This window comes from Vanacampus margaritifer, chromosome 11 (assembly GCF_051991255.1).
Source record: "Vanacampus margaritifer isolate UIUO_Vmar chromosome 11, RoL_Vmar_1.0, whole genome shotgun sequence".
Taxonomy (NCBI): Eukaryota; Metazoa; Chordata; class Actinopteri; order Syngnathiformes; family Syngnathidae; genus Vanacampus; species Vanacampus margaritifer.
In genome coordinates, this window is record NC_135442.1 from 12,892,663 (window position 1) to 13,023,449 (window position 130,787).

The 130,787-nt window shown below is 38.7% G+C and overlaps 9 protein-coding genes across 14 annotated transcripts; 4 read left to right on the forward strand and 5 right to left on the reverse strand.

The window, feature by feature from the left end:
- Nucleotides 1–372: 372 nt before the first annotated feature.
- gsk3ba (glycogen synthase kinase 3 beta, genome duplicate a) lies at nt 373–25,152 on the forward strand. 5 transcript variants are annotated; one of them, XM_077579835.1, is made up of 12 exons: nt 373–968; nt 1,055–1,199; nt 7,093–7,286; nt 10,454–10,537; nt 14,931–15,041; nt 16,165–16,295; nt 16,378–16,484; nt 16,562–16,659; nt 16,741–16,848; nt 18,366–18,579; nt 18,703–18,801; nt 20,954–25,152. In XM_077579835.1, exons 2-12 carry the CDS (start codon nt 1,112–1,114, stop codon nt 21,022–21,024), a joined length of 1,305 nt encoding a protein of 434 aa, XP_077435961.1. In that variant the 5' UTR covers nt 373–968; nt 1,055–1,111; the 3' UTR covers nt 21,025–25,152. The 5 variants fall into 5 exon arrangements, with proteins under 5 accessions (XP_077435961.1, XP_077435960.1, XP_077435963.1 ...); XM_077579834.1 differs by having other exon boundaries at nt 373–1,199; XM_077579837.1 differs by having other exon boundaries at nt 373–1,199; nt 18,393–18,579.
- Nucleotides 25,153–26,454: 1,302 nt separating this feature from the next.
- Nucleotides 26,455–35,794, reverse strand: cfap91 (cilia and flagella associated protein 91). The gene is made up of 17 exons (XM_077580952.1): nt 35,590–35,794; nt 35,409–35,488; nt 34,465–34,610; nt 34,303–34,386; nt 33,930–33,983; nt 33,670–33,848; nt 32,517–32,694; nt 32,090–32,247; nt 31,834–32,007; nt 30,519–30,649; nt 30,360–30,449; nt 30,207–30,278; nt 29,977–30,123; nt 28,537–28,758; nt 28,328–28,476; nt 28,155–28,246; nt 26,455–27,071 (listed from the first exon to the last, which is right to left on the reverse strand). The coding sequence occupies exons 1-17, from the start codon at nt 35,669–35,671 to the stop codon at nt 26,872–26,874; spliced, it is 2,238 nt and encodes a 745-aa protein (XP_077437078.1). The 5' UTR covers nt 35,672–35,794; the 3' UTR covers nt 26,455–26,871.
- A 1,882-nt stretch (nt 35,795–37,676) lies between these two features.
- Nucleotides 37,677–43,545, forward strand: LOC144060968 (cell surface glycoprotein CD200 receptor 1-A). 2 transcript variants are annotated; one of them, XM_077580953.1, is made up of 6 exons: nt 37,677–37,854; nt 39,152–39,457; nt 41,193–41,459; nt 42,838–42,937; nt 43,102–43,144; nt 43,267–43,545. In XM_077580953.1, exons 1-6 carry the CDS (start codon nt 37,785–37,787, stop codon nt 43,336–43,338), a joined length of 858 nt encoding a protein of 285 aa, XP_077437079.1. In that variant the 5' UTR covers nt 37,677–37,784; the 3' UTR covers nt 43,339–43,545. The 2 variants fall into 2 exon arrangements, with proteins under 2 accessions (XP_077437079.1, XP_077437080.1); XM_077580954.1 differs by having other exon boundaries at nt 39,176–39,457.
- A 1,593-nt stretch (nt 43,546–45,138) lies between these two features.
- On the reverse strand, nt 45,139–54,430 carry LOC144060575 (OX-2 membrane glycoprotein). Its single transcript, XM_077580252.1, has 7 exons — nt 54,298–54,430; nt 53,941–54,053; nt 53,318–53,638; nt 50,646–50,978; nt 47,042–47,326; nt 46,819–46,920; nt 45,139–46,669 (listed from the first exon to the last, which is right to left on the reverse strand). Exons 2-7 carry the CDS (start codon nt 54,017–54,019, stop codon nt 46,656–46,658), a joined length of 1,134 nt encoding a protein of 377 aa, XP_077436378.1. The 5' UTR covers nt 54,020–54,053; nt 54,298–54,430; the 3' UTR covers nt 45,139–46,655.
- A 423-nt stretch (nt 54,431–54,853) lies between these two features.
- On the reverse strand, nt 54,854–56,933 carry LOC144060437 (dynein regulatory complex subunit 2-like). Its single transcript, XM_077579986.1, has one exon. The coding sequence runs from the start codon at nt 56,931–56,933 to the stop codon at nt 55,590–55,592; it is 1,344 nt and encodes a 447-aa protein (XP_077436112.1). The 3' UTR covers nt 54,854–55,589.
- A 907-nt stretch (nt 56,934–57,840) lies between these two features.
- Nucleotides 57,841–62,232, forward strand: LOC144060872 (Golgi pH regulator). Its single transcript, XM_077580775.1, has 14 exons — nt 57,841–58,087; nt 58,413–58,472; nt 58,545–58,648; nt 58,791–58,897; nt 58,982–59,083; nt 59,153–59,273; nt 59,942–60,022; nt 60,112–60,221; nt 60,301–60,389; nt 60,569–60,661; nt 60,735–60,830; nt 61,373–61,462; nt 61,584–61,649; nt 61,715–62,232. The coding sequence occupies exons 1-14, from the start codon at nt 58,046–58,048 to the stop codon at nt 61,919–61,921; spliced, it is 1,368 nt and encodes a 455-aa protein (XP_077436901.1). The 5' UTR covers nt 57,841–58,045; the 3' UTR covers nt 61,922–62,232.
- Nucleotides 62,233–62,790: 558 nt separating this feature from the next.
- Nucleotides 62,791–69,185, reverse strand: pdzk1 (PDZ domain containing 1). Its single transcript, XM_077580774.1, has 8 exons — nt 69,167–69,185; nt 67,896–68,105; nt 67,604–67,817; nt 65,819–66,151; nt 65,542–65,738; nt 64,269–64,505; nt 63,930–64,202; nt 62,791–63,707 (listed from the first exon to the last, which is right to left on the reverse strand). Exons 2-8 carry the CDS (start codon nt 68,100–68,102, stop codon nt 63,654–63,656), a joined length of 1,515 nt encoding a protein of 504 aa, XP_077436900.1. The 5' UTR covers nt 68,103–68,105; nt 69,167–69,185; the 3' UTR covers nt 62,791–63,653.
- A 1,233-nt stretch (nt 69,186–70,418) lies between these two features.
- Nucleotides 70,419–73,967, reverse strand: rsph1 (radial spoke head component 1). The gene is made up of 7 exons (XM_077580240.1): nt 73,790–73,967; nt 73,541–73,654; nt 73,022–73,127; nt 72,852–72,942; nt 71,963–72,098; nt 71,708–71,779; nt 70,419–71,106 (listed from the first exon to the last, which is right to left on the reverse strand). The coding sequence occupies exons 1-7, from the start codon at nt 73,838–73,840 to the stop codon at nt 70,774–70,776; spliced, it is 903 nt and encodes a 300-aa protein (XP_077436366.1). The 5' UTR covers nt 73,841–73,967; the 3' UTR covers nt 70,419–70,773.
- Nucleotides 73,968–78,702: 4,735 nt separating this feature from the next.
- cckbrb (cholecystokinin B receptor b) lies at nt 78,703–106,688 on the forward strand. Its single transcript, XM_077580727.1, has 5 exons — nt 78,703–79,036; nt 89,260–89,511; nt 92,516–92,777; nt 94,581–94,708; nt 98,512–106,688. Exons 1-5 carry the CDS (start codon nt 78,892–78,894, stop codon nt 99,054–99,056), a joined length of 1,332 nt encoding a protein of 443 aa, XP_077436853.1. The 5' UTR covers nt 78,703–78,891; the 3' UTR covers nt 99,057–106,688.
- The last annotated feature ends 24,099 nt before the right edge of the window (nt 106,689–130,787 follow it).

Below are 130,787 nucleotides of genomic sequence, written 5' to 3' on the forward strand. Positions count from 1 at the left end.
TACGACACTATAACATTGCCCCGAAGGAAAGAACCGTCTTGAACTGACATAGCAACAGTGCTGAATTCTACTGGTACCCCGTGACAGCTGGCGGCTGTCAATGACGACTCTTAAATCCCGGATCTTCATTGGTCCATAAAGTCATCAATCACGGCCGAGGCCCCGCCCATCATATCTGTGGCGGCTTTGAGGGGAAACCTTTGAAGTGCTGTAGGCGTTGCAAAGCAAATTATGCCATGTGGTGTTCCGGAACGGCGTTCTGATTGGTGTACTGAATTACCAGTTGACGCCTACTACTGGAAGAATAGCCTTCTGTGATTGGTTAAAGCCGCCATCCCAGATTCGCCATTTGCGCGTTCACGGCTTCCCGTATTCTCCATTTGGGTTTACATTAGCAGCGTGGGAATGACATGTTCCTCAACGCCTGTACGCAAACGCCGTAGCTAACGTGCGTAGTGACAAAGACTGCGAGCCCGAGACCTATGGGGAAGGAATAAAAAAAGAAATCCGGTATCGTCGCTCTCCACAATCCAACACTGTTCTATTTGGAAGTCGTATCTGGAATTAACGTCGGTTTAGGCTAAGATTTTGTCTGAAGGTGTATCTTACTAACGCTCGAGACGTTTTTGGAGTAAAGTAGACGGCTTGCAGCTGGACGTTCTGTAAGGCTCGGTCGGCTACGGCGAGGGAGCCGCCATGGCAGTCGGTTCACTGAGGCTCCACATCGGAATATGAAGAGGAACTGGACGGGCCACAAAACGCCGCATTTAGCCTATATGCTAACGTTAGCATCTTTGTGAAACCCACCCTGGATTTGGAGCTATTTTTTGTTTTTAAAACGCACCGAAGGAGGCCTAATTCATGACCACTTTAGTAGGAGACGCTTCTTCCTAAAGGGCCCCCTTGACATAAAGATTCCAAGGAGGGGGAGAATGCACAGATTTGGACAGAAAGGTTTAGTTTATTAGGTGAGAGTCTCCTGTCTGTCTTCTCCCTTGTGCAACTCATTCACGATCGTCCCCTGTCACGTTTTTTTTTGGATGAGAATCTCCAGAGATCGCATCAGCGGCTAAAACAAGTTCTCCGAGAACCGCCAGCGAGCGCTTTGAACATGTCGGGTCGGCCCAGGACCACATCCTTCGCGGAAAGCTGCAAGCCAGTACCGCAGCCGTCCGCCTTCGGGAGCATGAAAGTCAGCAGTAAGTGGTCTTCTACACACCGCCTGCACCGCGCCGGGCCGGGCCCGGTCGGTGTGGGCTCCACCCAAGCAACCGAATCACCCACCCTCCTTCCAAGCATACCCCCCTCCCCCCAGCGAACCGGAATGTTAGCCGCCGATTAGCTTAGCTCGGATCCCGCGTGAGGTGCTCGCTCACTCGGGCCAGAGTGTGACAGCTTGGCTGGTAGTCGGCCTTGAGGTGGAAAGCGAGTTTCAGTTTGGTTCCGTGGTGATAATGATGATTACGGTACTATGGATCATGAAAGATGAGTCATAGACTGATTGCCACATATGCTGTGCGCGTGTTAACAGCAGGCAGGGCCAGGAGCAGGCAGGCGATTACGCAACTGTCACGGCGGAAGGTGCGCCCATAAAATGACTTCACAGGCTGGAGCCTGGAGTGATCCAAGAAAGGAGATTTCTCCTTAATATGTGTTTTTACTTGAAATCAAGTGATGTTTTATCAGTGTCATTCTGCTGCAATGACAATGGCAGTTTATGGAATATCCAGGCCTCCCTGCTGCATTCAGGCTAATCATGTTCTATATGAGGGGTGGGGAGCCTTTCGCCTATCAGGGGCCCATTCAGTCATGTATCCAAAAATATACACCACTTATATACATGTCATGAGCGTTGTGAGCAGCATGGTGGTCCACTGCCTTACATTTCTGAGTTCAAGGATACAAATGTTGGCCACTACGGATTCCTCCAACATCCTAAAAACATGCATGCTTTAGGTTCATCGAAGACTCCAAATGATCCATATTTGTTAATGTGAGTGTGAATGTCAAAGAGCTGTGATTTCCTGAGGCTACATCTCACCTGCAACAAAATAAAAGAAAGATATTCACGTAATATTATGTATTGAAAGTAAAAATGGTAAGCATTTGTAGTATGTAAAGGTCTGTGTCAAGTAATGATGGTAATGTGGATCATTCCTAAAATGCTCTAAAGTTGCTCAAGTGGTATATACAATGATTTATTTTATTTTATTATTTTTTACAGGTGTGATTTATTTGTTGTAATTTGGTCACATTATTATTTAATACCAGTTAGGGAAGCTTCAGGCCTACCTGCTGCGTTTAGGCTAATCATATTCTATATCAGGGTTGGGGAACCTTTTTCCTATCACTGATGCCAATTTAGTCCTGTACCCAAAATTGTACATGATTTATATATATCATGACTCATGAGCATTTACGAGTTAAAAGTTTTTAGCACAGCAGCACGGTGACATACTGTAGTAGCCAATCTGCCTCACAGTTATGATGTTCTGGGTTTGAATCTCAGCCATCTTGAGTGGAGGTGGTGTGTTCTCCTTGTGCTTGTATCAGTTTTCTCCAGTTACTTCATCTTCCGCCCACATTCTAAAAGCATGCATGTTAGGTTTATTGAGGACGCTACATGTGAGTGTGGATGGTTGCTTGTCTGTATGTCTGAATGCTGATGGAGCTTCAGGGCTGATCGAGATGTGTGTAAGTGGGGTGAGGCCGGGGCTAGGGCTGTTCAACACGCGCGCACGCTAAAGCTAATCCTTCCCCGTGTGCCAGATATTGCTATCTGTGTGCTTCATAAGCTACAATGGCTAGTCTTGTCAATAGGTCAACTGTTGTTGTTTTTTTACTGTTGATGCAAAGAAGGACTTTGTCCTAATTGTCACTCAGCCACTTAATAGCCTGCCTGGACTAAACATTGCTGTGTGTGTATTGTGGTTTACAGCTAAGCGTGATGCTCTATTAAAAGCTTTGCACATTCTTTAGTTTAAACTAACCAAATTCATCTTGAATGGGTAGCTAACGTCACTTTATTGATAATTTGTAGAAAGGTTAAAAAATATATATATATATTTAACCAGCGCTGATTCTGAACAGTCTAGGTTGATACAATGTGGATGGTTGGAAATTCTTGTATGGCAGCAATGACACATTACAAAAGGTCAGAATTCTGTTTATAAACATTTATGTAGTCAATCCATTGGATGGAAAATTGTTCTTGTATGAAATAGTGGAAAGTGAATAAATCAGTTGCAGTGTGACATGATAATCTCTTCATTACCATGTTAACATTGAATAATTTGAACATTTATTAACAGATGAGCGATGATGCCAAAAGCAAACAACCAATCAGACAGTTCGCGGCTAGCTAGCGGCTAAACTTAGCAGTCCTACCTATTGCCTGAACTTCAGTTTGGATTTAGTAGCGGCTTTTTCACATGCTATTCATTTTCCTCACCTTAAGGTCTTGTGAGATTTTCAGAAGTCAGTTTTGATTCCATGATTTTGTGTAACTTCAACAATATTGAACTATTGCCGACTTCTTTATCTGCAATTTGTTAATAGAGGCAACTTTTTTAGTTGCAGATGTTTCACTTTTAAAACACTTCTAAATTTTAGGTGTGGAGAGTGCCTCTTTTTATGCCTCAGTGTGTGTGTTTTCTGGGGGTGGTCAACACTGTTTTTGTTGTCGACCGGTGAGATTACTGGTAAACAACCGTCCTGCAGACGACAACAGGTGATACCTCAAACCACCTCTGTTTAGTGACGACTGTATGTTTGACAAAACGCCTCCTGTAGAACTGAAGAAGCTTTTTGGATTTAAAATGAAACATATTGAGCAAACAAGAACAGTCCACTTGCCTTGATTCAACTTTTGCTGAATACCATGACCTGAATAGTATTTGTGAGTATCTACTTTGACATCACACAGAACATTTATTTAAAATATCTTTATATATTATTTTTGCAAATTTGCAGGCATCTTCTCTGGTGAAGCTGGAATGCAAATCTTAGTGCAGCTATCTGTCATTTACGTTAGTTAGAAAGGCCATAATGGTGGACAAGAAAATGAAGTCAAAATGAACAAGCAAGGTTACTTACCATTCTTTTGACTCTCATTAGGTTTGTTTGACTGTACCTAATGAAATGTCTGCTACTCTGCCGAGTGTTCACTGGTTTAACACACTAAAATTTTTATTTGGTTACGCATGTGCAATTTGCTTAAATTAGTACTTTGGAAATAACTTTCTGGCTGAAGTTGATTAGTTAGAATTTTAAAAAATAATGGCATATGTAATTGTAGAAAAGAGATGGTCTAATGATGACCATTTTAGTTTGATTACTGATCTTATAATCAATATCTACCATCTCGCTGACATCGGTTTACTCTTACAGCCCTGGAGGGATAGCCTGTCCTATTTTTTAAATGTACACTTATTTTTACACATCTCTTACTGTATTGCTCTTTTTACTGGCTTAACGTGACTCTATTAGTGCATCTCCTGCTCATATTTGCATACTAAAATGACACTGTAGTTTTCATTAGAAGCAAAAATTCTGAGAACTGATTATGATGCCAGTATTAACGTGCTGAAAACTAATTTGATTCCTTGTCTTTGTATCACTGTCAAAGGGAATCCACTAATTGAAAGGGCTAACGAAATTACAATTGTGTTGAGCAGTAGCTCTATGAATTGACTAATTAGTCTCAGCCATTAGTGAGTCCTCTGCATATGAAATGACGTATGGGCCACACACTACATTAAGACTACGTTGTCATGTGGCACAAGAAGGCACCCTTGGTTACAACTTTACTTCCTGAATTTCATTTGATTGTTTTATATTTAAGGTCTAGAAGGTTGTTTTTTTTTTAACCACTTAACTACTTCATTAGTGGAAAGTGTTGCAACAAATTTGGTTAAGTCATTATTGTATGTAGTAGGAAAGAAAGTCCATTGTAACTCAAGGACCAACATTTGAAACTCTTTAATCAGTCACTTAAGATATTTCCTTGGTTGAGCACAATCTATTCCAGGACACTGATTGGTCCCCAAATAACAAACACAATTTTTCCCCCCTCAATCTTAATTACCATTATCCCCAACTCTTAACTTCCTATTTGACATGTACTGTGTACATAATATACAATGCTGTGACATGAGTGCCATATGTTGACACACCCATGCTTGCTTATAAGGTTTTGTTTTTGCGGGGGAAGGGGGGACAGCTGACCAAGACATGACCAAGAACAATGAGCTGTGTTGTTTAGCATTTTAAAGCTGCTCCTCTTCTATCCCTCATCTTTCTTCACTGCTTCCTTTACATCCGCACCTCGCTTCTCTTTTGCAAGTGATGGGAGCAAAATGAGCCACTTATTCTCTCTGATTCCAAACGAAAGAGCTTTCACGCACAAGATGAGAATGACTTTCTAGAACATTTAAGACTTATAGAGGATGAGCAGTCTTTTGCAGTGTTTCTGATGTTGTAATATGGAGACTCCGTTGTAGAGACATCACACATTTTCTGTGCGCTCTGAACCTCACTGACAGCCATAATTAGAAGTCGTTTTCAACTTGGTTTCCCGACAAAAAACGACATTTCCTTTGTTATCCCGATTGCTCCCATAATGCTTTTAGTTGTGAGAAGTCCTTGTGCGAATGTGTGCGTGTGAACAGACTTCTTACAGTTTGAGGAAGTGCAGAGGCGGCCTGGAAAGGCCCTGCTGAGTTATGTAGGCTGAATCATATACCGTTCTCTCGGGTCAGTGATACTACAATAGTTTAATAGCACCGTGCAAGGCAGACAACCAAAACCTGCTACCTGTCCTCTAGAATCATCATCAACCATGTGTCGTCCTGCTTTCACGGTAACCCTTCTAGAGGGTGAGGAAGCATTAAACTTCTAAACTTAAAAAAAAAAAACTAGAAAAATTCCCAAGGAAATTTCGAATGGGACTGCTGACTCTTGCAAGGTGGAAAGACGCATGTAGTACTTGTAGCAATAGTAGTAGTAGTAGTAGGACTTTTAGTACTTAAAAAAAAATAATTAAGAGAATCTAATGTTTGTGAATCTTAATCTTGGGATTCACCCCTGCAGTTGTGCGAGAAGGTAAGGCGATTGTTTATTAGCGATATTACAATTGACTGTAGTTTTGTTTTGAGTTCGTAAAAATCCAATAAAGTTGAACTGAAAGCAACTTGGACTTTTTGTAGAGGAAGACATCTCACACATATCTTCAGTTCTGGCCACTCCATTTCTAGTAAGTCCCCCAATTAAACTCTCAATGGTTTCTAAAAAAAAATGACTCGTAAGCAGAGGTAAAATCCAGGTCAGAAAAATAAAAACACTGCCACAGTTTTACTTCTGGCAGGTAAACAAGCTCCAGGGGAGCCAGTTAAGGAGAAGCTAAAGCCAACTTTCTGGACCTGGATTTGACACCTCTTTGCGTAATTGTTCCAAAATGTGTCTGCTGAGTGTCTGTTCTTGCATAAAGTCATTTAGAAGATGTTCAGAAGACCATACACTTGAATCCCAGGTCAAACAAGAAGTACAGCTTAAGTGGTAGAGGATACGTTTGACTGAGTCTGTTCTACTCTGAACTGATATTGCAGTATTTGAAAAGATGACCGAGCTATTGCTGTACCGCCTGCACAACCCTCAAAAGGCAAGAGGCCTCAGGGTTTACCATTCCTAACTATCGTGGCGTGGTGCAGAGAACCGCAAAGCTTGGCAGCAATGCCTCTTTAAATGTATGGACTGCTGACAAGAGTGTGGAAACCTCCTCCTTTGTTCAGAGATTTCTGTTTCGAGTATGACCTAGATGGCTTCCCAAACCTGAATCTTGATATTGTCGTTCATTCTCCTTTTGGAAACAAACTGCTGAGTCTGATAGTTGTAAAGTATTGCCAAGGAGCAACGTTGAACGAGATGTTCGTCCTACCCATAATTCACTGTCAATTAGTTTGAAAACCTTAGCCACAGCTGACAACCACAGAAAATCAAGTCTTTCTCCTTCTGAGGTTTCACTTGTTCTAACATTATCTCAGCTGCAGTGCCATGTCCTCTCTCTAACTTTCTTTCTCTCTGGTTCCCTTTTAGGGGATAAAGATGGCAGCAAGGTAACAACAGTGATGGCCACTCCAGGCCAAGGTCCTGACCGGCCACAGGAGGTTAGCTACACAGATACAAAGGTCATCGGCAACGGTTCGTTCGGGGTCGTCTACCAGGCCAAGCTGTGTGACTCCGGAGAGTTGGTGGCTATCAAGAAGGTGCTGCAGGACAAGAGGTTTAAGGTAAATTATGTTTCATCTTTCTCCCAAGTTACAGGAAGGCAGACCAGATCCTACCCTTCATGTCATTTTATTTAGCCAGCGAAAGATTTTTCACAATTTTTCCTTTACTTTTTAGTCTTCAAAGATGATAATCAAATGCGGGGGTGGCTGTGTAACATGATACATCAATTATTAGGATTCCCACACAGAACATATTACTTACAAGATATAATTGTACCCCAAAAATGGAGTGACGAAGCACAGTATGTCAGGCAGTAAAGATGGAAACAGTTCAAGCATAAGCTTCTGATTGGTTTATAACAGATTCTGAAATTAATGGGAGGGGAGCGCATTCTGCCTTGCCGAATATTCACACTGTCAGTGGTGTTAGGGCACCAGAGTGAATTTCCGACCACACCTCATGTTGACGGCAGCAAATGAGTTCCGGTTGGACAAAACTTTTGCCTTTTACCTACAGAAATGTGTTTCTTTTTAAGTTAAACTGACTTATCTTAGCTAGAATTCCGCGTCATGTCATGGCCAAAGCTAGAATCCTAGTCGGTTATTGCGCCTTTTGGTGTTGTAAATCCTTGTTGTGGTGTAAGGAAGCTACATGCTAAACTAGAGATACGCCGCACATTAGTTGCTATGACTACTACTACTACTTTCATTTCCAGCACAGAGGTGAGTCTAAAGTCCTCTGTAAAGTGGTTGATTGGAAAATGAGATGCCAAATCAGGTGTCTACTGATTAGTCAATTTATAGCTCGTTGATGCGGAGTAGTGTAGTTGATTAGTCTGTTCAACCCTGATCATATAGAGCGCATCTGCTTTTCCCATGTAAACTTTGTAGCTGTCTCCTAACCTGAACGCGTGAGTGCACAGTGTTCTGTCAGCTTTCATTTTGGTGCCAGCGTGGAAATGTGCAATTTCACTCCGTACAAAGCATTGCACGCACACTCCCTACCTGATTTTGACTCACTTTGGCGGATGGGCTGTTTTCACAGCTTGGGCAACGTTGGTCAGTCGCATGCTGTTTTTTAAAGACGAGTCTAAGTCAGCATTTGGAATTGAAATGTTCAGTATTTGCATTTGAATCACCTTGCCACTCTTAATATTGGGGATATTTGTCTTTAGTGCCTCAATAAGTGGAAGAAATCTATAACCTAGCTGAGGCTCTAGTTAATTAATGTATCAGTGACATTCCAGCATGCATGCCCACTCTAAAAGGTCACCGCTCGCCACTGCTGTAAAGCTCACCCAGGATTGACAATACTGAAATCAGTCTCTTCTTCTTATTTTTATGTTCCAGTCACATTATGAAGTCTGTTTTTGAAGTTAAAGTTTCTGACGCTACAACTTATTTTTGTGCTCTACAAACTGACCGAACTAAATACTCCACGAGTTTTAACTTTCCAACACAACAGGTGCTAGCCAGTGCTGCGCAATTATATGATGTCACTATATGGCATGTCATGTTTTTTGTTTTATTTTTGGCACCAGCATCTGTTGCAAATTGCAAAATGTCTGTTTGCTTGTTTGTGTCTGCACATGATGCTATCATGCAGCCAGCTTATGGTTAGCCTGTGGTTAGTGTGATTTACCAGTGGGTCGCCTTTTTGAAGAACCCAGCGATTAGCCAGCATACATTTTTTTTCTTCTTCTTCTTTTTTTTGTGTGTGTAAATCTCTTACCTCTGTCTAGAACGCCTACTTGCTCGGCCAAATGCATGCCTCTTCTTCAGCTTTAAGTCTCTCACATGACTTCCTGCAAGTGCCCCCCCCCCACTCTTCTTCATTTTATTCCACCTGCTTATTTTTCTGTCTGCAGATCTTTATCTTCATTTGATTTTTTTGGTCTGAATCTGCACTTTTTTACTTTAACAAGAGAGTTGATTCTGTGTAAAGGTATAGCTGAGTTAAATGAGAGATGGGGCTACTGATGCATCATGGGACTGGCCTTCCTCTGCACCCATATGAAGGGATCACATTTCAGTCTACTGGAAAATGGATGCTCGCAATGGAACCAGCACTTACTTGCTTACTCTTTCTTGTACACACATGCATAACATTGCAAAAGGTTATACCTGGTTTCTTGTATTGTAAATCCCACCAAAAAGTCAAAAACCAACAGTGAGCTAGTCAAAATCCTACTTGGCTTAATCAAAGATCTCCATTGTTCACTTAATTACCACAAACATTCAAATTTGAACCTTTTTACATGTGATGCTTATATTTTTGTGTAACCTGGAATATAAGATAAATGTACTGTATACATGAGTGTAACACCGGTGTCCTGAGCTAGGGATGGGTACTGAAGACGGAACTTTTTGTGGTATGGACCGATTTGGGTCGGTACTTACGAGCACCGATTCACGTAAAAAATCAAACGGCGGTGCCATGTTTCGGTTCTGAAGCACGTCTTTCAAAGTTGTGATTGTGCGGGAGTGGAAGAGCTCCTACTCCTGCTCCTTCTCCTCCTCCACTCAGTGCACATAGACACGTCATAAGATGAGGTTGCTTCCTGTAGAGCACAATGGTTTGTGACCTACATGCGTTGATGTCACATTTCGGTGTACAAGAAAAGCAGAGGAAGGAACCACTTTACTTAAGGGTGAATTAGATTTTGGCTCCTGAGAAGATAATGTGTACTTTAGTGAAGCAAGACACCTTTATCTACTGTCCAAAATGCTGGCAACAGGCGCCGTATAATACAATGTTAGCGTAATGAAGTTATTTTATTAGTGTTCTTAATTAGCGATTGAACTGGATTTCAGGACGACATTGTGTTGTTGACGTCGTTGGCATCAGTCAGCGGTTACACTGCGACATGCTGCCAGCAACAACTTTAAAATAGAAGTGTATCAAAGAACTAATGTTAGTGTTTTACTGCATTTGGAAAGATTTTATTTTGAAGTTGGCCTCACCACGTTGACTGCATGCTCTGGCTAGCTTGACTAGTTTTGCGCACAGTGTACACACCAACAATTCTTTGAAACGAGCTACATAATATTAATAAACATAAATTTGTAACACATTTAGTTACCGGTAAATGTATATAAATAGTTAATAATAATAAAAATCAGTGTATAGCACGGCAGGATTATTTTGGATCATTTTATATGGAAAAAACTGTCTCATTCACGGGACTTTGTTTATTTACTTATTCATTCATGTATTTATTTTTCAGAACCGCGAGCTGCAGATTATGAGGAAATTGGACCACTGCAACATTGTCCGACTGCGCTACTTCTTCTATTCCAGTGGAGATAAGGTGAGTTGCTGTACCATTAAAAGCTGCCTTTTGCCTTTTGCAGTCGCAGCATCAGGCACACCTGCACACGTTTTGTACAAGAACAGTAGCAAAAGTGTGTCTGTTGAAGACCATCCATCCGGACTCCATTTCATCTGAGTTGGGGCGAGAGGGCGGGGTCCAGTCTGGGTAGATAGCCAGTCAATTACAGGGTTGAATGCATTGTGCACTCAGTCTGAATGGCCCATTTCCCTGAACACATGTACTCATTATGACCAGAATTATTATAATTTTTTTTGCTTATAGGGTTATTTACAGTAGCATCTACTGGGCCCATCACTGCTTTTTACTGTGGATTATTTCTATAATAGTTTATTATTATTGTGCAAGGTAACAGTTGCTATGATAGAACTGGCAAGACAGGGCTCTAGAATGACGAGTTTGGGGGCGCAGGTGCCCTAATTTCACAACCGCGGGAAAAAAAAAAAAAATCAGAAGTTGAATGCGTGCAACCAGCCGCTCGAGGCGAAAAAAAGTTTCCTTGACTCACAAAGCCTCACTTTAGTTCATCAATGGACACGCATATCATGGTTGCACAGCTACTGAGGTCTCATTGGCAGTGGTCCAGATATTCCTGTATTTTTTTTAACACTCTTTGGAGGCTATAAATATAAAACAATCAAATGAAAAACTAAGTTCAGCAGTCCCTAAGCATGCCTGTTTGTACCACAGCACAGCGTATTCATACGGCACTGCTCTTTCATTGGACGGCATTCGTAACCTTTGAAAACCCATCCTAAACCAAGCGCCAAAGGGAATTAATCATGAGCATTGCCTCTCGTGGCTGACCAAGACCCGCCTCCTCCAAGTGTGCTAAAGGAGGGGAAGTGGACCAATCTTGATTACGCATCAGAGAACTAACACTGGTGGCTAAATGTACTGGACTTTAGTTGTCAAATGGGCTAAAGCACAGTTTGAATGGCCTAGTTTGTGTTGTCCATACGAGGTGACGATAATTTGTTCATCTACTGTATGTCCCAGCAGGTGTGTGAACCCAGCTGTTAACTCTGTGTATCCTTACACGCTCATCAGCACTTGGCATGAAGGGAAGTCCCTGTCCATTGCCCGACTCGACTTGTCAGTTTCCGTTGCGAGTCGGTGGTCCCCTGGAGACGACAAGGCGAGCCGGCGTCGCTGGCAAACTGTGCGTCTGCCAAATATAGACACACACGCACATGGAAGTTTTACCATGACTGTGCAGTTAGGAATGCTTCCTTGCTACATACCTACCCAAGCCAAAAGATGGCGGCTGGGGATTTCAAAGAGGATACAGTGCATGGTCCCTAGTGGCGGCTGGACAAGGGCGGGGGTCTGTTAATTATAGACCTTCCCTTCATGCTGTTACACCATGTGTGCATTGACCTGGTAAGCACAGTTAGTTTTTAGGACAGTCTCACACTTATTTTTACAGTTTTAAATACATTTCTACTGTACAGGGGCGTAAGAAGTCATCACGCGGCACAAAAAGGTGCACACAGTTACTCCTGTACTACAGGCCATGGTCTCTTGCTTGACATACTGTACGGTATGTAGCTTGATAAAATACAGTGGAGAAATTAACCAGATAACGAGCTTGTAAAGTTGGTTGTCAAGTAAATTTCTATTTATATACAAATTAGTTTCAATTTGATAGTAAACTGACAACATTCTGCACTGATTGATGCGTAGACTTCCAGCGCGTGGGTACTGAGGCCTCATACCCAATAGTTAGTGCCGTTTGAGCACAGTGAGTTTTTGAGTGGGATTGTTTGCAGACATGTTGATGGATCAGCGACGGATATGCACGTGACGGGCTCAAGCGGGCGGGAGATAAGATAAGAACAGTACAAGTTTGTATAACAGTCCATGCTGGGTGCAGCCGGGTGCCAAGCAACTACTGCTGCTACTAGTGCTACTACAGTACTAATTTATATGAAAGAGTGGGTTCTCGAAAGTCTTTAAAATGCTGCTTTGAATATTGTTTTGATTTTTTTAGTGCGACTCAACCAGGCCTGACCAGGTGACCTGACTACTATTACTCCCTCCCTCCGCTATTAGTAAACAATCTTGGGAATACTTGGAAGTGTTTGAATTGGACCTCGGAAAATACATATGAACCCTGAAACCCTGTGTTAGCACTTGTTTAGGTGGTCTTACATAACCAATGCCATGTAGTGTGGCTAGGTACCACTGCTTTGACCCGCTCAACACTTGTATAAACTAGTGTTGGCCTTTTAAGTATGATATTGATGATTAATTATTGACATAATTATTTACGTTTCTATTTAGAATTAAAGCTGCCCAGAGGTCACATTAATTGCTACAGTGTGGATGTAATGAAATAGTTCCCAAAGCTGAATCAGAATCTGCGGTCTACCTAATCATTTGTCCAAGATGGACGCCCCGACGGCGAGAATCCAGAGCTGTGTTTGAATGTCCACCCTTATCCCCTAACCCCTCATTCAATGCATAGCCCCACACTATGTAGTGGTCTAATATGTAGTGCCCTCATTCTGTTTGGCGATTGGGACAGCCAGCTCACTACTTTCTCCTCGTCGCATATCACGTGACCACCGTAACTGTCGTGACGCACCAGCGCATAAATCTCCGGCTATTTATTGTGTTTAAAAACTGTACTTTATTTCCTTTGTTGTACATATTTTAAACTAAAACGAATTATTTCCGTAGTATGGATTTAATGCATCGCTTTGATGTTGTTGTTTTTCATACTCAATGCATTGTGGTCTATATCAACCCGTTTAAGTGAACATTGAAGTTCACTACTTTTTAGAGTGCATTGCGGGTCATTTTGAGTGCCCTAAATTTTCGTTTCCTAGACATTCGGAAGCCAAATGGCGTGACCCCCTCAGTAGGGCACTATATAGGGAGTAGGGTGCACATTCGGACACAGCCCAGGTGTACCTAGTGTTTTGTCAAAGATGGCCCCTGAAACAGGAGAAAACAGAATGGTTCAAACTTTTATGTGGTTGTAGCTGTAAACTCTATTTTCATAGTAACAAGATGTAAATAAATGATCACGTAGCCGATTTGTTTAAAATCTTTCATCTGCTTACCATGATCGGTGTATTTGGATGACATAAAGCTCACGTGAATGGGCTATTGCCGATCTATATGTTTACTCTGCTCCTGCGTTGGCATATATCAAACGTGTATCACATTTTTATCCATATTTAGAAGCGTCCTGATTTCGATATGGAGATATCTGACTCAGTGCAGTTTTTTTTTCTATTTTCCCTGCCATGATGCATATTCAAATTGTGCCACTTGGGAGACAAAATGAAGATTGGCACTTGGCATCATATTCTGTAAATCCCCCAAAAACTGAGTGTTATGATTAAAAGCCTCCCTATTTTTCTTTGTGTAATGTAGCTCGTCCATTTTACACAGCATCACATAGTAACACTTAGAGATGGACAACTGAGCCCGTTGTTCAGGTGTGCGAGTAGCTACGCCAGCAAATTGGCGTCTGAATAATTTAGCAGAGGCGGGCCAATCGGGTTGCCGCCTGGCTATAACCTATTGGGATCCAGTCAAGGAAGTGGCTTTGTAGCCAGGCAGGAAGTGAGTCATTGCTGTTGCTAGGCTAAATATAGCTTGAGTGGCAATAGCGGGAGGTAGGTTCTGCTCTCTAGTAGTGGCAAATGTTATCAATGGGCGTCTACAACACACACACAGGGAGTGCAATGGGGTGACTCCAGAGTAATGTTCAGATAAAGCCACCAGAGGGCTGAAAGCTGTTTGGCAAATGATGCCCATCATTGCTGTCTGGTCCTTTTCGTGCTCTATCTTTTTGGCTGAGTGCGAGAGAATCCCAGCCGGCATCCCCCATTGCATTCCTAGTTGTCTTTGTACAAGCAGGATTCTTCACAGCATACTGATGACAGCTGCCGTCTTATCTAGATTACCGAATTGAACGAGCGGTTTGTAAGTCTCGATGCAGGCCAAAATCCATTCAGTGGCAAAGGGAAAAGGAAGTAGTCCCTGAATAATAGAGTGGCCCCTGTGTCCCTTCCAGGGTCAGCGTGCTCCAGAATAGAACATGTGAAACCTCGCCCTCCTCCATGGAGGAAATGATGTCAGTGTCTGCGGCCTTTTCTGGAGTACAGAACGTTGTGACGCATGCGTGTGCGTTTCCTGCCCTCTGGAGTTGAATCCTACACAATGAACCCCCAGTTCGACTTAAGGGAAAAACGTCATTTACGTGAGCGCTCAAGAAGCTCCATTCATCAGGATAAGACATATGAGCCCTAGAAAGGGAAAGGAAACATGGAGACATTAAATAGCATATTGAGTGTCACTCAAAGATGTATATGTGCTTTACAGTTATGTCTGATTTACTTTCTTATCTTCACAGAAGGATGAAGTGTACCTGAATCTGGTTCTGGATTACGTTCCTGAGACAGTCTACAGAGTGGCTAGACATTACAGCCGAGCCAAGCAGACTCTGCCCATGGTTTATGTCAAGGTACTATATGTGATGTCTCAATACTACTGCATCTTACATACAGTGCATATATATCAGCTGTATGTGACAAGATGTCCCAAAAATAACAATCAGTCAAAAATACACATTCAGAATGGCCACTTCAACCTGAGTACAGCGTACCAAGAGGTCGAAGAGAATCTGATGATGGGCATAGGCTCTGGAGAAATTTAGCTTAATGTGTGGCGGAAAATGTTTTTTTTTGTTTTCTTAATTTTTTTTGTATGATATCAAAGTAGAATAACAGTATGGCCATTTGAAGAACCTATTTATCATAAATTGTACCCAAAAGTGGCTCTTTAAATTTAGTTTTTACCAAAAGGAAAATGATCAGTCTAAGCTATCCATAGTTGTATAAAATACATAAACCCATAGAAAATGTTAAAATGGCGGAGTTAGTTGCTTACACGCGTTAGTTTCATAACATGTGTTTTTTGTCAGTTATTGTATTGATTGGCACCTTAAATTTTATTAAGCCCAGCTGAAGCAAAATGTGTTGATTATCATGTATTAATGTATGAAATGAGAGAAATTCTATCATATATGAGACGATACATCTACAAAAATCAACATGCAGTACAAGTAGATATCCTTTGCTACCCAGGAATAATTAGAGCACGAATTGTCTGTAAATTGAGCCGCCGTGATTACAAAAGCATTTCTCTGTAGTCATTGAACTGGTGTCTAATTTCTTGACTTTTTGTGAGCTTAATGAGCCACCTGATGCTGGTGCACGGGCATCATCATTTGAAATGATGGAAAACAAACTTCACGCTAATATCGTCATGCACTCGTTCTATAGACTCAAGTCACCTTGACAAACGAGAAATAGAGCAGTCAAATCACTTCTTCATTTACATTTTTCAATGAGAATTTCCCAAAATTTTAAGAATAATAATTTTGTTAACGTCGCTGTCGGTCACTTAACAAGAATACTTCTTTAATACGTGTTCTTTTTACCTAGCATGAGAGAAAAAGAAGGGTAGTTTGTTCCACAAAATGACTGCAGCCATCACAAGATTGCTCGAGAAAAAACAAATATTTGGTGAGCTGTATCATTAACGCAAATTCATCCTACAATAAAAGTGTGTGTTTCTGTTTGCAGCTGTACATGTACCAGCTCTTCAGAAGTCTGGCCTACATCCATTCGTTCGGGATCTGCCATCGGGACATCAAGCCCCAGAACTTGCTCCTGGATCCCGAGACGGCTGTGCTGAAACTCTGCGACTTTGGCAGGTGGGACGCTGTCCTCATCTGACCATGAGACCCTCACACTGGACAGAATAACACAGCGGTGCATTTTGTTTTGACTGTTTAGTGCCAAGCAGCTGGTCCGCGGCGAGCCCAACGTGTCCTACATCTGCTCTCGCTACTATCGAGCCCCCGAGCTCATCTTCGGAGCCACTGACTACACCTCCAGCATAGGTAAGCTTGAGCCCCCCTGTTTTAACTGATATACTTCTTTTTTCTCTCCTTACAACTCAATTTGACCTTCTCTTCAGATGTGTGGTCAGCAGGCTGTGTGTTAGCAGAGCTGTTGCTAGGACAACCAATCTTTCCCGGTGACAGCGGAGTGGATCAATTGGTTGAAATTATCAAGGTAATGCAACCACGGACAGACAAATGTTGTCGTCCATCAGTCCCCGTTCCTGTCGCTGAGGATTTCATCCCTTCGTTCCAGGTTCTCGGCACCCCAACCCGGGAGCAGATCCGCGAAATGAACCCCAACTACACAGAGTTCAAATTCCCTCAGATCAAGGCCCATCCTTGGACTAAGGTGAGTCAACAGGTACAGGAGCCCTTTTTATTCTCTAATATACCACTTCATGCATGTGTGTTGTCATTATACTCAATGTGGTGCGGCTTCATTTTACTAGTTACCGTTCAACTAATACTCGGGTGCGACTTGTGTATTTTTAAAGTAGAGCTCGGTCACTAATCAATCCACATTATTTTGTATAGCACATTATATAAACAAGCGTTTCCAAAGTGCTGCACATTGAGATCCGCACACTATCATACACATTAAATCTAGTAAAACCAACAAAAAAACAATCAATAAAATACAATAAGTAAAATAAAGAATAAATACATTTAAAATAAAACACTCAAAGACCCCTAGGACCACACAATTCCCGCTAAAATAAAAGCCAAAAAGGATAAAAGTTTCCACTTGGCACTAAACTAGTAAGAGCATTGTTTAAATGTTCAGTTCAGTTATTATGAGTGATCCTAAAAAAGGAGTGATAGAGACCAACTTTTGCTTTGAACATGTTTTTCTTTTTAGTCTAAAAAAGCTTACTTTAAGTATAATCGCGTTGTGGCCAAAGGTTGGAATCCTGGTCTTTTATTGCACATTTTGGTGAGTTGTAAATCCTTGTGGCGTAAGGAAGCCGAATGCTGGTTGTGCCACGCCTACTACGAGTACTTGTTATTTGTCGACGAAGTTCTTCTTAGTCACACAAATATTGATTCAATTTGAATTAGGGTGTCAGGCAGTACATTTTTTTAAATCATAATTAATCACATGACTTCAATTCATGATTAATCACAAATTGTATGTTCTAAATGTACAATAAAATGTTTTTTTCTAAGTTTTAATACTCTTGCAAGCATAAAAGTGCAAAAAATGTTAAACTAATAGAAAAATGGCTGCCTCTTTTAGTAATTGATGCAGTAATTTCATAAAATTTACTTAAAATTAAAAAGATGTACTGTACTGTAAAAAACTAGTGTGATATTGACTTGTGTTGAGGTCATTTTTCTGTCACTAAATGGCATAATTCCATTTGTAAGATGTTGGTGACAGCTCAATGCCTTTTTTTCATATTAAGAGCTATATAGTCTTTAACATGAAGTAACTTGTGAAATTCTGCATATTTTTTTAAATTGTAAAATACAACTTGACCCCAGTCTCCACAAACATATGCATTATTTTTACATTTATTACTGCTAAGTTTCGACGTGGACATGTCTGCTGCGTTGCAACTGGAATTCCGCCAGAACAGACTTTCCAAGTAAGGGGTGGTCATTAATCGCGCATTAAAGGAACTTTAGATTAACTCAAAATTAACGCACCAATTTTAACACCCCCGATTTATATAAAATGTACTAAATAAATGTATAAAAACAAACAGTCCTTAAATGTTAAATGCAAATGCAAATGTACGTATTGAAGTTAAAGTAACAATCACAGCCCTCGTTCGTCTGCCGCCTCATATTGCCTTGTCATGCTGTGCTTGTGCCCATGAAACAGAAATATGCCGTTGTGTTTTTTTGACTTGTGTGTGTGTGATCACTGTACAGACGTCTGTGTGTGCGATGGGTGTGCAGGTGTTCCGGCCGCGTACGCCCCCCGAGGCCATCGCCCTGTGCTCGCGCCTGCTGGAGTACACGCCCACCGCGCGCCTCACGCCACTCGAGGCCTGCGCGCATTCTTTCTTCGACGAGCTGCGCGACCCCAACGTCAAACTGCCCAACGGTCGCGAGAAGCCCTCGCTCTTCAATTTCACCACCCAAGGTTGACACTTTAGTAGCTTTATTACAAACAGTACCTAAAAATGCTTTCATTTAATATTACTTGGCTTTAGTGGAATTGTGAACAAGGACCCACTGTAATATGGTTTCTCTATCTTGTCTCCAGAGTTGTCCAGTAATCCGTCTTTGGCCTCCATACTCATCCCCGCCCATGCTCGCAGTCAGGCCGCCGCCTCCACCCCAACCAATGCCTCCGTCACCACAGGTAAGATCCACGCTGTCCTCCACCTGCTTAATTGCTCAACTTTGAACATTTTCACCGGCAAAACTTAACTCATTCACTGCCTTGTCAAGTAATTTTTTTCTACGGGGCTACATGGGGGAGAATCTGATTATGCTCCTCTGTAAATGTCAAACTTGGCAACAACTTTACTGATGCACAACCACCAGTAGATGACATCATTGCCCCATTTTATACGAAATAAACACAGTTTGAGAGTCAACGGGAGTAATGGCTGCATTTTGTGAAACTTACATTTTTCTACTCTCATTTATAAAAGAACGGGACAAGGCAGAAAGGAGAGAGTCTATTCTGTCATTTGTCAAATTCCGTTTATATATAATTATTGAAGATATCGTGTGGGTATTAAACATTTTGAAATGTTCTAAAATGGCTGGCAGTGAATAGGGGAACTAAACGCAAGATATCAAAACTTCGTTGTATTTAAACATTTCTTTTTTAGCCGATAATTTTTTCTTAAATCTACAAATTATTTATTCTAAAAAATATGTTTAAATTATTGCATCTACTTGCTTATATGACAGCTGTTTTTAGATCAGATTTTAAGGTCAAAGTAAACTTTATTATCCTCGGGCCGAAGAACAATTCCTTTTACAGCCAGCAGTCAACATGAGACAAACAACAACCAACAATACACACACGCTGACACATTACCCAATGTTAAGACTTTTTTTTTTTTTTTTAATTTCTACATCTGTTTGTGAGCATAGTCTATCTCCGCCCTGAAGGGATCAGTTTATATTCGTCAGACAGAGGGTGTCTGCTATAATAAATTGGGCTTGTTTTTTTTTGTTTTGTTTTTTACTACTCTTGCTTGATAAAGAGAGGAGAGCGCCCGGAAGTTACAGCCTCCGATCCTACTGCATACCATTACAATTTCTTGCAAATGCTTTTTGTTTTTACAAGTAAGAAATCCAAACCAATAGATTTTTGTGTTGAAACAGAGGAACTGGAAAACAACCAACTTTTTTTTTTTGTTTGAAGTACTAATAGTCTATTACTGAATTGCACAGTTAAGGAATTAGGCTGATCAATCATTAGGTCAAGTTACAGCCTCAAAACATCCGCACTCTTTTTATTTTCACATCGTTTTGTGTCAACCCTTGACAATCTCGATATGTTTTTGCGGTTCAATGAAAAATACTACAGTAAAGGGTCGCAAAACCAAATACAGGTCCTATTTTTTATTTTTTTTTGCTGTGCATCGAATCGCAAACTTTTTAATGGTCCACTACAGTAACTTTTCACTGCATCTTTTGGTAGGGCTTAAATGCAGCTTTTCTTTTTCTTGTAAAACATTTTCTGTTTCCCTTTTTTAAATAAACCAACCAAAGACATGTTTTGTACTCCATTTTGAAAGTTTGTATTGTGCCTTTTCTTTTTCTTTTTTTTTTTTTAATGATACGACTTGTTTACAAATGGGTGCGCCTTATTTTCAAAATGACACCTCTTTCAAACGGCAGTGTCTATGTGGCCTAAGTAATGGTAGAGGTCTGCGGCTGCGTCCTGGTGATGAGCAGAGGTCACCAACCTTTTTTAAACCGACAGCTACTTCTTGGGTACTGATTAATGCGAGAGTTTGGTACACACTTCTTAACTCTTTGACTGCCAGACGTTTTCAGAAAAGGGATGTCGCCAGTGCCAGCCGATTTAAGCATTTTGACTGATCTTTCAAGGTCCACAGAAAATTATGTGTTTGGACTATGGAAACACACGTACTACCAAATGAAAGATTGGACTCTCATCTTTCATCAGAAAAAAAAAGTTTGTTTCTACCTTATTCCGTTTCTGAGTAATCAACAATAGAAAATGGTTAGTTTCACCTCTGTTTTGAAACAAACGTCTTTTAACGTCTTTGGCACTCCTCCATAGGATTTTACTAAACGTTATTTAACGTTTTTGGCAGTCAAAGAGTTAATTAACAAATTTGCTAAAATCATCACCGTTTTGACTGCTAGCTTTTTTTCTCTACACTAACGACCTTTGACCTATAACAAAAAAAAAAAACTCAAACTATGCAATTTTCCTGAAAAAGTTGCTCCCATTCCCACTGTGCCCTGTTTAAAATGTTGCACGGATGATTTCAAATGACAACATGGCCACCTTGTGTCCACAGACGGCAGCAGCACAGAGCGACTCCCCAACACCACCACCGCCTCGGCTTCCGCCTCCAACTCCACTTCCTGAGCGCCACCGCCACCTTCCTCCCACCCTGACCCCCAGCCCCCGCCGGCCTCCCTGTCATCGTCCCAGCCAGCACAAGAGGCTACAACCACAAACACAGATCTGCCTTTTACCGGCCCCCGAAAACCCCCTTCACAGGCCCCCCATCCAGCCGTCAGCTGTCACTTAGTGGGCCCTGTGGATGGGGCGGTGGCTCACGGAAACAGGTGTGTGAACTTTATCGTACACACAAAGCTCATCTGCTCATGTTTTCAAGGACGATTGTAGTATTAAAAAAAATAAAAATAAATCTGAAGCTGCCCCACTCAGGCGCCCGGCCAGCCCCTTCACATTGCCCCATTTTACGGCATCCTCACCGCCCCAATTCTTCTTCATACTTTTCCTCCTATATAGTGCATGGCCTGAGAATGGTTAGGGGATGGGGCTGCCGGGGTTGGGTGGGGTGCAGGCAAGGCATGAGGCTTGTGCAAGCGTACACAAACACACGCACACACACACATACCCGCACGCTCAGACACTGACACAGACATGGATGCATGTGCAAAGAAGCAAATCCAGATGGAAATTTTCTTTTCCTTTAGCCAGGGCTTGTTTTTAAAATGCTTAGCAAGCCGTTTTACTCAACTTTGTTTTAAAAATATTTTTCTACCCCCCTTGGGCAATTATTTTATTTTATTTTTGCGTCGGATGTGACATGTTTATCTGGTCCTGTGTGCTTGTACAATATATACATACAAAAAAATTGCATTACATACACAATTTATAAATTACTTTTCCTTATGTATAAAAAGTATATATAGATATATGTATATTAACTACTAAGGTTCAGAAGTCTGTTAATGGGTGAGTTCATATCCATCACAAGCTGCGGCAATATTTGCTGCTCACGACAACAAAAGAGATCACGTTTTTTTCCCTTCCTTGTTTCTCTGGAATGTGCTAAAATTCCAGCATCTTTTTTGTTCCCATTTCATCTTTTATTGACGCTATGGATTAACGTGGGGAACCTCTCTCCTTATACAGCCTGCCATGCTATTCAAAAAACATTTTCACTGCCATGAAAAATGTAGGCCAAAAGTGCTCAGAATATATAAAAAATAAATGAGACATTAGAAAAACTCAAATGTCCCTTTTTGGTCAAACAGAAACAGCTGGTTGTAAAACCTAAAATGGCCACTGTTTTCATAACCTAAAATGGCCGCTGATCTGACAACATAAAATAGATGCTGATTGGTCAAACTTGACGTATTTGCGTGTCTAAACCAATAAAACGCATAATTTGGATGATGTCAACACTTCTGGTTCATGATTGGATCTTAACTAACCAATCACAATCGCAAGTTGATTTGCATGATGTTCATGTACAAAATGTTGCATATAAGCTTGGTAAGTTTACAACACGTTACAGCCATATTATCCTGGTGTCGTCTATAGCAACTAAAAACATGAGATAAGCCCCCCCCCCTCAAAAATAATTCCATGTTCTTATGTGGGGAAAATAGTGAAAATCAGCAAAAAAATAAATACATAGGAAAAAGTAAAATGGCCCGCAATAGGGATAAACTGAAATTTATCCAATTTGAAAATGGCCTCTTAAGAGAAAAACTAAACTGGCTCCTGATTGGACAAGCAAAGGTTCCCCCACCCTTTTCCATGGAGTCCTTTTTAACCACTAAGTTGCCCCAACCACCACAACAGCCTCTTACTGCTTTTGCTAGATCCATCAAAGCATCTTATAACATTCTCTACACACACAAAAAGGAAAAAAAAAAAGCTGAAATTGTACATACAATATAAATGCTCCTCACCAAAAGTCATTTTTACGTTGGTTTCTTTTTGTGTTATGTACATATTATGCAGACCCATGTACTGTTTAAAAAAAAAAAAAGAGAAAAAAACAGCATCAGAATCAGGGCAAATGTTGAGCGGTTGATGGATATTTTCGATGATCTTTATCCAGCCATATGTCCAATGTTGACCTGTACAGTAGAGTAGATCTTCTTGTAATGACAGCTAGTCATGTATAGTGTAACTATAGTTTGGAGTGCCTTTGCTTTCATACACCTTCGCCTTGTCGCCATCCCTCCAGTAATCGTGACTCGCCCCCTTTTCCCTTTGGTGCTGTTGAACCCCCCCGCCTCCCTTCCCCCCATACACACACACACACACACGCACACGCACACACATTTAATTGTAATATACAGATTGTTGATTGACTGTTAATAGTAAGAATAGTTTCCTTTTAGTGTTTATTTGACTAGGTGATTATAGTTTTATCCGGGACACGCGCACAAGCAGGCAGCACCGCAGTAGTCCACACGTGGACCTTAAATGAAAAAGAAAAAAAACAACACTGTACATATTATGAAAATGCAGTACAGTATTACAGAGGAGTAATAGGGCCACACCAACAGCAGGAGAAAAAATAAATAAATCTTAATTGAAAGTGATGGAATTGCAAGAAAGTTGAAATGTTGCCAGGAGAAAGTTTTAATGTTACAGGAAAAATGTCCAAACATAATTTGACAATTACAAAAGAAAATGATTTATATGTGAATTAAGTCACAATTTTACTGGAGTGGAGTTGAATTATATTTTGAAAAAAGTCCGAATTTGACAAAAGTGAAGTTAACATAATAAGAAAATAGAAATTGAAGTTGAAACATCAGATAAAAGTTTTGATGTCAGCATTTCACTTTCGCAAAGAAAAATGGGATTTAACCCTTTGAACATTAATGTCTTTTCTCTTTTTTGTTTCAAACAATTCTCATAAAATGACAATAACAACAAAAGACTTAATTGTTGTAAACAACAGTAATAAAAATGTTTTGATTGTACTCTTAATCCCTCCCGGGAAAAATACGACTTTATTCTAGTAAATGACAACATTCTGACTTTAGTTTTAATCATGACACATATTTCAAATTTTCTCATAACCTTACCATTTATTCCTTTCATCATTATGCCTTAAATCTCATATTCCACATTTATTGTAATAACACCTTCGTCCTCGTAATATTCGTATCTTCTTACAATATCACAACTTCTTCCCAAAAAGTGACTTATTTCTCTTCGGACCATTACAAGTTGACAACTTAAGTTGTATCATTACACCTTTATCCTTGTATCATCACAACTTATTCTCATAATTTACAATGTTTTTCCTCTTCACATTAGAAAGTTTTTCTTGTATTGCATCATTGCCTTTATCATCGTATCATTCAACTTGTAACGTTACTACTTAATTCTTATTAAGCTTAAATTTTTACTCACAACTTTGTTCTCGTATCATTAAAACTTTTTTTTTTCCTTTAAGGACACAGCCTACATTACAATCCCGAGTAGAAAGTTGCACGCCGTTGTAACATTACACTTTTATTTTCGGAGTATTTCAACTCCGTTGTTGTAACATTGCGACTATTATGACTGTTTATGTGCAATACTTTATTGTTGTTACAACTTCATTCTCTCAATAGTGCAACTTTTATTTTCATGAGATTACAAATGTAGCCACTTAATTCTTTATTTTTACTAGCATCTTTTTGTAACATTACAACTTTCGGCATGGAAATTTCCTGGGGGGGTTTTTTTTTCCTCCCAATTGTGGCCCTAATAGTCCTTGTGTTGGTTGTTGGAGGTAGCAACGTGAATTTGTTTTCTTTATGTCCAAAATATTTGGGAAGGTTAGTCAGTAGCACCTAAGGGTTCGAGTCATCTCTCCCGCCTCTTGCTTGCTGTAATTTTGCATCCACAAACACGTTGCAGCCTTCCACAAGTACCACTTCCGCTCTCCCAAACACCCACTTCAATAAAAACACCACAAAGGTTGCCGAGAGGAAAAAAGTGGAGATGCTCGTGTTCCATGGTAGCGTAGCACAATGTGCTAACCGGGTTTAAGAAAAGAGAATTGTTGAAAAGACTATATATAAAAACAAAAAAATCCCGTATAACAGTACTACTACTTGAATGACTCTGTGACTGAACAATTTTATTTCATTTGTTTGTTTTTTTTGTTCTGTGAAGTTATGCTAAATGTGCGCCTCTGTAAATATTCCCTCTGCGTGCTCTGAGGAATAGTTCCCTGGTACTGTAATTTGCATTAAATAAAGAGTAGGATAGCCTGGAAATGAACACACTTTTGTCTTTTGTCTTTATTTAGCCAACAAGCCTCAATCGTTTCCTAAATTGAGTCCATGTCTTGGTTAAGGTCGTAATGACGGTAGGCAACAAAAGCAAAAGTGCATTGCATCACCGCCGCCTTCCGTTTCCCCGATGTTGGCCCCTTCACAGGCCCCCCATCCAGCTGTCAGTCGTCTCAGTGGGCCTTTTGGAAGGGAAACCGAAGAATTAAATGAATAGTAGCTTATAAATGAACACAGTTTTTGGGCAACAAGCCACCATTCATTTCCTAAAAACTGAATCACTTTTCTTTTTCTTTTTTTTACTTATCTAGCAAAACTATCCTAAAAATGTTCTTAATTAAACAAATGCAATTCAATTACCATGTATTAAAATTACCAATTTTAAATTATATGTATTCATTACTCTAAAAATGTATTTGCTTCATAAGTTAAAATGATACAAACAAAAGTAAATGACCTCAAACCTAATTAGTTCTTTGAAATGAAATAAAAAGAATAAATGTAAGATTGGAAACTGACAAAAAAAAAAAAAATCTAACCACTTGGTCTGTTTGAACTACAAAAATGTACTTAACCAATAAATTGAATGTTTTGAATTAAAGATATATGAAAAAAAAAGTTTTTTCATTTAACAAGTTTAAAATTAAAGCAGTCGTTCAAATAAACAAAATTCCATATTTTTTTTAATATTTTTTTTAATGTGTGGATACATAAATTTGAAAAAAAAAATGCAGTTGTGATCACATTTTTCAAAAAAACAGTTCTATGCGGCCCCACTAGTCTAAATACCTTTAATCTGGTTAATATTGTGTTAGTGGAATATGAGGTAAGCAGCAAAATCCAGCAGTTGTCTCCATATGAAGATGACATCACAGCTGCTCAGGTCTCAGTTAACAACCAATCACAGCTCAGCTTCAGAAAACAGGCGAGCGGTGATTGGTCGTTGCCTGAGCCCTGAGCAACTGTGATGTCATGTCGACGGCAAGTGGCAAAATGGTCGCCCCGAGATGGATAAAAACGGCTGGATTTCGCTGCATAACTCATATTCAAAATGTCATGTTTAGACCAGTGAGGTCACATCTAACATATTATTGTCAAGAATTACAGTATTTAGATCTGTAAGGTGGGTGCTTCCTGCTTTGTTTAGTTCATATTGTGGAGATCATCACTTAAAAAAATCCTATTACACTTTACAGAAGAAGTTAACTAAATAAGGATCTAGTAAATCTACTATAACCAGCTGCAAGTAAATAAGTGTTAAAAAAAAAAGGGAGTCAAGGAAGAAACAAAATAATTTTGCACATTTTTTAATTGTGATAGTTTTTTAGTTGCAGTGCACACATCTTGTACTATTTTTATTTTGCTCATTTTGTAACTTTCCATTTTATTTCAAACATTTTACACAACAGGATCCATTTTGAATGTTTGACCGCACTCGGGGAGTTTTTCAGGTGAAAAGTGAATGTGGCGCTAGTGGAAAGAAGTGGTTTCCTCAGAAAACGGAAGGAGCCATAATGTGAGTTACCTTCAGTCATTTGCCTTTCGCAATACTTTTTCTAGATTTGCTTAAGGTAGAAATGAAAGCGAAGTGCATCATACTCAAATCACCCTAACTTTAATGTTCATCCTCAAAAACCTTTTGCGAGGAGTCAATAATTTGTGGGTAAAATGTTTGACTTGAACAATTCCTCTGAGGTTTGAATTGGTTTTACAAGGGCTCCGAAGGGCCGTCTTCTCGGGCTGTGCTGTGACCCGGGTCCAGCACGTCGTCCAGAACCTGGCGGGCTGCCACATCGGAGGGGCGGGTTACCTGCGGAGTGCCCATTGTGCTGGCCACGATCTGCGGCATGGCGTTGCCCTCCACGATGCTACGCACCGCTAGGAGGTGTCTGCGCTGCCTCTCGTGCACTGGGGGAGGGGCGAAACACAAGCGGAATGTCAAGGTGGCCATCTTTTTTTTCAAAGGAGATAAATAACCTTTTGAAAATTTTCCGTGTGAGTGCGTTGAGAGCATTTATAGAAAAAGTTTCACTTATTGCATATCAGGGGTCAACAACCTTTCCTATCAAAAGAGCCATTTTAGGCCGAATAAACAAACAAAAATCTGTTTGGAGCTGCAAAACATTTGATCATTGTGATGAAGTGTGTTAGTCTAATGTACTGAGAGCCCAAGAGCTCATTAGAGATGCATCATAACATCATCATCATGCATCTTACATCATAAAATATACAGCATCCAATACATACAGATTTATTTTCTTTTACCTTTTGTCTTTCAATGATTTTTTGGGGGGGAGGATTTTTTGTAATTTTTCAGACTTACTTTTTCATACATTTTTAGACTTCTGCCTTTTTGTCAAATTTTTGGCAATTTTATTGATATATGGTAAATTTCTGCCTCTTCCTTTTTATTTATGACTATTTTTTGGAGAAAAAAATCTGCCTTTTTTTTGCTATCAATTTTCTGACTTTTGGCAAAAAAAAATTTTTGTTTAATTTTTGAACATTTTCCTTTCTGCCTTTTTTTTTTATTAAATTCTCTGACTTTTTGGGCAATTTTATGGTAATATTCTGCTTTTCCACTTCCTTTTTGGGACATTTTATGGTCACGTTTGGACATTTTTTAGGTAATTTTGTGTCTCTTTTTCTTTTCTTTTTTTTCTTTTTTTGGAGAGCTCAGTATTCTGTTCTGTGTCTCTTTTTCTGACAACTTAAAAATTTGAATTCTGACATTTTTTAAATATTTAATTAGTCATAAAAAAAATAATCAAAATCATTAATTCATTTAAATAATATTTTTATCTAAAAAGTAAATAAATAAATCATAATTTTGAATTTTTTTGTTAGAGATCCATAGGGAGCTACAAGAGAGCCGCAGGTTGCAGACCCCTGGCATAGAACTACTGAAATGAACTTTTCTGCCATATTGAGATATATTAAGATGCACCTGTTTATAAATGCCTGCCAATATTCTCAATGATGGCAACAAACCTCTCTGCCTGACTGTGATCTTCTCCACCTCAGGAATGAGAAAGCCGTAGACCAACTCCGACACGATCTCCTCCGACTGAAGATTGTTGCGGCTGTTGGCGCGCATAAAAAAACAAAATCGAGTGCAGTTTTGCACACAGACATTTATCGACATGTTGGCGAGGGTCCATCACCTCTCCTCGATGGCGTAGGCGATGTCGTTGACCTCCGTGGCCACCCTGCGGATCTCCTCTCGGGCCTGCTGGTCTGCCGTGATCTCCATGGTGTCCAGGATGATGTCCTCAAAGTACAGGTCCACGGTCTCCTGGTGGACCTTCACCACCTAACACACAAGCACTGGTGACATCATCCATCTTGGACAGACTTTTTCCAGCCGACGTACTTCTCTGAAGATCTGGTCGTCCTCCTTGCGGCGGCGTTCCTCCGCCTGCCTCCTGCCGCTCTCCTCGGCCTCGCGCCTCAGTCGCTCGCGCTCCCCCAGCAGCGTGAAGGCGTGGATGCGCCGCTCCTCCTGCAGACGGATCAGCTCCTTGGACAGGGTGTCGAACACATACTCCAGCTCGGCGCCAACGGCGGAGGCGTGAAGTGCCTCATCGTGGGACCTCTGCCAGGGAAAAGGAGACGGTTGTAGGTAGAAGAAATACGCTGGGTGGAGTCAAATATTGGGAAGAACAGCTTGCGGTTGAGAAAAAAACGTCAACGTGAGTAATGGATGCCCGCCAAAAAAGGGTTTATGATTACCTAGATGTCACAAGATGGCGCCAAAGCACTACTTTTTAAATAGAAGTGCATTCAACATAGTTCTTGGCAGTAAGATACTGCAAGGTGGCACCACGGCACTGCTTTTCTTATACAAAGCTCTTTCCCTCATTTGACAATATTTCTTCGGCAATAATATGGCGCCAAATCACTACTTTTCTTATCGAATCTCTTCCCCTCAGTTCAACATGTTCCTTGACACTAAGATACTGCAAGATGGCCCCAAGGCACTACTTTTATTATAGAATTCACCATACTTCCTTGACACTAAGATGCCACAATATGGCGCCAAAGCACTGTTTTTCTTACAGGAGTGCTTCCCCCATAATTAAACATAGTCCTTGACAGAAAGATACTGCTTTGGCACCAAGGCGCTACTTTTCTTATAGATTTCACCATACTTCCTTGACACTAAAATGCCACAATATGGCGCTGAAGCACTACTTTTTTTATCAAAGTTATTTTCCTCAGTTCAACATACTGGTAGTTACTTAGCACTAAGATGCAAGATGGCACTACTTTTATTACAGAATTCACCATACTTCCTTGGTGCTAAGATACCACAAGATGGCGTCAAAGCATATTTTTCTTACAGGAGCGCGTCCCTCCCCTAATTCAACATAGTTCTTGACAGTTGGAACCAAGGCACTACTTTTGTTAAAGAATTCACCATACTTTATTGGTACTATGATGGTGCCAAAGCACTACTTTTCATGTAGAAGCTCCTCTCTCTCACTTCAACATAGTTTCTTGGCACTAGGATGCCGGAAAATAGCGCCCAAGCTCTAATTTTCTAAGAGAACTTTCTCGCAAGATGGTGCCAAAACACTACTTTTATTTATTCGGATTTAACATATGCAATGTAACAATAGTGTCAATACAAATTGGAAAGGATAGGAAGTAGTAACCCTTTAGCGAATGATAAAAGCTGCAATACAAAAAAAAAAAAAAAAAAAAAACTATATATATACTGGATTCCAATGCTAAAGACAAATGATCATACATTTGATATGTTAATGAGCTACTTCAACCACCTTACCCGAACTGCAAATTGTGGAAATACCTCGAGTCGCTGCTGGTCTCTCTCCTCTTTGAGGGCCAAGACCATCTCCTTGTCAGCCTTTTTCATCTGCTGCTCCTCCGCTCGCAAGGCGTGCGCCGTCCTCAACTCCTTGATGAGGTCCAAGTGGTTCTCTTTGCCAGTGAATATCTGCATGGAGGCACACACGCGTTTTCAACACGGGAGTTGTGAGGATGAAGCTGCCATCGCTGTCGGGACGCGAAAGCAAGCACCTCCGTTTGGATGCTTCTTCCCCGAATGAGTTTCTGCAAATGGATGACTGCCAGCTCCTTCTCCTCTTCCCCCTACAGAGCAACGTGACAATTAAAGTGTGAGAAGCAAAAGGATGACTTTTGAATGTGTGTATATGTCAGGAGCGAACTGGCCTCTGGGGGCTCCTCCACAGTGGGAGTGACAGGACGAGGAGCGGGCTTTTCCTTCTTGACGAGATATCTAGAAATCTCGTCTCCCAGATTCTGCGCAAATGCGGATGATTGTCAGTGAGATGTGGAGGCTTATAAAGATATCCATTTTCTTTTAATAACCTTGTACTTCTCCAACAGAATGCTTCGTCTGCTCTCGGGGGGCTTGGCGACTTTGCCCGTGTTGGCTTTGGCTTTGGATTTCTGCTGCCTGAGAAAGGCCTCAGTGTGTCTCTGCATTCGATTCAGTAAGCCTGGTAATGACAGTTCAAACCAATTTGCGCTTGGATCATAACAAAACGACACCAAATTCAATCCAGATCCATTCACAGCTTTTCATAGCCATGGCCATGTGGTGTACATAAGTAACAGAGCAAATTTAATCCTTTTTTTTTCTTTAAAGATTTTTGAGTTCATTCCACATGGATGAAGATTCTGAATTTAAATCACATTTAAAAGCAACACATTTGTCCTTGGACCATATCAAAGAAATTTAATCTACAGTATGTCGGGTTTACTTTTTTGCGTTTCATATTTCATATTCACATAATCATATTTAAAGGGAAAGTCAACCCTTCACCCCCCAATTTTTGGGGGACAATAATATGTTCTATGCAACCCCACTGGTCTAAATATGGTATTCTGGTTAATATTGCGTTCCAACCGTTTTTATCAATATCAGAAGGCGGACATTTTGCCACTTGCTGTCGACTGAAGATGACATCAATGCTACTCAGGTTTTACGTAACAACAAATCACAGTTCAGCTTCAGAAAACAGCTGAGCTGTGATTGGTTGTTGCCTGAGCCCTGAGCAACTGTGATGTCATCTTCAGTCGACAGCAAGTAGCAAAATGGCCGCCCCCTTAAGATGGATAAAAACGGCTGGATTTTGCTTCATAACTTGTTCCACAAATGTAATGTTAATCAGAATTACATGTTTAGACTAGTGAGGACAGATATAACATATTATTGTTAACTGTTTAAGATTGACTTCCACTTTAGTCAACCATGAGTCTTCCCTAAACAAATGTGGAAGTAAACTAATTTTGTCTTGTATCATTACAAATTAAAATGTAATTGCCTTTTTTGAGGGTGTGGGGGGGGGGGGGGTGCTGTGTTCGAAAACGATTGGATCTGGATTGCATCAAATTTTAATGCTAAATATCAAATTTTATTGGAATTTGTCAACCTTTTGGTTCTCATTTAAGGGTTGTCAATCATAATCAATAGGCAATTCATTAATGGATTGCACCAAAGCTCTCAATAAAATTCAATCCAATCTAATTTTAGTTATGTTAATATGATTTTCCCCCCGCATTGTATCACCATTGTTTCATCCAAACCAAATTTGGGATCTGAATCTGTATTCAAATCCAGATCGTGATCACTTTCCAGTCTATCCATCCCTCAAACCACACAAACATTTTCAAAACACACCATCGTATGTCTCCACACGTTGGAACTCATCATTTCCCGTTTTCTTGACGAAGTTGTCGCCGCACGCTCGCGAGGCGCACGTTAGGGAAGAGAACACCGTGTAGTCTTTACAAGTGCCCAGCTGCTTGATGTTCTCCTCCATGTTCCTCTGCTTGGCCTCCAGCTTCCTCATTGCTGCACACATTTTTTTTGCAGATCATTTTCAGTCAATGACAATTTCTGCACTCATTCCGCTCCAGCAGCGCTCCGGTCTCACATCTCATGTGTTGCTTGTCCACCTTGTGGAGTTTGCTCTCCTTCTCCTTGAGCAGCTTGGAGTAGATGTTGTTGAGTCTGTCTTGGGTCAAGACCACCTCGGGCTCGTACTTCTGCCGCAGCATCTCCGCCAGCAAGGTCAGACGAGCGTCCTGTAGCCTGCAGACGACATTGTGCTGAGTCCTACATTGCTACTGAGAGCATATTCAGAAGATAAATGGATAATTAAAAAGTAAGGAGAGCAACAACAGAAAAATACTTTCTTCATTCAGTGTCTGAACCATATATCAAATAATATAAAAATCACACCATAGCAACATTGAATGGTGCTATGGAGGTGGATGGAAGATATTTTTTATAGGTTTAATATATTTTAAAAAGTCTCAAAATGAATACATTAATAAAAATCAGTCCATGAAAGCATTTACTTCTGTATTTTTCCTTCTCTGAAGGCCCACTCTTTAGCTTCAATTTCCTCCATCATTCGCCTCCTTTTGCGCAGAAGACTCAAGTCCTTGAGTGCCGGAAGCCGAGCCTGCCAGGCCTTTCTAGCACGCGCCCGCTCGATCATTTCCACTTCTTCAATACTTGCAGGCAGACCTCGCTCTGACAAGAAAAGGCGCGTTATTACTGCATGGCTAAATAGAGTAGGATATATGTATAAGGATCGAAAGGAGGTGCAGGCATGGAAAGAGACACCATTTATTTTTTTTGTTAACAGTGCTATGGGAGGGTGCACATAAGCCTTCTTAACTAGTTGACAAAAATGCTATTTTAAATATGGACAAAATATGAGCATAAGTGCAAAATAAGTTTATTTTTCACCATACATTTTTCAATGCATTGTAAAAGATTGAATAGACCCCCCCCCCCCCCCCCCAGAACCAACATCAAGTGCAAGAACTCATTTTGTGTTTATTTTTTCCTAAAAATCTAACTCACCCAAAATTGTAATATTATTAAGGTAGTATGTTTGTCCTACATGTCTTTTCAAATCTGCAAAAAAATTAGTAGGTCTACTCACATTGTAGTATAGAGCAGTATAAGACCTGGTGTAAGCGGGCTCCAGGTGGCATCACTTGCCTACAATCCAGGTTGGCAAGGGTTTGCTTCCTTGCCTGGGAGACCATGTTTGTATGTGTGTGTTTGTGTGAGTGAGTGAAAAAAAAAAAAAAGACCTGGTGTAAGCGCGACTAAGCTATGACTTCCCTCTAGTGATGAATGGTGATATTACAACTTAAAACCTAAAATGCGATTCACGTGGAATAAGGACCAGGGCACGAAAAGCGAAAACCTGCATACTATTGATGCTCATCGGAGTGCATTGAACAAATTCCACACCAAAACCCCCCCACAAATTTTCCCACGAAAATAGAGCCCCCCCCCCCCCCCAAAAAAAAATGTTTTTCTTTTCTTTTTTAAATTCACCCAAAAAGTGGCTCCATTACAGTAGAAGGAACATGCTTTGAATCCCCCATACACAAATTTATGTTTGGGGTGGTGGGGGATGATTAACCAAGATGCCACTCAATGTGGTCCCCGCCATCCCCATGCCTGATCTAAAGAGTGCCGTGTGTGTACCCCAGGTGAACGAAGCCACCGCCAGCAGCTCTGAAGGGGTGGTCCCAGCGCGTAGCAAATAGTCCGGCGTGTACGGGTCCGTCTGCGCTTCGCTCTCCCTGTAGTCTGTCTGTATCGCCACGGTGAAGTGGGTGGGAACGGCCTCAGGTTGCTGTCTGTCAGTGGCTTCTAATTCCTCTCTGATGAGCATGGAAAAGAAAAAACACTTCAGAAAACAGCAAATACCGGTAAATAAAAATAACAGTGTGTGTTGAACTTACTGATTACCATCACGATTAACGTCCAAGGGAGTCATTTCCACAAAAGGAAGAGGCCTGGATAAAATAAAATAAAAATCAATGGAGTTAACGGGAATTGTTTTTCTCAGGTATCATCATGGTCCATTTGAAATATGCATTACACAATCACTGGTCACTTTACTAGGTACATGACTAAGAAATTACTTTTTCCCTTTCAGGGGTAGCCACAGTGAATCACTTGCACATTTGTTTGACACCGTTTTTACACATACAATTAAATTTCTGATACAGCACTTGTATTGGACCGTACTAGGTGGTGCTAGTGAGCTGATAAAACGAAATGGCCAGTGAATGTCTGTTACATTTGTATTTTCAGAAAGAGCCGAGTGCAAACCTTTTAAAGTATTTCCAGCGATCAGCTCCACTTGGCAGATAGGTTTCTTTTTTTTTCATCAAGGGCTGAATATTTGGAATGAATCTGTCAAGGAAAACAGTCATGAGTGACAGCAACTTTCGATGGAAAAATACAATGTGTGTGTGTGTGTGTGTGTGTTACCCAGCCAGTTGCTGTAGTGCCTGCTGCCGTTGTTCTGCGGTGCCACGCCAGCGACGGTCCACAGAAAGTGGCAATGGATCGGAGGGGTCCAGACGAAAGGTGACTCTCTCATTGCTGAACATGGTTTCAAAGTCTGGCATTTTTTTCTGAAGATGGATCAATATAGAACAAAGATTTTCCTACTGTTATGATGGCTCTCTCTAGTAGAGGAAGTTCATTAGGAGTTGGAGACGAAAAATTACACTTCTGCATGTGACAATATAAAACATTATTAAAAAAAATAATACTGTAAAAACATTCATGTACTGTATTACTATTTATATTTAAACAAAATCAACGCAATCCAAATGTGAAGGGATAAAAAAAAATTCATAATAACATTAAAAAGAAAGAAAGAAAATATTAGTATTATAAACAAATGAGGAGCTGCAGGTGTGTTTATGTCACTGGTTTTGCTTATAAAAGAGTATATTTTGTGTTTCTGTTGGAATGAATTAATTAATGTCTTGTGTTTGATATTTATGTATAGTAGTTTGCTTCTTCTATGGTTGTTGTTATTTCATTTTTAAAGTGGTATATAAATAAAGATCAGTTGAGATATCATAAATGACTCATTCTACAATTAGTTTAGTAATAATCATAATCATATTTTTAAAGCTGTTAATGATAAATGATCTTACAAAAGGGTATTACTGCCATACCAGGAAAAAAAAGTTTAGTATCACAATATAAAATGATAATTTTCACTTACTAACATGTTCAACTATCGATTTCATGTTTTAGTGTGATAAGTTAAACAACATAACCCAAGGTTCACGTTTTAACATAATTGACCACGTTAAAACATGTTAAATTTGAAATTCTTATGTTGTAGTTTGCATACTGAGAGGTACGTGGAAGTGCAGGCTGGTGTTTTTTGTGTGTGTTTTTTTTAAGTTACTTACTCGTGCCACACACGACTTAAAGGACGAAATAGAACTGGCCCTGACATGGTCGACCTCCGAAGAAACGAAGTATACCGGCTCTGCGTGACAAAAAGTGAGATTTATTACAACATGCCATATTTCCAATAAAACATTAGCTCTTTCCACAAGCTAGCTGGCTAATTAAATGTTCATAACTTACCGTACAAGTAGTCATATGCACGCTCCTGTTGGGCACATCTAGCGTCAGTCGGCTTTGGAATTGTGCGAGTGACAGTTGTCATTTTTAAATATTGATTTTATCTGAAATAATAATTTAACTCGCAACTGCTGCCTGTCGCAAACGGCGCTAATGAAGTCTCAATGTGAAGTATTTAAGTACACACTTGACAAGAGTATACGTTCTCTATGACGTCACCAGCGTCGGTGGAAAATGTATGTTTAAACGAATATACTGGATGTAAATATTTTTTGTGGTATCAAGTAGGCTACAGCTATTTTTTTTGACATGTGCTGCTTTATTTTGACATGTAAAAACAAAAAGGTTTTTTTTCGTGCATGGTGTAACCTGCGATCAAGTGTATGCCTAGCAACAAGTAGCGCATCGTCGCTGGGTAACCATGGAGACTGTAAACAAAAACAAAATGGGTTGACGTTCAATTGGCACCGTTCAACGGCAGTTTGAACAATTCGGTATTAAAGCGACTAAAAACATGTCGTATGACTTTCATCCCTGTACAGTGTCCAGAAATCTGCGTTTTTCTCGAAAAGAAAACCGTCATTACAGAGAACGTCAAAGAGGGTGAGTCAACTACAACTCCCATGATGCACTTCGGCAAAGGCCAACCAAACAAGTAAGAAACGTTTCTTGCTTTTTAAGTACATCCATCCATCCATCCATCCATCCATCCATCCATCCATCCATCCATAATAGGGCCTACCTAAAAATACTTTGAAAAGCTAAAACCAACTCTTTCATTTCAAAATTAAAGAATACAATATTTATTGTGAATAGTATTTATAATTAGTAAATCAGCATGGAACAATGTAATCTGAATTCCAAATATTAATGAGTCCTGAATTTTAGTTGAATATAAAAACATAACAATTAGAGTTATAAAATGTTGTTTTGTGTTTTTAGTTCATGCACTAGTCTGTCAGTATAATTTCATCTATCAAATTTATTATTGGAGTGTTTGAACATTGTTCACAACTGACATAAAGTTCCTTTCCTGTCACAAATACACAATTTTGTGTGAATTAAAAAGAAGAAAGAAAAGAAAAAAACCTTCAAATATAGTGTAGTTAAATTGTGTCAAAGAGGTTTTACATTTTTGTACAATTTGGGAAATAAGAAAATAACAGAAATACATCAAGGCAATAGTATTTTCTGTAGTGTTATCTTACAGAACATATTGCCTCACCCTTAAGTTGATTTTGACGTCAACAGGATGTCAGTCTTATCGTGAGCGTCTCAGTGCTCACACACACTCATTCCGAAGCGTGTCAATGTTGCATAGTGTTTATGTACTTCTTTTTTTTTCTTCTCTTCCCTAAAGTCACATTTATCTCAACATATAAAGGTCATTTTTTTGGGGCCCAGGGGAAACTATGCTGACCTAAGCAACTAAAAAGCTGTGACATCTTTCAAAACAAGAAGACCAGCTCACAGTCAGCTGTGGCCTCAAAATTAGGAAGATATGGGGTTAATATAAAATCTCAATAACACACAGAAAAAGTTTTGTCATTTTTTCTGACATGAAAAGTCTTTTTTAAATGCCTTTCTCTAACTTGTTGGTGCATACAAGCTTCCTATACGTCTTTTTCTGATTTATTTTCCATAGCAAACAGGACAAAATGCACCAAATGAGCCGCTGACTTAAGATTCATATGTCACAAGTGATGCAACTGCTCATGACAAGTGGTTAGTTTATACTTCTAGCGAGTGGTTTCACCACTTTGCGTAACTGTGACTTTATACAGTACAGTACAGAACACGCTAAGGCAGATTGCTAAGGATTTTACATCATACCCAGAATTCAAAGCAAACATGGTGAAGCAGCATTTAGCTGTTATGCTACACGCAAAAAGAATAAACTGCAAAGATACAGTAAGTGAAATGCTAACCGTTGGAATGCTAACATATGGATGGATGTCAGCACATTGCAACCTGAGTAAAGAAAAAAGTAGTTTTCTGTAAAAAGCAGCAGTCAACTTCCTGTGATGATCACATGATGATGGTTGTGGAGGAGGAAGAAGGGAGGGATTAGCACAGTTGACCACAGACTGCATGCGCCTTGTAAATGTGCTCCGTGGATTGGAGAAGCTGTGTCACTTTTTAACCGGTAGTTGGTTCACTCTAGACAAGATGGTTTAAAGTCGTGTGGATAGCTGAAGATGAGGGAGCCGGTTGGGTTTTTTGCTGTCATTCACTTGTTGCTGTGCCAAGCATGGACTCAGGACTCGGGTCTGTAATGTAGTTATAATCTGTATTTACATGATAGTCATAATAGTCATCTGTTATTGACATAGTCAATAAGAGTTATTAATTTAAAAAATACACATTATTATTATTATTATTATTTCATATTTCTAGTATTTGGTTGTGTTTGTATAGTTAATCAAAAATGCATTTTTTTTAACTTCAAGGTTAATAAGTTCATTTTATTTTTACACTACCACAGATGTATTCATATCAATAGGAATATCATATTTTTTATGTTCATTATTTATTATTAATTGACTTAACTTCATGGTTTGTATCATGAGTAGGAAGCAGTACCCAATTTCAGGGACGTGGCGAGGCGAGGCAGGCTTACAATCAAAGACTATTTGATTCCAAAAAATGTAAAACAAAAGAAAACAAGGGACTATGGGACGATCAAAAACTAAATTAAAGTCCAAAGATACAATTCAGTCCCCAAGCGTGACAACTGACAGGAATTACAAACAAAAGCAACAATCCAAATAAATACAAATAAACTGACGAGACATTGAGAAACACCTGGACAAAGACATGAGTGGTTGACAGAGTTGATTGGTAGACACAAGGGACCAGTTTGACGAACAGGTGAACACTAAACCCTAACGAGACAGAAAAGAGACAAACCACAAGAAAGCATGACAGTGAAAGTCCAAATACAGATTATGATGTAATAGTTCAGTTTAGAGGTTTTATTATTTTAAATAACATCAGAGAGGTATAGTTTATGGTTTATTTTATTGTTATGTTTTATATTTCATGTGTTTATTTACAATTGTGATTTTTAAAAAATATTTATTATATGTTATTTGTTAGAAATGTAGTTGTTTACCAATATTAGTATTATTTATTGACACCTTTTTTTTACTGTTCCAATTTTATTTGATCAACATTTATTTTTGCATGGTCGGAGAGGTATTAATTAAATGCATGTTTATTATAGTTAGTGTATAAATTGTTATAGTGTAATAGATGGGTTGTGTTGTTACAGATATAATGTAGTTATGAGTCAGAATGTTTACAGCCAGTGGAAAGAAAATTGAAGGCGGTGTTGGCAACTGATGCTGCACCCCCCCCCCCCCCCCACACACACACACACACTTTTTTTTATGAATCAGCAAGCAACGAGCGCTAGACAGACTTTCAATGAAGTCATTCTTTCCACTTGCCCTAAAATTAAGTACACACGCACAAGCCAATGACATCCAGTACAGAGAGTTGTATCGAAAGTTCAACCTTAGCAAAGATAATAATGATGACTTGTTCTGATTTTTTTTGACAGTTGTCCACTTCGGTTTCAACATAGGCAGCGAGATCAAGCTGAACTGCAGCCACGCGTCGAGAAATCTGATTTTTGTCATCTGGAATGTGGAGCTGGTGGGACGCAAACCGTGTCAGTTGGGCAGCAGCTTGATGGAGGGCAAAGAGTTAGACACCTGCGCCGACGGCAAGTCCCTGCGCAACACCTCCGAGTCCCCCTTCTACCTGCACATCGCCAACTTCTCCGAGCGTGACGTGGGCTTGTACAAGTGCGAAACGGCTTTCACTGGAGGAACCCACAGCTGTAACTTCAGCGTGTCCATCACAGGTGAAACATAGGCACACTTTAAGATTGGGAAATTTGCATGTGAATTGTGAACACTTGGGAAAAAAAATGTTTCCAGAAAAAAGTGGTAATATTGTGGAACACCTTAATTTTAACTACCCAAAGTCAGTCACCTTTTATTCTCAAGAAAAAAGGTTTAAAGTTGTAGTTTCAATAAAAACTAATGATTTATTGTTCAAGTAGGGGCCCTATTTATATGAATCGGCTTTGTTGAATGTGGGAAACCTCTAAAACATGCAGGACTCAGGCCGTCGAGGACCGGACTTTGAGACCACTGGGTAAAGTTAGCAGCTGTAAAATGCGCACTTGGAGATCTTCAATCACAAATTGTTTACCTGTGTGTGACTTGCTATTAAAAAAATGCTTGAAAAGATGATGATAATTACATCAATGAATTGATTTCTACAATGATTCAGTAGATGTGTTTGTCATTTTTATTAATGAATAAAATATGATGACATCCACGACACATCAACAGAGCTCAGAATCTGTGCCTGCGCCTCGATCAAATCCACCAAAAGCCCGTTACACCACCTGCGCCATAACTTAGACTTGCTTTTATCTTGTCTAATGTCTAGTTAACTTTCTCTCACCACAGCGCAGTCTTCCAAATTCCCAAACATGCTAAACTAGACTTGCCCAGGCACGAAAATAAAGATGCACCAGTTTTTATGCTGAGTGCATGTCTATGAAATGTGTCTACAAAAATAGAATAAAGTTTAAATAATGCCAAATTTTAGCAGGAATATTGCAAAAAACATTTTTGGAGGAAAAAAAAAAGAAGTCAGAATTGTGCACTAAAAAAATAGCAAGTGGATTATAATGATGAAAAAGTTGTAGCACATGAAAAATGTCTGCTTTTTAATATAAATATTACCTGAAAAGTTGCATTTTTTGCATATTTTCAAGAAAACAGGTGTAAAATGTCAAAGTTGTGATTTTACTAAAATAAATTCCAAGCAAAATGTTTCAAAAAGTCTTAAAAGGTCATTTTCAAAAGAAAAGTTGTAATTGTATATTTAAAAAAAATACCCAATAATAATAATATTAAGTTGTAATCGACCAATTAAAAAAGTCCTATTTTTTTATAGAAACAGTTCTGAATATTTTTTAATTTTTTGAAAAAAAAGTTGTATTTTTTAGGTTAAAAAATATGTACAATAAAAGCAAAAGCTGAAATTGATGAAAAATATATTTTGTGAAAAAAACATTTTATTTTATTTTTTACAAAGTTGTAATATGCAAAAAAAACATCATTATTTCGTACAAATAAAACTGTAAATTCAGGGAAAAAAATATATTTTTGTAATAGTAAAACTTTATTCTTCAAGTTTTTGTATTTGCTGCCTTTGTACGTTTTATTTTTTTGGTGTGTTAATTGTTGGAACCTTTTCATATAATTTTTTTTTTTTTTTTATGAACTTCAAATGGAAATTAGCTTGGCGCAAGCATATCTTATTCTGATATTTTTACAGTATTCTAACTTTATTTTTCACCAGCTGTACTTTTAGAAGTGCCAGATTTAAAAATAAGAAAAAACAGCATGTTTTTGTTGTGTATTTTGTATTTTTTTAAATTCCAATTTCAGAGATGCAGACAACACTTTGATGGCATTGCCCCTCTCACTCCCTCCCAACCTGTGTAAGAGCCCCTGCTCAACAAGTTACAACCATCAGTATTTGTCTGCAGTATTCTTCTGCTCTGTTGTGTTTTTCAGTTCCTCCCCGTATCTCTTCCTGGTTGGAGTCGGGGGACAACAACAGCACAGTGGCCGTGTGCATGGCCGAGGGTGGAAAGCCGGCCGCCCGCATTACTTGGCGCCACGCCGGGAATGTGTCGGCCGAAGAGACGCAGCGTATTTCCGCCGGATTGTTCTCCGTAGAAAGCCGCCTGAAACTACCTGAGAGTGCGAAGAATGTAACCTGCATCATCAAGCATCAGTTCTGGCAAGGAGAGAAGATGTTGGTACCAAAGCACCCAAAAGGTTTGCCTGCCACAGACCTTTGCTTCTTCATTTATTTTCAAACATTATTTTGTCACATGAGTTAGCCTCTTAAATTCATAAATTCATCCTGTCATAAGATTCTATATAAGCACCGAGGTTATTAACTCATTCACTGCCATTAACGCTTATAGACGTCAAAAAATCATTTCTATTACTTTTGTTAACATTTGAATGAAAACCTATTTTTTTTTTATTGTACATTTAGAAAAGATATAAAATTAGTGATTAATCGTGAGTTAACTATTGAAATCATGCGATTAATTAGGAGTAAAAATGTTAATCGCCTGATGCCCCTAATTTTTAATATTCATCTCGTCAGGCATTTCAAATTTTTAATTGTAATTAATCGCATGACTTCACCAGTTAACTCACAATTAATCACAAATGTTATATATGTTCTAAATGTACATTTTCATACTCTTGTTAACAAAAGTGGAAAAAAAATGTTAAACTAATAGAAATAGTTCAAATGAAGTTTTGACGTTTATAGCCGTCAATGGCAGTAAATGAGTTAAAGTTCATGAAAGATAACAAAATAATACTAAAATTAAAAGTTCATTGAAAAATATATATTTTGGTGTTACTGTACAGCCGTGCAAAAAAAGGACGATCAAATTGTAATTTACTTAACTTGAGTACACAATACTTAGTGACCTTCTTTTTAAAAAGTTGGACTTAACAAACACTCCAAATATAAAACTAATGCTAAAACAATTTAAAAAATAAACTAAAACAAAGCAATTTGGAATGATAAAAACAAGCCTGTTCTAAAAACTAATTTAAACTAACTGAATTTAAAAAAACAAAATAAAAGCTCATTATGATTAAAAATCTCAAACTATTACGTTGTACAACGGTGATCAGCACAAGCTATCCCAACCTTATCTGAGGAGGAATTTGTATCCGAGCCACTGAGAACTAGAGTTGGCTAATGTCATTTGTAAGAGAAAAGGCAGACAGATCAAAACTGGATTAAATGGAGATTTCAGCTGAAAGAATGCTTAACCTAGCATGAAAACATCCCAGTAAAGACTTGAAATATTGATAAAAGACTCAGACAGTAAGTAATGCCTTAGCCAAAATCGTGTCAAAATCAGATTAAAAACATAATTTCTGTGTTTAATTTTTGTTTTTTAGTATCCAAAAACAAACTAGAGTTAGCCCATTTTCATTCTTCGTTGCTCATTTGAACATGCTCAAGGCAAATTCAAAAGGCTGTCAAACATGCCAATTAAAATGACTCCATAACGGTGCTTATTAATGAACTTTACAGATTGACATCCTTTTGATTATACATACAAAGTAATATGCCCTTTTGAAAATACTACTGTCTGTTTGCTTTTCTTTTACTCCTCAGGTCTTCCCTATGCCATGGTGTGCATTCTTATAGTTGTGTCAGTCTTAATGGTACTTGCTGCATTCTCATTTTTTATATACGAGAAGCAAATCATGATCAGGTGAGAATATTTTTATTTCTTATTTGATTGATCTCATTTGATCAATTTTTACATTATATTTATTTGACCTATTTTATTTCATGTACTTCATGTATTTTTTTTAATCTTCTTTATTTGGACTAGATTGTTCCTTAAATGTTAAACAGTTTTGTTTCCTTTCCCAGAAATTGTCTGCTCGCCGACCGCTCGCCCCCCAAATCTAAGCCTGTAGGTGTTTTTTTTTTTTTTCCATTGTTTGCTTCTCTTAACATTCAGTTTCTTTTCCTTTTTCGGGCACGCTTTTATGTTTCTATAATGACACCACTCTTTTTGTGTGGCTTTTTTTTCAGACGGAGGATGTAGAGGAAGTGGAGCCTTATGCCAGCTACGTTCAACGTGTCAACTCCATCTATAACTCATGATACGCACACACACACACACACAAATGTACGTTTCCATACACCTCAGGTTGGTTGAGAACACTAAAATATTGGAAGTATATTAGTATACATACTGTATTAGTATACGACATGTACTTTCTGCAGAAATGTGACACATATTTACGCATCTGCTTTTCATTGAGTGTTATCATCAGTGCCTTTATTAATAAATGTTTTCTTTTTAATCAACTCTTGATTTAATGTCAAGCAATTTGAAGCTTATTTGCCAATATTTTTTTATCTTGTATATCATCCAGTTATCAGGAGGTACATTGGCTACGCTATGTACCTACACTGAAACGTCTGTTAATAAAAATATAACTTCAGTGACTTTCCGTACACCATGTATAGGTTTGAGCAGGTGTACCTAATGTTTTGGCCACTATAACTGTCTGCACAATATGTCTTATACTGCCATGAATGCACAAAGTATTCCAGTTAATATGACTGCATTGTGACATTATATTACAAACAAAAAAGTGATTTTTGTCACAAGATGCTGTTATCAGCATGCTTCATGTAACTTCCTGTTTTTTGGACGCATCAAGTGCAAAGTCACAGTCTGTATATGTGAAAAATCATCATCATCATATCCACTTTCCTTTTGACTCATCAGCGATTGTCTTCCTTGGTAAAAAGAAAAAAATCTTGAGGTAAACAGCAGTCAACGATGCCTTTGTGACAAGGAAACGATCACAGTGCACTTTCCACTATCTATCTATCTATCTATCTATCTATCTATCTATCTATCTATCTATCTATCTATCTATCTATCTATCTATCTATCTATCTATCTATCTATCTATCTATCTATCTATCTATCTATCTATCTATCTATCTGTCTGTCTGTCTATCTATCTATCTATCTTATCTATCTATCTATCTATCTATCTATCTATCTATCTATCTATCTATCTATCTATCTATCTATCTATCTGTCTGTCTATCTATCTATCTATCTATCTATCTATCTATCTATCTATCTATCTATCTATCTATCTTTCTATCCATCCATCTATCCATCTATCCATCTATCTATCTCCGCTAGCTACCAGCTATCCACCAGAGGGCGCTGTTGAAAAAGCACAGCATGAAAAGACAAGGGCAGGCATACAGCATGAAGCAATTATAACACACATTGTCCCCATTCGGTCTTATGAGTGATTGAGGACAAAGGATAAGTGAGGACAAAGCATACAAATGTGCACACATCACAATCGCGTGGACATCTCAAAGGCAGACAAAAATGCATTCCATCAGTGCAGCAGTGTACCAGTGTTTGAAGTGAGCATTAGAGAAAGCGTCATCAATGTACATGAAAGCTCACATATGTCAAACGTGTGGGAGGTTATCAAGTGGTTACACACTGACTCAATGTAGCTTAATGCTAACCACACTAACCCTGAAGCTAAACCTCTAACACCAAACCATGCCTTGGCTATGTTTACACCATTGATCACGGAAGCTCTGTTTGCCTAAAATGTAGTGGGATATTATCCACCCCCCCGTATTAAAGTCTCACAGTTTCCTTACAATTTAACACGGTAAACGTCCTGTCACGGTTTTTCGACAAATGAAACATGGATGCCGAGCTGATCATGTTTGTGACCCAGGAAAAGTTGAATAAAGCCTCCCTTTGGGGTCAGGCTCCAGAGTCAATACATGTTTTATAATATTAGTTTTGTGTCAACAAAACTTCTCTCATACACGTTCAACCTTATAGTCCCAAATGCATCACTGGGCCCCGTTTTAACCACACCCAAAGAATCTGGAAAACTGAAATGGTGGAAAACAGTTTATTGCTCTATGTATACAACTTTATACTACATTGCACGTTTCCAGCAATTATCTTCAAGCGTGTAGTGTATGTACAAAAAAAAAAAAGAGTAAAAAAAACAAGACAAGGTCTTTAAGTGTTATAAACTGGTATGCCACAGGCGGCATTGTGTATATGTATACATATATATATTTGGGCGGTTTAAAAATCTATGGCACCTATGGCAATCACGGGTGTAGAAAACATAAAACTGGAAGAAAAAAATGTGAACTTTCCGAATAAGAAAGTTGCATCCAGAATCAATCATCCACTTGGCTCAGAATGAAAGAAGCTGACATCTTTAGCACTTCACAATGGATTTTTTTTTTCTCAAAGGTATCCAGCGTAAGGGGCAAAAAGCTGAACTCAAACTCGATTAAGCTAGAAAGATATATATTTTTTAAAATATTTTTTATTAACCTAGACTTTGCATCACCTTCAGTAACAATGTACATTATCATGATTTTGTCTTTATGTGGATTACAAGCGCTATTTGTAGATTTACATGGCGTCATTCTAATGAATAACAGTGCTAGTCAGTTTTGTGCTGTATAAACACCCTTTATAGACAAGAGCATCTCCAAGTATACATTTGAATTGATTTCTTATGCAATTTACAAGGCTACTTGAATGGGACCTAAATAGTTCACACTTAAGGTTTCATACAATAAAACAAAAGAGAGCACATAATAGTAATATAACAATAATAAATATGTTTTAATGCTAATTTCTCATCAAATACTTCTTAATAATACTTAAAACATTTTGTTTAGTTAACTGTTGATTCTGTGTTTGAAAGAAAACAATACACTCTAAAAAAAAGAAAAGAAAAAAAGAGTAATATTTACTTTAAAAAACCTAGTAATGTTTTTTCCATTCAGAAAAGTAATTTTTACAAGAAGGGTTTTAAGTACATTTTACCAGTTCATTAAAAAAAAGAAAAGGTACACAAGGGTTGCAGAACAAACCCACAACCTTTAGGTTGGGAGATGGCCGCTCTACCACCTGAGCCATGCCGCTCCTGGAGTGTGTTAGTATATTGGTGGTGTCAGGCAAAATCCTTGTACCTCCAAGCAGTTTTTGGTCTCATTTTGGACGTACCAGCAATGCAGTTTAGTGGGAGACAGCTGCGTGGCATGACTCAGGTGGTAGAGTGGCTGTCTTCCAAGCTGAAGGTTATGAGTTTGTTCCTCAATATTTGAGTTAGTTAAAATATATACTGGTAAAATGTACTCAGTAAACATTATTCTTTTATTCCTTTTCTTTTTTTCCGCCTATTTTTATTTATTTTTTACAGTGTAGTGTGTATCCAAGTGAGCAAAATGTTTTGCTTTGAACCTTTATACAGGAGTCAGACGCATAAAGATGAATGTCATAAGGTTGTCGGTCCTAAAAAGGGATAGTGATTGACATCCTGTGGAGGTGTGAATGTCGGCCCTCGATGCTGAGATGATAGAAATGCTGTGAGGCGGCGCTCAAGTCATCAGCTGTCATCAGCTGCAACAAATATGAACAGAGGCAACATAAGCTCAAAGGAATGCCACAAATGCATCCGTTTGTCAGTTTGAATTCAAACCAGGTGGCGCATTCAATAAGTGGTTAGCACATCTGATATGGCTGTAAAAGCAACGACTAAACAGGCTCACCTTCTTTGCGCAGGAAGCACTTCCAGAGACAGAAGCAGAGGGCAAACACCAGCAGAGCTGCCACTGTGGTCACCGAGATGAGGATGGCCAGGGCCGTCCCGACTACGAGGACAAAACACACATTTTAGCTTATCAAATCACATCTTGCTCTGCTCTGCAGCTAACTAATAACAAGTAACAAAAGTGTCGTGATGCATTTAACAGGAGAACATTTCAGGCTGACTTTTGGTGTTCATGGACACGGCGATGGGGGCCTCCAGGCCCTTGTGATGCACCAGACACTTGACGGACACGTCTTTGAGCAGCCCGGAGCGCAGGATCAGCGTGCTGATCACCAGCGTGGTGCCGTCGTCCCGCGGCAGCAGCGTGGTGACGGGCGGGCCCACGGTGCGGTTGTCCCGCTCCACGTTCCACACCATCTCCACGGGGGGCCGGGACACGGCGCTGCAGTTGGCCTCGATCAGGCCGGCCGACGTGCTCTTGTAGCTCACCTGAGGTTTGGGCAGCGCTGGTACAAACACAAGGAGAAGGGAACAATAGGATGAATAACAAATTACATTTATAAAAGTACAAAAACTATTATCCCAGAAAAAAATGTCATATGTTTTATTTTGAATGTATTTGTTTTGGTACTACTGTTCAGCCGAAAAGAAGAAAGAACAAAAAAACAGTTGGTTTAAAAATAACCCAACTTGCCTTAAAAAGGGACCGACCCACTTTTCAACTTTCTTTCAATTAGATTCAAAATTGGGTCATCGTGCATAAAACAACCCCCAAAATTGGGTTGTAATTTTTTTCCTTTACTTTTTCACCAAAATTGCGACATTTTTAGACCACTCCACAAATAAATCATATGTATATGAAATCTAAAACTAATGCTGAATCTAATAAAAACTATTTTAAAAAAGCATTGTCAAAAGAAAAAAAAAAATAGAAGTAGAAACTAATCAAAACTAACTGAATTTAAAAAACAAAAGTCAAAACGAAGTAAAAACTTAAAACTTATAAATTTTGTTTAATCTGTAAAACACAAAAATATAAAATTTGCTGTGCGGCTCTTCTTCGCTTTTCCAACACACAACTCTCTTTGGAGCCTCTCGTAAGACTGAGAACGTTGCCCTCTGCTGGACGGAGTTTAACATTGCACCCTTTTGCACCATCATCCCCCACCCCCCAAATTCATTATGTTATTTTAACTTTTTTTTATTTTTTATTATTATTTGTTGTGATGTTGAGTAAAAATAGTTTAAACATCATCTTTTTCATTCTTGATCTGTATCTTAGCAGGTGTAAATAATGTAGTGGAAATAAAGTGCATGCAAAATGAACCCGGAGAAAAAGAAACAAGCTCCCACAGCAGGTTCAGATATGTGAATTCCAGAAAATCCATACGAAAATCTCTGTCTGTTTTCAATTTGCTGTTCTGAGCTAGGAATGGTCGACTGGAACATTTGTGTTGGCAGCAACGCATTATTTGGCCACAGTTATTTGGACATTGTGAGGCTGGCCCGGGTTTCACTGAAAAGTTCATTTTTTTGTAATGTTCTGCTTAGTGCTACCATGTTGTACCAATAACCATACAAAAGCAAGTGTTGCCATTAATAACAGGATAATCACTATGGGCAGCATGCATTGTACAGTATGAGGTCTGACATTATCTATAGCAGCACTTGAAGAGAGGGAGGATGTCATGGAGGAGAACAATCCAAATGCTAATGGTGATCGACAAATAGAAACACCTACTGTATTGTACTGCAGTCTTTCAAACAAAAGCACATGTGTTTATGGAAATAGAGAGCGGGGGAGTGGGAACCAGAGAGCCAAGCAGAGACAAAAGCATACAGGGCGACCACTGTGTGCTGACAACACTGACAACAGTCATGCATCAGGATCTCATCCACACCATTTGCTCCGCAGCGCTACGATTCTTTACAAAATGCGGCAGGAAGACGAGATCAACATTCCTTCTTTAAGTCCCAGACATGTTCCTGAGAAGTCAGAGGGGAGTTTTGTCTTGTATGCCCCCCCCCCCCCCAACCCGCCCCCACACACACACAAAGCAGAGAATGAATATGGAAACCACGGTAATGTTAGCATGTGGTTATTTTTGTACTGCTAACTGTTTAGCCACTCTCACTATGTTAGAAAATTGTATCCTCTTCCACACATTTACCACAAAATAAATACACACGTGCTAAGCTAACATGCTAAGTATCCTCAAACATAACAATAGCTTCTTTCTATTGGTATTTCTTTCAATGTTGGCTTTAGCGTTTTCTATTTATTTTTATTGAAATAGATAATACTTGACTAGAAATGGGGAAAAAAATGCTAACACTAGCTTAGCGTATTATTTTTTGTTTAATGTTTGTGTAAAAGAGGCTAACATTTGAGGATGCGCAGCTAGAAATGAGGACATAAATGCACATACAGAACTAATGCTAATGCTTAACATCTGTGTCATGTATTTTTTTTACTGCAAACATTAGCTTAGACAAATTATTATTTTTTTGAGTTACACATAACATTTCAGGATATACGTATAGCCTGAAAAGACTAAATAAACACAGGAGCATACCCTAGCTTAGCATGTGAGTTATTCTCTATTTTTTTGCATGGTATCTTTGTAAAATTCTATTATATTTGAGGATACACAGGTAAAAATAAAAAACAAACAAAAACAAAAAACCCACAGGCTCACGTTTAACTTAGCAAATTAAGTACCCAACGAGCCATTTTGGCTTTCTACCACAAGAAGAAGAAAAAAGACGAGAGAGTGCTAAAAACAAATACAACAAAATAACAGCTAATTAGAATATGTATTTTACCTGGTTAACATGATTTTTGCTCCTGAATCTCAACGTACAGTGTCAGCATATCGGGGCTGTAGGATGTCGCTTTCATTTTTACACACGTGATCGATGTTTGTTTTTAATGTACTTCATGTGAAGCTTAGCATTAAACATTCTGAATTCTTCAGAAACCTTTATATGCTTGGGTTTAGCTATTGTTTTACTACCACAGGCTGCAGACCCCTTGTTTAGCATTTGTTTGTTTTTTTGGTCGCAAAAGATAGCTTAGCATTTGTGTATATATGCTTTAGCATGTGTGATATTTTTTTTAATGTAATCCCTGTATATAAGATGATATTGTAACATTTGAGGATACGCAGCTTGAAATGACAAAATTAAACACATACACCAATGTTAGCTTACCGTGCTAATGTTAGCTTAGCATGCTAATATTAGCTTAGCATGTGTGATATTTTTTTATGTAATCCCTGTATATAAGATGATATTGTAACATTTGAGGATACGCAGCTTGAAATGACAAAATTAAACACATACACCAATGTTAGCTTAGCATGCTAATATTAGTTAAGCATGTGTGATATTTTTTTTATGTAATCCCTGTACATAAGATATTGTAACATTTGAGGATATGCAGCTTGAAATGACAAAATTAAACACACACACCAATGTTAGCTTAGCATGCTAATATTAGCTTAGCATGTGTGTGTTTTTTTTACAGGATCTGTGTAAAAGAGGCTATTGTAGCATTTGATACAACTAGCGATGACAAAACAAACATTTCAAATGCGAACATTAGCTTTGCTGCAAAGCTAATGTTAGCATTTGTGTGTGTTTTTTTTCCCATCTGTCTATGCCAGTGATGTATAGTACTATTAAATGCTCTTCTACCAGACGAAGGTACATATATAACCTGTGTATCCACTTTTTTGACTAGCAGTGTGTTATGAGATTTTTCTCATGTAAAATATGTGCTTTGGCTCAATGAATGTTGGCAAACTGACTCTGCATGCTCACCATATGTGGAGAGGCACACAGTGGAGCTCTTTGGCCCGTCCGCATGCGTGCTGTACAGACAGGTGTAGCAGCCCTCATCCTGGATGGCCACAGGCTGGATGGTGAGCGTGCTGTCCGACAGGGAAGCGCTGAGCCACACCCTCCCCTGGTACGCGGACTCGATCATGGGGTCGCCCCTCTTGGCGTAGGAGGCCACTTCCGAGGATAGGCCCACCGGGGTCTTGGCGTACCGCCAGCTGACTTGCTGGACCTTCTCGGGCAGGCCGTAAGAGCACGACAGGGTTGCCTTCTTCCCGCTAACTGCTGTCTTGTTGCTGTCTGCTGTCACTGATGCTGAGAAGGGAACACACATACGAGGTCAATAAATAGACAGCGGGGAACTCCAGCTCACTTTGATTTTATTTATTGTACTAAATAAATGGTTTGAGAATGAATTATTATTTTCTTATTAAAATAAACTATTTTACATGCACACTTGTTTTTAGTCTTTTTTTTAACCTCATTTGCAACTTAAGTTGACCCACTTATTTGTGTTTTAAAAAGCCTATGTTATATGTGGTCCTCGAGCAAAAACATTTGGCTACACCTGCTCTTAAGGATTAACTCCACACTCAAGTAGGTAAATCACATTTCCAATGGAGAAACGGGTTTCAAAATGAGAACAACTTGTAAGTCAACCCGTGCCAAGGAACAGAGCACCGTGTCAGCTGTGAAGCATCAATTCCACAAACACACATTTTATCACATTTGCACACCGTTATCCTGTTTTTGTTATTTTGCCTCCGCCCTGACCCTTTGCACTCCTTTAACCTGACTATTTATTTATTCCCATCCTTTTTAAATTATTTTGCCATGTCTACCGTCCAAGGTCGTGCTCTTGGGACATTCTTTCCGGGAGCGGTTGAAGCGCAAATATTCTGAAAATATGAGCCTAATACAGCAAGAAAATGAGCCACAGCTGTTTCTGCTTAGTGGCGTGAGCCCCTTTCTGTATTTTATGAACATACCTGGCTGGGCCTCAGCATGCTTGTCCAGCTCTCGAAATGAAGAACATTTTCATCTAGAGGCCCCAAAGAGTTTGGGCATACAGGTACGAGTCACATGATACGCGTGCGATATGACTCCAGACGACTCCATCCATATACATTTTTTTTTTAATCATTTGCCACACTTTTTTTGTCTTTGATGCCCTCTCATCGGATCTGTTGTTTTGATTCTATCCTTACTTAAAATAAAGAAAGGGATGAGGAGCACATTTTAGTCAGCTTTTCTTGGGCCAGTCTGAAGCTTTTTCATACTCAAAGGAATGTGCTTTCACTACCCATGAGGCCTTGCAGCAGACATTATATGAGAAGCGTGGAGCGAAAACGCCTTTGAAATTGATGATCTCAACTGATCCTTTCCTGTCACCATGCTCGTAACTCATTCGGACCTCAAAGAGAGACTTCTTGCATGTGTTCTTGACTTAAACTGCAGGAGTGCACTTGATTTCTGGCTTTAATCAATGTATAATGATTGTCTCTTTGATTTAAAAAAACAAACACACTGTAAGATTCATTCCGGTGAGATCACGACACTGCCGACAAGGAATGAGGGGCAGTGGTGCAACGTGTTGTGCCATCTTCATTGTCAAAATGTTATGTCTAATAATGCAGTCAACTACGGAAGCGTATTGCATTCACTTGAAGAAAAAAAACCCCTCCAGTTTTTATTACTAATTGTTTGGGGGAGCTTTGTTTTTGTGAGTATTTTTTTTCAGTTTTTCTGAATATTTTTTTCAGTTTTACTGAATTTTTTTTCTGTCAAAAAAATTCATAAAAACAGGAGCAAAAATTATTCATTAAAACAGGGGGAAAATTATTTTAAAAAAATGGAAAAAAAATTCAAAAAAACAAAAAAAATGATATTCCGAAAAACAGAGCTTGTGTTCTGTTTTTCTGAGTAATTTTTTTATTTTACCGCTGAACTCCAAGTGACTTACCTCCATACCGCATACCTCCATATGCAATAAGATGGTCATGTTTACTTACTGGCTCTCAATAAAGGAATGAATGTTTATACTGTATTGTGGTTTGTTCTCTAATCTCTGAGGGAAATCCTCTCATAAATATTCAGAAAAACAGAAGAAAAAAATATTCAGAAAAACAGAAAAATTATTATTTTATAAAACAGGGAACAAATACTCAGAAAAACAACAATTCAGACAAACAACAAACAAATATTCAGAAAAACAGAGGATTTTTTTAAACAGAAAAAAATACTTTAAAAAACAGGGGAAAAAATATTCAATAAAACTTTTTAAGACTTTTTTTTTTCAAGTGAATGCAATACGCTTCCGTAGTCAACAACTATGATAACAGTAACGTTATTTAAATCAACACGCACCAACATCACCATACGTGTCGCTTTATAACAGTGGCCACTGGCCAGGCACAGACCGGTACTGGGCCGTAGCGGGCCGCACGCACAGTTAAAACTACTTTTATAGAACATTTTATTTTGAAAAGTGACCATATACTCCCTAATTCAACTGTCTATGATGGACTCTTGACGCATGTCTGTCAAGATGCTAATTATCTTGGTCGCTAACACTAATATTAAATACACAAACAAGCAAAATGTGTAAATAAATAAATAGACATACCACAATTCAACTGATATACTTTACTCACCAGTGACAGTCAGGCAGGTGCGTCCTTGTTTGGCACCAGCTTGGACCAGGTCAAAGATGCACGTGTAGCATCCTTCGTCCCGGAAGCTCACTCTCTGGATGGTGACGGACGAGGTGTCCTTCGAGGAAGGGTTGAGCTCCACGTGCTGCTGCCCGCTCACACTGTCCCTGTTGCCCGGCTGGTAGCTGAGCAATGTCTGGTTGTTCACGTCCAGCCATCGCACCTGCCGCACGGAGTCGCCTCTGTCCTTCAAGAGGGCGCACGTCAAAGTGAACGGCTTGCCCACGCCGGCCTGCACATGCTCCGGTGCTGTTACCTTGCCTTGGACACATTCCATATAAATGTGCATATCAAAAAATGAATTCGAATATTGTGAGATAACTTAAATTTGTCAGTGGTTAATTAAACATGTAAAATTCATGTCACACAGATTCACTACGCACTGAGCAAAAGCTTTGAAAGTATATTTCAACAATTTACCAAAATAAAAATTCTTCGTTGTGGCATCCTAAAAAGTATTTTTCTTTATTCATGTTCACAATTCACTACAAACAAATTCAACCATTCATATTTCGAAAAATGTTTTTATTTAGATAGTTAGTTTTAACATGATGGATATTTACCCTGTAGTTTTGTCACCAGCAGAAGGAGCAAACACACCTGCAGACTTTTCCTACAGGAGGCCGGGATCATCTTCATCATTGCTCATTTAACAGGGAAGACGAAGATCTGACAGCTGTGACATAAACTTTACATTAGATTGTGATGGTGATTGTAAACTATCATAATGATACAGAATAGCTACATAAATATGCTATAATAGTCCATTTTGCCAAGAATTAAATGCTTCTGTTTTTCAGTATCACAATTCTTTTGGTTGCAAAAACATCTCAAAACCCACAACAACGCTGTACATAATAAAACTATATATACAATGGACTTGTCTGGAGTAGGATAAAAAACAACAACAAGACACTCACCTCTTCGTGTGTCCTAACAACCCTTGAGGATGTTCGACCTCAGCAACATGTCAGATGCAGTTCCTAACATCACACAAAAGTCGAACAAAGATTCTTTTGCTTCGACGTGACTGTTTCCAATTGTGAGCACAAATGTTCAGCAGCAGGCTGAAGCTCAAGATTGGACCCACACAGAGGGGAGAAATGAGAGGAGAGAGAGAGAGAGAGAGCCGCTAGTGGGTTTCGTTAGGTTGGACTCACAGCGGCCTCTAGCGAACGAGGCATTATTGTTGTACAGGTCATTTCAAGTCTTTCTTTCGCGCCTAACATACGTACGAAAAGACTTCGTTTATTAATACAAAGTAATGAGAGGCAGGAAAAACGATCTTTGATTCTATGTACTTGATTTAAAAAAAAATGTTAATGTGTGGTTGAAAAGAGAACGCTCCCATTCTTTGCAATAGCGACAGTATGAAGACAGGTTTATTGACAGGTTACTTCATGTTACAACATCTATCGAGAAAACGATTAGTGGGATTCTAAGCTGCAAGTACAAATGACAAGATTTTGTGAGGCTGAGCTTTATTGTAAGTTAAATACATGTATTATATAAATACAATATGATATGTGTAAACAGAAATGAAGCCTAAACATCGGCATCATCTTTGGTACCTCTCGAAGACATTTTGTGCCAAAGACAAGAAGTGTTTTCACTACTGTTTTGCTGATTGCAGAAGTTGGTTGGGCAAATATTGTACAGGATTAAACTCTGTAGAAAGATTTGTTTTATTAAAACAAAGCAGCGTGGGGTAAAAAGCTACCATATGTTGCAACGTCAGTTTAATAATAATGTCAGATAATGAATAATTAATGTGATAACGTCATTATTTCTCATGAACAGTTAACAGATTTAAAAATTCATTTTCCACCTGCTGTCAACTGAAGACGACATGACCCGAGGTAATCGTGGCTCAATTTGCTGACCACCCAGAAAACAGGTGATCCGTGATTGGTCGTGATTGGTCCTCAGCACAGGTGATGTCATCTTAATTCGGAAATATGTGTTTTTAAAGGTATTGTAAATGAAAAATAATGGAGTTTTTAAATGAATTCTGGACAAAATATGAACTTTTTGCTGCTGAAAATGGCTAAATGAGTCAAGTAATAAGTGCCATAAATCTATCTATCAAGTATTTAAATACTATTTCTATGTAGCCGGTTTCACTTATTGTGAGGGTGGTCTGGAACGAAACCCCGTGATGCATGTGGGTTCAGTGTAAATATTTTTGTCCCACCCTTTGTGTCCCTTATCTTCAGTCATTGATGGAGAGTAGTCTGATGGCTTCCACTCCCTCAATAACACATTGCACTTGCCTGGCGTCATCCTTCTCCATGACAGGGGCCATCTTGACCAGAAGGGGATTGTAAGGTCCGTTGTGGGTGTCCGTGTTAATAGTCTTGGCTTCGACTCGCTGCCGCGTAAGCAGCTGCAGCTGCTGGTTCTCCCGACACAAGTTTCTGTTGCGGCGCTTCAAGGCTTCCTGGTGGAGCTGTGCGCAGTTGTAGCGCGTCATCAGCTCGGGGAACTCGTAGATTGGCGACGGCTCCACCGCGGGCATCTCTGACTCCAGCGTGAATTCATCGGCGGTCACCTGCTCCTCCTTCTGCTGATCTTCTAAATGGCGACACATCTCGGCCACCTTCAGGAGCCGGGCACCCTTGGCGATAAGCAACCTCAGGCTGTTGGCGGCGGCGTTGCTGTGCACGCTCACCTCGTTGATCATCACCTGGATGGGCACGCGGTTGCGAGCCATCTGGCTGAGGAGCATGTGGATTTTGGCCTTAGCGGCGTTCCGTGCCGCCGTCAGCTTGGCCGTCATGGCGGAATTGCTCTTCTCAGTGGCCTCCAGTCGGGACTGCTGCTCGATGATTGTGTTGTAGAGCGCCACGCCCTTCTTGGATGTGACCACGGAGACTTGCTTCTTGGCCTCCATGCGCTCCACGTTCTCCATCTCGTGGAGGTAGCGCTTCTCAGCCTTCTGATTCTTGAGGACCTTCACGTTCTGGTCCAAGAAGCATTCCTCCACCTCGAAGGCCTTCCTTTTCTCATACACCGAGTGGGCCTCCATGGGCTCGCTGTACAGCATGTGGATGGTCGCCAAGGCCTGCTGGTGGTGATGTTCCAGGTGGATCAGCGTGTCCTCGAAACCCACGCGTGACTTCAAAAAATAGGTCACCATTCTTTCACTCAGCACTTCCATCCTGTGGCCTAAGTTGTCCTGACCCATGTCCCACTGCTCCTCCAGGAATTTAAGGCGCTTTTCCTGCATGGTACGCAGACGCTCGACGTGCTCGCGGTGCATGCGCCACACCTGCGCCGAGAGACGCTCGCCGTCCTGCACGCAGCACGCAAACCTCTCCATGGCGTGGGTCAGGTCCTGATCCTGCCGCTCAAAAGTGCGCCGGAGTGCCACTATGTCTTCCTTGAGCTGCTCACAACGGTTGCCGCGCAGGCCGACGCGATAGATGTCCTTCAGCGTTATGGAGTTTGACACCGTGTAGGCGTCCTCCTTCTTCAGCTTTTCCCTCATGATATGTGGCCTCAGGGTGGGGTCATCCTTTGCCCCTTTGCCCTTCTTTCCCTTCTTCTTGGGCATCTTGATTTTCTGTTGTTGTCTAACAATTTGAACCAGCAGTGAAAATGTGTTGCTCCAAATGTCTGGACTTGCACTGAAATTGGCTGCTGCACAGATGACATCACTCCCTGTCATTTATTGTGATGTATTAGAGGGAAAGGGAGGTCTTTGGCCCAATGATGCGACATTGTCATGATGATGTTATGTTATGCCCTCTTTTTTCTATCCTTAATAACTTAAAAGCACACGAGTACAAATGATTATGGCATACTTAAAGATACTTTAGAGATTTTAATGAACCTAACACGAATGTCTTTGGAATGTGGGAAGCCACTGCACTTTGCTGATTATAGTTTATTTATTTTATTTTATTTTTTTAATATATTTTACAAATAATTGAAAAAAATAAATAAACAAGTTAAACTTGAATCAAATGTTGCTTGATTGTTTTTTTTAATCCAGTCAAAGTTTTTATTTGTATGCATTTATTGTTTAAACTTTTATTGTTATTTATTTTTTTGTAAATAAAAATGTATTACATGACATGACCGAAGAGATCATGATTTATGTGTGACGTTGCGTGTCAGCGGTACGTCAAAGCCATTGGCCACAATTTAATTTTATTTTTTTTAAACAAAATATGTTCAAATCAAACACAATTTCATTACAGCGTTGCAGCTAAATCAACTCCTAATAACAAGAGCTTCACGAAGTAACACGAGTTGTACCGATCCATTATGGCTGCCCTACACACGCATCAAATAAGTACTGTAGCAACAAGCTCATATGGTATTTTACGTCAACGTATATAAATACATATTTTCAAAACAATGTATATTGTTACATACCAATAAAAATATGAAAACATGAGGATATCAAAATAAATGGAAATTTACGTCATAGATGAGCGACGGAAGTCTACCGCAGAGCTGTCACGATGACGCAGTTTATAGACGACCCTTGTAACTTGACGTGCTAACAACATCTCGTCCATTATGAGTAAAATAAATGTTTATCGTTCAAGGATAGTTATTGCTTTTTATGCCAGCTTGATCTAAAAAGCGTCTCCCACTCCTCTTCAGATGTACATCGATTATTTGGTGGATTGACGGCCGTTGGATAGACGTAACGTCATGTCGTTTTTGGTGGATTCCGTGATCATGTTCACGTCTCAGGTACCGTCAAATGACAACAGTATTTTATTTTTATGGATTTCGTCGATTAATGAAAGATATTATTTATAACTTATTTTCCTCCCACTCTTTGTGTGACTTTATTGTAACAGGTTACGTGACTCGGTCAAATAACATGTAGTAAAAAGTCAATCGAAATAAAACATATCTGTATTTAAATATTTGCGTTTAATGTGCTCTATAATATTAAATCATGAAGCAAAAACATTCATGTTTGGTTTTTAAATTATTATTATTATTCTTTAAAAAAATAATTTTCAATTAAACTTGGATATACTACACAACTTTATTTTGTATCTTATTGAAGGTGCTGTTTTTTGGGTTTGGCTGGCTATTCTTCATGCGACAGCTTTTCAAAGACTATGAGGTACATTAAAAGTCTTGGTTACAGTATGTAGACAATTTGTTACTATTAAATTGTGTTTGCGTGCATTGGCAGGTGCGTCGGTATGTGGTGCAGGTGGTCTTCTCTATCACGTTTGCTTTTTCATGTACCATGTTTGAACTCATCATTTTTGAGATTCTGGGTGCCTTAAGTAGTAGGTAAGAACGTTATGTTTTCATTTTATGTCCATAAATTTTCTGCAGCGCTTGTCTTCATTAGACAGACTTGCTAGTGAGCTGGAGTCTAATGCGTGAGGCAGGGTACATACTGGACTGTTCGACGTTGTTTCTGCTCTTCAAGTTCCAGATACTTCCACTGGAAGCTGAATCTCTACGTGATTCTGCTGGTCCTCATCTTTGTGGTGCCTTTCTACATTGGCTACTTTGTGGTTAGCAACATCCGCCTGTGTGAGTGCATTCGCCAAAACTGTTTGATTGATGTGGCACACACACACACACTGTATGCAGCACAAAATGTTGTTTGCGTTGCAGTGCACAGACAGAGATTGCTGTTTGCGTGCATGGTGTGGTTTACCTTCATGTATTTCTTCTGGAAGCTGGGCGACCCTTTTCCAATCCTCAGTCCAAAACACGGTGAGTCAGCATGCCATCACCTGACAGTAACAAAGTATATATGTAATTGTGTTGTTATATGTTGTTTAGGCATTCTGTCCATTGAGCAGCTCATCAGTCGTGTTGGTGTGATCGGAGTCACCCTAATGGCTCTCTTGTCAGGCTTTGGTGCCGTCAACTGTCCCTACACGTATATGTCCTATTTCCTCAGGTAGGTCTTAGCTGTAGAGACACTCTGATACATCTGATGTTATTTTTTGTCCCTGTTTTTTATTGTATTATTTGTCATGTATATATTCATTAGTAATTAATACAGGCCTACAGATAATTTTATTATGATTTTTCTCCCAACCATTTAGTTAGGTTCTGTTTTTAAATGTATTAAATAGATGAGGTATTACAGGGATACACATGACATGGTTTCTTTCTCCCAGTGCTTTCTAATCCTGGTGCACTCACTTTCCACGTCGCCGAACAAAAGCTATATGTCAACCAAAAAATCTATTAAGAAATATCAAAATTGTAGCAGAATATGTATGTCCATGAATCAGTCCCTGGCGGAAAAAACAAGTTGGGACTACACTGTAAAAATGGTAAGTGATATTTACTTGAAAAAGCCTAGTAAAGTTTGACACAATCAAAAATTCTAAGTAAATTTTACAAGGAGTTTAACTAGAATTTCTGATGTGAAAAATCTTTTCTAGATTTTTTTTCAAGTAAATATCAATCCCCATTTTTTTTCAGTGTATTGAGTTAGAGGATTTCAGTATTTGTATTGTTTCTTATTTTAAATGATATGATTTATTTTATTTTAATTCATATTCTTTTCAAAAAAACAGCAACATCATTTATTTAAGCATTAATTGCTGTAAATTACAGGAATGTGACAGACAGTGACATTCTCGCTTTGGAGAGGCGGCTGCTTCAAACTATGGACATGATTGTCAGCAAGAAAAAACGGTAAGGCCTAGTAAGAAATATGAATCTTTTATTCATTTTTTATTCTGAAAAAAAAAAATGCTTATGACATAAATAAACTTGATGCGCAGCATCGCCATGACGCGAAGGCAGATGTACCAACGCGGAGAAGACCAGAACAAGCAGACGGGATTGTGGGGCATGATCAAGAGCGTCACCTCAACACAAACAGCCAGCGAAAGTATCCTCCATTTGAAATACTTGATGACAAAATGGCTTCCGGACAGTGTGACTTACACGTTTGCTATTCTTCCACACAGACCTATCTCTCATCCAGCAGGAGGTAGACGCTCTGGAGGAGCTCAGTCGACAGCTTTTTCTCGAGACTGTGGACCTGCAAGCCACCAAGGTACGACGCACACGCGCGGATATATTATGATTAGAATATTTCATGCACAATATTCTGCAATCTTCCCATCTAGGGCTGCAGCTGTTGAATATAGACTTCTACAGAATATCATATTGATAAATTGGATGAATATTGATTTTTGTATTAATAAACAAAATCCTATCTCTCAATCTTTCTAGGAGCGCATCGAGTACTCCAAGACATTCCAGGGGAAATACTTCAACTTCCTTGGCTACTTCTTTTCCATCTATTGTGTGTGGAAAATCTTTATGGTGAGCACATACATGCAGATTTGTAATAATATTTTAAAATGTGTTGTTCAAAATGGTTGTCCATCCACCGTAGGCCACCATCAACATTGTGTTTGATCGAGTGGGAAAGACGGATCCAGTGACCAGGGGCATTGAAATAACAGTCAATTACTTGGGCATCCAGTTTGACGTAAGACCTCAATTTTCACTCTTATGTGACATGACTACCCCCTTGTGGACAAATGCACACATGGTCGTTACAATGAGGTGAAAATGGAAGAAAATGTGACGCTTCCGTTCATCTAGAAAAACTTTATTCATTCATTCGAATTCATCCCAAATGTGATTTCCGGACAGCTTTTTCCACTGCGCTGTGCAATGGAAACAGAAAAAGGCATTTCTGCAAAGCCCCAATTCCAGATCCCCAAATTTCACACTATTCTTTTCATACACCATGTACGAATGAAATATCTTTAGTGACTGAAGAATTAAAGTTTTCCCTTCTCTGCCTTTTTATTCAGAATGTTAAAATTTTAACCACAATTAAAGCCTTAAATTTGTAAAAAAACAAACAAACAGACAATTTAAGGATCACCTCACATTTAGCACATTTTTAACAGTGCCAAATTGCAGATGTATGTGCATATTGGAGAGCATGAGAAAATCCTGTCATCATCTCTGACGACGCATTTGTAGTTTTTAATACCAAATATGGTTATGTTCCACTCTCAGGTGAAGTTTTGGTCCCAGCACATTTCCTTCATCTTGGTCGGAATCATCATTGTTACGTCCATACGTGGTTTACTCATCACCCTCACAAAGGTACAAAGTGACACATTTGGGTTAAATTGTGTTGGCAAATGGAATATGGCCCCTGAAGGACTTTGTAAAAATAAATGATAATAATAATAAATAAAATGGCCACTTTATTTCTTCATTGTAGTTCTTCTACGCTATATCGAGCAGCAAATCTTCCAACGTCATTGTGCTGGTCCTTGCTCAGATCATGGTGAGTTTCTTTGACTTGTCTAAAAGAGCACAGCAGTGATCTAATGTGTGTGTGTGTGTGTCAAGGGCATGTACTTTGTGTCGTCGGTGTTGCTAATGCGCATGAGCATGCCGCTGGAGTACCGCTCCATCGTGACGGAGGTTCTGGGAGAGCTGCAGTTCAACTTCTACCACCGCTGGTTCGACGTCATCTTCCTGGTCAGCGCCCTGTCCAGCATCCTCTTCCTCTACCTGGCCCACAAGCAAGCGCCCGAGAAACACATGTCACTGTGACCCGACCCGCCCCGCCCCGCCCCGCCACCATCTTCTTTTGTATCATTGCGATGGTTCCAACCGCCATGTTCCTGAATCAGGAATTATGAAAAGCGGACCTTTAAACACAAAGTGCGGAATAAAAGGATTGTATTTGTTCTTTGTTAAATTGTATTATTTTTTTGTGCTACTTTTTATTCTTTTTTTTGTTGTCTTAAGACACTGGAGCTGCTTTTTTTTTTTTTTTAAATGTCACTTTGTTTATGACTTTCTTTTATTTCACCATGCATTTCTAAAGCATTCAATAAAAGCAGCGGCCTTTGTGAAAAGGACAGTTATTGTTTTCTCATAATCTATAGTCAACATTTGTCTACTTTTTTTCCCCACATTTTTTCCAATAATGGCAATATTTTTACAATTATGAGAGCAACAAAAGTAGAGCCGCACATCTGAGGTACAAACAAGTGAAAGGAAAACTATTGCGTCCTAATTCTAATCTAGAGGAAGTCATTTTCGCGGCAGCCCCATTTCAGGAAACCACGATGGTCGTCAGACAAACGAAACAGGCCGTTGTTGCTAGTGATGGGGAAATGAAGCTTCATGAATCACTCGTGCTTTTTTTTTTTAAACTTTTTTTACTGTGGTGGTTTTGGGTGAAAGCTGGAGTAGAAATTTTATACATTTCCATTGCACTAGCCTTTTATCTTTAAGCATGTTCCCTCGCACCACAGAGGACTGGCCTAATGTTATCCACTGTAAGTGCTGAGATTTAAAATAAAATTCAAAGTTTAAATATTGATTGAAATAACATTTATTGTATTATCAACATCATAAAAGCGAAAATTATAAGCTTATAGGGGAAGTCAACCCCCCCCCCCCCCAAAAAAAAAATTCTTGACAATATGTTCTTTGCAGCACCACTAATCTAAATACCGTATTTTGGTTAATTTTGCGGAATATGTGTCCAGCAGCAAAATCCAGCAGTTTTTATCAATATCAGAAGGCGGCCATTTTGCCATTTGCTGTCGAGTGAATATGACATCACTGTTGTTCAGGTCTTCAGATAACAGGTGAGCTGTGATTGGTAGTTGCCTGAGTCCTGAGCAACTACAATGTCATCTTCAGTTGACAGTAAGCGGCAAAATGGCTGCCCCCTGAGATGGATAAAAATGGCTGGAGTTTGCTGTTTTACTCATTTTCCACAAACGTAATAATCATCATAATGTCATATTTAGACTAGTGAGGTTACATATAACTTATTATGGTCAAGAAATGTGTACGGTTGACTTCCCCTTTAAAAATAAACACTTTTGAATATGTTGCACCCCTACAATTCTAAACACAGGAATGATTAATACTGCATTTGTGCAATATGAATTAAGTGGAATTAAGCGCCCATTTTTATCCATCTCAGGAGGGGGCCATTTTGCCACCTGCTGTCAAGCCCAGAAACCAGTCGTTACAAAGTTCATCGGTTTGAACATTAAATATCTTGCCTTTGTAGTGGATTCAATTATATTCATTCTTCATCATGATATTTTGTTTGTATTTACATTTTACATAATGCCCAACTTTGTTGGAATTGGCGTTTGCAAATAATAATAATAATAACAATAATTGAAAGTTTAAATTTGTTAACTTGTAAACATATGTGTGAAAAATTGGCGTACCAGTGAGGATAGATGTGTTTTTTTTTTGTTCACTCATGAGGAATGTTAGACAATAAGAACATTTAGCATGTTGTAGTTGCTTCTCAAAGTCTGTCATCCATACTCTGACAAGATGAAGATGAAGACACGGAAGAGGTCTGCAAGAAGAGAAACAATTCAGACAAATCAGTATCGATGGGATTTTAGTGTAGTTAGTTGGAATCATCCGCTTTGCTATTTCTATGTTGATTTGAACGTGTCAATATGCTAACGTCGATTGAAAGCAATGATTGATGTTCCGTCAGGCACCATCATCTTCATCCTCATGATGATACAGTACACGTTTCTAAAAATAAATGGAATTAAAAAAAGCTGCTTACCCTCTCTCGGGCCGGTGCCGTCTCCTGGTCTTCGCTGTGGACTTGAGCTTGCGACGTGTTGCCGAGCAGCTGGCGCGTGACGGGCGTCCCTCTGGCCTTGAGCCGGTCGTAAACGCTTTTGGTGGCCACCAGCATCTCCAGCCTGCTTCCCGTGGCGCGGATCATGTCCACCACCTCCTCATGCGCGCACTGCTCCACGTTCTTCCCGTTCACCTCCACCACGATGTCGTCATCCTCCAGGCCCGCCAGGTCGGCGGCGCCCCCCTTCACCACCTGAGACGGATGACCTCGGGTGATGTCACGCAAAATGCGTGCCTACTTTTCGTTGAATTGTCTTACCTCTTTAATGCACTGCCCAAACACACCCTGGACGCCGTTGAGATGAAAACCATATCCAGCAGCTGTTTTCTCCATCTTACACAACTTTGGTTTAAGCTCTACTTCTTCATCTTTCTTCTTCTCCTGAGCTGGTCTGAGTGGTTTAAACGTGGCGGGAAAGGTGACGGCTTCAGAGTAACTAGGCGGAGCAAGAGAGCCCTTCTTCTCCTCCCAGAACAGCATAGGTGACACTTTACCCTAGGTGGACACAAGAGATAAGAGATATAATACAAAATCTCAAAATGTCTGCGCTTACAAAAATTGTTTAGAACTCAGTAGAGCATAAACATCCACCATGGCCCAAGTTGTTATCGGTCATTGGTAAATAGCTCATTGATTTATGAATATAAAAATAATTACGAATGGGCAAGTACCAATACCAAGTAGGCCTATTTGTATTGGGCTCATACCCAGCTCTATTTCAAGGTATGAGTAGGAAATATAAATTACAATAAAACTGCTTTATTGGCATATGTAGATCATTAAAATGATCTGTCATTGTTTTATTTTGGGAAATTTAATGTATCAAAAGTATTAGTGGTATCGGTATTTGGCATCGGTACTTGGTATCGGTGACTGCTCAAGAAGTGAGTACTCGGACTAGTATTGGACTGAAAAAAAGTGGTATTGAACATCTCTAATAATAACAACAACAACAATAATACTAATAATAATAATACTAATAATAAAACTAAAAATCAAAATCTTGAACAGTGATAGAAATGAAAGGATGGATGATGATGATTATTTTTAAATAGATAAAAATATCAATTAAATATGTATAATTATTTAAAAATACCTCACAAATGTAATAATAATAATAATAATAATAATAATAATAATAATAATAATAATATTTTTTAACAATATAAAAAAAATATTGAAAATAAGATCAGCACACCTTCACAATAATTTAAAATAAACAACATTTTTTTTTAATACTAATTTGCATTATCAGTATAAAATATTAACCATCTTTGAAGTATTCGGAAATTTTAAATAAATCAAATTAAATTAAATTACCGAATGCAGGATTATTTTAAAAGCCGTGAAATTTGGAATTAGTCTATATTTCCATAATTTTTTTTTTTACCTCAAAGTAATTATTATCATCATGTCATTCAAATGTACTATACATAATTATACTGTCTATAGTTGTATTTGATTTTAATGACACAATAAATACATAGATTATCCCCTTTTTTCCCCTCTATGTGGCAAAGAGTGATCGCACCTGAGCATAAATGAGGTCAGTGTCCTTGTCCACCACGAGCAGGCAACACTTGTTGCCGCTCTGCATGATGGCGTCCACCACTTGCTCGTGTGTGCTTGCGTTCGTTTCTTTGCCGTCCACAGCCACCAGCCTGTCCATGTCCTTGAGACCTCCTCTCTCCGCTGGACTGCCTCTGTCTATATCCGTGATCACGTGTCCTGCACACATGGACAAGCTCACGGTCAGCGCTCACTCATCTCCATGGCGACGGGTGAACGCAATGCACCTGCCAGGCTGCCTGCCATGTTGGCCTCCTCCTTGAGCAGGAATCCGTAGCCGTCGGGCGCTTTGGTCAAGTTGACGATGCGAGGCTCGCGAGGGAGGCATTTTGTCGTGGCAAAGTGAGCGGCGACCTTCATGTTCATGCTGCGGTAGTACCGGTCGGTCTCCTCGTCCACTAGCAAGAACATGAGGTTCCCGTTCGCCGTTTTGACCGTGTCCACCACTTGCTCGTGCGTGAAGCTCTCGATATTTTCGCCGTTCACTTCCAGCAGGCGGTCGTCGGTGTTGACGCCGGCCCGGTCCGCCACGCTGCCCGGGACCACTTCAGACACGAACACGCCTTGCTCACCTGAATATGGTATAAGAGATGTTATGGAAACGGGTGCAATCATAGGTTAAAATGTTGGGTACACCTGCAATGTCGCATGAAATTTACCGGTAGTAAGTTGAATTATCATGTGCGACCAAAAATAAATAACCAATTTGGGACTTTTATTTTGAAATACATTTCAAGACAGGATTTGTGTCATCCACAAGACAGTCAAGCACCATTGAGAGCAACTAGCAAGTTTGTTCTGTCTCACAACTATGTAAAAAAGTTACCGTTTTAACAAATGGTATGTAGTGGTCATGTTTGGACATCATGTGGTTACGACCTGAATTTTTTTAAAATTTTGTTCAGCAAATATCTATTTTCAAGGGTTGTCAGGCGATTAATTTTTTTAAAATCGTATTTAATCACATTACTTCGATAGTTAACTCACAATTGCATCTTTTAGTCATTAATATAGTAATTTAATAATATTTCATAAAAATGAGTTAAAATTAAAAAATGTGTGTGATATTGATTTGTTAAGAGGTAATTTTTCTGCCACTAGATGGAATAATTGCATTTGTAAGAGGTTGATGACAGCTCAGCGCATTTTTCTTTGCATATTAAGAGCTATCTCATCTTTAACATGAAGTAATCTGTGAAATTCTGCCTATTTTTTAAACTGTAAAATGCAACTTGATATTTGTCTCGACAAATACAGTATATGATTATTATAAAATTTATGACAGCTAAATTTTCTGGAATCTCCCCAGTATAGGCTTTCCAAGTAAGGGGCGATCATTAATTGCACATAAAAAAAATTAGTGGCTTTAAAGGAACTGTAGCCCCTTCAGACCCGCATTTTTTCTGCAGGAAAACATTTATTTTCTTTCTTTAATTTTGCTGATTTTGACTCTCACATAAGAACATGGAATTTGTTTCAAAACATCATGCAAATCAACTTGCGATTTTGATTGGTTAGTTACGATCCAATCATGAACCAGAAATGATGACGTCATCATCCAAATTATGTATTTTATTGGTTTAGACAGCAAATATGTCATGTCCACTGCAATGATCTATGGGTTTGAAGGGGTTCAATTACCTGAAAATGAACACACTAATGTTGACAACCCCTAATATTTTCATTATAGTTTTAATTGTGTGGCTAGCTAGCTTGTTTCGTTTAGATGGCTTATTGTGAACTTCGTACTGTATTCTTGATTTACGTTGAAAATATGTGGTGCGACCAAACATCATCTGGTGCAACCATTGTAGAAAGCTTTGCATGATATATGTATGTCTTAAATTATGATATATAGTAGAATTGTAGATAATAGTAAATAATAAAAAAATATATATATTTGATGTGTTTTATAATAAATTAACTGTGCTGGGTCTGGTCAAAATCCTTATCTGTCAATGACCTTTATCCAGATGAAAATAAAGTGTAAGTAATGTACTGGCTGGCGAGTTTGAAGATGTCACCTTTGATTGAACGAAGAGAGAAGCCGTAGCCTGAGCCGGACTTGACCAGGTAGCAGAGTCTTGGTTTGGGAGCCTGCTGGCCGACAGCGTTGACTGCTGGCGTGCGTTGAGGCTCACCCAGGTTCACCCCCTGCGTCTTGGCCTGCTTGTAGGACGCTTCATCCAGAATGTGAAAGGTGGCTGTAGCCCCGCTGCTTTTCACCAGCTCCACTACCTGACCTCGCAGAGCAAACGCGTACATGAGCGGAATGAGACTTTTCCAAATTGTGTTCAATACCGCGGGCTCACTCACCTCCAAATGGGAAAGCCCATCGACAAATTTGCCATTCACTCGGAGGACGCGGTCCCCGTCTTTCATGCCGGACAGCTCGGCCGGACCGCCCATTTCCAGGCAGCGGATGAGGTGACCCTCCTCACCGCGCTCGATCCTCAGGTAGAAACCGAACGTCTGACCCGGCCTCTTGGTTATAGAAATCACCTTTGGCTTGTACTCAGCCATGTCCTGTCACAAGCAGAGACGTGACAGAAGGTTTAAATGTCTCAGTCTACACGTGATCATCAGATTTTCATTATTTCATTCAAGGTAACCCAAACACCAAAGAAGTCTTAAAAGATCAAAAGTTAATCTTCGGTATGAGCTTCAAAGAAACAGTTAATGGTTAATCACTTTCCTCGGTGATGACTCAGGTTGAAAAGACAAACTGCACTTTGAACTATATTGCCACCGTTATCCACCTTATTACATATCAGATGTTATTATTGCCAAGGATGGCAATGCGTGCTGTTGCACTCGTTGATGTGCACGTGCCCAATGACAAAATGGTCACGGGTCAATCTCTATCAGCAGGGAGTTAACATGACAGGAAACACCAGGGAAATTGTTTTTCTTATATTTTCATTCAATTTTAGAGTGTAAAATGTTGGAAAAAAAACTCTTTTTTTGATCAAACCACCATTTTTTAAAGAGTAAATAGATTAAGATTTATTTTATTATTATTGTTTTTACATAAAAGATGCATCAACAACAAAATTTGGACAACCCAATTTTGTGGTTGTTTTCATACAACACAAACCCAATGTTGGGTCAAATTGAGCCGAGCAGCGGGTCGGACCAATTTTTTTTTACCAACATTGGGTTATTTTTGCTAAAGCTGCTGCCCCCGCGACCCGACCCCGGATAAGCGGAAGAAGACGGACGGACGGACGGGTTATTTTTGATGCAACAGTTTTAAAGTGGACATACTTTATATTGAACAGCAACGATAAGATCAACAAGGGTGGGGTGGTGGGTGGTTGGAAATCTCTCTCCACATTTGTATTTAAATAAATGGAAAAATTATCTAATGGCTGGTGAAACAAAGTCAAACGACAGACATGTAAATCTTGGATAAGTATGGCTTTATTATTATTATTATTATTTTTATTACATAGCACCAAAGAATAAAAAAAACAACAACAACAACTGTTTATTTATTATTATTATTTTTAAAGAAGACATTTTCAGCAAGTGTCCCTTTGGGTCATGATAACTGACAAGAGATGGTCAATAAACAACTCACTTACCAGTTCACGTCTTCGCTCGGTCTCAGTCCCAAAAGCAAGAGCTAACCTGTCACTGCTCCAGCGTTATTCCTCATACACGCCTCCTCCTCCTCCTCCTCCTCCTTCTACAGATGTTCTCCAAGGGAACTTTGGTGGGCCGAAGGTGAACCTAAAGGTTGAGTTATTTAACAGTAGGTAGGCGTGTCTCTACAGACTTAAGTCATCTGGAAGAAGGCTGCAGCTATAAAATTGGTTTCAGGTTTGTCTGACACAGGTTGCGAAAATGCAAACGTCATGTGCAAGCGTACGCGCTCTTGGAACATACCTTTACCTTGTTCGTGGAAACGGTTCAAACAGTTCAAACAGTTACCTAGGAATGTAATAACTAGCCCAATGGCGCCCAATATGATATGACATTCATTCCACTTTACGATTGTCTCGCACTTGGTGTTGATTCTTCACAAAAAATAATCACATTTTATATCTTGATGTTTGAAATATGAAACGTAGCAAAAGGTCAAATGTTCAAGGGGGTCGAATACTTTTGCAAGCCACTGTGCTTCACTACATTATCTTGCTAAACTATGAAGATTATTTTGATATTCTTTGAACAGCAGATGAGATCGAACGTTAACAGGAGGGTTTGCATCTGCAGGTTGCTATGGAGGACTAAATATGTAAAAAAAAAAGAAAAAAAAAAGAAGAAATATAATTAAAAATCAAATAAAAAATATAAATTGAAATTAAACATCACAAATAGTAAAAATAAAAATAAAAATAAACAAGATAAAAAAAATAAATATAAAAATAAATGTGGAAATAAATACAAATATATAATGACATTTTGATCCTCCATAGGTTGCAGCCAAGTTGCAGCACACTCAATTACGTTTCAGTTTATAAGACAAGCTTACTATCATTTCTGCACAGTAGATACAATTGTTAGCAAATAAGCAAATATACATATATAATACAAATAATACACATTTTTTTAGCCACTGACTAATTAGTATTACTGCCCAATGAGAAACATGCAACTCTTAATTTTCTGATCTTTTTCCCAATTCATTTTTATTTTGTTTTTCAGATTGGAAGATGTAGGAGTCCTTTGCAGTGACAAATAATAATAATCAGTCAAATTAACATTTTTTTTTGGTAATGTTATTTATAATTATCTTAATTGTTCTCATGTTTGTATTATGTATACTTAAATCTTATTTATGTATAATGTTATTTAATTGTACTAATCTTGTGTCAACAAAGAAGAACAATGTAAGAGGAAAAGCGTGGACATTTATTTCTGGGAGTGCAAAGTAGACACTGAAGGGACGGTGCGTGCTGTCTTCCAGGTAGATTTATGGTTTCTCCACTCTGCAACTGTGGGAGAGTCCGTAAGCTATAAAAATCGAATTATGATAGCTCAGCTAGTTGGGATGGGACAAAGGTGACACAAACTGCTAAAAAAAGATGACACAACAATTCTGACATTTCTCTATGAATAATGTTTGATACACAGCTAAAGGCCGTATTTACGGAACGACCTAGAAGGATTTGAAAGAGTGGAATGTAGTTCATATCAGGTATGTTCGTTCAATTTCTGCCGTATAGTGGAGTAGTTTAGTCGTTGGCTACGCTTCGGGTGCAGCTTCAGGTGCGGCTTCAGGTGTAGGTTCGGGTGTAGGTTCGGGTGTAGGATCGGGTGCAGGTTCGGGCGCGGCTTCAGGTGCAGGTTCGGGCGCAGCTTCGGGTGTAGCTTCGGGTGCAGCTTGCGGTGCAGCTTGGGGCGGAGCTTCAGGTGCAGCTTGGGGTGCAGCTTGGGGTGCAGCTTGGGGCACAGCCTTGGGTGTAGCCTCGTCCATTTCGTCAGCCTCAGCCTCCTGCGACGTAAGGCCCGTGATGCATTTTGGAAACCACTTAAGAGTAGCGGAGCCCGGCTCACCCCATTCGCCTTCGGCCCTGTCCTGTGGAGGGAGAGTTATAAAGACGTTTATAATTTGCTGTGTAGTATAATTCATGTTCTTGTTGTATTTACTTCTAAAAAACCAGATACTTCTAAAAAAAAAAAATCTTCTTGTAAAACAAAAGCTGGAAAAAAAGTAGTGACATCATCATAAAGGGGTGATTTTTTTTTTGGTGGTCTACTATCAGAATCAGATTTATTAAGGTATGTAAACACAAGGAATTTGTCTCCACAGTCACAACTCGTCCGAGAAACATGCAAAAAAAATAAATAATTCCAACAATGACCAACAGAGGGAGACAGAACAGGAAACCTGGTGGTTCGCTAATGACCACTGTGGGTTTCTCCTTCTTTAACAGAAGGTTATGTATGTACATTTCTACTTTAAAACTGTGTTTATAGAAGGCAAATAAATGCACAGCGAACAACCGGAGAAAAAATCTTATCTCGAGACAGCAGCAGCACCTGCACTGCTTGTATTTTTAACATTCTCCTCGATGGTAATTGGCTGTGCTGTTAAGTTGTTGATGTAGTTGCTGGTGTTCAGACACAACATATGTTGTTGATGTAATGAGTAAATGTGTTGCTGCGTGTGCAATTACCTGCTCTATTTGGTGATATTCACCATGCTGCTCACAGCCAATGTCAAATATATACTTTCCTGGACCAGATGGCTATAACACAATAACAACAAGAACTTGATTATTATCAACAATTTGAAAAATTACCAATAATATAGTCTTTTGTGGTGATCATGCATCATGTCAAGATATTTCATGCAAAGTGTCATTTAAAAGTGAGCATTAGTATATTGGTGTATTTTGTATCTTGTATTACTGACATGAAGCAGAACTCACAGTATTGTTGACAAAATTACTGCTGTATCTGTGGTTGGCGTGGATGAACTCTCCGACAGACTCAATCTTGCCATTCGCCCACATCCCAGTGTAAACTGAGCCGGTGTCATGGTAGCGATAGGTGCCCTCGCCGTGCCTTTATATAAAACATGCTAGCAAATTTGTCTCTTAAAAAAAATAACACCAAGCTGCATTCTACGTAGGACCTCTGCTTAGCATTTGTTTCTGATTCTTAAGTTCTCCATGAAGTTGTTGATACAGTCAAAATAGGCATACTTGTGTTTGTTGATGTATCCATGTGTCACATACATTAACCCTGGAGAACCCATGGGGTCAAATTTGGCCCCTATAAATTCTGCTACTCAAATAACAAAGACCTTTTTTTTTTTTTTTTTACAAATTTAACTTCTGACCCCTGCATGGGGCCATCTAGTGGATGAATATTGCACTTACATGAGCCAGAGTGGTGGTGACAAGATGGCTGGCAACATGCTGTTTTGTTGGGCTGGAAATCAATCCAAACAAAACCATCTTCTCAGCAAACCATCAGATGGTAAAATTGTGTTTTTTTTGTTAATCTATTTCATATCATGTTGCAGAATGCCTAGGAGTATGTTTTATATATATATATATATATATATACGTATATATATTTTGATAAATTAGCAACTCTGAGCTAGTTCAAAAAACAAGGGTTAAAATTGAACAAACATATATTTTAGTGTTCAGTGAACTTATAGCAGTCATTTAATGTATAATTCATAATTTTCCAAAGAAGAAAAGGGTTCTTGGGTTCTCCAGGGTTAAGTATTATATAGTATGTAATCGTCTGTTGCCACAAGGCAGAATGCTTTAAAGACGCTCATGCCCCCACTTCCTAAAGAAGTACCTCATGTGATTGAGCCACTCTCCAACATACGTGTCCCCGTTGGAGTATGTGTAAACACCATGACCCTGCCTCAAGTCCTCAGCCCACGAGCCTGCAGATGACGGAAATGATTTGTTGATTCATCATTAGAATCCACAGTCACAGACAAACGTGGCGAACTGTTGACATACCTTCATATTTGGACCCATCCGGGTAGTAGAAGATGCCTTGTCCATGTTTCATGTTCTGGTGGTAGTCTCCCACATATCTGGCGCCGTTCACGAAGCGGTATGTGCCCTATCAGCAGCACGCAGGCAGACAGAAAGTTTTCTAGACAATGGTGGCATTCATTGTAGTTGATTGTTGTGTTTTTGTTCTAATTCATAATCCAAATATAGAGATCACATGTTTGCGCAATCAATTTATTTTCTGTAGCCTCATTAGGGTTGTGACTCATTGGTATGCTGGAGCCTATCCCAGCTGACTTTGAGTGAGAGGCAGGTTGTCAGCCACTTGCAGGACACATACACAAAAACTATTTAATTCACACTCACGCATATAGACCTAAAAAAAATACTTTATTTCCATTATATGTATTTGTAATTTTTTAGATTGTTGTTGACTGGTTGGAGCCAAAGTTTGAGAAAAATTCATGGAAATACAAAAGTTACATTTGGTCCAACAACACGATAGTATGACAGCGTTAATACCTTGCCATGTCTTTTACCACGTTCATATCGTCCTTGATAAACGTCTCCTTTCGGCAGAACAGCTTTACCCATCCCATGTCGTTCTCCAGCCTCATTTCTATCCCCTTCGTATTCCTGGGACAAGTTAAAAATATAACAAAATCATGAAATTATCGCCGCCAGCTAGCTTGATTGCCGATGCACAAGCGTCACCTAGGTTACCTCACAACAACAAAACAGCAAAGTTACGAATAATTTCTAGTTTCTCACCCCGAGTTTATTGCGTTCCTCATCAAACTCGTCAGAGTCTATATCGGACATTGTTATTAACTTTTGGTTTAAAAATAAAAATACAAAAGTTAAATTTAGGAAGGAGGTGTCGGGAGTTGAGGCGTAGAGGAGCGTGTACAGCAACCCCGGAAGTTTACATCATTTAGCTTGTCATGTCCTCGCGACAAATATTTATTTATTTTTATTTTTTATATACAGCACATTTTCTCCACACGGCCCCCGTCATATATCTTCAAACACATATACATGACGTGCTGTGCTTATTGTATTTTTGCGACTTTAAAATGTTAACCTAGACACTCTTACAGTTTGACCACAAAACAAGAATTACAAACGGACAATTTCTGTAATTTCTTATTTCGAAAAAAATAAATAAAATAAAACGTGTCAACGCCGGAGTGTTTAGTTGCTATGACAACCGTCAATCAAATGTGACCAACACTACCGGATTGCATTTGCTGACTTTGTCTTCGATTACTAATACTGTATGTACTGTATACTGTAGGCTACTTGTATCGATTGTTGTATCGATTTTGTAATATTTAATTCGTTCACCTTCTAGCTCAATGACACTACTGTGCTAAATTTTCAGGTTAACAAAAATAAAATAAAATTAAAATAAAATAAAATAAAAATAAATAATCATATGCTGCAATAGCCTACATTTACCAAACATTCTGGATTCTTAAAAAAAAATTAAACAATAAATTAATGAATTAATTAATATACATGTATAATGATATATAATTGATAATTAATTCTAATTAATATTATTATATACTTAATTTAAAAAAAAAAAAGCTAAATGGAGTGGTTACAACAAATGTGTGTGGTTCCTTAGTCCATAGACACTATTTAGTGTCCCATATGAGAATTACAAGAAACACACAATGAGCCTCCAAATAAACTGGCAAATCCATCGTTACAAATGATGCAAGAGTGCTTTCTGCTTCATTGGATCTTATTCAAAAGTACTGAGTGTAGTGTGTATAACTTCTTCTTAAAAAAATAATTCATACAGATATTCACAGAAAAGAAATTACAGTGTAAAGTGCATTGCACAAAAAAAAAAGCCACGGTCAACTTAAACATGCACAAAATGACAGAAAATGCTGCAAATTAAAAACTGCCAAGAAATACCATCAAGTGTTCCAATATAAAGGCAAATTGATGAAAAATAGCAGCATATATATATATATATATATATATATATATATATATATATATATATATATATATAATATATATATATATATATATATACACACACACAGTGTATATATGTTAAAAATCAGCAATCCCTTCAGGAAAGCGTCGTTCGTACATATACGTGTAGCTGCTGATGGAAAGATCAACACCTTGCCTCCTTGCTGTTGTGTGTATCACGCCATGTTCACGCTCCAGTTGTGTTATAACACAGAATAGCTTATTCTAACGAATGACCGATTTTGAACACTGACGTCCATCTATTTGTATTTGAGTCTCTGCCTCACACTGCACTGTTAAGCACCAGAGAAGTGTGGAGGTGGCCCAAAATCCTCTTGAGCTCTGCTTAGCACTGACGCGTGCACCCTCCATTAGGCCCGTCTTGAACTTCACCAGCCAAGAGATGGATGTTTTTCCGTGATGCTGAATGTAACAGCAGTGTTCCAAACAAAAAAATTCAGACATGCCAGTTGCAAAATGCCACAGTAGAAAAGATTTATCTCCAACCTGTCTTCATCAGCAGTAATCAACGTGTTTTGTGATTACCAGCCGCCACGGGGAAGCACTAGTCTCGCTCCTCATCCAGATTGTCATCCTCCCATGACTTGTTTATCTGGGCTGAGTGGCTCGACACATGACCTAGCCGAGACAGCCAATTAAGCAGAGGAGGAAAAAGGTGATTAGAGGTGAGGCATAATAGGCCTGCCCTCCCTCTACCTTTCCTGTCATTAAAAAAAATGTTTCAAGGCCAAACAGATGGTCCCCTGTATAGATTTAATATCACAACACGTTAACCACCCAAATGTTTGGCATAGTGGACAGTCCATTATGTTGTATCTGGTTGTCAAAAAATTCTAAAAAATAAAATATTAAAGGAATTGTTAAAAAAAAAAAATAGTCCCAAATATTCAAACCACAAATGCTTAAAATAAATACAATACAATAAATGTATGTTCCGTCAGCTTTGACATTTTTATCAAATCTGAGCTGGGCCCCAGAGAGGAAAAAAAGTCTTCATTCTGTGATGCTAAATGCTAAAAGGACAAATGCAACCATAGAAGAGGAAATGGAACTCACTGTGACATTTCATTGAACCTCATTTACCATTTCTTAACACCTTCCTGTTACCTACTACAAAGTATAAATAGTTTTACTTCATTTTTATTATACTGTGGTTAACATATACTTGGTCAAAAATTGTTCAAATGAAGCTTAAAACTTCATCCGCACAGTTAAAACATGTTTTATTATAGCAACAGTTTGCATGCAACATGTAAATTAATTTCATTGTGTGGGAAAAAAATGAAAATGTTAACAACTTTCAAGTCAAGCTGTGTAATGGACCAGAATGTGTTTTACTTTAGAGTTGCCACTTTATATCAAACAAAGCTCAAAGGCCACACAATTCATGTTGAATCCATTTAAATGCAGAATCGATACATCAATAATCAAGGTATAAAACAGATTGCACTTTTGTTCAGTCAATAAGATTGCATGAGCATCCCCAAAGCAGGAAGCACACTGACATTAATGCTGTTATATCACAACAACACAGAACCTCAACGAGGTCAGGGCCAGTATGTGCATTTGTTTATATCCTGCAGATGAAACTGGACAGAGTAAAGCAAGTGGATGCGTAATTGATCTCTAAAAGCCAGTGATGCTTATATGCAACTCTCATCTTTAGAGTTCGAAAAAGAAGAAGTGCATGGAATGAACAACAACAAGAAAAAGAAGAAGAGGGGTTACACTGTTTAACAGCAACGTCAACTGTCATCCAAGAAAAATAATTTGGGGTGCGACGAGCCCGTAAATGTAATGGCCGGTCTGAAATTCCCAATGGCCTCCACGCCGCTGGCTACCAGTTTGACTTCCTGACCACTTCTGTAATGACAAAATCTGTTCAAATTATTTGGGGATTAATCATCTCATCACCATTGCGCCCACTGGCATGTCTCTACGAATACTATGGTTTGGTCATGGGCTGTAGCTAATAATCTTTTATCTATACTAGATCTTTAAAAAACAACAACAACATTATTACCAAATTTACAATGTGTGATTGAAAATGAATGGCACTAACGAAAATGACTAATTTAGCTGACATGAAAGTGGTGCTATTTATTATTATTATTATCCATCCATCCATTTTCATGGCCGCTTATTCCTTACAAGGGTCGCCGGGGTGCTGGAGCCTATCCCAGTTGTCTTCGCGCAGTAGGCTGAACTGGTTGCCAGCCACTCGCAGGGCACACAGAGACGAACAACCATCCACACTCACAATCACACCTAGGGACAATTCAGAGTACCCAATTAACCTGACATGCATATCTTTGGAATGTGGGAGTGAATATCCACGCAGGCACGGGGAGAACATGCAAACTCCACCCAGCCTGGACTCGATTTTACACCCTCAGCACTGGGAGGCGGACATACTAACCAGTCAGCCACCGTACGTATTTATTTATGTATTTAATTATTCATTCTAGATAGTAGAACTGACCCAAATCAGTCCGTACTTAAAAAAGAAAAAAAAAGAAAAAAGGATGCCGACTTTGTTACTCATATCTAGTACTTGGTGTAAAAAGTTTGCCCAGTTATGCCCAGTGGTGTTTTTTTGGCACAGTGCACTAAATAAAGAAAACTCCTATGTTAGTATGTACTGTTTTTCTCTTTTATTACACCAGGGTTGCCAAAGTTTGGTCCTCGAGAGCTCCTATCCAGCCTGTTTTCCATGTTTCTCTCTCCTAACACATCTGATTCGTGATCAGTATCGTTATCAGGCTTTCTGATTAGCTGATCATTAGATTCAGCTGCGCTGCGGGAGGGAAACATGTAATACAGGCTGTATTGGGGTTCTCGAGGACCGGACTTGGGCACCACTGTATTACACCATCAATCATTCATATTTACATGGGAAACGTATGCCCGCCTCATGGAGTTGCCCTACGTAGAAATGCATTTTTGGGAGCAGAAATAGAGTCATTAAAGCATGTATGAAGGGCATCATAGACGATTTTACATCAAGGCCTGAACGTAACACTTTTGAAATAAATCATCAATCTACACAATATTTTTTTTTACTCTGAAAAAGACTATATTCAGTCCCAGTCTAAACAGAGTAAACTAGAGTGGAACTGAATATCGTCTTTTTAGAGTAAAATTTACTGTACAAAATTTACTGTGTACATAAAAGAAAGGAAGAATGCTAAGAAACAAAGCCCAAATGTTGACATTACAGTAATTTTTCAGTTTTTGTTTTCTATTTGGGCAATGAAAGATTTACTTTTTTAGTTACTTGTTTATAAATCAATATATTTTAAACACAAATATATAGTCCATTCCTGTGTGTCTTACATCTGTGTGTGCGTGAGTGTACTTAGTTGTAGAAGGAGAAGCAGTTGCTGACTGTGGCCACAAAGAGGCGCTAAAGTGCATGTAATACTACTCCAAGTCAGTCTATCTATAGCAACACATCTGGAGTGATTTAACGCACAGAACCATAATTTTTCATAAATTATAGGAATACCTTTCCTTTTATGGCGCGCTGTAGCTTTGAAAACATATGGATCGTCAACTACAAGGCTGTCATGAAACTACCACATGAACGATGACCCCCCCCACCCTCCCGCTTCCTCTATAAGTAACCTACGTCTCTCACCCTCCATGAGATTCACTTGGTGACAACGTAGCAGTTTGCAGGGCTCTCCCTTCCATTTTCACGCGCACAGACAACCAGCTGCAAAGAAAGATACTTTATTCTCCCCATGCAAGAACTTGGCAAGCACTACGTCATGAATGCACGTGTGATAGGCAGCACTTTGGAATTTGAAAGCATGTAACTTTTCACCCATCGATGCGTTGATTGAAGAATCATGGATTTGTTAGCGCCAAACGAGACGTCCGGCGAGTGTGCAGCGGCGCGCGTCTTCGTGGCGCAGAACGGGAGCGCGGACGCTTCAAACCGGAGCTGCGGCAACATCTCCACGACGCTCGCACCTCTCGGCGTGCGGCCAAAGGGTGAGAAAATACATTGAAGTTGATTTTTTTTTAAGACAATGTAGTAACGTGGCACGGTGACGTCACGATTTCACTAGTCACCCAAGGTTCTTACTTAATGAGGTCAATACTGTCAAACTCTCCCAAACTCAGTTAAAATCAGCAATATTTGACGTCCACGGTGGAATGAGCAAGAGCAAGAGGTTGAATTTTGACTGACATTAACACAGACTATTCAATTAAAATGTTTATGCTGATATCAAAAATATTAGTATTTGATGCAGTTGCACACTACTAAAAACAATAATAAGCATTGAGGAATAGGAAAACTTCTCAGACATAGTCAATCAAAACCAAACAATCTTGTCATTTTAGGGTAGAATATTGATCCATGTATTGCAAGGATGCATAATTTTGAGACTGGCAGGTATAAATAACTACAATATTTTTGAAAATCAGCATTTATGAAAGGAATGCATGTTTGTTTGCACCACTATAGCAAATCTTCATTGAATTTGTTCCATTCTTATATTTAGTTTTAATCCATTGCATGCATTCTTTTATATAGGTAAATTTGGTGTATTTTAATGAATTATGTATTTTCTTGAACAAATTAGATTTAAGATAGCATTGACGTATTGGATAACATTAAAACACATCATTTACATTAAGAAGTCAAAGCTGTTAATATACAGTATATTTTGTATTTAAAACATCTAAGACAAATTCTGCCAAGGTGGTCGGTATAAGAGGACGATGCTGATGTACTGCAGCCCGAAAGTCTCAAATAACTCAACACCGTGTAGTGCGCAATTCCATTATTTGGAAGCCCTAAATGTAGCCGCTGCAGTGGCATGAGGCTTAGGAGTGCAAATGAAACCTGGCAGCTGAGGAGGATTTAGGTGATCAGCTGACCTCACATCTGGACTGTGACACGGTCACCCCTCTGTATTTTGGAGTGGGGAACCGTTTTCCTATCAGGGGCATTTTCGAATTTTTAGAACCCCGGGGGGAGGTGTGAAAAAAGAATGCAAAAGTACTACAGAAAATGGGTGTAAGGTCAAACCAATTTAATATTATGGGAATTTGTGTTTTGGGAGAATTCTTATGAGCTTTTTGGCCTAATCAAATAGAATCCAATCTCTACTTTACAGTGCTGTAATATGCAAAGTATTGTGATGCTCATTTGATAGAAAACAAATATGGAGCATCCACTGCTTCTTTGCTCATCAACCAAATCATGCTATTTTTTAAAAAAAAAATCTAACTGCCCCTCCTTAATTGTTTGCTGATGAAGTGCGTGTATGTCACTGCACAAAATGAAGTACCTTCATTAGGAGTGTCGACAAAGACAATACATTTTCTAATCAGCGCTTTCATGCTGCTCAGACTACCGCTGCCATTCTCGAACCTGTCACACAGGTTCTTTAGTTGCCCGTCGTCTTCAGTTCCCATCCCCTATAGGATGTCAATCACAGCGCTATGAGAAAGTCTCCAATCAACTTAAGTGTGCTGTTGCCATGCCAAGCACCTTGTAGCAATTCATCGGACTGTATGTTGTTTTACGTAGAGCTATACAGGTGCATGGTTCATGTGATCACAAAGCAGCATGACATCGGAAAACACAAGCCAATATGTAGAATTGGCTCAAATAGCAACATTTTTGTTTGAGTGTCTGTCTGACTTTGATCTCATTTACAATAGGCATTGCATGCAATAATTGCTCAAATATATGTTTTGACTGTGACAAGCGTTTTGTACTGTGCCGTACTTTGCTCAAGTACACTTAATAACTATGTTTTTTTTTTTTTGTTCATATCGTGCTGAAACACACTTGATACCTCAAGTCTGTTATTTGATGTTCATAACATGCTCAAACACTCTTGATAGCTCAAATCTAAGTGATTTCTACCATGTTCAAGAATGGCACAATACCCAAGCCTCAGTAACCGTTGGAAGAACTGGGCCTGAGCACTTGTACCAGCTGATCTGTAGAATTCTCAAGCACACTTGATACCTTAAATTCGGATTTGTTTTGATATTTGACTTCCTAAAACTCAGCATGAACGTGTGAAGTGGGCTTTGGACTATAAGTGCTCGAGACCACTTGATACTAAGTCTAATGTTATTTGAACCATGTTAAAGAACACTTGATTTCTAAGTAGCTGATCATAGCATGCTCATAATAACTCAACTCCAGGTTCAGGGCTCAGTTCTAGGCCCCCTTTTATTTTTCCCTTTACTTTTTTTCTACTTGGGTCATGCAATTGTCATGGAATTGCCATTCACTTTTATGAAGACAAACAGCCAAATTTATGTTACGCTTAAAAACCAGGAAAGGACATTCTCCCATTGTATTGCTTAGGTGTCTTCATATCAGGCTGACTGGCTCCATTTAAGTTGCAATGACAGCAAGCTGAGGGTTTTTGGTGGCACAACAGGGCACATCATGGTAGAACTGGATTCCTTGGCCAATCTGAATAAGACAACCATCTCGAACCTTTGATGTCAAGTTGGATGTTGTACGGAATTTTGACAGCCAGATCTCGGCAGAGTTGTTAAGTCCAAGTTTGATCACTTAAGGCATCTGGCCAAAGCCAATCCAATTCTTTCAAGGCAACAATTTGAAACAGTAGTCCACGGCATTGTCAGCAACTTGCTGGAATAATATAATGGGCGCTAAGTGGATACCAGGGCATCTTCCATTAGTCTCCTACAAGAAGCTGTCTTAACATGCACATGTAGCACATTTGCCCTATTTTAGCCTCAGCTCTCAGATTGTTAATACACTGTTAATACAGGATTCATTTTAAAGTTGCATTACTTGCTTTTAAATTATTAAATGTTCTTAGATTATTTTTTTGATGTAATATAAACGATTCATGTTCAAGTATGATACGACTGGAGTTGGTGAAGGACTCTGGTTGGTGGCCCGGTGGGTGGTGGGTGGTGTCTGGTCGGTGCTGGATTTCACTTTCCTTTCTTTTCCTTGGTCCTTCCTCGGGTCTCCTGACGGCCTCACGACTCTGGCTGGAAGTGTTCGGTTTAGGTGAACGGTATGGGATTTTTTAATAGGTTTTAGGTGAACTAATGAATACACTCACACACACGCACACACGCACGCACGCACATACACATACTCACCCACATAAAAAAAAATAAAAAATACATTTTTTTTTTAAATAATAAAAAAAAGAGAGCAATGATGATGACATGTCAAATCGGTAAAATTACCGAATGAACAATACTGAGCTCTTCAGAAAAAAAAAAAAGAAGTATGATACGACTACCTAAGCCTCAGAATATCGGCGCAGTTGGGCCTTCTTGTAAGCTAAAATGTTGTCACCCTTTTGTAATCAATCAACAATGCTTACATTTTTAATATAAAAAAAACCCGGAGAGCTAATTTTCTTTGTAACCACAGATTTTATTTTGCCAATTTTAACTGTCTCTCACTTGACAGTAATTGTGAACCTAATAAAATATCCAGTGCGTGTATGACATTAAATAAAGACCCTAGTTTCCCCTCAGGCACCAAACCGTGCCTGCATAAAAGAAGCCCAGAGAATATCAGACCCAACACAGCTGCTGTCAGCGTCGCCGCACTCGCAGTCAGCTCCCAAATGACGCCCCACCGGCTCAGGGCCACCAACCTCCCCCTCCGCCTATTTTCTTGGTCCATTAAACACACGGTCGGCATTTATGGAGCTTACCGAGGCGAGGTGCCGTCAAGATTAGCATTGCTACAATGTGCACTTATCTCCAGACCCATCAATATGCGGCATATGTCCAATCACCATCAGAATGTCATGGAGCACATTTAATTAAAAATATGTCCTTTCTGTATCAGGGAATTTAGCAGGTCATGTTGACATGTGTGACAACATATGTTGATTGTATAAAACTTTCCTTCATCACAGAGAGCAGTTTTTTTTTACATTTTGGTTCCTATAAACTAGACGAAGTTCAAAATATTGCTTTTTAAACAAAAGAGGGGTGCAGGTGTTTTGTAGGCACACATCCAACTACCACAATGAACATCATTTCACACTTCGGCAGTCGTGCAGACATCAAGTGAAGTGGCTTGGCTGGATCGCTGTCTTGTTGAGTGCAGACAAGTGAGAAGGTCTTTTTGCGCGTCAATGAAAATGTTGATGAGCGATCCAGGATGAGGGCTGATTGCAATTCATCAGGAATCAACAGGAGGGCATTACTTGGATGATGAGAAAGGGGGAAACTAAACGGAGTGCAGAAAAACTCACTTTCACACTGCTGACCTCAAAAGCCTCAATGGGAACATTTCATACGATTCCTGTGCTGCTAGTACGCTATCACCCGCGTTTGATCTATCTCAGGGGCGGGCATTTTTTCCAAATACTGTTGCTCAGGGCTCAGGTGATGACGAACCACGGCTCAGCTTGCAATGGTCTCATAATCAAAGCAGGTGAGTCGTGATTGGTCATTATTTGAGCCCTGAGTAATTGTGGTGTAATTTTCACTCGACAGCAAGTGGCAAAATTGCCGCCCCCTGAGATGGATAAAAATGGGTGGATTTTGTTGCTTAATTCATATTAGAGAAATGTAATACTAATCAGAATGCTGTTTTTAGGCTAGTGGGGGTCATATAACATATTATTGTAAAGAAAATTGACTTGACTTCCTCTTTAAGAGAGAGGAAGAGTGAGGGAGCTAGCATGCTAGGCTAACAGTCTGTGTATTTTTGCACTTTTGATTGAATTTTGTTGTTTATTATGTTCAGGTGTGTCTATTCATTGAACAAAATAGAATTGGCTTGTATAGTGTGAAAAGTTTGTGCCAAATATTTTTATTTGATTAAAATGATAATAATATAGCCTCTAATGAATTTGTTTTAATAGCTTGGCGTCACTGTTGTCTTTTTGTTGTCAAAAAGTAAATAGTGTAGCTGAGTTCTTATTTTTGCATTAAAAATAAAAGGTGTCTCATAGCTTAACTTGTAGCTGGGATTTTATTATTATTATTATTATTATTATTATTATTATTATTAATGTTTCTTTTAGTAATAGGACAGTATTCCCTGCATATTTTCGGTTCACAATGCACAAACGCATGTTTTTGTTGCCATTTAAGAAATGTTCTAAGATGGCACCAAAGCTCCTGTCTAACAAGGAAAACGTGAACTTTTGGTGCATTAAAAAAAATAAAAATAAAAAAAATAAAAAATAAAAAATAAAAAATAAAATGATATGAATGGCATTTATTCCAATGATTAATTTTGTAAAAGGAATTTGAAATGATATTTAACTGTTTGAGAATCATAATTTGTGGTATTTTTATGGTTTAGTATTACAAAAGATTAATAATGAAAATTTTTAGAGGGAGTGTCAATTACTTGTGGCAGGGCAACGGGGCAAGGTCTGTCCCCTGTGAATAGAGGGGGTCAACTCACTGCACCATGATAACACATAACAATGACAATTGTGTTTGTGACATTCATGATATAAAATGTTCATACCGTTTCATCTCTAATTATGTACACTTGCACAATGCAATATCCAGTTCAAACTACAACAGCGCTGAAAGGTATACTTCCTTTGAATTATGCTTACAAAATTAGGTGCCGTTTGCAGTTTTGCAGTGTATGCAGTAAATCTCTAAAAAAGACAACCCTTTTTTTTTCTACATACTGTGGAAGCAGGTTGAACTTGTATCGCATCTCGTGAGATGTTAGCACATCTGCTGCTTAATTGGTCATTGTTTTACATTCAATTGGTGGTTATCTTCTTTTCACACTTGTTGACGTTCGAGGTTTTGTTACGTCTATGCAAGAGGGCAACATCGCTCAATATGATGCTGCAATACAATAATATCCTGTTCCTATGGCTAAATAAACATTGTTGTTGCAGCTTATAGCACAGAGAGCTGTTTCTAAGATTGTCAGCAACCGTCTCATGAGGCGGAATAAGAAAATATGACATTGTTAATTGAATCAAAACTGAACATTATTATCTCCTGTGTTGGATCTCATTATATTGTGCAAGTGTAACTGTTGCTTTCAATAAGAAGTGTGCAAGAAGGGCCAATGCTTAACAGTCCTCCTTCCTGAAGAGGTTTCCAGCACCCTCCATTAACTGTTGTGGGTTGCAGTTGAGCTTAGTGACACAGCTGAGGTGACATTTGCAGTGCCGGATAAGACACTCACGGTGACATTTACCAATACGTCCGCCTTATAGAAGTAAGGGCAGATTTTTTTTTTTTTCCTGATAGACACGATGACACAAGAGCCAACCGGAATAGGAAGTGTCGTGCTGCATATATATCAGACAGGCGGGGAGAGAATAATTCATAGTCCATAAAATGTCAGATTTGTTGAATGAGAAAAGCAGATTAAATGTTAAATATTCATGGACAGACAATGAACTCTATTATGAACTGAGCCACCAGTTAACTGTGTGTCTAATAAAAGCCCCTGCCCATGATTAATCTTGGCTTAGATGAAAAAAAAAGAAAAAAAAGAAAAGCAGATGCAAGTTAGATGTTTTTTTTCCGAGGGGCGGGTAATTCATAAATAGAGCAAAAAGAGTCAAAGAGCAAAGGATTAACAACCTCAATTCAGTTTTGCGAGAAGTGTGGTACACTGGTCGTCAGTCATTCACAGGGCAAGAGAAAGAACATCATTTGAATAATAGAAATACGTTTCAATGAGGATTTTTGACACTTGGATTGGTTGGGAAACACTGCACTGCTCTTCTGACAGTTTTCCCCACCAAACGTTAAAGACAATTGAGGGTGGCATGAGTGATCTAAACATTCACCGGACACTTTATTAGGTACACCAGCAGTATGAGAGTGCAGTTACACTACAAACCACTAATAGACATTTTAATTGTGTAAAATCCCGTGTCCTTGTTGTTACTGCAATAACACTAAAATATGTTCAGCAAATGCCACTCAAAAAATACAAGAACTCCTAAATACATTCTACTTGGAATTAACACTGTGTGACTGGTTTTAGGTGAATTAATGAGTACACACACACACACGCACTTGCACATACTCACGCACACACAAAATTTTTTTTTAAAACAAAAAAACAAAAAAAAAACAACAACAACAAAACACTGTGTGACTCAACCAAACAGACGCTTGCTAATTTGGGGAAATTAAAACAAGAATCGGTGTCAACATGGGCTACAAGCCAACATCATTAAGTCTTAAACAGTCTTGTCATCCGTTGTTGTGTTTACACAAGAATAAAAAAAAAAGTGGCAGTGAATGTAGCAGATAAAAAAAAAAAGTGATTTATTCTACCATCTTAGAGCAGTGGAGTGATTGTCTGCGAATTTCCTGAGCCACCTTTTAATGTAAATGTGCTGAGAGACTTATCAACAGCCAGGCGGGCACACAGGGAAGCTAATTGGTTTCGATTAGGCGGAAGCCTGGGCAGCATATTCTGTTCAGCATGGCAGAAAGAAGAACCTAATGAAGGAACATCTTTTCTATCCAATCAACCTGCCAGCACATTTTTTCATACTGCTCGAGCACGGAGGGGAAAAAAAAGATCACCAATCACGCTTTTAGCTCCTGCTTGGTTTCGAAGCAGCACCCTTATGTTCCACCAGCACATCATGATGAAGCGAGGCAGTTTTATACACTTACTGGCCAGAATGCAACAATGTAATCAAATGCGAATTCTTAAAGATGATTTAAATGACTGTTATGTCCATTCTGAGTACAATTGAAAGTTTACAAGTTAAGAAATTGTCCCTTTAAAGCTGACACAGTAGTGACACATCATCATTCAATTTGTATTTGAACCCAAATACAGGCAGTCAAAATGTTCTCATGCTGAGGTGTTGACCCGGACCTGGATTATTTTTGATAAGCAAGCTGTGCAGCCACGCCATCTGTGCATTTCACATACTTATACATTTAATTTTATTTTTGCATCCCATGTGGTCCACAGAAGAAAATGTGGCTATTATTCAGTACATGTGTTTGGCTCCTACTTGCCCTCAAGGAATATTTTTGAGAGGACAAATCAGTTCCCTAGAATAAATCGATGAAGGTGTAATTACCTCTCAATCTTAACGTACACGACAACCTTGTTGAATGAATCTACTGAGGCACAAACCTGTTTTATTTCATTTTCTTAATAAATGGTGCAGAAGAGTCACAAAGGAAAATGAAGCATAGAGGACAGATCCATGTAGAATGGCTGCAAAAGCTTGAAAGATATACAGGACATACTGTACATAAGAAAGTGTTGTTTATTTTCTGTGATATTTTCTGTTAGTGATTTCTGTGGCATTGTAAAAAAATAGTATGTTTGCGAGTAAACTACTTTTATGCCTGTAAGCGCACATCAGAGAGGCTGAGAGCATAATGCGAGTAGATTTGCAAGAATTAACTATTAAGGTAACTTGTAATTTGACTTAGTTACTTTAAAATCAAGCAATCAGTAAAATAACTAAGTTACCTTCTAAAACAATTAATCAGCAAAATAACTTACTTTTTAAAGCAAGTAATTAGTAAAGTAACTTAGTTACTTTTTTAAGGCATTGACCATAGGCCATAAATTGTAACTACATTGTAAAAGTGCATCTAAAAAAAAAGTTGTCATGCAAAACATAATTATTTGTTTATTTATTTTTTCTGGAGAGATCAGTATTGTTCATTCGGTAATTTTACCGATTTGACATGTCATCATCATTGCTCTCTTTTTTCTTTGTATGTGTATCTGCGTGTGTGCGCGTGTGTGTGCGTGCGTGTGAGTGCGTGTGTATTCATTAGTTCGCCTAAAACCTATTAAAAAAATCCCAAACCGTTCACCTAAACCGAACACTTCCAGCCAGAGTCGTGAGGCCGTCAGGAGACCCGAGGAAGGACCAAAGAAAAGAAAGGAAAGTGAAAACCAGCAAAACATAATTTGATAAAGTAGAAGCTGAAAAAGTGAAACCCATAGATTCAACATACTCAAACAATTAGAATATCATAAAAACAATTAACTCAAGTAGGAATTGCATTTTCCTGCGTCCATACGAGTCTCACTTTTTGAGTTGAACTATTTAAATTAATGAACTGCTTTACAACATTCTATCACAGATTCGTTGTTCCCCTAAGAAATGCAAATCAATTGGTGACATTAGTGTTCACATTAGTGAGCTGGAGGCGATCCCAACTGACTTTGGGTGAGAGGCGCAATAAACCAATGAAGTAGTCGCCAGTTAGTGTGCACATACAGTACTGTCCATACAGACAAACCATTCACACTCAAATTCTCACCTTTGGACAAGAGTATTCATTTAATTTTACATACATGTTTTAGCAATTGTGGAATGAAGCCAAAATATGAAAAAAATACTATCTGGGCAGGTCACTGACTGAAAAGTAAACATTTCTTACACTATTTGTTAAATAATTAAGTCATCAATCCACTCTAAAAGCTTTCTTTTCAACTTTTTACTGTTTCTTTCAGGTGTTTTTTTTGTCAGCAGACATTAGGTTGTTATGCTACGTTTCAGTCACAAATTCTTTTATAAATGTCAAGCTTTATTGATGTCAGGTCGGATCTACAGGTGGTTTGTACTACTGCAACATAGGCAAAGTAAATGATAGCTGAATGAATTAACATTAACTCATTCACTGCAATTGACGGCTATAGACGTCAAAAATTTATTTTAACTATTTTTATTAGTTTAACACTTTTTTCCACTTTTGTTAATAAGAGTATGAAAATCTAAAAAAAATATTTTATATTTAGAACAGATATAAAATTATTGATTAATTGTGAGTTAATTATTGAAGTCATGTGATTAATTACAATTAAAAAAAATATTCGCCTGACGCAATTTAAAAAAAGAAAGAAAAGATTATTAAAAAATTAGGGGTGTCAGGCGATTAAAATTTTAAATGGAATTAATCGCTTGACTTCACTAGTTAACTCACAATTAATCACAAATTTTATATCTGTTCTAAATATTCAATTAAAAAAATCTATGTTTTCACACTCTTGTTAACAAAAGCAGAAAAAAATGCTAAACTAATAGAAATAGTTCAAATGAATTTTTGACGTCTATAGTCGTCAATGGCAGTGAATGAGTTAATAGATGCCCCAATTAAGTTCTGGTTGCATTTGAATGATAAAACCTTCATCACAAATACAAAGCCTCAATTTGAAGGAGATATATTTATCATCTAAAAACGAAGAAGAAGATCTCCACATTCTAACATCATACCTTGTATGTATTTTTTGTCTGTGCTAGATGACAACCACATGCTGAGGATCCTGCTCTACTCCCTCATCTTCTTCTTGAGCGTGTTTGGAAACCTGCTGATCATCGTGGTGCTGACGGTCAACAAGCGCATGCGGACCGTCACCAACACCTTCCTGCTGTCGCTGGCTGTCAGCGACCTGATGATGGCCGTATTCTGTATGCCCTTCACCCTCATCCCCAGCATCCTCCAGGACTTCATCTTTGGCGCAACCATGTGCAAGATAGTCACCTACCTCATGGGTGAGATGAGTCTGGGGAATAGGGGAAAAGATGATTAAAAAAATATTTTATATTTATACAGTGGGGAAAATAATTATCTGATCCGCTGCTGAAGTTTTTAGTTTGTCACTTACCAAGAAATGAACATTTTAAAAGGTTGTTTAAAAAATAATCACTCACCTATTCTCAGAATCAATTTCTTCCTTCCCAACCTCTATACCACCATTGGCAAGACTAACAAGCTCAATGTCAAAACACGTACGAGACAAGATTATAAACCTGGACACTGAAGGTGACAACTATTTGCACCATTATTCAAGAAGTGACAGCCAAACAAAATGACCCTCAGTTACCCTCTGTCTGACGCTCCATGCAAGATGTAGCCTCATGGAGTGAGGATGATGATGATGATGAGAAAGTTAAGGGAGCAGCCCCAAAGGACACGGCAGGAACCTGATAAGGATCTGATGGCAATTGAAAATTTTAGTTAACATATTGACTGAATCCGCCTCCCAGTGCAGAGGACGTGAGATCGAGTCCGGGCTTCGGCCTTCCTGGGTGGAGTTTGTATGTTCTCCCCGTGCTTGCGTGGGTTTTCACCGGGTACTCCGGTTTCCTCCCACATTCCAAAGACATGCATGGCAGGTTAATTGAACACTCCAAATTGTCCATAGGTGTGAATGTGAGTGTGGTTGTTCGTCTCTGTGTGCCCTGCGATTGGCTGGCAACCAGTTCAGGGTGTACCCCGCCTACTGCCCGAAGCCAGCTGGGATAGGCTCCAGCACCCCCACAACCCTTGTGAGGAAAAGCGGCCAAGAAAATGGATGGATAGATGGATATTGACTGAAATGTTGCAGGGGGCAGAAGGTCCCCCGGCTCAACAAAGAACATGTACAGGACCGTCTCAGAATGGGCTTTCAACTGTAAGAAAAAGAAAAAGAAAAAGAAAAAGAGAAAGAAAAAGATTGCCCCCTTGGTGCAAATGAAGGTGCAGAAACTGTAGTAAGATTTTGCAGGTGTGCGTTCCCGTCCCCAATGGTGAATGTATGAGACAGAGAGATAGAGAGCAAGAGAGCGAGAGAGAGAGAGAGGGAGGGGGATGAGGCAAAGCGGGAGAATTGAGCGAGAGAGGTATATAGAGAGGGAGAGATAGAGGAGAGAGAGAACATGAGAGGAGGGAGAGAGAGTAAGAAAGAGTAGCTGAGAAAGAGTGAGAGAGAGAAAGAGAGAGAGGGGAGAGGAAGAGGGGAAGAGAGAGAGAGAGAATTGGAGAGGGAGGAGGGGAGAGATGGAAAGAATAGGGGGGAGGAAGAGGGGAATAGAGAGAGAGATGCGAGTGGAGCGAGGAGAGAGAGAAAGTGAGAGGAGCAAGAGAGAGTAAGAAAGAGAAGATGAGCGAATGAGAGAGAGAGGGGGGGCATGGTTGGGACGGAGAAAGAAGGGGTGAGAGAAAGAGAAGGAATGAGAGAGGGAGGACAGATAGACGGAGAATGTGAGAGGAGGGAGGAGAGAGAGAACATAAGAGAAGGGAGAAAAAAGAGAGAGAGGATTGCAGAGAGAGTGAGACAAAAAGAGAGAGAGGGGGTGAGGAACAGGGGAGAGAGAGCGCTCTATCATGTTTTGGCACAATGAATGGATTAGTGAATTAGGTATTGCAAAAAATAAAATAAAAAATCAAGCAACTATTTTGTGGCAGTATTGTACACACCTCGTTAATGCCGACTCTGGAGCCAGCTGTGCCAGGGGAGCTTCATTCGACTCTGCCGGAGTCATGAATGTGCTCCCACCCTTCCTGGCGTCCATGTTTTATCTCAAGACCATTTGAGGGACTGCATCAGAACATGGCGGGGCTGAACTGAACTGAAGTGCACCTTTGAGCTGCCAGCACTCAACAGACCAGTTCTCCCACTGCACGTCACGGGTACCGTAATAGATCTTGAGAAATCTTAGCGAGACTGGAATATGGAAAAAAAAAAGAGCGCACGGCGCACTTCATTTTGGGCAAACAGAACCGCCGTAGCCCACGGGATGATCATATAAACATGGCCTTAATTAACTGAGCATGTAAATGACTCAGAAAAAGCTTGGGAGATGAGTGCTTTGGTCAGATGACATTTGAGTTAAGCAATCTGGCATTAAGTCGACCTGCTGTTAGAGAGGATGAAAACAATCAGTATGACTCGGAGGACACCACCCTGTCAGTCAAACGTGGAGGTGCTAATGTTATTTTTGGGCAGTTTTAATGTATTGTGCGGCCAATGAACGGATCCACGTACAACGCAGTAATATCTTAAATAAAAACTCAACCGAATTACAAATACAGGAAGACCGTAGCAACTGACAACATCATCATTATAAGGTCATAGACTCGAAAACATGTGGAAGGAGCTGAAGTGTCAAATTTCCAAAATGGCAGCCAAGTAACTTGAAAGATTTTAAGATATAACTTTCACGGGATTTCTTTGTGACAAACCTTCCAAATTCAGCAGGGAATCAAATAATTACGTATTATATTATTGCATATAGAACTACTGATACAAGGATTGCGATTGATCCAATCCTCGTATTGGATCTCACAAGATTGTGGAGCTGTGCTGGTGAGTGGAACCAAAGGTTGCGCCTCTGCAACGTGTCAGTGGAAGTGACTTTCTTGAGGGAGAGTCGGCTTTGACAACGCACTTCACCTCTGACTCACACACCCAAACAAATCTTCACAGTTTGCATTTTGAAGTACGTGAACAAGAGAGGTAAAGAGTAATTTCCCGTCTGGCCTTGTCAGGAGGGAAAAGGCAGATGGGATCAGTGTCTGAGGCCAACATGATTTCCTCTCCTACAGATACCATCCCAGCCTCTCCTCCTCACATATGTTTTTGTAAACACACCACCGCGTCACCGCTTTTATTCTCACTTGAATTACAGATATCGCATACGTTTGGTTTGTTATTTTTTACAATGGACCGAAACTCAAGAATGCTGATAAGCACCAATGGGTGCCGTTTTTAAATAAGGTTTTGTCTGCCCGCAGGTATATCAGTGAGCATCTCTACATTTAGCCTGGTTGCCATAGCGATTGAGCGCTACAGCGCCATCTGCAACCCTCTGAAGTCCCGGGTGTGGCAAACTCGTTCCCACGCTTACCGGGTAATTGCCGCGACATGGATGATGGCCCTCGTTATCATGATCCCGTATCCGGTGGTCAGTCACCTGGAATCCTTTCCTCGCGCCGACAACACCACCGCTCACCAGTGTCGTCGCAAGTGGCCCATTGCCATGGCTGAGCAGTCCTGGTGAGTCCGGATGCAGAATCAAAAAAAAGAAAAGAAAAAAGTTTAAAAAGTGCTACTGTTGTATGTTAGAGGTAAATACGGTGTTGGAAATCTCTCCGATGCAAGATCTCTGATACATAATACCGACAACTTGGTTTTCTGTTTCGGTACTCGAAAAGTGTATCTAGTGTTGGTTACTAATGTCTCTAAGGTTCTGGCGGGCGTAGCGATTGTTTGCAAAATGGATAGTCCATAAACAAGCTAGGAAAAAACACAGCAAAAACAGTCCAAAAATAATAATAATAAAGAAGGGCACCAGGGAGAAGATATGTAAGAGGCTTCAGCATTCTGATGAATCCCACTTCGCCTCATTAGTAAATGAGACAATGAGACAATGAGACAAAGACTATGAACCAAAACAGTCTTGAAGGTTTGGACAGTTTCCCAAAAACATTCCACCCCTAGTAGATAATCAAAGTAGAAATGTTTTAGTAAGTTGGCTTAAAATGGTCGTGGGTGGACTGAATCAGGAAGGGCAGCCGCCATAAAACGGTGCCAAATATATCAAGTTTTTCGACTCACAGGGACTAAGTCGAAAGAGAGCAAACGCAAACTTATTTTAGTAAAGGTATAAGTATGTAAGCTTAAGAAATAAGCGCTTAAGTAAGTCAAGTACTGTATGTAAGAATCACAAATGTATGAAAAACACAATGCGTGGCAGTAAGAGCATCATTAAGAACATATGTTTGAAAGTGCTGTAACTGCATAACTGTAAAAGAAAGAGGATGCGTATTATGTTAGTAAATGTGCGGAAAAAGAAGTACATTCTGTAAATATGTTCGCAAGATCACAAAGTAAGATCAAATTTATTACGGTAGTTCTATAAAGGGGAAATATGCATCGTTTAAGCAGCAATAGTGGATATAGGAAATATATATATATTTTTAGCATGCAATAGAAGCCATTCATACAAAAAGCACAGAGCATAAAATAGAAACCTAAACTATTGGCCGCCATCAATAAGCATCAGTTAGCAATTTGTATGCAAGGTCATCCAAATGTTCGAAAGCAAGCATAAGTAACCACAAAACTAAGACAAAAAGAGATTATGACCATTAAAGTTATCCCAATCAAAACTTACTGATAGCAGTTATATAGCTTGGTTTTGGATATCTACCTCATACACTTAATTTAAGCACAATATAGGGGAATGTACGTAAGGAAATGGATGAGCAAGCATATTTCAAAGTAATTGCAAGTCTATATTGAAGTACTACATTGCGGTTGCTTTCTATTTCTCCAGTCAGATCTTAGCTGTGTGTGTTAACTCATTGAGCACATAAAATGTGGACACGCTCGATGAGTGAAATCTACAAATCTATTTTCTTGCAATCGAAGCAAAAAGGCACTCAGGAATGATTTTTTTTTATTTTAAATAAAGTCTAAAATTACACACCATATACAAAAGCAATACAAGAATTCGAAACTCGTTTGGATTTCAGAGGAGGAAAAAGAAAACTCACTCTGAGAAAAAGGTCAATATTTTGCTTTCATTTTGCATCAGATAACATTTTGTATCAAGATGGTTTTATACGTGCGTTCAATAACGCTTTCACTGGGTAAATATTCCGTGTTCGCACATCAGTCAGCTACGCGTCCAATCCAATTCTCACCTCCATTACTTGAGCGCCACCACAGAATGCATGACAGGTACTAACACTTTGCAGGGTACATGCGTGCAGAGTCTTCAGCTCGCGAAGCTGTGAACTCTCGTAGGTACAGAATGTGTGAAAATTGCATTGAGACCCTCCGTGTGTCTTTAAGGTACGTTCTGCTGCTGCTTATGTTATTTGCCATTCCTGGGGTGGTGATGAGTGTGGCCTATGGACTCATCTCCAGGGAGCTTTACAGAGGAATCCAGTTTGAGATGGGCCACAAGAAAGACTCGACAGGTGAGGACATATAGACTACAGAGAGCAGAAAAGGTATTTTCCCTCAGGGCAATTTGGACAAAAGGGGAAGTCAACGTTAAACATTTCTTGAGAATAGTATGTTATTTGTGACCTCACTAGTCGAAAGATGCACATTCTGATTAATGTGGCATTTGTGAAATATGAATTAAGCAGCAACTTGCTGTCGCGTGAAAATGACAAACCAATCACAGCTCAGCTTCAGAAAACAGGCGAGCTGTGATTGGTCGTTGCCTGAGCCCTGAGCAACTGTGACGTCATCTTCAGTAAACAGCAAGTGGCAAAATGGCCGCTCCCTGAGATGGATAAAAATGTCTGGAATTTGCTGCATAACTTACAAATACATACAAATGTAAAATTGATCAGAATGTCATGTTTAGACTAGTGAGGTCACATATAACATATTATTGTCAAGAAATGTTTGAGGTTGACTTCCCCCTTAAAATAAAAAAAAATAAAAAATAATAAAAGTCTTTGGACTTTGAACAAAAATAAAATAAAGTCGACAGCAAGTGGCAAAATGTCCGCCCCCTGAAATGGATAAAAACAGCTGGATTTTGCTGCTTAACTCATACTCCACTAATGCAATATTAACCGAAATACAATATTTAGCAGGGCTGCATAGAACATATTATTGCCAAGAATGTTTTTTGGTTGACATAGGAATATGTCCCATAAGTGTGATGCTGAAAAGTTGCATCATCATTGCCTAGTATTACCATGACAACCAATAAAAAATGTATATATGAGCGAGGAATGTCAGGTGCAAACACTTTTCCTCTTTGCCATTACAGGAATTGTCCTGTGGTGGAATTGGAAATAATAATAATAATAATAATAATAATAATAATAATAATAATAATAATAATAATAATAATAAAGAAAATAAGAACAGACAGTAGCAAATTTCAAGGGGAAGATATCAATCACGTACGACCACAAATCAATATTTAGTTTTTTTCGTCAGTTGGACGCAACTGCAACCTACAACCAAAAATAATAAACACATTGTTAAATGATTTCCTCAGTGACAGCACTTGAGAAAAATCATCTTTGCAATGCCTGACACTTTTATATTTCATCTCATTCTATCAGCAATCCCCCTGCATGGCTTTTCTCGAGATGAATTCAATTGTGACTGTAATGATTTCATTAGCAACATCACTGGTTTGTGCTGTGGCTGGTGAGGTACTCTATGTAACTGTCGGTGTACTTACAAGAGGGTCTGTAGACTAGAGGAGGATGTCAGGGGATGGAATTGGCTGGCAGCTGCTGGCGTGGACGTCGCCATCTGTTTGGCCTCACATGGAAAGAAGTTGTCTGAAAAAAGAGACGAGCAGATATTTGAAAAAAAAAAAAAAAGATAAATCTGAGTGGAAATCCGATAAAAGGGATACAACTTTGGCTGTGGCTGACTCCTGCCTGGGAGGTTTTATGAGACGTTAATGGAAAATGAGGCAAATTTAATCATCCATTAACTATATTCTGTGTACTTTATTGAGGGAAAAGTGGAACATCCTAAGTCAGACATGTCCTAAAACCTTTAACTTTAAAACAATGATTTTCTCAGTAACATTTTAACATCTTTCACGTGGACACACAGATAAAATAAAATAATGCATCATAAAACTAAAATAAAGTTGCACCCTCTCAAGAGGCCTGACAGACACAAAGAAAGAAGAGTAAGATTTTTTGTTGGCCATTTTCATGCAATTTTTTTTTTTTGCATCTGCACATTGTTTACATTAACTCATTTTGTATTGCTAATGTAAAGTATCATTTTAGATTCTATTGTCATTATAAGCATCATTGTAAGGTAGTGGTTCGCACATCTGCCTGAAATCTGAGGTTCTGGGTTCAAATCTTGACTCTAGCCTTCCCGTGTGGAACTTCTGGGTAGTCCGACTTCCTCCCACAATAAAAAAAACAAACAAACATCTATGTTAGGTTCATTGAAGACTTATAATTGGCATCACCCAAAACAACAAAAACATCTGACATTGTGACATCACGCATGATGGTTTGTTTGCCTTAGGTCGAGTTTGTACAGCTTTTGCGCCGTTACGACTTTAGACATTCCACTGTCTCCGATCAAATATTTAATCATCGTATCAATAATTTGTCATTTCCTTAATGGAGATGGTTAAGAGAATGAATCTGAATGTTTTTCATTCGAGCACTGCGGAATGAAAATAAAAATAGTCGCCGTGCTGCAGGGCAGTGCGCAATTTAGTCTGGTCTAGTGGTCTTAGTCACTGGCAAACATAATCAAATATGTTTTTGCACTGTGGAGCCGTGGTGGTAACCAGGGCAACTGTAGACAGAGATTGTAGATTGAAAGAATGCAAACATTCAAAACATTGAATTGATTGTCTCATGTTAAAGATAAAAATAATGGCTGCTTCTTTGAGAGGATGAATATTTACCATTGGTAGGAAAACAATATAAGGTGTCAATTATGAGCTTATAGTTCCGTTTGTGAGGTGATTCAGAATCATTGGATTATTTCCCCTTTTGGTTATGAATTGTGTTTCCTATGTTTGTTTCTATTCCCTGTCTTTCATCTGATTATTGGTTCTGCCTGTGTCTCGTCAGCTCTGCCTGTGACTCAGTAGAGTTATGAAACCGGAATGTACAGACTAATTTCTGTGCTGCTTATCCTGTTCTGAGTAAGGTAAAGGTAGGAAAATCAGCTATGTGAACCACTACACCACAAATAGCCATTCGTTCGAAGCTTTTTATACATAAGACAATTAAATCAAATGATATAATGAGTGGTTTATTTCGGTTCCATACATAGCACAGACAAGAAAACGCAAACGACATCCTTTCGAACAAACCAAATAACCGAAAAAGGAATAGGCAGAAGCACCATGCTTATTATCACCTATCCTATACTGTCCCATGAATCACATATAGTAGAATTACAAATAAATAAATAAATAAATAAATACTACACTAATAATAATTTCTACATATTTTATATTTGATCAATGGCACTGTAAGCATGACTTATTTTACATTAGAATTTTTTCTTAAACCCCAACAAAGAAGTGCACAGTTTGAACGCATCATTAAGTCCATTCCGCAATTTTAAACCCAAGACTGAAACCTGTATTTTTTGTTGGGCCTCACTATACATGTTCCAGACATAAATAAACCCCTTAACCCTATAACACCAGACGTATCACATTATATACAATATTTTTTTGCCATTAAAACCCTGACGTAAATGATGTGACACGGATAATCCATTAGAGGGCAGCATCACCCAGCTTTTAGCTTTTCCAGCGACCTTGCAAGTTCGCCCCAATTGAGAAAAGAACGACATCTATACTTATTGATTGTGGCAAATGTTCTTTCTGATTTTTGGAAATACTAATATGTTTCATATGTCTGTTTATTATTATTATATTTTTGACAGTTATAAATGTACACATTTAAAGCATTGTGACCGGATGTATCAAATATGACACAAATCAAAAGTTATATGTGGAAGTTGATTTTCAATTTTGCTTGTTTGTTCAAAAGGACCAATAAATTTAAAAAGAATCGGAATTTTCTCTCATATGTTTCATGGTTCAGGCTTTATAGGGTTAAATGATAGTTTACTTCTTCCTTTAAGAAATTCTGAATACAAACAGAAACCAATTTGCAGTGTTTTCAAATACACATTTTGACGTGCCCAAAATGTTATAGATTTCGCAAGGTTTCATTGAATTTCCCTCACAAGATGAATAGCGTCTAAAGTAAGTTGAACTCTCTTTCTTTGCTACCCAATACAGATGTTAAGAATGGCTTGACTTCAACAGTGTCATGTGGCAGTGACGACGGCGATGGCTGCTACGTCAATGTCCAGCGGCCCTACTCGTTGGAAATGTCGGCAATGTCCGCCTCCGTCAAGACGCCCAAGACCGACCGGCCGCGCAGCAACACATCCGAGGCCAAGCTGGAGGCCAAGAAGCGAGTCATCCGCATGCTGGTGGTGATCGTGGTCCTCTTCTTTCTGTGCTGGATGCCTTTGTACTGCGCAAACACGTGGCGCGCTTTCGACGACCGTTCGGCCAAAAAAGCCCTCTCGGGCACACCCATTGCTTTTATCCATTTGCTGAGCTACACCTCCGCCTGCGTCAACCCCATCATCTACTGCTTCATGAACACCCGTTTCCGGAAGGCTCTGTTCGCTACGTTCTCCTGCTGCGTCGCCCCTTGCCGTCGCCACCGCCGCCGCCGCCGCGGGCTGAGGGACAACGAGGAGGACGTTATGGCCATGGGACCGTCCATGTCCAAGTTCAGTTATACAACAGTCAGCACCATGGGAGCCTGCTGAGGCGGATGGAGTTGGCCCCTATCTGGAAGAGACAGTTACTACGGCAACACGGTATACAACATGTGCTTTCTTTAGGCCAAAGTGAAAACAGTTGGCGTAATGTAGCAACATAGAAGCTTAAATCCATGATTGTGAGAACATAAATAGGGGTATTAAAATCCCAGTGTTTCAATGTATATACCTCAATACACACTAAAATGGAAAGTGCTGGTTTAGGTGTTAAATCAGGGGTGTCCAAACTACAATGTGGGCGCCAAATGCTTCCCACTCACCTTTTTTTTTTTGCAGCCCGTCATATATTAAAATGAATTGACTACTGTTTTTTATATTTAGCTTTCTAGATTTGCAAAAACGCAAAGAAACAATTTACAAGTGAGATAAGAAAATATTTCTATTCCGAATGATCTAAAGAATAGAGATAATTCAGGTACGGAAGCAAAAAGTGTAAATTACAGTTGTTTGCTTCACTTTCTGTTTTATTAGTACCGATTGCTTTTGTTTTGATTCAGAAAGTGGAGACAGTGGCGAATCTATTTTGGTGGGATACAGGGATGCAGGTCATCCCCAAATCCTAAAAATCCTTAAAGGGGAAGTCAACCTTAAACATTACATGACTCAACAATGTGACCTCACTAGTGTAAACATGACATTCTGAATAATATCACATTTGTGGAAAATGAATAATGCAGCAAAATCTAGCCATTTTTATCCAAGTCATGGGGCGGCCATTTTGCCACTCGACTGAAGATGATATCACAGTTGCTCAGGGCTCAGGCAATGACCACCTGTTTTCTGAAGCTGAGTGCTGATTGGCTGTTACCTGAGACATGAGCAACTGTGATGTCATTTTCACTTGACAGCAGGAGGGCAAAATGGCCGTCTTCTGATATTGATAAAAACAGCTGGATTTTGCTGCTTAACTCATATTTCATTTACAAAATATTAACCAGAATACCGTATTTAGACTAGTGGGGCTGCATCGAACATATTATTGCCAAGAAATTTTGGGGGGTTGACTTCCCCTTTAACATTTGTTTTTATCGCCTAGCTGCTTTTGATAAATAAATAATCTATGATATATGTAAAAAAAAGAACAACATATAATTGCTGAGCATATATTTACCTAAACTGATATGTTACTGTAAATAAAGTTGTGAAGAATGTTAAAGCAGCCCTTGCATCCTTCGATTTTTCTGTAACACACCTTGGAAGAAAAAGTTTGGACACCCCTTTGGTAAAGACTTGCCAACTTTGTGGTCCATAAGTGAAGAAAATAACTTGTTGTGAAATCTTTCTGTCACCTATTTATAGACATGATTGTTCTCAATGGTAATTCAGCTGCCTTGTGCAATAAGTGCCTGCTTGTTAATATTGTTCTTGTCGGGGCAACGTCATGGCATTAGTGTAGATTGAAAAGCTGAAGAAACTTTAAGCATAAGAAATCTGCCGCTGCGGTCTGAAGAGATCAAATTCAGCAAATGTTGTAAATCATTCAAGTTCCTTTTAGTAATAAGCAATGGCAACACTTTTTTGGAGGGATTACTGGAATATTGCTTTTCAGAGAAATGTGACAGATGACATCATATTGTACTTCTCTAGACAGCAAATTATTTGATTGAATCAACAGCGCCCCTACTGGTCGGCTCCAAGTAGTGCACTCCATTTTCTCTCAATTGCTTCAGGGTAAAATTAATTGCCACTCACTTCTACAAAATCCACAGAATTCTTGATTAATTAGTAGATAATGACGCCTATCACTAATCCCAATAGTCTAGTGCAATCATCATCACATACAAATTGTATTCTTGTATGCCAAAAACTCTGCACTGATAAAAATAATGGTAGGTCAATCTGAACATTTCTTATTGTGATATATATTTGATTTTGGATATTGGTTTGGTGCCGAGACTACATAACATGTAGCTTTAGGAATAACACATTATAACAAGTCTAATGCAGAAAACAGGGCTAATTCGTGGGTACTAATTAATGCGAACAACATCCACTTTGAAACACACTTGAGCCCAAATTACCTTACATAATGTTATTGTATGTTATTATTAAAATTGAATGATATTCATCTATGAGACGACACTGATAATGGCAACGATTTCTCACAATAGGATAATAAGCACATTTTCAATGTGCAACTTTCCATAACTCTCTGCCAATGTTTTCATTTTCAAATGATCACTTCTTAAACAATCGTAGAAAATCACAATGTCCCATCACAACATACTATTCATGTGGCGCTTGGGAGCTACCTGGTGCCAAAGGGCACCATGTTGGTGACCCACCATCTAATGAGGTTTTTTTTTCCCTCCTCGTATCCGCGAGTTGGCAGCAGCCTTCAATTTTGGCACCGAGGGTATCATGTAATTACTAGTAAATACATTTTGCCACTTTTCAGAGACTCCACGTCCCTGCACAACTAACACACAAGCTTCATTATTACTGTCAAGCTTCAACCACTATAATGTCTGTCGAATAACATGACTTTCATTGTCATCGCTGATACATGCCGATAGCTCCCTTGTGGTTATTATGAACCAATTCTTAAATGAATCACGTTACGAGGTCATTCTTATTTAAGATCCAGTGTGTGTGCATGTGTATAAATACTGTCGGGCATATAGAAAAGTATAGAAATGCAATATCGACTGTGTTTATGAGTGACACTTCCAAAGCTTTTTTTCTCCCCAAGAGAGATTTATGAGGATAATTTCCCTGCGGTGTCACAAAGGTTGCGTGATGTCGACACACACTCCGGCTCATCCACTTGCCACTCACGCTGACATCTTCTTATTAAATTTGTTGTGGCAAATAGCTGCCACTCATTTTTCTTCTAGTGCAATTCATACCAGGCATATTGTACTAGTGACATTCAAGTGATGAATATTTGTGGTTGATATACAATTATTGAGTTGGATAAGGAGATTCTAAAATGACTTTTTAGAGTTTTAATTGCGTGTGTTGATGGGGAGCAGCTAGTAAACGTGAGCCGAGTGTAAACTGCTGCCCCCACAAGATTAGATACATGGCGTGAAGGTGATTTTCATCATAATGATTTTGATGAGATTGCCTTCAGAAAGTGTCGCAAGAACCTCAAAATGTAATGTATATAAGCAGAAAATACAAAAATATATGATTGGATCGCCAGAGGAGAATATATGACTTTTTTTTTCTAGTTACTCTTAATTAGAACACTGCAATAGTCATGATTAGAGATGTCCGATGCCACTTTTCAGACCGATTCCAGTACAAGTATTCAACTCATGAGCGATCACCGATACCTAGTACCGATAACACTAGTACGTTTGATAAATACTGTAAAATTTCCCCAAAAAACAATGACAGATATTTTCAAAGAAATACTTATTTAGCCCAATATTATAATGTTACTGAAAATTGCATTAAATTTGCTATTCTTCTCATTTCTAGGCCAGTGGTTCTCAACTTTGTCGAAGGTACTGAATCCCATCAGTTTCCTATGCACATTCACCGAATCATTCTTTATTAAAAAATTAAATATATATTTTTTTCTTTTTGAGAGAGAGCTCAGTATTGTTCATTCGGTAATCTTACCGATTCGACATGTCATGATCATTGCTCCCTCTTTTTTTTCTTCTCTTTTCTTTTTTGTTTGTTTGTGCGTGAGTATGTGCATGTGCGGGTGTGTGTGTGCTAATTAATTCACCTTAAATCTATTAAATCCCATACCGTTCACCCTAAACCGAATACTTCAGAATCCAGCTAGAGTCGTGAGGTTGTCAGGAGACCCGAGGAAGGATCAAAGAAAAGAAAGAAAAGTGAAATCCAGCACCGACCAGACATCCCCTACTACCCACTGGGTTACCAACCAGAATCTTTCACCAACCCCAGAAAAATCTCAATTAAAATATATATTTTTTCAAATTCGAGACATATGTATAGGATGTATAGAATGAACAAAATGAACGGGAAGCGTAGCCTTTTCATGGAATCTGTCTCTCTTCACCTTGAATTCAGAAAGTGTTGTGCTCTTGTATTCCCCATCTCCATGCATCTTAATGAAGTTGTGCTGGACTGTAATTCTCAACTCGGCATAGCAAATCATGCAGATAGGGCACGGACTCCCATCACTCTTTATACACTTTATACAGTATTTATAGAGCACTTTAAAACAAGTGCTGTTTTCTTAACTCACTCCCAGCCATTTTCACAGAAGCAATCCCCTTCATTTTGACTGATTTTGCAAGGCCCACAGAATATTGTATTCTATTGCTATAAAAACATGGAACCTACAAAAAGAAAGAATAGAGTCTCTTCTTTCAGCAGGAAAAAAATATATCGATCTGTTTCCGTTTTGCAGCAATTAGCATTAGAATATAGCTCAATTTCACCATTATTCACAAATCTATTTAGAAATGGGAGTAATGAGCTTTTTTTTCCCAATATGGCCCTGGTTCATTTCTTATGCTCTGCTGCCACCTGTTGTCCGTTTGTGTAATAACTACCATTTCTTCAACCGTTCTTTGCAGTTAAAAGGCTGCATCAAAGCCTTCTGTATGCTCTAGCATAAAAAAAAACCATAAAAAGCATATAAATACGTCTTTGGGACACTTACTTACTTAGAACGTATTTATACATTTTTGGGAGCAAATGAGTAAAGATGGAACCCACGGGCAACAGATTTAATGAAAAAAAAGCAGAGGCCCCAGAAGTGAACTCTGTGGAACACCATACATTCCGTTATACATATGAATTGATATTGCACATTCATTTTTTTGCTCGACATAGTTATTATAAAGGGATTACAAGAATAAATGCCAATCCGTTGTATGTAGTAGGGCATCAGTCCCCAAACACCGGTTTGTGACCTGATTTGATACTGGGCCGCATAGACATTTTTTTTTTAACTTGTTAAAATAAAATTATTTTGGAGCATATTCCAGCCCTGATAGGGAATTTACATAAATGGAATAATATGTCAGCATCTGACACCAAATGAGGATAAGCGATCTAGTAAATAGATGCATGCTCCATCAGTCATGTTTGGGCGTGGCAATGATTTGGCCTTTATGGAGTGGCAAGTCCTCACTCAGTCTTGTCATTACTATGCTGTTGGTTAAACCCGCCCCTCATCTCTGTGAGGAGCACACAAAGCGGTTACCAGGTGATTGATTTCTCACTCCACCAACCCCCAAGCTTGTGATCACCATGCTTGATGAGGGCAATTGTTCCTTTTAACATCGTTTGTGCCCCTTTCTTAGAATTGTGCGGGAAGTGTCACTGACAAATGGAGCAAGTGCTGTTCGGGGAAATGTTGCAAGTGAATGATAAAGATGCTGTCTGCAAGCAGCAAACAGGAAGAGCTGAAGGCAAAATTTAGTTTGCTGTTTGGACTGGGTTTTAATCCTGATATCTGTGGAGGAAAAAAATACCTGGAAATTGATTTCCCTGCATGCAACATTGAAAGATAGTTTATGGTTTGGGGTTCTCTGTCGAGCAAATTACATCGTGTTTGAACAGCCAAATCTTATGAATTTTGAATTATGAACAGATTTCTTTTTGGCTTATCATTTAAAAGCAATTTCAAGAAGCACCACTCGTTTGAATAATACAATGCCTGGAGCAATGTTGAGGAAAAAACACAGCGAACGGGGTTCAGTCAAGCCTAAAAAATGTTTTGAACATATATAGTTATTTAGGCTTTTAGGATTTATTTCCGAAGAAAAAAAAAAGCAGCATAATGAAAATGTGATTTGTCATTTTTGTAACTGTGGAGGGAAAAAAAGAATCCCCAAAAACAAAATGTGGTTTGTCGCTGTCTGATGAAAATCAAGCAGGCTATGGCACAAAAAGGACTATCTGCTTAAATATAAGTTAATTATCAAAGGTTGTTGACACATAAAATCTGTTTATCTTATCTGGAAAAATAAAAGAAACACATAAATAAAACAAAAATGACAGCCATTAGCTAGAATTGAGTAACCACCTGACTGTAATGAAAAGGCGAAGTGGGATGGTGAGGTCTCAACAAACGTCATTTGAAGGACAGTTCTAGCGGCCAGAGCAGATACTTGTTACAAATATAGTTTCCATTGGTTGTCTGGCTACATACTCTCAACGGGACATGCAAGAGATCATAGACAATTATATTAAAATGTCAACATTTGTATGAATGACAGTAATAATATATGTGGAAAAACGTATAACATAAAACAGTGAAAAACGGATTTGTGCAGTCAACTTGGCAAATCTGGATGACATCCAAAATACTAATTTGACTGTTTTTATATTTAATATATATTTAACATAGATATGTGGGAAGAATTATTTGTTACTTTGACTGCCAAAAACGTTAAATAACGTTTAGTAAAACCCTAGGGAGGAGTGCCAAAGACGTTAAAAGACGTTTGTTTCAAAACAGAGGTGAAACTAACCATTTTCTATTGTTGATTACTGAAAAACGGAATAAGGTAGAAACAAACTTTTTTTTCTGATGAAAGATGAGAGTCCAATCTTTCATTTGGTAGTACGTGTGTTTCCATAGTCCAAACACATTATTTTCTGTGGACCTTGAAAGATCAGTCAAAATGCTTAAATCGGCTGGCACCCACGGCCTCCCTTTTCTCAAAACGTCTGGCAGTCAAAGAGTTAAAGTTGAAATAATTTTTCCAGGGAAATGGATGTACTGTAGGATATTTCAAGCCAGTGACAAGATGATCAAAGGAGGTATCCATGCTGATGTGCAGCATATTTGATTTATGAGGTGTGCCATAATACTTTGGTAGACCACGGCAACGAAGATTAAAGGCCAAGTCTTATTTGAGTCACGCATTCAGGCATTGTTTAAATGTACACCGGCTCCCAGGCGGATTTCGGATTAGCGCAACAGGCTTACCGCAAATGTCAACACGAATACACGGAGACACGAATAATGTGCACTCCTGCTCATCTGTGTCTAAATATAGTGCGGTTTTACATTGAAATTCTCCTGTAATGCAAAAAAATAATGCATTCTTTTGTTTTGTGACGCTTTGTGAAGAAAGTGTTTCGTGATAGTGTGCCATGTTTCCGAGCAGCTTGTTGGTGCCGAAGGCTACGTGAAGACGGAAGAGTAGGGGAAGCATACAAGGGCATTCTTATGTCCACTTGAATTGTCCCGCTTGCCAGGCCACCCTTGCATTAAATGTCGCTTTATCGTACGCTATCAGCCTTTTCTCTCATCCCTAATGTATTTATATGGGTCAGTGTTGTTTGGGACCAAATGGCAAATTTGCTTCAGGCTTTGACTTGACCTCACATCATGGATAACGCAGCCGAGATTCCTGTGACTGTTGTCTTTTCCGGAACAGAGCGACATTGTAAAAAGTGTGCTTTATTGTGACAACTGTCTACAAATGCTCAAAGCGTTTTTGTGCAACTGTAAGGCCTTACGTGTTTGCTTGTGCTTGGATTGTAATCTGAATTATCATCTGAGGTTACACGGAGGAGGTACAACAAATCTACCTCCGTCAAGTACAGAAAGGAAAGGAAAACTCTTAAAGTGTATTCAACGGGAATGTTTGTGTAGCCTACTGAAGTCAGTTTTTTCTCTGCTGCTGCTTGTTTGTGTAATATTTAAATAAATGATTATCTACCCATTTATCCCATACCTTGCTTTTCTTCATTTTACTTAATATCTAATTATTTTTAGCAAGATTGGGCCAGTCACTATCCCCCGCAAATGGCGGCAATAGAGTAAATATAAAAGTATCCCCTAACCTAACCTTTTAAACAGAATAAAATACAGTCCCCCCCTCTTACATGTTTTTATAACTAAAAAAATGCACGTTGTTTTTCTTTTCTACTTGTAGCCCTTTGAGATCTTGCGATGTAAAGGGCATTATAAATAAAATCCATTATTATTATTATTATTTATCAAACTTTGGATTTGTGTAGTGGTCTCTCTTGAACATTTTAGAAATAAAGAGATATAATAATAATAATAATAAAAAATATATATATTTATAAATATTTGCGCACACTCAAATTATCACCACAAACTGACCTCCTTTGGGCTCATAGAAAAGGTCTGTTCTTAAAAAGAAATCACCGACTTAATTTTAAATAAATTTAAATTGACAGATGATACTTCTTTTGACATTTATTTTAAAATCTCACAAACCCCCTGGAGTGCCTTTACATAACCCCATTTGAAAAGCACGGTTCTAATTGAATCGTACATTCTCAATTACAATTGCATACTCAATTGCTGATCGCTGATGAGACGAAATATCGTGATCGTGTATAGCCTACTTCAAAGTGATTGCACCAACTCCTGGGTGTCTATCTTCGTAAACAAACCTCTCGCGAGAACATTTCATGAGCTCTTACGAGAATTACGTGATCTTCCCAGAATTCCTTCCCAGAAGCCAAAAGCACACAATGTAGAAATGGAACCAAATATCACTTTTATTTTGCGAGAAACTGTAATAGAAACCCCAGCTAGTGTTTGCGTGGGTACCAAATATTGATTTTACGTCAGGGTTCGTTCAAGGTCACCAACATTCGCAAAGATGTTCGCCAGACAACCGTTTTAATGGTCGCAAATAGTTTTTCTTGTTCCCCAATTTCCGTGCGGCAAGAAAAAACGGTTGGCGAACGTTTGCAACCTTGAACGTACCGTGACGAGAACTCAACATTCGCTACCTTTGCAAACACAAACATTCGTTCAGTGGCACACGGGCTACAGTTTGACCCTGGAATGTAATTTACTTTAGTTCTAACTGCTCCCTTTCGAAAGAGCAATCAAAGTCAAACAGCGTTTTCCAGAAACTTGAATGTTCCGCTCTTGTTTGAATCCTAATCCATTAACAAGAACTAAAACGCCACAAGAGTAGCACAAAAGGACTGACTAATAGAGCGGCTGGAAAACATGCGGTTGGAACCATTAGCCTGACCTTCCAGTGACAGGCTGACACGTGTTTGACATTTTAATTGTGACAGATAAGAGTGACCATGAAGAGGTCATCATCTCCAAGCGCCGCACATCATTTAGATGCTGAGGCTGAGCATAATGGATGACTATTGATTAAAGGGTGTACTTGGTATCAATACGTTCGGCCCGAATCGATGTGGGAATTCATCATCCTTACAACTGAATGATGAGCAGCAAACGCTTTTAGCACCGAGTAAATTAAGCAATTGTTTGAAATTGTGCTGCCGTCAATGACATTTCCTTGCTGATAAAAAGCCTCTTTGATGGATTGAAAAGGTGGAACCTCAATACTGTAAGGTTTTTCACGGTCTTTGAACATCTGCTGTTTGGCAAGCATCACACAAACTGCATTCAAGAAGATTGCTTCGACTCTTCCTATCATTCAGAGTGACTGACAACATCGTCACGTCCACATTGAAAGGCAGACAATACATGTCAGGCTGGAGAGAAGCAGGCCGTTCCACGCGTCCTCGCTTCTGATGTGTTAAGCTCATCTACAACACTCAAAGCTGTCTCAGCAAACATGCGGCGTTTGGGATCGACAGTAGGCCGGCGTCTGAGGAGCACAGCACAAACATACCGATGATCGGGTTTAATTTGATCAATGATCAATGACAGCAAAAGCATCTGAAATGTTTGTAAAAGATCCTCCTGAGCAATGATGCTGTGGTGTGAGCTGTGTTGGACACATTTTTCCTATACAGCGTGGGGCGACAATTGTAAATGTTACACCTGTTCAATATTTTTGTAAATCGTAAATCATTATTGTGTGTGGTCATGAAGCCTTTTATGCTTTTATGTCATCATGCTTTTTGAAATTCAGTTTTTGCACATTCTCCAAACCAACTTTATTTTATTTTTGTTCTAAGTCCAAAGACTTTTATTTATTTTTTTATTTTTTTATTTTAAGGGGGAAGTCAACCTCAAACATTTCTTTACAATAGTATGTTATATGTGACCTCACGAGTCTAAACATGATATTCTGATTAATATTACACTTGTGGAATATTAGTTATGAAGCAAAATCCAGCCGTTTTTATCCATCTCAGGGAGCGGCCATTTTTCCACTTGCTGTCGACTGAAGATGACATCACAGTTGCTCAGGGCTTAGGTAACGACCAATCACAGCTCACCTGTTTTCTGAAGCTGAGCTGTCATTGGTTGTTAGGCTTGAGCAACTGTGATGTCATCTTCAGTTGACAGCAAGTGGCAAAATGGCCGCCCTCTGATATTGATAAAAACTGTTGGATTTTGCTGCTTAACTCATATTTCACCATCACAATAATAACCAAAAGACCATATTTAGACAAGTGGGGCTGCAGAACATATTATTGCCATTTTTTTTTGGGTGACTTCCCTTTTAAACAAGTTATAAGGTTTTTGACTTTGGAGAGTTCACAGTATTTTTCATTATGAACTTATCAAATAAACATCCATATTTATAAAGGTCAAACAGAAAAACAGGGTTTATTCAGGGCGTAGTAATTTGGAGGTCAACAGCACACAAATGGTTTCCATAGCAGTGGCGATGAAAGAAAAAAAAAGGTTATTCAAGGAGCAAGAAGTCCTTAAGAGTAGAAATTAAAGAGAGGAAGGACAGTTTGGGATGATTTTCATTCAATAGAACATTTACTAAACGAAACATTCGTTTTATTTAGTCGATTCCTGTAACTTAGCAACTGACTCTCTGATATTTAAAAAAAGAAAAAAAGAAATTGCTTCTTTCGTTGTCTCACTATAACGACTGCAGATCCTAACAATAATAAGGTAAACAGAAAGTGGAAGCTTGGACTAAAATTCCATGCATGTAAGTAGATAAAAAAAAAAAAAGCAAAACTAAATACATTTTATCAACATTTGTTTAACAGCACTGTCAATGATGTTAAGGAAAGGAAAGCCTCTTATTTTTTTGTTTTACGAAGACATTTGTAAATTTGTATATTTTAACTTCAGCAATGTTTAAAGCAAAAACGGTGTCAGAGCCTTCAAGACTTTCTCAACTGGCTATCAGAAGCACAGACCTACATTTGCAACTTGCGTGAAAGTGTAATCATTTATTTCCAACAGCCTTTTGGTGTACAATGCACACATTCACATACGTGTACACTGTCTTTTTTTTCAACCCATCAGATTTTGGATTCATCATTCTGCACTTTTGCGAAGGCTCGGAGTGACTTCTGATTGGTTCAGCACGTTTGCTTGTTTTTTTTTGCGAACCCTTCGCGTCATAAAGAAACCCTTCACGAAGCACTGGCCAGCAATGACTCATTGATTTCAATGCACTGCTTTGCATTGACCATATATGGATAGTTTTGGGCTTATAGAGGGCAGGATCCATGAGCGGGTTCCCAAGTTCTGTGACTTTGCACTCGCCATTTTATCGTCTCTGACGGGAGGCGCACTGTTCCACACGTTGACAACCTATGTTATAAAAAAAAAAGGAAAAAAAATAAATATGATTCCCACTTTATGGGAATGGTTTGGAGAAGGTTTTGCTATTCACGCAGAGCACACAGAAAGGTCCATAAAGGCATGATGGATGATGGTGACCAACAACATATTTTCTTCCATTTTCACTTCCCGGTGGTTGTAATGTTTCGGGCGTCCTGACGGTTTTATCCGCCGACATGTCTTGGAACTTTGACCATTTATTACTAATTAGTGTCCCGATATAGATATGCAGCACGTGACATGCATAACAAACATGTTTGGGATTGTGCAGTCACACAAGCACACAGAGAAGCACACATTTAAATGGTAATTTTAAAGTTGTTAGAGGTTATTAGTAATTTCACCTGGGTGACGGTCCCTAATGATGACTGATGACGCGTAGGGAGGAGAGAAAGACAGAATGAGCTCCGTCCTTCTTGCCTGAGCAGAGCTGAATTCTAACTTGCTCATTAAACTATGAACCCTTTTCCAGCGATGGGAAATTAGCATTTAATTTTAAACAGAGCAAAACATGCACACATCCCATAAATGGAGGGAAGACAGAAAATCACAGTTACCGTGTTGGGAGTATCACCACATCGAAATGGGGAGATGCTATTATGGACCTCATATTCTGCCGTCATTTTTTTTAAAGAGTTACTATTACAGCATGTTACTTTTCAAAAAATGCAGAGAAACTTTTTCATGTTACAATATGCGGGCTATCTACTTATCCTATTAACTTCCAGTGAAGGAACCTCTAAGAATTTAGTTGATCCACTATGGTGTTAAGTTACATTAACTCCTGATTAATTTCACCGGGGAAACCAGTTTTTGTTGAGTTAAGTCTGACAGCAGTTTTCAACTATATTTTGGGTGCAGAATCCAAAACTGATAGCAGTTTTTCTCTATCAAGTCAAGTTCTTGAGCTACAGGAACCCCGTATTCTTAAGAAAAAAATTAAGTAAATGTATAAGTAAGTATGTAAATAAATACTAAATTGGAATTGTTACAAGCTTTGGAAACTTAAAAAAAAGTTACATTAGGCACTAATCCTCTTATTTGCTACTGTGCTAGCTTTGTTTGCAGATATTGATAGTCCTGACCTATTGGGAGCTCTCACCGTACAATCTCAATTGTGACTGCACAAACAATTGGCCACGTAGTTGTTGATAAGTCAAATCGTAATCACTTCTTCTTACAACAGACTTACTACAGCTAATCAGTGGAATCTGGAGGGAAGCTATGGAGAGAAAAAAAATGTGATGAGTCAGAAAAAAATGGCTGAAATTTTGGAATCAGCATGCTGATTTTTGTTTTAATTAGCATAAAAATCTAAATCAATTATTATTATTTTTATCCAAATTGTTGACTAGTGTTATCTATAAAATTGACTCATGTCTATAATAAATATTGAGATTGGGAGAATCCCTCTGAATGTCTCTCTATTGTTGTATTGAACAAAAATAAGGCTGCCTAGCTGAGTCAACTTTCCATAGCTGACAATTAATTTGCCCTTCATTAGGCAGTAAACAAGTTGAGACCAAATCCACTGTGCTTTTGCTAGTTGCAGCCAAGTACTTGGTCCCAATTGCTTCAGACGGAATTAATCAACCATCAGAAATCTTAACGCTCAATTGAACCTCTTCTGAGTTGAAATTAGTCGTCTAACCAATTATACACCTTCTGCTCCTAAATGTGAGACACATTTTGTGGAGCGAGTCAAAGGCAAGAGAACTGAATCATCAGCATACATGATCAATTTTTTTAATAACATTTTTTTTTAACATTTTTTTTTTTTAGAGTGTTGCTAATTATTGGCAGCACCACTCACAAGAAATAGAATCAATCAAGGAATCAAGATAAGTCAAGTTTATTTATATAGCCCTTAATCACACAAGAGTCTGAAAGGGCTATGAAAAACTAAAAAATCTGGCGAAATAAGAAAAATCAAATAGATCACTTATTCTGTATAAAAGCAAAAATATTCTTGGTAGTTCTTACGTTCCTTGTAGTAACTTCAAAGCCATAATTTTCAAGTTTCAACCAGCCACTGTTTGATTTCATGTCCCATCTACAAGTTTTCACTTTAGCCTTGTAACATTATTGATAGAGCACAGTGACATAGCGGGGAGATAACACTGAAAAACTGTGAACAGTTCAAATTAACTGGCCTGGTTTTTGTCATCACGCTGCTGCAACAAGTGCAATGATCTTTATCTGAAGTATATGGCAAAAGTCGAAACATAATGAAAACAAAGATGACAAGAAAAATACATTAGAGTGCAACCTGTGTTCGCAAACAACCTGGTTTACAAACAAATTGGTTTATGCCAAATTAAATCAGTGGCTTTGTGGAATGGTTTATAAAAATCAATATCTGTTTGGATATGTTGTTGGAATTCTGATAAATTTAAAGACCCTAGGACAGAGGTCAGCAACCTTTATTGTCAAAAGAGCCATTTTAGGCCAAATATGTAACAGAAAATCTGTCTGGAGCCGAAAAGCATTTGAACATTGAGATGAAGGAAAACAGTGTGTTAGTAATGTAGCGAGGGGCCAAGAGCTAATTAGAGCTGCACCACAACACAAAAATAGGAGAGCAGCATCAAATATGTAGACATTCATTTTCTTCTACTTTTTCTCTTCTGGAATTTTTCAGACTTCGTTTTTCATGCTTTCTGTCAAATTTCTGACCTTTTTTGTGTGGCAATTTTATAGACATATTCTGGTCATTTTCTGCCTATTTTATTTTTTTCCTTTACATTTTATGGCTATTTTTCCCCCCCCCAAAAAATCTGCTTTTTTTTTCTGACATTTTTGGCAATTTTGTGGCGATTTCAAGGTAATTTTCTCCCTTTCTTTTGTTTTTGGACTTTTTGAGCATTTTCTTTTCTGCCTTTTTTTTTTTCCAATTCTCTGACATTTTTTGTGTGCAATTCATGCACATTTTATGGCAATTTGCTGCTTTTCCTCTTCATTTTTGGGCATTTTTAGGTATTTAAAAAAAAAACAACACTTTTTACCTTTCGTCTCTTTTTCTGACAGCTTAAAAATGCGGACTAACATTTTTGAACATTTAATTACTCATTTAAAACAATCTAAATCATTAATTAATTTAAACATATTTTATCTAAAAAATAAAACAAAATATGTAAAAAAAAAAGCTTTTTTTTCCCTTCTTTTTAGAGATCCACAGTGAGCCACAGGAGAGGGACTAAAGAGCCACATTTGGCTCCAGGGCCACAGGTTGCAGACCCCTTTTCTAGTACACGTAGATACTCAAGTATTGGGATTTGAAATTACACAAAAAATGTTGGGATACCCTCTATATAGTTTTACTAAAACATGAATTATTTAAATGACCTCTATTTTCCTTGGAGTAATGCTTCCAAAATTTTGATAAATCTGAGGTTTTGCTAACGTCCCTCTTAATGTTCCAAAGTACTATAATTATCATGACTTATTAAACTCATATAAAAGGAAGCTAGCGAGGATTCCTTAAAAAAATCATCCAAGTACGCCTCGCATTTCCAGCTGTCAGGGTTTGCATGCAAACATAGCTGGCCCTCTCCAGTCTTTCCTTCACATCCACTCACGCTTTGTCTTTCATGAGCCAGCTCGGGTTAAAACGGATCCAACATTCATCGCCAGTGGGGAGAGAGGCATGTCACGGATGATATGCAGAGCAAACATAATTCCCTGCCAGACTTCTTGCTTCTAAATCCTAGTGGAAGGAAGAAGTGCCAAACAGAAGAAGCATAGTGACCGTAGATTTACTGTGTCGATTGAATAAACATCGAGAAAATGCGTGAGGTGGTTGCTGATTTTTTTAAAGCTCAACAAGAATGCGTGTTTGAGAAATAAAACAACACAAGAAAGACACTGTGGGGAGCACATCTAGCCTTTAGGAAAGCGGCGGGGAAAGCATTCATCCGGCATGCCATGCAATTCTAAAAACAGATTCAATCTCAGATGAACTGGTATAAAATGCACATAATCATAATAAAAATAAATATGTAATTGTTGTGGCATTTTAAGTCGGCTCCTGACAAAAAAGGCTATCCAAACAGCCTTGATTAAGAATCAGTGTTTATGTCTGGTCGGTGCTGGATTTCACTTTCCTTTCTTTTCTTTGGTCCTTCCTCGGGTCTCCTGACGGCCTCACGACTCTGGCTGGAAATGTTCGGTTTAGGTGAACGATATGGGATTTTTTAATAGGTTTTAGGTGAACTAATGAATACACACACACTCCCACGCACGCACGCACGCACGCACATACACATACAAAAAAAAAATAAAATAAAAAAAGAGAGCCATGATGATGACATGTCAAATCGGTAAAATTACCGAATGAACAATACTGAGCTCTCCAGAAAAAAAAAAAAAAATAAATAATCAGTGTTTATGGAAACAGGTTGAATATGATGTCGCGTGACCTACGCTACAACAATCCATCCAAATTCATGAGCGCAGGGCAGATAAATTTGACGTAATCCCACGGAAAGACCGAGTGTAGAAAAGCAAATGCAGCAACAATGTTCCACCAAGTTTGATGAAAAACATTTATAGTGATACTCTTGTTGACAAAGCCCTCTCAAGGACATGGATACGGCACTGAAGGCGTTCCAGGTGATAGATGTACCTGCACCTGTCGCAGAGATTTACTGTAACACAACCTCAGCTTTTTCCAACCAGGCCTTGAGATCTGTCTACCACCGAAAACGGCTAGATAAGGACTTCAAGTTTCCAGCCAGTGGGCGGAAAAGAGCGTTAGTCCGACAGGGCACTGGCCCCTGCGAGTGAACTCGCTCGTCGCAGCTTAACCGTTTGGAATCCCCCGGTTGAAGCTCGGATCTGGACAGGATTAACAGACGCCGCCGTCCGGCAAGGAAAAACGGTGGGAGCTGGTCCAGAAGGCTTTATCCACTGTGCCTTCTGCGGTATACTCGCAAAGCCCATCCACATGGAATTAATTCAGATAGCCCGTGAACGGTACTTTGCTTTCTTGGGCATGGAATCACAAGGCCAATTCAAATAATCGTTGAGGTTACCATGGGCCAAAGTACAAATCATTATCGTGCATGTTGCGATACAGGGGTGTTACAAAAGCCAATTTGAATCCCAAAACCGGTTTTGATTTATAAGTGCATCGAAAACGAAAAATAATTGAATCGTTCCACTTTAAAATACATCGAGATACTGAAGAGGGTCTTCTGCCCAGATTTAGTCATAACTGTTTTAATTTATTTATTTCCTCAGTAAAACTTTTATCTGTGGATGTGTCTTTGTGAGTGATGTCGCAATTTCTGCTCGTGCCGGCATGTCTGGAGGGCCTGTCTGGGAGCTTTCCACAACAATAGACCATTTGTCTGTGGTTGAAGTCAATGTGTTAGTATGATGTTTTTAAAGTATCTCATGTCCGGTGAACTCCGGGTGGGCTGTTTCCTGGTGGTGTTGTGGTACCGCCCTTCAAGATAGTATAAGAATGTTGGCACTTGCGAGAGGCTGCAGCCATTGTCTGGAACTCACTTGTGTCCGGAATATTCTGTAGAAATAAAAGCTTCGAAGTGACTGTTCATCGATCTCCAGCCTGCATTCGGATAACCAACATTCTCACTACCCGAAAGAAAATGAACACGCGGAGGAAAATATCTTTTCTCCAACAATACGTATTGAATCGTCTATTAATGGAGAAATATATTTTTAAGAAAATGCCACATTTACAGTAGTGACAAGTTCATTCAAATCAATGTATTTAAACACAAGAAACTCACGAGCCGTATCATATCAAATCGAATTGCAATCCCACTGAATTGAACTCAATCAAATCAATCCACTTCAAAATGGAACCACCCTTCGTATTCGTAATCGTATCGCACCGCATCACTCCCCAGGAAAGAGAGCAGCTATTGGCTGTCCTAATAAGTAGCTAGAAGTCGCTAAATGACATCATTTCCTAATTTGCATAGTTGGTAATTTGCATGTAATTGCAATGGACGCTGAATGAGAGAGGAATAACATTGTGGGAGAGGCAAAAAGTGAATAAGAACACCGGCTTTTGACGGGGAAAAAAAAGTTGTCAAATTTAGCAAGAAAGTGGCCCAGTTGGCAGCATTGCATCGCATGTATCAAGATACATATCAAATTGTCTTATTGGAAACATGTACACCTCATTGCGATATTTTTAAATGTCTGACTAAACCAAACACGATGGTTGTGCATCCCTCCAATAAAAGACGATTCGATACCTACCTCAACACTAAGGATGCAATACCATCCGTTTGGGGAAACGATTCATTTGGTTTGATTCAGTGGGATTTCCTTCAACGAGATTCTATGTAACACGGAATGCGTTTGGCGTTTAGAAGGCCTGGGATGGACTAACACTGCACTTTGAACACGGCGGAGGTCAAAGCAGGCACAGTCTATTTTTACTCGCCAAGCCGCTTAGAAGTCTTTCATAACAGCAGTTCATATGATGTCACTAACTGAGGAAAACATCTGTATTGATTTCATTATCAGCTTCCTGTCTGATTCTGCCAGTTTTGTAGGTTGACGTGTCACATGCCCGTCCAATAATCTCTTTTTGGGAATAATTATTGAAACATCAACAAAATGGTCTAGTCTTCGCCAACAGGGCAACAAACTCAAAGCAAGTTTTTACCATTTCAGCTTGTTTCGATTTTTCTTTTCATTGTATACCCACATACACATTTCTCATTTGATTGGTCAATATGTAAATTGAAGTGGACTTCCTTTGGTGGGATACTAATGAGATTCTAAATAAAAGGCAGCTCAGCAGCCTTCTTACAATCTGTGCCCAGAGCGAAAGGTCCTGTGCACAGCTGTGCTGATGAAAACACCACGTTATAATCCCCGCTGTGCCATTCGGATCTCTCAGACCCAAAAGCCTCCAAAATCCGCTTTTCAATTGCATCAGCCCATCCAGCGGAACACACTGCAGGTTAAGCAACTACTAGCCACTGTGAACCCAAATATTTGCCTGATGAGCTGATTGATTTTTTTGGGCGTGCTGATGGATCAGTCAAGTGGACCGACTCCAAGGTTTCCCAATGTAATATCTCAACAGCTGTTGTCAGGGATATTCGATTATATCAGTAAGGGCCCGCAAAGCAAGGACCACTTGAGTCATTTGTCGCGCACGGCGTATATCGAGGTCTCCCTATCAGCTATCAGCTAGCAGCTAGCTTGTTTGACGCTAACTTGTCGACATCATCATTAAGTCAACAACTTTTAGATCCAGTAAATCAGATCCCAAACATCCGGAATTGTTTCGCGTGCGAGCGATGGGTGGATATTTTTAACTGAAACTTATCAGCCAATTGCGGAAGGGAGTTCCCCAAGTCGAAAGGGTAAAGGAGAAGGTTGTACCACAGTTAGGTACCGTTTGACTCTAATTTGAAGACATTTTTTTGGGCAGATTTTCTATTGACGATATCACACTAAGACACCCCCCCCCCAAAAAAAAAAAATAAAAAAAATAAAAATCCAACGCAAACGAATAATTCGCTCTGGAACCAATTGTAGTCACCAGACTTTGATAGACTTTTATTTGAGGAAATCTCGTCATGTTGTTATTGTCAAAACTAAGTGGGTCTGAAATAGGAACATATGCCCGATAAATTGACACCATTTAAGATGACAGTTTAACGTCCGAAATTTACCCACCAGACATAATAAGCCTTTTGTTGTTGTTGTGAAATTCAAAACGTTGCGAGATTTGAAGCAGTACCAGTTTATTCTAAATAAAACATGGCAGCCTGATGGATTGTGTTCGCTCGTTCCTTCGCGTCGGAGATAAAAAAATAAAAAAATAATGCACTCTTGGGATCAGTATGTTTGCCTTCTGCGGTGGCAGTAATTTTGCATCAGAACATAAAAGTGCACCGATCATTCTTTGTGATGCTGACGTATGGGCAGAAACTCCTTTTAGGTGATTGAGCAAAGACGGATCAGGTCGTCTGCTCCCAAATTCAGAGCATCTACATTAGATTTTTTTTGCATCAAGAAGAAACTCCTGGGCCTCAAGATGAATTATGGGAGAAAAAAAAGAACAGAAATAACAAGATACGAGGTATCTGTCTGTCTGGGGGCTGCCATTTAATTTCACTGTTCTTTGTGGGATGCTGTTGCTAGTAGCAACCAGCGCTGACGGTTTTCCTTTTGGTCTGATGCCAGCTTAATGTTCAACCGATTAAATAAGACATGTTGGGTTTTAAAGTTAGCAGTACAGAAACTCGCTGAGACAAAAAAAAATCTATGTGTGGACTGCACAGCCAAAAAATGACAAAAGAGAATGGATCACTTTTTTGGGTACATTTGAAAACTTTGGACATCCAATTATGACAGATTCTCTACTGCACTGCATGGAAATAAACTGCACTGCTTGTTGGAATAAGACATCATTCCAAAAAAAAAAAACAGCAAAAGTTGAGTTGAGACAACTGGACGCTTCTTGGTTGTTACTAGTTGTCAAAATTCATGACCTGAACGACTGAGAATCTACAGACATTTAATCAAAACATGTTAATTAATTATGTTCAGCAATATAGTATGTTAATTGTTTCCAATAATAAAAAAAGTAGATATTATCAGCGTAACCTAAAGCAATTGCATGCGACACACTTAATACTGTTCTGCAAATGTAGTTTCCCGTCACGACACTCCAACCTATAAAATAAATTAACAGAAAAAATATTTGCTGCCATTTATGAATGTTATGACCCTTTGAATATGCACAATTGTATTTATTCTCAGGACAGCAAATTCTATACTTTAATTTGATTTATGAAATGCACACCAGAAGAATCGCAGTGCACTAAAACACGCTGATGTTTGCTCACGGGAAACCATTATCATCCCAAAAATAATATTTCCAATACAAATTTAATGCTTACATTAAACAGAGCAGTGATTTTACTTCCATCTACTTTTTTTTCAACTAACTCTACTTAACTCATTCACTGCCATAAATTCATTAAAAAAAAAAGATTACTAAAAATTTAGGGCAAGAGGCGATCATTTTTTAAAATTGTAATTAATCGCATGACTTCACTAGTTAACTCGCGATTAATCACAAATTTAATATCTGTTCTAAATGTACAATTAAAAAAATCTAGGTTTTCATACTCTTGTTAACAAAAGTGGAAAAAAATGTTAAACTAAGAGAAATAGTTCAAATGAATTTTTGACGTTTATAGCCGTTAAAGGCAGTGAATGAGTTCATGTTTCTGTTCCGATTCTCCCTCTAAGGCAGTGACTCACAACCACTGTGCCATGGCACATTATTGTACGTCAGTGAAATTATCAGGTGTACCGTGGGAAATGATCCAATTTCATTTAATTGGTCGAGGATTATTATTATTATTACGGCAAATGATCTTGTCTTCTTTGCATCTGTTCTATGCCAAAGACTTTAATGCAGAACATCCGCATTCCTATGAGAGAAGAACAGGAAACGGCCCTCAGATGTCAATCTATGAGAAGCACATTTGTGAGTTAATTTGAACAAATCATCAATATCTTTGGAGGTATACGGGCACGTAGGTCACTTTGGGCGAGATGGTTTGGACCCTGTTGGCCGCCAGGAAATCACATGACACAGGTAGGCCAGCTAAGGCAGCTTTCTTTACATAGCTTTATTTATATTTCATACACAAGGTAACTCAATGTGCTTCACCGTGTTAAAAGGACAACATTTAAAAGCATTTACCCCCCCCCAAAAAAAAACACTTAACATCTCCTTGTTTAGTTAACATGCAATATACAGTATATTATTAAAATATACATGTATAAGCCAGAATGTTACATAAAGATTGGCATGTATGACAGCAGCAGTCCTTCAAACCTGATTAATAATCTTTTTTGGTGGAAAGACTAATTAGGTATAATTAGCTCGCCTAATGACTATGCCCATGTCCATTAAAAAAATAAATAAAATAAAATAAACGCTAGTTCTAAATCAAGTAATGCTCATAGTTCAATTTGATTCGGAATAGATGTTATTTTTTTCCTACCAGATCAACTTGAAATATTACATTAGGCCCAATCTAGTTATGTAATCTTATTCCTTAAAATGATTTCAGTACAACTTCAGCAACACTTGCTTCTACATTATTAGTGGTTGGCTTCCTACTAACACATTTATTTTTCCTTCAAAACAACTTTTTCTTTTTTTGCCCACATTCTATCATGGCCACATAGCATTTAACCAGTTAACTAACCCTAACCGTCAGTCTATGGTCCTATTATTAGTGGTTGGCTTCCTACTAACACATTTATTTTTCCTTCAAAACAACTTTTTCTTTTTTTGCCCACATTCTATCATAGCCACATAGCATTTAACCAGTTAACTAACCCTAACCGTCAGTCTATTGTGGTCCTATTGTGATGGATTACTTTCTGCTCTGAAATATTAAAATGGGTGACAATGCAGGGAAAAATCTCAATTAGATGCATATAATGGCCTTTATTCAAAGGTGAAGGCTTAACAAGGGAATAAGCAATAAATCTCAAAGATTATTTCAATATCCTGCCACTTATTATAAAGAAGTACGGATGAAATTGACTTGTTGAATAATAATAATAACAACAATAATAATAATAGGCCATTATGCTAATTGGCTTCCAAGTTATTATTAATTTTTTTTTTTTTACTGCAATACCAAATAACGTAAAGTGGATTAATTATTTCCAGGCTCAAACTGTCACCTATTAAGTTACATGTTCCCATCCCAATTTAACATTTATAACCGTCCAATGCAGAGAGATTTCAACCAGGAAAACTTCTCACTCCTTGACAATGCCTGACAGAAATGTAATGGAGAGGAAGCAAGGCGTTTCGGTTAAACTCCAAACTGTACCAATTTATTGATTATTAATAAATAGCATTGATGTAATTTTGGTTCCACTCATTTTTGGAAGAAAAACACACAACCAAATGACAGGGAAAGATTAACATTACGAACAAATGATAGAGCAGCTTTTGCAATCATGACAACTGTATTATGCCCTAGCATGAGTTTACTTACACCTTTATAATTGTGTTAGCGCAGTTCCAGTATGTGACTGCGTGGCAGACCAATCCCCGAGGCCATTTTGTTGATTACTTTGTAGACACAGGTCCCTTAAGTGCGTCACTGGGTCCACATATAAAGTCGCTGTACATGTAAAAGTGGACGTTTAACCCTTTTTTGTCATATTTCATGGCCAAAAGAAAGGTGTGGACAGATTAATCACGGCTGTATTTTCTTTGGTGCGCCGGGGCCATTATAAAACATGAGCAAGGGTCCTAATGAATACTATCAATTACTTCTGATCTCCCCCTCCCCCCACCATTTGACATGTCTAATTGGATGCCTATGTAACGACAGATGATCAATTTTAAAACAACAGTTGACTTTTTTTTCTCTCTCTCTCTATAAGGAAGTTGGCAAATTGCTGCCATCAAAAGACCTTTTATTGCTATTTAAGTGAACATGCGTAGCCGTAAAAGTGAACCTTGGGAGGCCAATTGTCTGTACCTTGCAGCTATGTGTGGCTCCTTATAAGGTCATCGTTTTGCCAATTCTATAAATGTAGACGCAGGGAGCACAAGAAACAAAACGGGCCACTTAGGAAGTGCGACTGAAGAAGAAATGTGTGCTATGCTCAAGGAAATAATGTCAATGGGAAGAGCGGAGAGACAGATGTGCTCTTCTTCAGCATAATAAAGATTTTTTATTTTATTATTTTTTTCTGGAGAGCTCAGTATTGTTCATTCAGTAATTTTACATGTCATCATCATTGCTCTATTTAAAAAAATATTATTTTTTTTTTTTTTAATTATTTTGTACGTGGGTGAGCATGTGTATGTGCGTGTGTGTGTGTGCGTGCGTGCATGTGTGCATAATAAAGATTTTAACAAATGCTCATTTTAGTTCAACAAGAAATAGATTTCATTTTATATCTCGAACTAGTGGATGCACTGCAGTAGGAGGTGACGTTCACTTGGGCATTTGTCCCCCCCCCAAAAAAATCAATCATCTCATTAGTCAAACCAGAAATCGTGCACAATCAAATTTTATGTAGCACCCTGACTGAACTGTAAGAGGACTGTCGGAAAATAAACACAAGAAGGAGCAAGGAAAACTTCTTTCCCGAAACAACTCTTGCGCTTGTCATTTCAATTGCGGCAAAACGTACAGTATGTAAATATTATGTAAACACTAAATTCAATGTTTTTTTTCTCTTCCATTTCAAATGTCCATCTCACTTGAAGCTTCATCTTCATTTGTTTGTTATTCTTCCAACTTCTTCAGTCAGCTCGGTGAGTGATTGGCGCTTGTTCGGTTCCACATGACAATTAAAGAGTCCACAGCTCAAAAATGTAAATACGGTTCAAGGGTTAAGTTACTGACCATTTTTCAAGGGAATTTAAAATCACTTATAACACACCTCACACCACAAGATTTATTTTTTTTATGTACTGTAACCCTTGGAGCCAAAAGTTAATTGGGCCTGTGCTTATTTTGGGAAATTAGGCTGCAAATCGTCTCATTATGTTTATCTGCGTACCTCAGTTAGGACAAAGAGTAAGGTCAGACATGCTAAATGAAATAAATTGGCACCAACCACTTGCATGACTAGACTACATAGTGAAGTAAAGAGTTGAAATGCAAAAGCAGACACATCATCATCACAAATTTGTCACTTGTGAACTATGTATAATTTCATTTTCTTTCAAATCTCCTGACACAAGTCTCTCCCTCGCTTCCTGCGGTCAAGTTTAGTATGTTTACACAGCATGCCACCAAACAAGCACAGTGACTACTTGCCACCCTACTGGCCGGCTGACTGCTTACAAGTTTGAAGAAACCTGTGACCATAATTAGAGGAGACATCATGGTTGAATTTGGACATGTGCCTATTATGGTCAAATGACATATTTTCAATCTTTTTCTAGGGGTACCGTCAATTTTGTTCAGACCTCTTTTATATGTGTTTATTTCTCAAAATACAGTAATTCTGTTAATTCAAAGGCATTGCCTGATTTTGATGAAATAATTGGCATTATATTTTCATGTATTATTATGATTATTATTATTTTGTTTCTTCTTTTATTATTTTTCTTTCATTAACAGAGACAAACAATTTTGTCCATGTGAGTATGTAACTTTTAGGTCTGTTTTGTAACCAAATTATTTCCTTGGAGTTGTATGGTTTTGACATGAAATTACATCTTTGGAAGATCTTTAAAAAATATATATATATTTTTTTCTTCAAAACTAGATTCTTAATTGCTTAATTTACATTAATATAGAATACTAAATAGAAAATTATTATCTTAATAAGGAAAAAAAAAAAAAGATTTTACTTGACACTGAAACTTTTTTTGTAACACAAAGCAACAGCCATGTTTTTTGCTAGGCAGGAATTGGGCTGGGCCGAAGTCAAAATACCAGGGGCCGATTTTTTTTTTGTTCCAGGCCAGCCCTGGAGAGAACTGATGCAGTGACGCAGCCGTCAGGCTAAATGTTAAATCTCACAGCCAATCAGGTGAGAAGGTATCATGCAGCGTTTCTCAACCGAGCTAAGACACATAAATAAACATCTCATGAAACACCCAAAATCACAATAAAAAAAATGCCACAATAATAATCATTTAAAATAATTTCAGTTTTTATAATACTGCAATCACGATGATCTTGTTGACTAATCTGACCTGTTGAGTTGAACACAAAGCTATTATTCTTGTATATGAGGGCAACAGGTGGAAACAGGTTAATTAATAAAAAGCACTCACAACACACTATTGTTCAATAGTAGGAATCAGTGATCTAGAAAATCCCATTTCTGATACTTTTTATATGACAAACAAATGAGCGTGCATCACTGTGTTGCGGCCGCCATGTTATGTAATACTCACCTGACTTGCTCCTCGTCTATCTGTTGGACATAATGTCAGCCTGCAGCAGATGGCATCACAAACAGATGCTGTCAGTCCATTTGGGTCTAATCGCCGATGCTCTGGATGACCTGTGACCTGTGAATGTGTGCGTAATAGAGTTGAAATGGTAAGGGATCACAATTATGGTTATCGCTACCATCGCAATGTTGTGGAAAAATAGTGCAACAAGCACAAGTTGCAAAATGTATGGAATTGTAAGCAAATTTTTTTTTTTTTTTAATGCATACAAGACCCATCGTAATTTACTTTACATACTAAATTGCTATGGATTTAACTAGCTAACTGCATGCACTTAGTGCGTTTGTCACAGCTGGATAGGATTCTAATGCTACCACTGTGAGGACAAGTGGAGTGTGTGTGCGTGTGTGTGTGTGTGTGTGTGTGTGGGGGGGGGGGGTGGGGGGTATGTTGTATTAGCTCTACACTAAAATGCCACCGCCGGGAGCAACAATATGTTGTAATTCTACCTGGAAATAACAGCCTTAAAAAATCTCTTCTCAAAATAAGAAAAATAGCCACATAGTGATCAAGAATCGCCTTCTTTAGCTAGAGTTTTTTTTTTAATAATGGTGAACCTGTATAACAATGTTGCTATTGGGAGCAATTCATTTAACACATTAAAAAATATATATTAGTAGTAACAGGTTAGGGTTAAAAAAAAACCTTGTAAATCTTTTATTTTTATTAATTAATGAATGAATTGATTTATTTTTACAGATAGTTCTACAATATTTATGATTTTTTTTAAAGGAAAATTATTTTTCACAACTATAGGTGAGCCTTGGAGCTATCTCTCTCTCTCTCTCTCTCTCTCTCTCTGTCTATATATATATATATATATATATATATAAAGGATACATGATACATGTAGTCCTCAATGACATTGTTCCGTTCCTATAGCAGCAATGTAACCTGAATTTTCAGATAAAATCGGGAATGTGTCATAGTTTAGCACTAACCTATGCAAACATAATAATAATATTCAATGATAAATCCTGAGTGTATAGTTGGACTATTTAATGCTTCTAAAAAAAACTTTTATGCTTTAGTGAACATGTGAGAGATTACATTTCATGAACAATTTTAGGGTGATCCACAATGTCAATTTTATGTTGAAACTCTAGGTCAAAAGATCAAGTTATTAAAATATGCTAATATGATTTCAGTTTTGGAATCCTTTTTTTTGTGGAGATTGACCCAGTAGTTCCTGAGATGTAAAGGTTCAAAGGAAGGCGAGCAGGCCCCGTTTTGCCAGAAATGTCCAAATTCGGCAAGCCGTACCTCACAAACCACTCTGCCGATTGACCAAACATTTGAGATTTAGTGTTGTGCCATTACTATCAACAAGTACACCAAGTTTCATTCAAATCAAAATCTGTTTTGTTAAACCCACTGAGTGATTTAGCATGGGAACGAGACCCACTAAGACTCCACTGTTAGGGATAGGGTTCAAATTAATTTACCAGGAATTATTTTAAAGGAAGAGTGATAAGTCTGAAACCTGGAAATTGACTGTGTTAGGTTAAACGTGATCAATCGGTGTCAGATATTAACTGAAGGAACTAGACAAAGTAGTTCTGAGCGTGAGCATCCCAGGCAGAGACTTTTTACAATGTAAAACGGCCAAGGCTGAAATCTTTTAACATTTATATTTGGGAAGTAATTGCAGGATATTCATTTCTCTTTCAACATTGCCTTTAGAAATGCCATTTTAAATGACTACCTTCAGCCAATACTCCCACAGGTCCAGATGAATGAGCGACGGAGTCAAACGGAGACAAATGCCTCATTAGTTTCCCTCATGAACAAAGAACGATCGCCAGTTTAATGGGTTAGTAAATTCAGTTTAAGGTGAGGCCACCAATGGAGCTGATGAATCACGCGGACTTCAGAGAGTGTTTCAGCCTGCCACCCAAAGTTGTCAAATTTGAGAATTTTTCAGAGTTGTCCTGTAGCCTGTCTTTTGATATTTTGGAAACTGTTAATTGGAATATGGCTGTAACATAACAAATTGTAGAAAATGTGAGGTGCTGTGACTCCGCTCTGGATGTATTATATTTGTATTGCCATTTGCCTTTCTTGTTCTTGAAAAGCTAATCTGAAAAGGTCACACTGCAAATTGTAACTTTATAAAAGCTGACTTTTGAAGCAGCTCTCACTATATTCTGCATCTGTGCCTGACGTTCTGTCTTAAAATGCCGTTAGCATAGCACAGCAGTCACTGCTAACAATTAAACACGGTTCCTGACACTCAAAGGAAATTGCACCTTTTGCCATATGCTCACCTGGACATACGGGTTTCCCTTGGTAAATATTCAACAAATGTAATATTTAAGATTGTTGGTCCCTACATTTTTTCTCTGCAAATCGAGCGGGGGAAAGCACACACACACACACACACACACACACACACATATATATATATATATATATATATATATATATATATTCTTTAATTTGAGTTTGTGACATTCTCATTAGTGTATTCATCATTAGTGCATTCATCTTTGACCATTGGTGGTGTTCATTAAAAAAAGAAATCTGCACCTTAATCTCACGAAAACCTAAATTCCCTCTGACTGAGGATGTTCATTACTTTGTTCATGAAAGAGATGTCAAAAGGTGGCTCATTTGAGAAAACCTCTGAACCAGTTCTTTTAATAGAAAAGGCTGACTGACATGACATCCACTCCAGGTGGGGTCATCAGAACTCTGACAACTATGGCAATTGCTTGGAATGTAAAATTCCAATGGAACCAATGGAGGACATGCTAGCTCCCTACCTAGCAAAAAGCTATAAAAGCAGCGTTGAGAGCATCTCTTCCAAATTCCCGGCTTTTTCACCTGTGTGTCGATTGTCGAATGAGGATGTATGATTGATGGAGGACTAAGGTAACTGACTATTTCACACTTCATTCCCCTCAATACTATCTCATTTGAAGCAGCACGCAGTTAGCAGCCTTGACCCAAAGGTGGACTTTTGCATGGTGACTATTGGCAGGCTAGTTGAGGATTAGTCAGATGAGCGCTTCATCCATCCCAACAAACAGCAACAGAAATGAGGGCTTTAATCCGAGTCGGAAGAGCGGAAGGCGAATCCCCACATGCGATGTTGCATTATTATTCTTCCGGTTTATAATCTTGCTGTGGCTAGTGAGCAAACCAAACCAAGCCAAACCGCTGCAGAGACAGCCCATGTCTGTGAGTGAGTGACACATGGCAATTTAGAACAGAAGAAACGCCGAGGGACTGATTAATTATTGGGCTGGAAAAAGTATGAATGGAAACAAGCATGCCTTCATTAATATGCAAACTCATTGGCTCACTGGTGCAGAATGCCACTTATGATTCGAGGCATATAAAATACATAACGGTATAATCATGTTAGTGTTTTAAACAGTACTTACCCATGAAAACAATTCCTTCATCAGTTGATTTATCGTGACAACGTCACGTTCACTGTTTTTTGTTTGTTTTGTTTTTTGATGCACTAAACACTTGCAGTGAGAAATGCCAGCTAATCCAGAAAGCCAGAGCCATTTACATGGCGCTGCAGAAAGCGTGCTGAGGCTGCTCTCTACTGGTATGACGAGGAATTGCATGCACCCTACTTCTGCGCACGAGTGCCACAATTAGTCAAACAGCCTTCCCTTGTGGACATTTTATGTATTGCAGCGTGTAAATAACACAGGATCAGGATTATGGTTAAACTAAACAACAAACGACATGATTTCTGCTTCGAAGTAATGCTCCTGAGTCTGAACATACTTTCCCAGCCTCTGCCACGCTTCACACACTCTTGAAGGACTCTTCCGGGATCTCCTCATTTATGTCATCACTTTGATGACACACACTTTGTAAGACATTTTATTGTGAGAGTGTGTGTTTGAGTCTTTATATATGTTTATCTACTCAATTGTTGGGCATAGCCAAGAATACATTTGACCTAAAGTGACTCTGTGGGAGGCCTTATAGAAATGCTTTTTGATTCATTTTTATAATAATTAATACAATTACATTTTAATTTCTATTACACATAGCCTATATAATAATGGGATCCATAAGTATATGATAAAATATTTAATAAACTATATATTTTAAAAAAAGAAGCTGTAAAAACAATGTTGGAAAAGACAAATGTAGAGAAATAAACATTAACAATAAACATTGTTTCTATTGTACATTACATTTATAGCTGCATCTCATTGAAGTGGAATATCACAGAAAAGTTCATTTATTTCAGAATTTCAATTAAAAAAATGAAACTCATATATGACAAGTTCATAAAAAACGCATAGGAAAATATTTATTTTTATTTTTATTTGAAATACTGCTACTGCTGTTTGTTGCTTGTCTGTTTCAATCCCCACTCATTAAGGGTGTGAATAATGAATAACATCGCTTCACATAAAAAAATAAAAATAAAAAATTCTAATGATTTTTTTTAAATAAACATCCCTGCGTTTTTTTTCTTCCAAGAAAGATAAAACATAAACACAAAACATTCAAAGCCAACAAGGCCCTTGCAAGGCTCTTCCATACTGTTCACAAATAGAATGAAAAGACAGCAGAAGCACAGATAATATTGTCTGTATTTATTTTCATCGGAACACAGTTTTTTAATCATTGTAGCAGTAGTTTTCATACTTCTCGAAAAGATCGTGACTTGTCAGACTCGTTTTTATAAATCATTTCATCAAAGTCGTTTGTAAAAAAATTAAAGAAGTTAGTCCAACTAAAGCATCTATAATATTACAATATACTGGTAGTGTAATAGTAATCATAATAATAATAATCATAATCGCAATGATACTTCTATATGCCTTTCCCACCCCATCCCCATTTCTAGAGTTGATAAAATCTTTCCACATTCACGCTCGCACACGGAACCACAACCTCTCTCTCTCTCTCTCTCTCTCGCTCTCTCGACAAAGCTGAGGATTTAACACATTCTCTTGAACATGAATGATTTCAGGTGCTCGAAATAATAATAATAAAAAAAACATCAGAAACACAAAAAAAAAATCATGACATCAACTGAATACACAAAGAGGAGGCGAGAACACATATTGTTCAGCATACAAGGGAACATATTTACAACCAAAACAAAGCAAAAAAACATCAATGGGCTTCTGCATAGATCCACAGGAGAGAGAAGAGAACATGTACGAGACACGTGGGCAATAATCGGGCTACTTGCACCATACAAATGTGCAAGTCAGAAAAAAAAAAAACATTGATCTTTGTATGTTGGCGTGTGATATGGAAAACAAGCATTGGCTACAACTGCTACAGACCACAATCATCTGAGCTGTAGACTAAATAAAATCACATAAGAACAAACAGTAGAGTGACAAGATTGAGTGTGCGTAACCAAAAGTGGGGTTTACATAACATGTCATTCTCATTGTTGTTTGCACACAAAACTGTCCATCCATGACGCGCACGTATTCGACACTCCCAAACATATTTTCAATGTGCTTCTGGTGAGGTTTGTTGATGTTTATGAGGTGAAAGCCAAAGGTTCTGCGACCCTGACGGACCCTGTTTACTTCCTGTTGCTCTTTATGCTTTCAACACCTTGCGTCAGTTCAAACTTCTGATGTGTCTCCATTGCTGTGGGAGTGGTGGTGGTTTTGGATTTGTGGTCATTATTCGAGTGTTAAAAAGTTTTGTGGTGTTAAAGGAACTTACAGTATATTAACTCAAAATGAATGCACTCATTTTGACACCCCTAGTCGATTCTTTAGGTACGAAATGATGATGATGCGATTCAAACAAATGTATGATTGCCTCATATCACATAAAAACAAATTGATGAATACCTTTGAAATCAGAGGCCAGTAAAAACTTTGATGATTAAATATTTTTACATTTATTTTAACCAAAAAACAAAAATACTTGCAATATCTCAATGTTTTAAAGTGAAGACAATGCGCAAGTTGATGCACATAATTTGCTTCGGCGGGCCACATCAAATTACATGGTGGGCCAGAACTGGTCCCCGGGCCTTGAGTTTGACACCTGTGATCTAGATCAGTGGTTCTCAACCTTTTTTCAGTGACATATCCCCTGTGAACTTTTTCTTTTTTTTTTTTTTTACAGCCAAGTATCCCCCAACCAGTGCAAAGCATTTCTGGTTGAAAAAAAAACAACAAAAATGACTTAAAACTGAGAGCTGTGCCATCATTGACTGATTTAAAAATAAAAATAACAAATAAAATAAATTAAAAAAAACTTTGGAACTCTCTTTGCATTTATGTTATATCTTGAACGGTTTGTAAATAAAGAGATAGAACTAAAAAAGAAAGAAAGAAATAATTTATTTCATTTTGTGCACATAGAAAAGTATTATCAACATTGA

Coding starts and splice junctions, on each gene's coding strand:
- rsph1 (XM_077580240.1), bottom strand. CDS start 73,840: ATGTCCGATATAGACTCTGACGAGTTTGATGAGGAACGCAATAAACTC. Junction 72,943..73,021: donor GGATGGGTCCAAATATGAAG/GTATGTCAACAG, acceptor CGTCATCTGCAG/GCTCGTGGGCTGAGGACTTG. Junction 71,107..71,707: donor AATATCACCAAATAGAGCAG/GTAATTGCACAC, acceptor CTCCCTCCACAG/GACAGGGCCGAAGGCGAATG.
- LOC144060437 (XM_077579986.1), bottom strand. CDS start 56,933: ATGCCCAAGAAGAAGGGAAAGAAGGGCAAAGGGGCAAAGGATGACCCC.
- cfap91 (XM_077580952.1), bottom strand. CDS start 35,671: ATGACAACTGTCACTCGCACAATTCCAAAGCCGACTGACGCTAGATGT. Junction 30,650..31,833: donor ACGTGTGGAGACATACGATG/GTGTGTTTTGAA, acceptor TGTCATTACCAG/GCTTACTGAATCGAATGCAG. Junction 28,477..28,536: donor ACGACCAGATCTTCAGAGAA/GTACGTCGGCTG, acceptor CTTGTGTGTTAG/GTGGTGAAGGTCCACCAGGA.
- gsk3ba (XM_077579834.1), top strand. CDS start 1,112: ATGTCGGGTCGGCCCAGGACCACATCCTTCGCGGAAAGCTGCAAGCCA. Junction 15,042..16,164: donor TGCCCATGGTTTATGTCAAG/GTACTATATGTG, acceptor TTCTGTTTGCAG/CTGTACATGTACCAGCTCTT. Junction 16,660..16,740: donor AATTGGTTGAAATTATCAAG/GTAATGCAACCA, acceptor CCTTCGTTCCAG/GTTCTCGGCACCCCAACCCG.
- LOC144060575 (XM_077580252.1), bottom strand. CDS start 54,019: ATGATGAAGATGATCCCGGCCTCCTGTAGGAAAAGTCTGCAGGTGTGT. Junction 53,639..53,940: donor GCTGGTGACAAAACTACAGG/GTAAATATCCAT, acceptor AATGTGTCCAAG/GCAAGGTAACAGCACCGGAG. Junction 50,979..53,317: donor CACCTGCCTGACTGTCACTG/GTGAGTAAAGTA, acceptor TTCCCTTCTCAG/CATCAGTGACAGCAGACAGC.
- LOC144060968 (XM_077580953.1), top strand. CDS start 37,785: ATGAGGGAGCCGGTTGGGTTTTTTGCTGTCATTCACTTGTTGCTGTGC. Junction 37,855..39,151: donor AGCATGGACTCAGGACTCGG/GTCTGTAATGTA, acceptor TTTTTTTGACAG/TTGTCCACTTCGGTTTCAAC. Junction 42,938..43,101: donor GAGAAGCAAATCATGATCAG/GTGAGAATATTT, acceptor TTCCTTTCCCAG/AAATTGTCTGCTCGCCGACC.
- LOC144060872 (XM_077580775.1), top strand. CDS start 58,046: ATGTCGTTTTTGGTGGATTCCGTGATCATGTTCACGTCTCAG. Junction 60,662..60,734: donor GTGTGTGGAAAATCTTTATG/GTGAGCACATAC, acceptor CATCCACCGTAG/GCCACCATCAACATTGTGTT. Junction 60,831..61,372: donor ACTTGGGCATCCAGTTTGAC/GTAAGACCTCAA, acceptor TTCCACTCTCAG/GTGAAGTTTTGGTCCCAGCA.
- cckbrb (XM_077580727.1), top strand. CDS start 78,892: ATGGATTTGTTAGCGCCAAACGAGACGTCCGGCGAGTGTGCAGCGGCG. Junction 79,037..89,259: donor TCTCGGCGTGCGGCCAAAGG/GTGAGAAAATAC, acceptor TGTCTGTGCTAG/ATGACAACCACATGCTGAGG. Junction 92,778..94,580: donor GCCATGGCTGAGCAGTCCTG/GTGAGTCCGGAT, acceptor TGTGTCTTTAAG/GTACGTTCTGCTGCTGCTTA.
- pdzk1 (XM_077580774.1), bottom strand. CDS start 68,102: ATGGCTGAGTACAAGCCAAAGGTGATTTCTATAACCAAGAGGCCGGGT. Junction 66,152..67,603: donor CTCTCTTCGTTCAATCAAAG/GTGACATCTTCA, acceptor TACCATATTCAG/GTGAGCAAGGCGTGTTCGTG. Junction 65,739..65,818: donor GGAGGAGGCCAACATGGCAG/GCAGCCTGGCAG, acceptor CCATGTGTGCAG/GACACGTGATCACGGATATA.